Genomic DNA, 144,179 nt, shown 5'->3' on the forward strand with positions numbered 1-144,179 from the left:
TTCAGGTCTCCAGTTTGTCAACACTTCCTCTAGGAAGCTGTCCTTAACTGAGTTCAGCATCTTTCCCAAGTGATCCCAAGGCACTTTTCTTTACCCCTTTGTATCTTTCTGTGTCATGGTTATCTATTCACTTGTTTGTGATGCTCATTAGGCTGTAAGACTTTTGAGGTTAGCGAATTTTTCCAGGTGGGATTACCCAACACCTAGCATAGGGCCTGACACAGTACTGAATAAATATGAGGTCACTGAGGAAGGACAGCTACAGTGCTATGGGAATCAAAGAAGAAATAGGTTAATTTTCCTGGGAGAATTATCGAAGACTTGGTGATTCACAATGAGCTTAGTAGGATAGATAGAATTTGGACAGAAGGTATTTCAAAGGAAATAAAACTTGAACCATTAATGATGTCAGCTTTGTGAAAAGTAGTGGAACATAGCATAGATTGGAATCAGGATGGTGAATGAAAGCATTCTGGCTTGATTTTTCTACAGTCAACTATATTCTTACAATAGATTGGGGCAAAAATCAGAAATAAAAGTAGAATTCATCATTAAGCCTCAGCTTTCATTTGAGATGATCTTTGTCCACATATACTCTCCAAATTTTTCCTCAACTGCTTTTACCCACCTAATCCCTTCATCCAAAATGACCTTACATCCAAGTGCTGAATGTCCAGATCCTATGCATACAACAAAGTCTGCTTATGAAGACTCTCCTCTATAAAACCACCAGTAATGTTAATCACAAGGATGATGATGATGGTAACAGCTGCTGCTTATTGAAAACCTATCATGTCCCCAAGGACTTTTTAAGACACATTAAGCACACTTTAGTAATCTTATCAACCCCCAAATTATGGGCATTTTAATATTCATTTTACAAAAAGGGAAATAGACTCTCAATATTATGAAGGAACCCAGTCAATATTCAAACCCTAGTCCATTAACTTCACTGTCTGCACCCCTTCTGCTACATAGCATGCTTCCTGGACTTTCCTACTCTGGATCCCCACGACATCTCTTTCACACCTCAGTCATAGCAACTGCCATATCTCTCCTGTAATTATTTCTGTATCACACTATGACAAAGCTAGACAGCATATTAAAAAGCAGAGACATCACTTTGCCAACAAAGGTCCATATAGTCAAAGCTATGGTTTTTTTCCAGTAGTCACATACAGATGTGAGAGCTGGACCATAAAGCAGCACCGAAGAATTGATGCTTTCGGATTATAGTGCTGGAGAAGACTCTTGAGGGTCCCTTGGACAGCAAGGATATCAAATCAGTCAATCCCAAAGGAAATCAATCCTGAATATTCATTGGAAGGGCTGATACTAAAGCTGAAGCTCCAATACCTTGGCCACCTGATGTGAGTAGCTGACTCACTGGAAAAGATTTTGATGTTAGGAAAGACTGAGGGCAAGAGAAGAATGGGGCGACAGGATGAGATGGTTGGATGGCATCCCTGACTCAATGGACATGAGTTTGAGCAAACTCAGGGAAATAGTTAAGACAGGGAAGCCTGGCATGCTGCAGTCCATGGGGTCGCAAAGTGTCGGATGCGAGTTAGCAACTGAACAACAACAGTCACATTAATCCTCCCTTCTTGAGTGAGCTATTTACCTTGAACATCCTGTGTGACCCCACTAATCACCAAGCAGTGCATAAATTATCCAGTATGGTCAATAAACAGTCGTTGAATGAAATAACTTTAAAGGTCATTTTCTTTAAAAGCCTAAATTTAGCTGCCTTAATGAAATGCAGGAAATCAACTTGCTAGAGGTGTTAATTATTTTTGGAGTTCAGCTCTTCCAAACTGTTTTCTGTTGTTGTTTCTACAATATCTAAACAAGAGAAAGAGAAAGAAAAGGAGAAACAAATCCTCACTGGAATGAGATGCATTATCTTTGGTCACACAGGCTTAGAGGGAAATCACTTTATTTTTATTCATAGAAAGAGGCATATCCAATGCCCCTTTTTCAAAGGATTTTGGCTTTCATCACAAGTCTTCTCAGCAGTTTTTGAAAGAAACCTTGGCTAGTAACCAGCACTCTGATTCCACAAATATAAACCAGGAGAAATTGATGATTCTTCCCCCAGTACAAGCAGGGAGAAATAAATTCCTACTCTGATATACACACAAACTCAAAGCCTCTTGGGTGACCCACATGCTTAACTTTTCCTCTTTGAAAATATAACTAAAGCCATAGAATTTAACTAAATTGACTACATAACCCAGTTTAAGATTCATTCATCATAGAAAAATTAAAGTCCATTTAGTCCCATCAATAGGGCCTCTATTGCCATTGTCATCAGAAATAACTTGGCATATGTTTGTACAGTCAGATTTTAGTCATTTCAGCATTTGTTCTTATATAGCCTATTTCCCTTTGGATTACATAAGCAAGATGAAATGTATAAAATAAGAACTCAAAGGAAAGAAAGCAGGTTTGATACAGAGAAAAACATTTTACTGTTATACTATCTTATGGTGGGTGTACACACACACACACACACACACACACACACGTACACCTACTCCTGCTCCTTGTATCCTGTGGAGCTGATCTGAACAAGACACTAACTCTGAAATGAAACATACATGAGAGAGCTGCAGAAATAGAAGGAAGCTGTAATACTGGCCAGGCAAGCATACTGGAGTGGGCAGGCATTCCTTTCTCCAGGGGATCTTCCCGACCCTTTGGGTTTCCCACATTGCAGGCAAATTCTTTACAGTCTGAGCCACCAGGGAAGCCCCTCAGTTATGCAAGATCCAGTCAAAAGTCTTCATATTTTTCTCAGGCTTTGACTTCCTAACATTTTTGGTGAATGTATATTCATAATATTAATCTCATCCTGTGAAATGAATTACACAATTTGCAACTCCAGTTATGCTTATTTCCTTTGAGATCAAATATATCTAGCCAAAAAGAAGTGAGGGGTTGAAAAAAAGTCACACAAGGTTTTTCCTCAGTCTTGACATTTTATATCATCACTAGTGTATCAATTTCCCCTCATCAGCTAAAGAAGAACTACCCTAAAAATGTGCCCTAAGTGTGCAATCAGGATGCATAAGGACATGTGAGAAAAATCTGACCACTCTATGACTGAGGGCTTGTGGACTTTCTATACATGATGGAGTGGAATAAAATCCCCATTCCAGATAACAGAGGAGAAACTTGGGCATCAGAGAGAGAGATGATATATGAACCACCCACCACCTTAGACGTTTTCTATAAAATCTATGGGGAGTCTTTCTAATAAAAACCAGGTCAGAAAGAGGCAAATATGCTTTAATTTAATAGAGTCAGATCTATTATATTGCAAAAAGGGTCAAAGACATAGAAGGAATATCCATTCCTTCACATACCAGACTAGGTCATTCTCAGAAGAAAATTAGTTCTCACTGCTGTATGTATTTAGCTTTAAGTAAATGAAGACCTGCCATATCATGGGTGAAGAGTTAACTGGGGTTAAAGCTCTCACTGTCATACTTATTATCCAACTAATTTAAGGAGACAGAGTTTACAGGGCACCGAAAGGAACCGGGGACAGAACTGTGTTATCCTGTGAGGAAGGGACGCATACTATGAGGAGGGGATGGAAGAGCCACACAGATACCGGAAAAGGACAGATAAAACATAAGCCTTCAGGAAATGCTGATAAGAATCAAAGAACAAGGGAGATAGTGAGTCTCTGTCCCATTGTTCAGACAAAGAAATGAGTCTAAAGAAAAAAAATTCCCAAATTTCTGATGCTATACTGCTCACTTGAAGCCTTCTTAATCCCTATACTGAGTTTAACATGAATTGAATCAGGGAGAATAATGGGCAATACCTGAGCAGGAGTGGGGCAGGATGGGGAGATGGTAGGTGTGCAGTGGGCAGCCTCGGCCCCTTGTTCATCTGACAGGGACTGTTTTGCCCTTTACAGATCTTAGGGCTCTCCAACCTACAGACTACTTCCCTGATTGTAATTTAATCTTCTGACATCAGTGGCCCATCAAGGAGAGTCTGGCTATAGAGATGATGTGAGGTTCTACACAGAGACACATCTTCAATCTCCTGTGCCTGAGAAACATGAGCCCAAAAGAATCCTCATTATTCAATAGTTGGAACTCCATCTCCCTAAGAACACAGCTAATTTTTCAGGAAAAACAAAATGATGTGACCTGTTGGAAGGGTAATCAGGAAGCAAGAGCTTTAAAAAAATTTTTTTTCTAGACTTTTCTATAGCTAAGAAGGGATCTCTTCCCCTCCTTTCCGGTAGGCTTGAAAACCTTTATTTCTCTCCTTCATCTCAGCTAAGACATGTTGTACCTTCCATTCTATCACACTCCCTCCTCCTCCGCACCCCCCCCCCCCGGCCCCCGCATCTATTCTAAGGAACAAGAGAGAAGAGCAGTACCATCGCCTTGAAGATCTTTTCCCTCTTCTCCTCCTGGGATACATGCCTTTATGAAACTCTGGTCAAGTCTCCAGCTTACAACTCCTTAACAAGAACTAGCACCAAGCTGCTGTTTTGGGGGGCACTAGGGTCAGCTAGAAGTCAATTACTAATTTAAGTACAGTTCTTTATATAATGATAGATGTATGTCAATAAAGAGCAACTATAATCTACTATTAACATCAAGAGAGTACACTATTTGAAGGAAGGTTTAAAGAAACAAAATAACGAAGATACAGCACATAGGCTTAGCATGTTAATGTAAATTAATTATAGTCACTGTGGAACTTAATCCAATCTTGGTTTCACCTTTTTCCAGGTACAAAGACTTCAGTTCCACATTCACTTCAGTGTGGGGCGACTTCTGTGTTCACTGAGGTTTACTCCTGTAGTACTATGAAGACTTCTTCCAACCTTAGCCACAAGCCACCCAGGATGGTGCTTTTATTAATTCTAACAATGTGTCTAGCGTGCAAAGCCCTGCCTTAAAACTCTGCTCTTTGATCATTTAGGGACATATTTTCTGGAGACTTCTCTGGCAGTTCAGTGGTTAAGAATCTGCCTTGCAATGCATGGGACACAGGTTCAATCACTGGTCAGGGAACTAAGATCCCACGTGCCACGAAGCAACCAGGTTCACATACCACAACTACAACAAAGATCCTATGTGCCACAACTAAGACCCCAATGCAGCCAAATAAATAAATAAAGTTTTAAAAAGATACATGTTCTGTTCTTCTGCCCTTTCACCTGCTCCAAACCAAATGCAGTCATCTCTTCTCAGTGGGAACTTCTGGTTTCCTCCTCTTAAATCCAGTCCCCTGAACCCCTTGTCAAACTGTGAAGACCTGAATCATTGAGTCACTAGAACACATTTTTTCATTTTTCCTAATGAATTCATGTCTGATTGGTAGTAGAAGAGCAACACAAATATCTAATGCTGAATTGAACAGAATCATGAAAAATATACTAAATAGATGCTACATTTCACATCTTTAATCCATTTCATTCATAAGTTTCAAAACTTCAAGTCTTCTGCATTAACCAGAAAAGTCCTGGCTACTTCCCCACAACTTATCTAGCAAGGATATAGAATTCCACTCACTCTTTTTTTTTTTTTCTAGAATACATTTTGAGCCTGTGTCCCCCTGTTTCTTACCCCATTATTTCTCAACTTTCCCAATATAAAATTCTTGAGTTATATATCATAGTATTTTTACATCCCATGTGTGAATTTAATGGCATTTTTCCTTATATCAATAAGTATTTATATCAGTATATTGTAGTTTGGATGCTTCACAAAGAACAAAAAGTCTAAGTATTTCCCTGTGTGTGGAGGTTAGCAGGGCAACACATGTAAAAAGGCATTTAATTAATGAATTTCTGTCATAATAAGAATCAACATCATCCATCTAGCCTTTTTTCATTAGCCCATACTGCCCTCTTCATAACCAACGTGCATTTTAGAAAATGAACAATTTCTCCATTTCCATGAATGACTACTCAGGGAAATTTGCTTGTCAATATAATAACTTCAATGTGATGATAATATTTCCCCAGTTAGATTTAGTGCCATGTGGATACAATACGGATCAAAAATATGGATCCTGTCAGAACCAATTAATTCATTAAAGAAATGTGTTAGTAATACACAAGACCAGAAAGCCAGTGATCCAAAAAAAATATGAAGTGTGTAGACCCAGTCTACACTGGATTCAGTAAGGCATCCTGACTGCAGGATAACTCTTTACTCATGTTTTCTTGGAAGCTAAATACTCAGGAACCATAATAACGATGGGAGTGAGACAAAGTATGTAAAACATCAGTGAACTAGAATTTAACTGGATGATCCCGCACCTTTCAATTTTTTACCACTTCCTGATTCCACAGTACCCTCGGCAACCACTTTAAGCACAAAAGCAGTAAGTACCCTCATAGTAAGAATTTAGACGTTAGGGACTTTCCTGACAGTCCAATGGTTAAAACTCCATACATTCACTGCAAAGGACACGGATTCCATCCCTTGTTGGGAAACTAAGATCCCACATGCCATGTGGCCCCCAAATGTTTTTTAATTTTTTAAAAATAATTTAGCTTTTAAACAAATACATCAGGGAATACATTCTAGGGCTGGTGCACCTTTAGCCCAAAGCCCCCCCACTCTTCATTTTTACACTGAACATTTTTGTTCACATTACTGACACCAAAGTGGTGCCAGATCTTCAATCTTCAAAAAAAGGATTCAACATTAAGACATGAAATTCTACTTGCTAAATCAAGAAGAATCTTGTTTACACTGTCAAAGTAAAAAACAGGTTTTTTAAATTTTTTATTAAGCAAAAATTTTACTTAACCAAGAGTTCATGTCTTATCATTTTTATCCATCATTGTATTACTTTATAAATGGCTTGAGAATTATCCATTCTTTGGTATATTCTATGTGTCTCCTTCATTTGAGTAATCAAGATGTGTCTGCATCTGAAAATAAGCTTGTATGATTTTAAATAAACAGTTAACATATGAATGGGTTTTGTTTTCAGGAATTTTGTGCTCTGTCCCAGAGAGAAAAGATTCTCAAAAGGTATTTTCTAGTAATGAATTCTGAGTCTGAGATCATTCATTTCCTTTCGGGATCTATTTTGTGGAAAAAAAAAAAAAAGTGACTGTCCCACTCAGTTCATCCTTGAAGACTCTCCACAAACCCTCAGATAACATTGTTCAGTAGAAATTCCAGCAGCATACTAAATGTCAGCTGTAAATGGAAGGCAGTGTGTGCACTGATTGATGTCTTAAATGATAAAATAATATGAAATGATAAGCTGTGGTTACCAAAATAGCTACCACTCAGTGGTCCTATCCACTGTGTATTTAATATGCACCACTGCTGTGCTTTATAATATATACTATCAACCAATGAGCCTCATTTCATAAACCACATATAATCATCAGACCTGTCAATTTATAAGCACAGCTTGGGTATACCATTAGGGAAAGCAGAATATATTGAAACCCTCAATTAACTAAACTTTCACTGCATTCTACTTTCATGAGAGAAGCCTATCATAAGAAAACTCAAGGAGCGAACATTTTAAAATCCATTAAATCCTAGGGTTCCATGCACATTAAGGCCAAACTCCTATATCAGTGGGGTTTAATCATGTTTTAAGCAGTGGAGTTTTTTTTCCAAATAGAACAAAATAAGGGGTAATTATTATAGAGGAAGCATGGGGGTGGGAGATGGGGAGGAGTTCGGTCCACAGCTCTGTCTACTCCTACCTTACAGATTAGCCAAATAAGAGTGGGATATGTTGTGTTACTAAGAAAGCTCTAAATCTCGGTGGCTTGAAATAGCAAAGGTTATGTCTGACACGCCTAGACTGCAGAGGCTCCATCTTGAGACCTGCTTCTATTATCACCATGAAAGGAGAAGAGTAAAGTAGATATTAAAGCCTTGCAATTAAATGCTTCCACCCAAAATGACACATATCATTTCTGTTCTTATTTCCTTGACCAGAGAAGGTACATGGCCCTGCCTAATCACAAAGTGGTAGAAAGGACAAATGCTTTCAGGAGAATAAGACAGCAGTAAACATGAATCTTGTTGACATATACCAATACTAGCTGTGTCAACTACAACACAACTCAAAGCCACCATCCTCCCTGTCTTCACCCAGTATTATTCACAATGAAGCACTGCAGGATACAAAGTGATCAGGAAGAAAAATTTCCTCCACACTGTAGATTTATGAGAAAAAATAAATGAACTAACATATTGAGGAAAGATCTTAACAACAAGAAGGATTTCCAAAATATCCCTTCAGTAAGCCAGAAAATTCAATTAGCCACAGCACAATTTCCCAAATATATCATCTAACTTGGATTCACCTGTTTTACTTTTTTAATGAGGTTCAGTGATACTTAACATAAAACAACTCTCAAAAGTTACAAGAGAACTAAGACTTCCTCATCTCCTCTTTTCTACATGATCAATCTATTTAGATGACCCCAAACCAGAAGCAAGCAGAAAAAGAAAAAAAAAACTGCAGAGCATCAGGGAAAACAACTTCAATGGCCATCCATGTCATACAATAGTTACTGTCACCTTTGGGTGACTATTGATTTCATATTGTGTGTAAAATTGAGGGTATCAACTTGAACAGCATGAGTAGCCTTAGTGACCTTCTTTCCTTTCCTATCATACAGTGAACATAAGATTAGAGGCAACAAGAATCATCAAAGAACTCCCAAAAGCAGCAGTTTAAAAAAAAAAAAAAAAGGCAATAAACTGAAAAAGACAAATGGAGACCTATGTAGAAAAACACCGCCATTCATGGGGCGGTGGGGTGGGGGGCAGGGTGAATAATCTGCACGTAGCAACTCTCTCTGTGTGCTACAGGACAACCTCAGAATCAACGTTGATAATGATCCTAAGTCATGAATAAAATATTAAAACTGTAATGATCTTGGGTGCATAATTTAGCCTCATTAGTGTTCAGCTTTGTTATCCAGAAATAAGCAAGTAGGAATAACTGATCTCTGGTCATTTTGTGATTCTACAAGAGTATAGCCAATTGATCATCACTAACAAATATGAACTGAAAACATAAAGAAAAAAACGTGAAACTGAAATAGGGCAAGGAAATAAGCAAAGGGAATAATCAATAAAGCAGGCTGTCAAAATGCTTCTATGATTAAATATACTGAAAATATGTGCATCAGTCATAAGCATTTGGGTTGCAAATAAGAGAAAAATCAGCACAAATCAGTTAAAACAGTAAAGAAATGTATTAGTTTTTATCCCTGGAAAGTTCAAGAGTAATATGGCTTTGAGATTTCAGTTCAGTTCAGTTCAGGCACTTAGTCATGTCCAACTCTTTGCAACCCCATGACCCGCAGCATGCCAGGCCTCCCTGTCTATCACCAACTCCCGGAGTCCACCCAAACCCATGTCCATTGAGTCGGTGATGCCATCCAACCATCTCATCCTCTGTTGTCCCCTTCTCCTCCTGCCCTCAATCTTTCCCAGCATCAGGGTCTTTTCAAATGAGTCAGTTCTTCACATCAGGTGGCCAAAGTACTGGAGTTTCACCTTCAACATCAGTCTTTCCAATGGACACCCAGGACTGATCTCCTTTAGGATGGACTGGTTAGATCTCCTTGCAGTCCAAGGGACTCTCAAGAGTCTTCTACAACACCACAGTTCAAAAGCATCAATCCTTCGGTGCTCAGCTTTTTTCAAGTCCAAATCTCACATCCATACATGACCACTGGAAAAACCATAGCCTTGACTAGATGGACCTTTGTTGACAAAGTAATGTCTCTGCTTTTTAATATGCCGTCTAGGTTGGTCATAACTTTCCTTCCAAGAAGTAAGCATATATTAATTTCATGGCTGCAGTCACCATCTGCAGTGATTTTGGAGCCCAGAAAAATAAAGTGAACCACTGTTTCCACTGTTTCCCCATCTATTTGCCATGAAGTGATGGGACCGGATGCCATGATTTTAGTCTTCTAAATGTTGAGGTTTAAGCCAACTTTTTCACTCTCCTCTCTCACTTTCCTCAAGAGGCTCTTTAGTTCTTCTCCACTTTCTTCCATAACGGTGGTGTCATTTGCATATCTGAGGTGATTGATGTTTCTCCCGGCAATATTGATTCCAGCTTGTGCTTCCTCCAGCCCAGCGTTTCTCACGATGTACTCTGCATAGAAGTTAAATAAACAGGGTGACAATATACAGCCTTGATGTATTCCTTTCCCTATTTGGAACCAGTCTGTTGTTCCATGTCCAGTTCTAACTGTTGCTTCCTGACTTGCATACAGGTTTCTCAATAGGCAGGTCAGGTGGTCTGGTATTCCCATCTCTTTCAGGATTTTCCACTGTTAATTGTGATTCACACAGTCAAAGGCTTTGGCATAGTCAATAAAGCAGAAATAGATGTTTTTTCTGGAACTCTCTTGCTTTTTTGATGATCCAGCGGATGTTGGCAATTTGAGGTTTCAGTCAGTTCAGTTCAATTCAGTCACTCAGTTGTGTCCGACTTTTTGCGACCCCATGAATTGCAGCACACCAGGCCTCCCTGTCCATCACCAACTCCCAGAGTTCACTCAGACTCACGTCCATCGAGTCAATGATGCCATCCAGCCATCTCATCCTTGTTGTCCCCTTCTCCTGCCCCCAATCCCTCCCAGCATCAGAGTCTTTTCCAGTGAGTCAACTCTTCTCATGAGGTGGCCAAAGTATTGGAGTTTCAGCTTCAGCATCATTCCCTCCAAAGAAATCTCAGGGCTGATCTCCTTCAGAATGGATTGGTTGGATCTCCTTGCAGCCCAAGATACTCTCAAGAGTCTTCTACAACACCACAGTTCAAAAGCATCAATCCTTCGGTGCTCAGCTTTCTTCACAGTGCAACTCTCACATCCATACATGACTACTGGAAAAACCATAGCCTTGACTAGATGGACCCTTTTTGGCAAAGCAATGTCTCTGCTTTTGAATATGCTATCTAGGTTGGTCATAACTTTTCTTCCAAGAAGTAAGCGTCTTTTAATTTCATGGCAGCAATCACCATCTGCAGTGATTTTGGAGCCCAAAAAAATAAAGTCTGACACTGTTTCCACTGTTTCCCCATCTATTTCCCATGAACTGATGGGACCCAATGCCATGATCTTCGTTTTCTGAATGTTGAGCTTTAAGCCAACTTTTTCACTCTCCTCTTTCACTTTCATCAAGAGGCTTTTTAGTTCCTCTTCACTTTCTGCCATAAAGGTGGTGTCATCTGCATATCTGAGGTTATTGAGATTTCTCCTGGCAATCTTGATTCCAGCTTGTGCTTCCTCCAGCCCAGCATTTCTCATGATGTACTCTGCATAGAAGTTAAATAAGCAGGGTGACAATATACAGCCTTGATGTACTCCTTTTCCTATTTGGAACCAGTCTGTTGTTCCATGTCCAGTTCTAACTGTTGCTTCCTGACCTGCATATAGGTTTCTCAAGGGGCAGGTCAGATGGTCTGGTATTCCCATCTCTTGAAGAATTTTCCACAGTTTCTTGTGATCCACACAGTCAAAGGCTTTGGCATAGTCAATAAAGTAGAAATAGATGTTTTTCTAGAACTCTCTTGCTTTTCCATGATCCAGCGGATGTTGGCAATTTGATCTCTGGTTCCTCTGCCTTTTCTAAAACCAGCTTGAACATCAGGGATTTCACGATTCACATATTGCTGAAGTCTGGTTTGCAGAATTTTGAGCATTACTTTACTAGAATGTGAGATCAGTGCAATTGTGTGGTAGTTTAAGCATTCTTTGGCATTGCCTTTCTTAGGGATTGGAATGAAAACTGACCTTTTCCAGTCCTGTGGCCATTGCTGTTTTCCAAATTTGCTGGCATATTGAGTGTAGCACTTTCACAGCATCATCTTTCAGGATTTAAAATAGCTCAACTGGAATGCCATCACCTCCACTAGCTTCGTTCATAGTGATGCTTTCTAAGGCCCACTTGACTTCACATTCCAGGATGTCTGGCTCTAGGTGAGTGATCACTCCCTTGTGATTATCTGGGTCGTGAAGATCTCTTTTGTACAGTTCTTCTGTGTATTCTTGCCACCTCTTAATATCTTCTGCTTCTGTTAGGTCCATACCATTTCTGTCCATATTGAGCCCTTATTTGCATGAAATGTTCTCTTGGTGTCTCTAATGTTCTTGAAGAGATCTCTAGTCTTTCCCATTCTGTTGTTTTCCTCTATTTCTTTGCATTGATCGCTGAGGAATGCTTTCTTATATCTTCTTGCTATTCTTTAGAACTCTGCATTCAGATGCTTGTATCTTTCCTTCTCTCCTTTGCTTTTCACTTCTCTTCTTTTCACAGCTATTTGTAAGGCCTCCTCAGACAGCCATTTTGCTTTTTTGCATTTCTTTTCCATGGGGATGGTCTTTAGTTTAAGCCAATAGCACACAAATGTCCAAAAGGAAACCCAACACCTGTCTCTGTTCTGCCTTCCATAATGTCTAACTCATCTTAAAGCTACTTTCAAAAAATGAAATAAAATACTTAAAGCTACTTTCCTCGTGGTTGCAACATGGCTGTCGACAAATCCCAGGACTACACACGGGTCCATGCTGGGTCTCATGTTTGTTCTTCATCCAAACACTATAGCCAGGTTATGGAGAGTGTGGCTTGGCCTATGTCAGAGAGGTCCAGTGAATCTCGGAATGGGATGACCTTCCCCTAATACATACGGTCCACAAGAGGAAAGGCAGATATCCAATGTAAAAGTAGAAGTGCTGGCAAGAAAAAGGATGACTGGCAGATAATAAGCAAATGTCCACAATACCCAGAAGAAAGTAAGATAGTAAAGGAGAAATTTAACAAGTTATTTTAATTTATTGGGAAAATGTTCAAAGACTTGAAGAGCAAAGCATTGTGCTAGACATTAGTAGAGTGATCCAGAAATCAGTAATACAGCCCCTCCCCTCCAAGGAACTTACATCTAATGGACAAGAGCAGGCATATGAATGGCTGCTTAATATAAGGCAGAATAATATTGTTGCAGAGATGCAAGATGAGATATATGGGAATACATTTATAAAACCTTGATGATTTTAAGAAAGCACTTCCCAAAGTACTTAGACTATCAGGCAGACAACAATTTACATTTCCCGGAACATAAATGAAATTTCCCCCAGAATTAAAAGAGGCATAGGTAAATGTCCAGCCATTGAAATTAGACAGGACTAACTCAGAAATCTGCCAGCTCGTTTTGATTCTGAGAAAGACACAAAAGCAAGTATTGAAACAATTTTCAAAATCCCAAGCAAATAACTTAAGCAAAAATCTTAAGCAAAATACTCAAAAAAATCAAAATAGTAATGAAGAGTCAGCCCTCTGCCTCAGGGAGGTGTCCTGCCCTTGATGAATATCAGTCATTGGTGAGGCTGAGGCTTTGGGAACATGCAGGATTGAGTGTAGAACCACCAAACATTTCTGAATACCTACTATGCTACAGCTGCTAAGAATAGCATAGCAGTGGAGACAGATGTATAAGCAGATTATGAAGCAACTGGCAAAACCCTGGCTCCCTCACCCCCAATTCCCCTTTGTGCAAGCCTCCAAATGCAATTGTCTCCTTAACTAAAGAAACATTCCATTTATACCGTACTTTTAATTCTTCACCTTCCCCAAATTCCATCTAAAAGACCAACAGAATACCCAACTAGGGGAAATTCTGCAAAAGTGCTAGAAACTAGAGAACAGCAATATCCACATGACAGAAACAGTGGGGGATTTCTGCTAGCTATAGTGCAGATTGGAGCAAGGACCTACCTAACCCACCATTCCTTGTATGAGATGGAATTTTTGACCACGAAGTAACAGGACAGGCATCCCTAAAACTGCTAACTCTGACAAGCATAGACCAACCCTCCAAAGGACAAAGGAAAATCACAGGGTGCATGAAACCACGTGGCAGTTCAAATGAAGGGCACCATGCTAAGAAATCAAAGCAACTTCCTCCAATGAACTGGGAGAGCTAAAGGAAAACTTTACAAAGCTTTAATTTGTATTCTTAACAACAATCACAAGACATTACATCCAAGAAACTAGGACAGGTGTGAGTAGGTCTCTGAAATAATAAAAGACCTCATGAAATGACAACCATTAAGTCCAAGTTAGATACTACAATGAAGGTATGTGAACCACAGATCCACTATTACAAAAAAGTAAAAGTAAAAAGAAAGATTAACAGGTCCAAAAGTTAAGAGGCAAGAAGGATAGATCCAATTCATTATAGTAAGAACTCCAGAAGGAGCAAACAGAAAAAAAAATAAAGCAAAAATAATAGAGCTTTCCTAAGTTGAAGAGAAACTTAAGTGTTCATACTAAAGGAGGTTTATAAGTAGCAGACATTATTTGTTAAAAGATGCTGTATTAGTTTGCTAGGGTTTTCATGGCAAAAAAGAAAAGAAAACAAAAACACCATGGGTTGGATTAAACAAAAGAAATTTATTTCTCACGCTTCTGGAGGTGGGAGGTTCAAGATCAAGGTGTAGGTAGGCTTGGCTTCTTCTCACCATGTCTACACAGAGTCTTTCCTCTATGTGCACGTACCTGGTGATTCACTGTGTGTCCAAATTTCCTCTTTTTATAAGGTCACTAGTTAGACTGGATTAGAGTCCACCCTAACAGCCTCATTTTAACTTAATCACATGTTTAAAGACTCTATCTCTAAATGTAGTTACATTCTGAGGTATACCAGGGGTTATGGTTTCAATATGAATTTGGAGAGGGGGGGGTACATAATTGGGTTATAACAGATTACAAAACCAAGATGTTTTCTGGTCATTTCATTTTAAGGATAAAAAATTATATTATCATAGTAGAAAATAACAAATAACAAAATAGCAATAACAACAAAATTAAGCTAGTTTAGATTTCTCACCTACATTGCTAAGCACTAGAGTTATCACTGGAAAAAGTTTGCAGATTTCTGGGGGAAAGAGATATGATCCAAAGAATCTGTTCACAACCAGATAACAGAGACATCCCCAGACATAAAAAAGTAAAGAATGTATAACACCCATATACTCTTTCCAAAATTACTTACTTCAAAAAATTCAAAAATTGGTAAGTTTTAGTATTAAAAAATTCTAATCAGTAATGAAGATATTTAAATATAGAATTCTAGCAATTATAGATAACAGAGTAATAAAACATAGTTTTAATAATTCTCTAAATATAATAGTTATGATATAAAAATAATTAAAATGTAAAATAAAAATATGAATCTAACACAACAGATTGTATTAAAGATACCTGGAAGAAGGGAGGAAAGAGGAAAATAAAACAACACTGCTGCTGCTAAGTCACTTCAGTCGTGTCTGACTCTGTGCGACCCCATGAATGGCAGCCCACCAGGCTCCCCCGTCCCTGGGATTCTCCAGGCAAGAACACTGGAGTGGGTTGCCATTTCCTTCTCCAATGCATGAAAGTGAAAAGTGAAAGTGAAGTCACTCAGTCGTGTCCGACTCTTAGTGACCCCAGGGACTGCAGCCTACCAGGCTCCTCCATCCACACTAAATCAGAGGAAAACTGATTTAAATATATATCAGTTAACAACATATACATTTATTACACTCAGTAAAATAGGTTAAGAACTTCTAAACTATTGAAAGCAGCAAAGAAAAATACATCATATAGCGTAAAAAATATATAAGGAAGCAAAACATTTTATTTTTAAAAATAAAAGTATAGAATAAAGTTATACTGAACCAAACCTATCATTTGTAACAATAAATATGAGTAGGTTAAACTTGTTTAAGACCCAACTTAAAAAGCCAATGAAGTTTTTTTCTTTGTGCTTTTCTTTAGTTTAAAAACTGATTTCAATAAAGATATATCAATTTTACAACTATAAAAGTGATAACTGTTGCTATAATTTAAAGGAAAAAACTAAAAGTAAGTAATGGAGTCTGTTTTGGCATGCACATTGTAAATTTGCTCATTCTTGTAATGTCAACTAGATGCTGCTGGTACCACATGGAGCAAACCTGAGACTGCCCCTTCAGAGGCATTGCTGCCCCATCCACAATCGCTAGTAAAGCACCCCGCTCTGCTGCTGACACACTGCCTCCTCTGCCTCCTCAGCACCCTGGCCAGAGCTGACCAGACAGATTACCCAAGGTCAACCTATCCACGGGCTTACTTATGACTTGGTGGGGAAGGCTGAGCTAGAGTAATTAGATTCCCACTCTGGGGCATATTGGAGCTGAACACATGGGAGAAAAATTCAGTCCTCAGTGAGAGCCAAAGTTGTTCTGCTCCTAACAGCTTCCTAGGGAGCCCTGTGACAAGTTCTCCTTCCAGGGGCAACTGGAGCAGCTCTGTTTCAGCACTCAAAAGAGCCTAAATCAAAATATGATGGGAAAGTGGAAGATTCCATTAATTAAATAATCTACTCCACATCAAATGTAAAAATTGACTAAATTGACTGAATTGATTCACTTTACCACATTGCAAGGATATGATTTTTCATATCCTTAACTCCCCACCAGAGTTACTCTTTAGAGTTCTGCCTAGTAAGATATGCCACGAAACTGTGTTAAAATGTTTAGATAGAGTGACTAAAACAATTAACAAGTTGCCAAGTGTCTTCACGTTTATCTGAGTGAACACCCACGTTTCTCTCTCTCTACAGACAGAATCTACACTGTCCTCTATATTCAGGCAAACCTTTTACAGGGCTAGTTCAGTTCAGTTCAGTTCTGCCGCTCAGTCATGTCCAACTCTGCAACCCCATGGACTGCAACACAATAGGCTTCCCTGTCCATCACCAACTCCCAGAGTTTACTCAAACTCATGTCCATCACATCGGTGATGTCATTCAACCATCTCATTCTCTGTCATCCTCTTCTCCTCCCACCTTCAATCTTTCACAACATCAGGGTCTTTTCCAATGAGTCAGTTCTTCCCATCAGGTGGCAAAAGTATTGGAGTTTCTGTTTCAGCATCAGTCCTCCCAATTAATATTAAGGACTGATTTCCTTTAGGATGGACTGGTTGGATCTCCATGCAGTCCAAGGGACTCTCAAGAATCTTCTCAACACCACAGTTCAAAAGCATTAATTTTTCAGTGCTCAGCTTTCTTTATAGTCCAACTCTTACATCCATACTGACTACTGGAAAATCCATAGCTTTGCCTAGACAGACATTTGTTGACAAAGTAATGTCTCCGCTTTTTAATATGCTGTCTAGGTTGGTCATAGCTTATCTTCCAAGGAGCAAGCGTCTTTTAATTTCATGGCTGCAGTCACCATCTGCAGTGATTTTGGAGCCCCCGGGAATAGTCTCTCACTGTTTCCATTGTTTTCCCATCTATTTGCCATGAAGTGATGGGACCAGCTGCCATGATCTTTCTTCTCTGAATGTTGAGTTTTAAGCCAACTTCTTCACTCTCCTCTTTCACTTTCATCAAGAGGCTTTTAGTTCCTCTTCTCTTTCTGCCGTAAGGGTGATGTCATCTGCATATCTGAAGTTATTGATATCCAGCTTGTGCTTCATCCAGCCCAGCATTTCACATGATGTACTCTGCATATAAGTTAAAAAAGGACGGTGACAATATACAGCCTTGATGTACTCCTTTCCCAATTCAGAACCAGTTTGTTCTTTCATGTTCAGCTCTAACTGTTGCTTCTTGACCTGCATACAGATTTCTCAGGAGGCAGGTCAGGTGGTCTGGTATTATCTCTTGAAGAATTTTCCAGTTTGTTGTGATCCACATAGTCAAAGCCTTTGGCATAGTCAATAAAGCAAAAGTAGATATGTTTCTGGAACTCTGTTTTCTGATGATCCAGCAAATGTTGGTAATTTGTTCTCTGGTTCCTCTGCATGTGGGCAATTTGATGCCTGGTTCCCCTGCCTTTTCTAAATCCAGCTTTAACATCTGGAAGTTCATGGTTCATGTACTGTTGAAGCCTGGCTTGGAGAATTTTGAGCATCAATTTGCTAGCATGGGCTAAACCTGTTGCAAATTTCTCATTATCTCTTCTGAGTTGAAAGAATGATAATTTGCTGAATTTAATTCCTTTTAATAAAATCTTTGCCTGAGGGTTCATGGTGGCTGATAGTTTTTTAAATGGTAGCATCTGTCTGGTTACCGTTTTTCAGAATCAGCCATCACTGTCATGTTTCATACTGACTGTATATATGATCATTAAAAAGAAATAAATAAACGTACTTGAAGTCTGTGTTTGCTGGCTGCCCTGCTAGTGTATTTTGTAGGATCCATTTGTTAAGCCAGAATTCTGTACAGGGTGCTGCCTTCCTTATTTGCTGACTTTTGAGTAGCAGAGTCTTCACTAGAATAATCAAGTGAGGTCAGCCAAGCATAGCTCCATAAAGAAAAAAAAAGGACAAAAAACAAAAACTTTTGTGTTCCTATGAAAACAGTGATAGGATAGGTGAATACCAGGACTCAAACTATGGTTTTCATTTATGCAATGAGTGATCAGATTTATAAACAAATAAATGAATGACAAAATGAATAAATGAATAAAGAAAATGAAAATTTTAGAAACAGTTTACCTTTCAGTTAAACAATTATACATTAGAAACAATGAGTCATTTACTGTAATGTTAATGAATTAACTAAGTAATTAATGTCTAATTCCTCACATTGGCAAGAGGAGAAGGGGGCAACAGAGGATGAGACGGCTGGATGGCATCACCAACTCAATGGACATGAGTTTGAGCACACTCAGGAAGATAGTGAAGGACAGGGAAGCCTGACATGCTGCAGTTCACAGGGTTGCAAAGAGTCGGACATGACTTAGCAACTGAAGAGCACCACACTGAAAATAGTAGCTTCTTTAACAGAAGAAACTAAAAAGGTAGTCTTTCTTTTAGTCTTTTCTTTACTGTCTCTTCTTCTCAGTTTTTTCTTATCCTTTCCTGTATGTCCCACGTTTTTCTTATCAGAAATATTTGCTTCTCAGCATTTCAGAGCTGATGTTACCAATTACAGAGAAATTAGTTCAGTTCAGTTCAGTCGCTCAGTCACATCCGACTCTTTGCAATCCCATGAACTGCTTCACGTCAGGCCTCCCTGTCCATCACCAACTCCCAGAGTTCACCCAGACTCATGTCCATTGTGTCGGTGATGCCATCTAACCATCTCATCCTCAGTCATCCCCTTCTCCTCCTACCCTCAATCTTTCCCAGCATCAGGGTCTTTTCAAATGAGTCGGTTCTTCGCACCAGGTGGCCAAAGTATTGGAGTTTCAGCTTCAACATCAGACCTTCCAATGAACACCCGGGACGGATCTCCTTTAGGATGGACTGGTTAGATCTCCTTGCAGTCCAGGAGATTCTCAAGAGTCTTCTCCAACACCACAGTTCAAAAGCATCAGTTCTTCAGTGTTCAGCTTTCTTCAAGTCCAACTCTCACATCCATACATGACCACTGGAAAAACCATAGCCTTGACTAGACGGACCTTTGTCGGCAAAGTAATGTCTCTGCTTTTGAATATTCTGTCTAGGTTGGTCATAACTTTCCTTCCAAGGAGTAAGCGTCTTTTAATTTCATGGCTGCAATCACCATCTGCAGTGATTTTAGAGCCCAGAAAAATAAAGTCAGCCACTGTTTCCACTATTTCCCCATCTATTTGCCATGAAGTGATGGGACCGGATGCCATGATCTTAGTTTTCTGAATGCTGAGCTTTAAGGCAACTTTTTCACTTTCCTCTTTCACTTTCATCAAGAGGCTCTTTAGTTCTTCTTCACTTTTTTCCATTAGTGTGGTGTCATCTGCATATCTGAGGTTATTGATATTTCTCCTGGCAACCTTGATTCCAGCTCGTGCTTCCTCCAGCCCATTATATATATACTGGCTCGATGTGCACTGTAAACATAGCCTTTCTTAATGGCACTAGTAAGGGAGGATTCTTTTATTAAGTAATTTCCAAAATGTCAACCATGTCCCATATTTATTCCCTAGGGATGTTTTTTTCTTTCCGTTGGCTTGTTGTCATAGCTCTGTGCTACTTGCACTCTCTTTCTGTGTGTGTGTGTGTGTGTGTGTGTGTGTGTGTGTCTGATGTGCATTCTCATGGCATAGCAAAAGAATAGAGTGCTATATTCAAATGCTTAAGAGAGAAAACAATTTTCTGAGCAGAAAACAGACTCCCCTACTGGATGGAAATGTAGCCACCATATCATTTCTTTCATCATCTCATTAAATATTCCCTCCCCCAACTTAGCTGCTCAGTTTGGTTGTATAGGACCATTTTAATATTGATATCTAAGTGTTCTCTTTCTTTTGTGAATTTTTGTTTATTCATTTATGGCTGTGCTGGGTCTTCATTGCTGCATCCTGCTCCAGTTGCACAGAGCGGGGTGCTACTCTAGCTGCCGTGCATGGGCTTCTCATTGTGATGGCTTCTCTTGCTGCGAGTCACAGGCTCTAAAGTAGGGGCTCAGTAGCTGTGGTGCACAGGCTTAGTTGCTCTGCAGCATGTGGGATTTTATTTCCTGGAAGAGGGATTGAACTCATGTCCCCTGTATTAGCACACAGATTCTTAACCACTGGACCACCAGGAAAGCCCTGAGTATTTTCTTTCTACCATTCAGCCTTTCAGTAAAAATGGAACCTCTGATCTATTGTGTCTTTCTAATGCTCTATTAAATTAATCTAGAATATTTTTCTATTGTCACCTTTCAAAAGCTAGAACTCCATGGTACCTAATAGCACCTTTTATATACGTAAATTAAATTAATTTGAAATGACTTAATATTATTGGGGGCTTTAAAAATGTGGAAAATAGTACAGTATGTAAAATAATCAAAACATTCAATATGTGGGGAAACATTGGGCATATGAAAAAGGAAAATATTAATAAATGCAGTCAAAATATAATTTAACTTCTTATTACATGGATTTGGAGATATATTAAGTGTTAAACCACATCTCTTGAAAAGTAACTTCAGAGTAGAATTCTAATGTAACACAGCTATTCTTCGGGTTTTGTTCTCCCAGCTCCATCTCCTTGATGGGGTCTGATGTCATGGACTGGCCTGGCTAGCTAAGAAAAAATCAGAACTGATGCAGAAAAATATCTTGACAATGAGGTCTGCCATGTTAGAAAAAACATTCTGAAATGGAATTGTGACAAGTATCAGCTCCTGGGGACATAGAAAATTAGTTTGCTCAAAATTCCAAAAAGTGTGCTCGAGTAAGACAGTTTCAATCAATGTAAAGGAAAGGAGATGGGCTCACTAACCTGCCAGGTCTGTTCCCTTCTTTCTGCCTCTGAACATGTCTGAGGCACATTAAGAAAACATTTATGTGCTGCTCACCTTGAATGCAAAGGCGCACACGGCTTCTCCCACACAGCCCAGGCAGGACCTTTCATTTTCAAGTTTACCGAGAATAAAATAAAATTAGAGCTTGTCACCTTTAAGGGGAAAGAAAACAGACTCAAATCATGCAGACACCTCAATGGCTCCGTCTTCAATAGAGAGTTTTTTAGGAACAGCAGTGAGGAAGTTTTCACACCCAATGCCAGTCACTTATAATTGCTGTCGGGACCTGAAACTTTCTTTCACCTGACACTGGAGGCATGAAGTCCCCAGACTGTTCACAGACATCACAGCTCATGGTCGTTAAGCTGTGATGAGCTGCATCTTCATTCTCCCCTCCCAATATGCAGTGCACAATCACATCTACTCAGATTCCATAATCTAAGAATTGTGGACACTTCAGAAAGTAGTTGGGGCTGAAGCTTACCTTACCTATGAAGGGAAGATTTTCAAGATATTATTATTGTAAACCAAACGGCAGCAAAAAGGAATAAATTCCACCACCCAGGCAACACTGAGAAAGCCTTGAGCTTCCCTCAGCTTGCCTCGACTTTAGATAGGTAGAAACGGCCTAACAACTGCCCCCTGACACCACCATCCCTTTCCCTAAGCATATATTTTAGAAAAACTGGAATTGCAAATTCTTTCCCTGCCCCTTTGAGAAATAAACCTTCTACAACCCAGGAATGTCTTTCTCAAGGACTCGGAAGTTACCCCTTTGAAATGCAACAGTCTAGAAAAACAACACACTTATCTCCCAGCCTCTTGCAAGGGTAGGAACCTAACTTCCATAAGTAACAATTAAACCAGTAGTCTAATTGCATTGACCGATGTGCCCCCAACATCCTCCAGCACTGGAAAATCTTCCTGCCTTTTGTTTGAACAGAGTTAAACTCATCTCAATGAACCAGTGCAAGTTTTCTTTTACAAACAATATCTCATGATCCCATCATCCACCATCCCCTTCTTACTCTTAGAACCCAGTTGTATTAAGGTTGTAATATTCTCAGCTAAAGGATTACATGCTGGAGCCTTCCCAGTACTTGAGTGTGTCCATACCTGTCCCAGCAGCCGTCTGAACTAGACGCTCTATACTAAGGATGGCCCAGGAGTGAGAATGACTGACAGCCTCATGCAACGGCCATTCATTGAAGCTTCAATTACTTAACCCCTACTTCCTTCACATGAGAGAGAAATATGCTTTGCTTCAGACACTGTGATTTGGGGCAAGTGGAGGAGGAGCTTAAATTGCATGAAGGAAACCCTTCAAGCTGCCTCCAAAATCTCAAAAGCGTCTATTTCCCCTATATCTCAGGACTTGAAGGGATATTTTTAAAAATCTAATCCTCTCCCTCTATTTTACAGATGGGAAAACTGAGGAGACCCAAAAATTTCAATCGGCTTGACCAAAATCCTTCACATAGGCCTAGAGAGGAAATGGGAGAAGGCAATGGCACCCCACTCCAGTACTCTTGCCTGGAAAATCCCATGGACGGAGGAGCCTGGAAAGCTGTGGTCCATGGGGTCGCTGAGGGTCAGACACGGCTGAGCAACTTCACTTTCACTTTTCACTTTCATGCACTGGAGAAGGAAATGGCAACCCACTCCAGTGTTCTAATCTGGAGAATCCCCGGAACAGGGGAGCCTGCTGGGCTGCTGTCTATGGGGTCGCACAGAGTGGGACACGACCGAAGTGACTTAGCAGCAGTAGTAGCAGCAGAGAGAAAATGTAAAGCCTTATTTCTTCCCAGTGTCCACCCTGCTGCCTTACATCAAGCAGAGGTTTTATATATGTTTAGTGAGTAAAAGAGCATGTAAACAAATAACTACATTCAGTGTGATAACTATTATAACAGACAAGTAAATGAACTGATGCAGGAATACCAAAGTGCATACCACTACCGACTCTACTTACTGGCCACTGTTATTGCCACCTTTAAAGTTTACTCTTGTTTGGAGATATACTTGCTTTTAATCCCTTAAATCAAACTTTCCACTAATAAGAACTGGCCTTTGCATTTGTGATTTCTATATTGATCTCAGCAGGTACCAGGTTCAACATGCAGAGTCTGGCTAAAATATTCCACAGACCCAGTGCTCTTTCTATATGAACATCATTCTCTGAGTGCCAGACACCCCCTCCTCCTGGGGATCTGTCGCTCAAGGTCTGTGCAAATTTAGGGCAGAGAAATCAAAATATGAAATCTCTCAGTTGGAGTCATTCTGCTATTGCATGTAAATTCACACCAAACATGCCAAACCAAAGTGCAAGTTCTTTCCTGAATTTATAATCTTATTGCTAACTGCATCTTAAAATCTAAAAACACTTAAAGTCAAAAACACAAATGCAAACTTTCCACAAAGTTTGCACCTAACTAAAGCACACATCATATTAAACTAGAAGTCTGGACGTCTGTTTATTTGCTTCCAGAAGTGTTAATACACAGATGATGCTACTTATCTGGAGCATCCTCCAGTCACTGTTACTTTGCTTTTATGGAGTTGTTTCCTCATCTCTAATCCTGGTATCTGACCAGACAGAACTTCAGGTCCTGTTGGCTGTGACAGTCTATAATATTATGATTGGTTTAACTTCTACACTGTGTAATATGAGCCATGCTTCCTTCTCCTCTCCCACATGCCACACAAAGAAGTAACATCTGTTCCACTTCCAAAGGGAACAGGACAAACACATGAGTTCTCTCTCTCCATCCCCTTACTCACTCACTTGTTTACTCCTACCAGTGGGAGGAAGAGTGATTTCCCTGATGGTGAGTCAAGGAGCATCTGAAATCCACAAGATCTTGTTTACCAAGGGGAAAATTACGGCACCAAAAATTGCACAAGTCACGTCTCTTGCTATCTTGCTCTCTTGGCTCTAATGCCCCCATGCTGGGCACTCTGCCCTTCTGTCTCTTGCCCCAAACAATACTTTTCCTCCACCAGGATCTCCAATTTTCTCTAGCCTCTCTGCTAGGGACTGATGGGCAAGTTTCAACTGGGGTATGAGATGAAGCCAGGCTACGATTAATCCAACTCAGCTTTCCTTGTATAGAGTTGACACTGTATTTTAATCCATATCTGACAACTGTTGTTCACTATCAGTTATTGAGAACACAACATGTAATAATTGTTCCAGAACAAAAACCCAAGCTGATTATCCTCTGCACATTCCAGAAAGTCAGAACATGGCCCGTTGTAGAGACAAGGGATGTGACTATAACCCTGGAGAACTACAGCTGGGCCTCCACATCTGGGCAATATGTGGAATAGGGAAGAAATTCATACGTGAAAAGTCAGGGGAAGGCAAAGAGGAACTACTCCAAATGTAGTCCACAGTACACCCAATATTTAACAAAACAGCAAACTTTCAGAGGAAGATTCATAAGCAATTTGGATCATCAAGGAATCTGTAAGTAGAGTCAAACCACTTGATTCCCAAGAAGACACAGAGACAGAGTTTGCAACAGTCAGAGAGGAGGTTCTTCCTCTTCTCCCACTCAGCAGTGAGGGGAGCAGCTTGTGTCTGGAAGCAAGGACAAGAAGAGCAGCCACAGCTAAGAGGACAGAGCAAGCATGGAATGAAGAAGGCAGGAGAATGGATTCTGCCTGTAGCCATGGCTCAGACGAAACTGGATGCCCAGAAGAGACACCAGGAACAAGGGCCCTGAATGCCAGGACCTGGTAACCAAAGTTTCAGTAACTTTTCACAGCTCACTGTGGAATGCCAGAGGATCATTTGCCATGCCATACGCTCTAAGAAAGCTTTCCCGGTGGCTCAGTGGTAAAGAACCTGCCTGCCAATGCAGGAGACCCTGGTTCAATCCTTGGGTCAGGAAAATCCCCGGAGAAGGAAATGACAAACCTCTCCAGTATTCTTACCTGGAAAAATCCAATGGATAGAGGAGCCGAATCATATAAGTGAATTGTCTAGTAGCTGTGTCAAAAAAGTAATAAATAAGCAGGTGAAATTAATTTAATAATATGTTATAGTAACCCAATATATCCAAAATATTAGTTTCAAAATTTAATCAGTATAGAAAATTACTGATTTTTTCATTTTTTTGATATCATCTTTGAAACCTACTATTTAATTTACCCTTAATACATAGCTCAATTCAGAATAGCTACATGTGGCAGCTGCTGCTGCTGTTGCTAAGTTGCTTCAGTCACGTCTGACTCTGTGTGACCCCATAGACGGCATGTGGCTAGGCTTCCCTAATAGCTCAGTTGGTAAAGAATTTGTCTGCAATGCAGGAGATTCCAGTTCGATTCCTGGGTTGGGAAGATTCGCTGGAGAAGCGATAGGCTACCCACTCCAACCAGTATTCTTGGGCTTCCCTTGTAGTTCAACTGGTAAAAAATCTGCCTGCGATGCGGGAGACCTGGGTTCAATCCCTGGGTTGGAAAGATCCCTTGGAGAAGGGAAAGGCTACCCATTCCAGTATTCTGACCTGGAGAATTCCATGGACTGTGCAGTCCATGGGGTCACAAAGAGTAGGACACTACTGAGCAAATTTCACTCCACTTCACTTTCACATGTGGCTAGTGGCCTTGACATTAGACAATAGTCTTAAATTGTAGCCAACAATCTGGGTACAATGGGAAACATGAATGCAATGTGTGTGAATAAAACATTTCCCAACAGCAGCAGAAATCTAAAATGTTTACTTTGAAATCTAAAAACATCACCACTGAACCAAACTGTGGGTGATGTTATCTTGCAAAGGAGATGATGTTCTTTTCTGCAATCACAGTTTACCCTCATATTGTAGGTTTTATTCTAGGGTCAAAAAAAAAAAAATGGTCTTTTGTTTCAGACTATCACAAACCTGACCACTCAAAGCTGCATTTTAAAATCTGCAGTTCTGATATTAATTCATTCAACATTGGCATCTCCTGAGCAAATCCTTGCCTTCCTTTACTGCAGTTCTGGGTTCATGTGAATGCATTGCCCACAGAGTGGCCTCTGCTCTAGAGGGCAAAACATTGGAACTCAATTGTCATCCTCCATCTCAGCAGGAATCCAACAAAGGCTGATCCCATAAATTGTCAAGGAATATTCATCTTCTCAAACCATGAAATCATTTTCAGATTTACTCTAGTGAAAGATTAGCCAACAATGGAAAGTCATTGTCATCAAAATTTGCATCAATGGATCTGTTTCCTCCCCTACCTTTCACAGACTTCCTCGGCATTTGTGAAACCAGAGACCTAGATGATGATTTGAAGAAAAATATAGCCGTTTACTCCTATAAAAATGTGCTCTTGAGAGAAAAAATGAGCTGGCTAATATCAGAAAAGGTAATCTTGTTTGAGCTATGTCTTCTATAAGATACATAAGTTAATGCACCCTGAAGGCAATCTCAGCTTTCATGCCAACAAATCACTACATTTTTTTACAAATTTTTCCTACTAATTTTACATTTAAAAAGTGAATAGATCATATAGCAAAAGCAAGTATCTTCCTGCAAAAACATATATAGCAAAATAGAACAAATGGTCCTCTTTTTTTTTTTTTTTTCTCACTACTGAATCAAATTCTAAGCTACTGCAATTAGCAGACACTGAGTGATCAATATCCAAGATTGATTTGCTTGGGCACTTGTGAAACTAGATTTTGACAGCAAGAGTTAGTGCAGTGTGCTAGCGAGAAATCACACAGAGAACTTTGGGGAAAGAGTGAAGGGATGGTTTCATTGCGTGTCAACTGTGCTCATCTTGCAATTTAGTCCTCAAAGCTCAAGATGACTGAGCATGCCTGCACACAAGTGACCTGACTTTTTGAAATCCTTCAGGAAACATGTCATCCCTCAACTCACAAAAATCTTAATCATACTCTCATGTGCTCGTGACTGTAATCATTCAGACACATCCAGTCTTTAAAGATACACGATAATTGCTTACATGCCTCTTCATCATTAGCCCACTTTACCTTTAAGCCATCAGGCTAACCTCTCCCAGTGGCGGGTGTCAGCAGACTCTCTTGTATGAATATTGCCATTGTTTTGGAAAGGATTTTACCAACTAATTTTTAAGCCTGATGGCCCGAAGTTACTCTCTTAGTCAAGCCTCCCTAGTAGCAACACAGAAACTCCCCTTTTATGGAGTTATGATGGATAAAACTCTATTATTTTATTTCTACCTAAAAAATGGGAAATATTTGAATACTGACCCTCATTAAGTAAACATAAAGAGTGGTATAAGATTTCAGAAAGAATTGCAGTGCCGTTTAAGTGTTGTTATACATACTTGAACATATAAATGTGTTAGTCACTCAGTCGTGTCCAACTGTTTGCGACACCCATGGACTGTAGCCTGCCAGCTCATCTGTCCATGGAATTCTTCAGGCAAGAATACTGGAGTGGGTTAGTCATGCCCTCCTCCAGGGGATCTTCCCAACCTAGGGATAGAACCCAGGTCTCCCACATTGCAGCCAGATTCTTTATTATCTGAGCCGTCAGGGAAGCCCAAATATACAAATGTTGAAAACCAATTTTTTAGTGGCACATCTTTAGGAAGTCTTCAACATACGACTATTCAGTAACTCGATTTTCTTCTATGGAAAGTTTTTACAGTGTCTCTTCTCTGAATCACTGGTAAGAAATTGATAAAATTTGCCTGCCCCATCTCCCTCCCAGTCGTCCTCCCCTGACTGGTTGCTCCACGGGCACCATTCCCTCCACACCACCACTACTCAGCCGCATCTCATACTGAAGCGAAAGGGTGAGAGCAAAATGCTGACCGCACGACCACTCCAGACCAACTAGAAAAATCCACTCAGAGCACTTGGGACTTTAGGGAGTAGCATCTGGATATGCCCGATAGTGCCTGCCACTTGAAAAGAGATTATTTTGTCCATCTCTTTGGTCTTAATTGTGTCTGGAGAGCACAGATGTCACACAAAAGAGAACACATAAAAGTCATCTGGGCCACATTCTGTGTCAGGCACACACCTGGACGACCCTCCCATCTGCACCCCAGGGTTCTCCAATTCTCCTGGCTTCATACTCAGGTTCTCAATATCAGCATCAAGAGCCCCCTCTGGTAGCCAGTTTGAACTCTTTAATATGTTTCTTGTTCAGTCCCTAGGTCATGTCCCTCTTTTGCAACCCCACAGACTGCATCACAACAGGCTTCCCTGCCCTTCTCTATCTCCTGGAGTTTGCTGAAATACTGCACTTCTAACCTGATACCCTGCTGCACCCTATTCATTCTCACCCACATCCATGCAGGCTAGCCCTCTCTCTCTACCATTGCCCTCCCCACCACTCGCCCCCCTCTCCCGGAAGAGAATGACTGCACATTCTCATCCTGAACTCCTGAATATCAATCACATCACATCTCTTTGGATTCCCCATCACTGTGCTCCATCTGCCTGCTTATGAGGTACCCATCAGTTACTTCAGCTTGAGGTGGACTTCCTACCTAGGCTATGACCTTCAGATCTTATGTTTGGAGAACTAAAGTAAATGCCCGCCAGCATTAGCAGCTGAATCTATCTCCTCCCCACTCCTCCACCCTCAGCATCCACCCTACTCCTATAAATAGGATATTCCCTTGTCTTATACCTTCTTCCTTCCCCACCCCAAGTCACCTCCCTTTCACTCAGTCTGCCACATTCTTTCCTAGTTATCAGGCCATCCCTGGCTCTCTCTGTGAAAATAGCTGCTCTTAAAATGAAGTGGATTTCAGAGAATTGAGCAGTAGTCGAGAAGTTGGACATCTTTTCTTCTCATCCTAAGTTTAACCATCAATGAAATCTCACCATTTCCTTTAAAGCAGTTTTCTAGGACATCAAACATATACATATTCATCAGCTCCTGTCTATATTAGATTATCCATGCTTCTGCCTTCTTCCATTAGTGCAGTTAATCAAGAGCATTAGAAAGTAGAGCTAACCTTATGAAGTCTGAATTTTGTGGCAAGGTGTGTGCCGAGCTAGCAGATGCTCTAGCTGTATTTGCTGACCTCTCATGAAGGTGCAAAGGAAACCGAAAGCTTCAAGTATTTCAAAGGATTTGAAATGGTTTGAGAGGATTTTTATTTGCTCAGAAGCCTTCTCTAAAGGGAATTGCATTTTGAGCTGTTATATCACATATACATTTTTATTGCCATTTCTGTTCACTCAGTCATCCAAATACCAAGCTAGAGCATTGAACCGTTGGACACAAGGATGAATTCCAAGGAGATTAGAGAACCAGGAAAGTGCGGAATGGGTTTAATGACTCATGGGTAAAACATTAGTCATTGGTCATAAACCAATATGGAACCAGAGACACTGGGAATGAATTCAGGCTGCAGAGCAGCAGGCTCGGTGGGTTCCAATTAACAGTTCAAGCAGCTGACTCACCACTTCCACTGAGTTTACAAAGCAAAAAGCCCAGCTGGTTTACTCTATCTCATCTTCCACTTACCCTTTGACAATCAAAGTCTCTTGGCATATAGAACAATACGAAAAACAAAAGTGGCTACTGGAAGAATATGATTCCTAAGAGAGAGAACAATGAGCTAAGATACTCAGATACACACACAAGTAAAAGGCTGTAATGGTTGAGTTAGGAATATTTGTTTAAAATGAATGCATTGAAATATAGCTTCTGCCATAAGGAGTGTCCAGTGGTTTCATGGATGACTGGAAATGAGGAATTCTGGCTCTGTTTAATTCTGCCCACAATTCAGACTGTAACTTTAGTCTAGGCAGATCCTTTGTGTGCTCATGGGCAGGAATGTGCACCATCCTAGAATCCTTTTCAGGCCTTCCCACATTTCTGAAGGCTTCTCTGACTCCTCCCCTTTCTGTAAATTACTCTCCTCTCTGCTGCTGCTGCTGCTGCTAAGTCGCTTCAGTCCTGTCCGACTCTGTGTGACCCCATAGATGGCAACCCACCAGGCTTCCCCGTCCCTGGGATTCTCCAGGCAAGAACACTGGAGTGGGTTGCCATTTCTCTCCAATGCATGAAAGTGAAAAGTGAAAGTGAAGTCGCTCAGTCGTGTACGACTCTTAACAACCCCATGGACTGCAGCCTACCAGGCTCCTCCATCCATGGGATTTTCTAGGCAAGAGTACTGGAGTGGAGCGCCATTGCCCTCTCCAACTCTCCTCTCTGGATCACCTCTATCCTACAGGTGTTTCCCCATTTGCACTTACCTATCTTTATTAGTGGTTTACCAGCTGATTTTAGCCCCCCATACACTACCTATTTCCTCATATGCTAGCAAGAGGGGTTCATCATTGTTTAGGGCTAATGAATTTTCGGAGGGATCCAATTGAACAAGACATCTCAAGATTAGAAAAAGTATAATGGCTTTAGATTAACTGACCAGCAGTGTGGGTCTAAGTGTCTTGGGAATTCTGATCCCCAATGTCTATATTCAATGAAACAACCAGCAGGATATAACATACAAAGACCATGGATTTTGAAGGCAGAAAGACTTGGATTCAAACTCAAGTTTAGCCTTAAATCCACTTCAATTCCTCATTCAACGAGGATACATAAAGTATCTACTATGTTTGCCCAGATGGCTCAGTGGTAAAGAATCTGCCTGCCAAGCAGGAGGTGTGGGTTTGATCCCTGGGCCAGGAAGATCCCCTGGAGGAGGAAATGGCAACCCACTCCGGTATTCTTGCCTGGGAAAGTTCATGGCCAGAGGAGCCTAGTGAGCTATAGTCCATGGGGTCACAAAGAGTGGGACAGATTTAGCAACTAATCAATACCAGTTCTAGATGCTGGGAGTGTAGCAATTTTAAAGATATTAATAAAATAATTAATGAGTTGTGAACCTGGGAGAACCTTTAGGGGTTTTCTATGTGTGACTGGGACACCCCCATGACCATTCACTGACATGCCATCTCTGGCTGCTTGCATCACAACAGCAGACTTCAATGGCTATGCCAGAAACTGAATGGACCAAAATATTCTAAAATATTTACTTTACAGAATTTTTTTTTCTTTGCAGAAAGGGCTTTTTCTCTAAGGGTTTCTCACATTTATTGACTGCTGGCTGTATACCAAAACTTTCTTCTAGGCTTTGGAAATATGGTAGTAATTAATGCCCATCCACTCCCTGTTTTCAGGGAGCTTTCAGTTTTGCAAAGATGTGTGCTAAATCACTTCAGTCCTGTCTGACTCTTAGAGATCCTATGGACTGCAATTCCTCTGTCCAGGGGATTCTGTAGGCAAAAATACTGGAGTGGGTTGTCATGCCCTCCTCCAGGGGATCTTCCCAATTCAGGGATTGAACCTGCATCTCTTATGTCTCCTGCATTGGCAGGCAGGTTCTTTACTGCTAGTGCCACCTGGGAATCCCCACTTGGAAATTTCCACTTGGAAATGCTTACTTAGGAACTTCCACTTGGAAAGACAGGACAAGTAAGTAGGCCATGAGTATCAAATAAGATAAATAGATCTTTGTTTTGTTCACTGATGTAGCCCAAGCACCTAGTGCCTGGCATATTGAAAATATTTAAGAAATATTTTTTTAATGAATTAATTTTCCAGTGAAAGGGATGTCTCAACAAAAGTTTAAGGACTTTTTAGGCAACTAGGAAAAGTTTCTGGCAGCTAGGAAAAGGGGTGGGGGAGAATGTATATGCAAAGGCCAAGAGGCTAATGAATATATGTACTATATTTTTTTGGTCTTGCTGAGAGGCATGCAGGATCTTAGTTCCCCAGCTAGGGATGGAACTCATGCCCCCTGCACTGAGAACTCAAGTCTTAACAACTGGACCACCAGGGAAGTTCCAGCAGACCTCCTTAGGAGAGGTGGGAAGGAAGGAATGAAGAGCCAGAACAGTTAGCAAAGGACAGACCTCACAGTGTCTATTAAAACATGGTGATGAATTGGGACTTGAACTGAAAGTCACTAAAGGATTTCAAGATTGAGTGTGATGTGTTTGCTGCTGCTGCTAAATTGCTTCAGTCGTGTCCAACTCTGTGCAACCCCATAGATGGCAGCCCACCAGGCTCCCCCATCCCTGGGATTCTCAAGGGAAAAACACTGGAGTGGGTTGCCATTTCCTTCCCCAATGCATGAAAGTGAAAAGGGAAAGTGAAGTCACTCAGTTGAGTCCAACTCTTAGCGACCCCATGGACTGCAGCCTACCAGACTCCTCTGCCCATGGGATTTTCCAGGCAAGAGTACTGGAGTGGGGTGCCATTGCCTTCTCCGGTGATGTGTTTAGATACGCACTTTAAAAACACAGTGTGGCCACAGTGTGGGAACCTGGTATGAGAAAACCTTCCCCTCGAGAAACAAGTCTAAGTTCAGATCTGCTCAGGCGGGTGGTTTCAGGTGTTTGGACATCTATGCCCCTTGAGTTGATGCCAGTGAGACATACGAAAGCTCAGGAAAAGATAGGTCAACAAAGCAATGGACAGACAACTGGGAACTATGAAACAACAAGGAAATGTGGTGTTAGAGGAACTAGAGCTTTTAAATAGATATCTCAGAAAATCCAGAAACTCCTGGTCAGCAAGGGGAAAGGAATGCTTATCTTCTCTGCAAACCATTTTCACCTAAAGCCAATTCACAATTCAGTCAGGGCACAACTCCCATTCATTTGAAACTCAAACCCAGTGTGTGGTTCCTGTTCCTAGATTTTCCTCTTTCTCCATGGTGAATGGGAGGTGTGCAGCAAGGTCCCAGGTCACTAGGGTGACCACTGGTGACACACATTGCCTTGCTGGACTCATTGCTGCCCAAGGTGGTCCTGGTGTGAACCTGTGACATTCCAAGCTCAAGTCCCAGAGATCATCAGACTCAGGGAGGCTGACTCTGGCTTACTAAGTTCACAAAAGACTGAAGCATCAACCAGAAAGCCAACTTCTGATTTTACCATGGTAAATGTAAGCCTCAGAAAGGTTAGTAGCATCTTCAGTCCCATGTGTTACTTTTTCTCTAGGCAAAAATACTTGAGTGGGTAGTCATCCCCTTCTCCAGGGGATCATCCCAACCCAGGGATCGAACCCAGGTCTCCTGCATTCCAGGTGGATTCTTTACCATCTGAGCCACCAGGAAAGCCCCAAGAAAACTCTACAGGGAGCTAAATTATAATCACATTTCACAAGAAGTATGAGATGTTCACAAAGTAAGGCAGTTCTACTCTTTGACTGTGTAGTGACATTGGGTAGACAGCCTGAGATAACATCCCAACATGCAGATGGTCTTGCCAATGGGGAAGAAATATTCAAAGTCCCTTAGTTCAGATTCCTCCTCCCCTGGGAAGTTCCAGGAGGGCAATGTCACCAGTCTGCCTCTCTGACTTTCCATTTTGTTCTTCCCCTGCTGGCAGACTGCAGTTCTGAATGATAAGTTCTCTCTTTAGATATGTTAATACAGTTAATCAGGTTACAGTCCAGTCTTGCTGACCTCATTTAAAGTCATTCTCAAAAGTGACTTTCATGTCTTTATCCTAGCCCAATAGGTGCAGTGGGTGCTTTTATTCCCTGGTTTCCAAATTCTTGGGTGCACTTTTCTCTTGCTCCCCTGTGCAGATGCAGTTTCTGATGTTCGCTGATCTTCGCCTTCACTGCCACCCCTCTACTCCCCCTGCCCCAGCCCCTCATGTATTATGCACTTTTCTTGCTTTTCACTAGAGTGAATTTTTCTGTATTTAAATCTGGTTTGCTTAAGATACCATTAAAGCATTTCTATCTTTTACTGATTAAATTTTAAGATCTCATGGATAGAAGAGACAGAAATAACACTACAATTTACATGGTGCTGGCTGTTTACAGGCACTGGGCTGATCATTTTCTATACATTACTTCATTGGAGGCTCTAAATTTACCCTCCCTTTATGTACAGGGGAAACTGAGGCTGGAAAAAAAGTTGTTCCCCAAGGGCACTAAGGTACACTGCTGGAATCCAAAAACTAGGTCCCCCATCATCAAAGTATGTAAACCACCTCCAGTTCACAAACATTAAAGAATGAACCTGACTACTCTCAGAGAGGAGCCTCGCTTTTCCATATGCATTGCACTTCTCAGCTCTGTGGGGAAACCGAGAAAGGGTAAGCATATTGTATTTCGATGGCTTTCGATCTGATATTGGTTTTGACCAAGTATTCCCAACCTGAGGGTCTACACCTCTGATACTGGCAGCCCGCTGATGTGTCCCAGCACTTTGACAGGTGTATCATTGCCTAGGAAAAAGTTGAGAAACATCATTTGATGTTATTATGGTCTAATTTCCCCGCATCATGTTTCCAAGCACTAGTAATCAGACTGAACTAGCTCATCTCAAATTGTTACAAGCTGCATGGTCGGGTGGATTCTAATGTTTCCCAGGTGTGGCTCTGCTGACCTTCAAAATATCTATTTGTTCCACCTACATCCCCAGGGGAAAGAAGAATTTTTCACTGATTGGTGAGAGAATGAAGTTCCATTTATCTTAACACAGTGAGTTCCAGACCAGGTTGATCATCAGAAACACTTCAGAGATTCTTAAGTATATAGATTCCTGAACCCACTCTAGGGATCAGTAAAATATAAAAGCCCCAGGGGCAGTCTGGAAAGACATCCAGGTTTAGGAACCCCAGTGTAGTGGATACACCCATGGCTGCTAAGATCAGAAGACCTTTGTTTAAGGCTTTGTCTGCTACCACGGAATCTTGGGAAAATTAATCCCCTGAAGCATCAATTTCCTCTTAAGCAAAGAGAGGTTATAAAATGCTTATTTCTTAGTTAGTATGTAGTGGTGAGGACTGAAAAAGATAACTTAGGTGGAAAACATTCATAAACAATTATTTTCATTTAATATTAACATATCTCATAAAAAAGACAAGAAAAAATAGGCATGCAACGAATTTATGATTCATATTTTGGCACTTCATGCATCTCACCACATCACCTTTGAATTTAATAATGCCAAACTGATGACCAATATAGCCATAGCTATCCCTTATAAAGGTAGACATAAGCTTTTAACAATTATATTTAAAGAGAAGCCAAGAATTCTGAGAAGCCCTTTTTTGTCCTTAAACTATGGATGTATCTGTCTTTGGGGAAAGGGTGTTTTGGATTTCTTGCTATCAATCCTTCACTTAATGTGAAACTTCATGAATTCCAGCTGCTAGCCACATAATTTCTCTCCACATTTGGTTTTTGGACTTTTCCCTTGTATGTAAATCTTTCCCATATGTTAGTCAGGGGGCCCTGGGCCTGGAGGGGCAGAGGATGGCAAGCTCAGAGCTGCCCTCTGTCCAAGGGCTAACATGATGCATGGGACCACGTGACAAGCCACAAGCACCCTTATTAGGAGATGCTCTCTGTCTTCTGACCAGGCCTTCTGCCCTCCAGGCTGCAGCAGCCACCTGTTCCTTATTTTCCTGAACTATTCTTCAATTCACCGTGTTATGAAAAAAATACACACATAAAAAGTATACTTTTTTCAGCTGAAACCGCCCCTAGACTGTCTACATTCTAGCTTTGTTTACAAAGGCTCTGCAGTGTTCTTGACAAGGGAAGAAGAGGAGGAAAAAAAATACCCACTTCATCTTTAATTTCACCTTTTACAATCAAGGTCTCTTTAGGAACAACTAGAAAAATATGAAACAGTGGTACCCATGGGAAAAATAGGATTCCTAAGAGATAGAACAGTGGCTCAAAATACTAAAATGCAAACACAGGTGAAAGGCAGCAATATTTAAGCTAGGAATATTTGGTTAAAATGAAATGCATTGAGGGGCTGTCCTAAGATGGTGGAGGAAGAGGACAGGGAGACCACTTTCTCCCCAACAAATTCATCAAAAGGACATTTAAATGCTGAGTAAATTCCACAAAACAATTTCTGAATGCCAGCAGAGGACATCAGGCACCCAGAAAAGCAGCCCAGTGTCTTCGAAAGGAGGTAGGCAAAAATACAAAAGACAAAAAGAGAGACAAAAGAGGTAGGGACGGAGCTCCATCCCAGGAAGGGAGTCTTAAAAAGAGAGAAGTTTCCAAACTCCAGGAAAGACTCTCACTGCCGAGTCTGTGGCGAGCCTTGGAAGCACAGAGGGCAACATAACAGGGAGGAAAAATAAATAAATACTTAAAACCCACAGATTACGTGCCCAACGGTAACTCCCCCAGTGGAGAAGCAGAGCAGAGGCCTGCACCCGCCACTAGCAAGTGGGGGCTGGGCAGGGAGGGGTGGGCTGCATTGCTTAGAGTAAGGACTGGGCCTATGCCCTGAGGGCAATCTGAGCAAACTAACTTGGGCTAGCAAACCAGACTGTGGGATATCTACCACAAGAAAAGTCCTAACCTAAGACAGCGCCAGGCCCAAACACAGAACAAAATACTGAACAGAACTAGCCGGCTGCAGACCATCCCCCTCCGGTGACAGGCAGCCAGAGCAGGAAAGGGGCAATTGCAGCCCCAGAAAGACATTATCTACCAAACTGCAAGCAGGCTTCTTTGCTAACTAAGATTTCTTGGGGTTCTGGACATCCGCCTGCAAAGTTGCACCAGTTGTACACCCAAAAAACCAAGCGGCAGGGACAGGGGAGGTGATAAGTTGCAGCGACTGCACTCGCCAAACACCTCATCACCTGAGCTGCTTGGACCTGGGAAGGGCACAAAATGCAAGCCCAAATGAGTCTGTGCATCTGAGGACTACCCGAGTACCGGAACCTGAGCGGCTTAGACCTGGGAGGCGCATGCATCCCAGGGCTGGCCTTGGACGCTTCCCAGTGGAGCAACCTTGAGCCTGAGCAGTGTAAGCAGGGAGGGCACACGCGCCGTGAGCAGGAGCAGGCCCACTGTGGCTGAGACACTGCGAGCACACGCCAGTGTTATTTGTTTGCAGCGTCCCTCCCTCCACACAGCATGACTGAACAAGTGAGCCTAAAAAGTGTCAGGGCGGAAATCAGACACTGAAGAGACCAGCAAACAGAAGAAGCTAAAACAGAGGGAACAGCCTTGGAAGTGACAGATGCAACAGATTAAAACCCTGTCGTTAGTACTGACTACACAGGAAGGGGCCTACAGATCTTGAGAAATATAAGCCGGACCAAGGAACTATCTGAAAATGAACTGACCCCACACTGCCCACAACACCACCAGAGAAAGTCCTAGACAAAATTTTACTACTTTTACAATCATTGTTTTTTTTTAAATTTTTAAGTCCTCTATTACTCCTTTAATTTTCATTTTTATAATCTACTATTACTTTGCAAAGAAAAAAAGACCCTATTTTTTAAAGCAAACTACATATATATTTTTTCAATAATTTTTGTGACTTTGTTTTTTTTTCTTCTTTTCTTTAATATTGTATTTTTGAAAATCCAACCTCTACTCTAGATTTTTGATCTTTGCTTTTTGATATTTGTTATCAATTTTCTACCTTTAAGGACCCAATCTTCAGTGCCCATTTTTACCTGGGAGTGAGATTACTGGCTTGACTGCTCTCTCCCCCTATGGACTCTCCTTTTTCTTCACCAGGTCACCTCGGTTTCCTCCCTCCCCCTCCTATTCTCTACCCAACTCTGTGAATCTCTGTGTGTTCCAGATGATGGAGAACACTTAGGGAACTGACTACTGGCTGGATCTGTCTCTCTCCTTTTGATTGCCCCCTTTTATCCTCCTGGCCACCTCTGTCTCCTTCCTCCCTCTTCTCTTCTCTGTATAACTCCATGAACATCTCTAAGCAGTCCAGACTGTGGAGGCACATAAGGAAGTGATTACTGGCTAGATTGCTCTCTTCTCTTTTGATTCAACATCATCTCATTTGGGTCACCTCTAACTCTCTCCTCCCTCTTCTCTTCTCTATGTAACTCTGTGAACATCTCTGGGTGTCCCTCACTGTGGAGAAACTTTTTATCTTTAACCTAGATGTTTTATCAATGATGCTGTATAGAAGGAGAAGTCTTGAGACTACTGTAAAAATAAGACTGAAAACAAGAAGCAGGAGGCTTAAGTCCAAATCCTGAGAACACCAGAGAACTGACTCCAGGGAACATTAATTGACAGGAGCTCATCAAAGGCCTCCATACCTACACTGAAACCAAGCACCACCCAAGGGCCAACAAGTTCCAGAGCAAGACATACCACACAAATTCTCCAGCAACACAGGAACACAGCCCTCAGCTTCAATATACAGGCTTCCCAAAGTTACTCCAAACCCAATGACATCTCATAACTCATTACTGGACATTTCATTGCACTCCAGAGGGAAGAAATCCAGCCCCACACACCAGAACACTGACAGAAGCTTCCCTAACCCAGAAACCTTGACAAGCCACCCGTACAACCCCACCACAGTGAGAAAACTCCACAATAAAGAGGACTCCACAAACTGCCAGAATACAGAAAGGCCACCCCAAACTCAGCAATATAAACAAGATGAAGAGACAGGAATACCCAGCAGGTCAAGGAACAGGAGAAATGCCCACCAAACCAAACAAAACAGGAAGAGATAGGGAATCTACCTGATAAAGAATTCCAAATAATGATAGTGAAAATGATCCAAAACCTTGAAATCAAAATAGAATCACAGATAAATAACCTGGAGACAAGGATTGAGAAGATGCAAGAAAGATTTAACAAGGACCTAGAAGAAATAAAAAAGAGTCAATATATAATGAATAATGCAATAAATGAGATCAAAGACACTCTGGAGGCAACAAATAGTAGAATAATGGAGGCAGAAGATAGGATTAGTGAGGTAGAAGATAAAATGGTAGAAATAAATGAATCAGAGAGGAAAAAGAAAAATGAATTAAAAGAAATGAGGACAATCTGAGAGACCTCCAGGACAATATTAAACGCCCCAACATTCGAATCATAGGAGTCCTAGAAGAAGAAGACAAAAAGAAAGACCATGAGAAAATACATGAGGAGGTAATAGTTGAAAACGTCCCTAAAATGGGGAAGGAAATAATCACCCAAGTCCAAGAAACCCAGAGAGTCCCTAACAGGATAAACCCAAGATGAAACCTTCCAAGACACATATTAATCAAATTAACAAAGATCAAACACAAAGAACAAATATTAAAAGCAGCAAGGGAAAAACAACAAATACCACACAAGGGGATTCCCATAGGATAACAGCTGATCTTCCATAGAAACTCTTCAGGCCAGGAGGGAATGGCAAGACATATTTAAAGTGGTGAAAGAAAATAATCTACATCCCAAATTACTGTACCCAGCAAGGATCTCATTCAAATATGAAGGAGAAATCAAAAGCTTTACAGACAAGCAAAAGCTGAGAGAATTCAGCACCACCAAACCAGCTCTCCAACAAATGCTAAAGGATATTCTCTAGACAGGAAACACAAAAACGGTGTATAAACTCGAACCCAAAACAATAAAGTAAATGGCAACGGGATCATACTTATCAATAATTACCTTAAACGTAAATGGGTTGAATGCCCCAACCAAAAGACAAAGACAGGCTGAATGGATACAAAAACAAGACCTCTATATATGTTGTCTACAAGAGAACCACCTCAAAACAAGGGATACATACAGACTGAAAGTGAAGGGCTGGGAAAATATATTCCATGCAAATAGAGATCAAAAGAAAGCAGGACTAGCAATACTCATATCAGATAAAATAGACTTTAAAACAAAGGCTGTGAAAAGAGACAAAGAAGGACACTACATATTGATCAAAGGATCAATCCAAGAAGAAGATATAACAGTTATAAATATATATGCACCCAACACAGGAGCACCACAATATGTAAGACAAATGTTAACAAGTATGAAAGGGGAAATTAACAATAACACAATAATAGTGGGAGACTTTACTACCCCACTCACAGCTATGGATTGATCAACTAAACAGAAAATTAACAAGGAAACACAAACTTTAAATGATACAATAGACCAGTTAGACCTAATTGATATCTATAAGACATTTCACCCCAAAACAATGAATTTCACCTTTTTCTCAAGTGCACACAGAAACTTCTCCAGGGTAGATCACATCCTGGGCCGTAAGTCTAGCCTTGGTAAATTCAAAAAAATTGAAATCATTCCAAGCATCTTTTCTGACCACAATGCAGTAAGATTAGATCTCAATTACAGGAGAAAACTATTAAAAATTCCAACATATGGAAGCTGAACAACACGCTGCTGAATAACCAACAAATCACAGAAAAAATCAAAAAGAAATCAAAATATGCATAGAAACGAGTGAAAATGAAAACACTACAACCCAAAACCTGTGGGACACTGTAAAAGCAGTGCTAAGGGGAAAGTTCATAGCAATACAGGCTTACCTCGAGAAACAAGAAAAAAGTCATATAAATAACCAAACTCTACACATAAAGCAACTAGAAAAGGAAGAAATGAAGAACCCCAGGGTTAGCAGAAGGAAAGAAATCTTAAAAATTAGGGCAGAAATAAATCAAAAGAAACAAAAGAGACCATAGCAAAAATCAACAAAACAAAAAGCTGGTTCTTTGAAAGGATAAATAAAATTGACAAATCATTAGCCAGACTCATCAAGAAACAAAGGGAGAAAAATCAAATCAATAAAATTAGAAATGAAAATGGAGAGATCACAACAGACAACACAGAAATACAAAGGATCATAAGAGACTACTATCAGCAATTATATACCAATAAAATGGACAACTTGGAAGAAATGGACAAATTCTTAGAAAAGCACAACTTTCCAAAACCGAACCAGGAAGAAATAGAAAATCTTAACAGACCCATAACAAGCACGGAAATTGAAACTGTAATCAGAAATCTTCCAGCAAACACAAGCCCAGGTCCAGATGGCTTCACAGATGAATTCTACCAAAAATTTCGAGAAGAGCTAACACCTATCCTACTCAAACTCTTCCAGAAAATTGCAGAGGAAGGGAAACTTCCAAACTCATTCTATGAGGCCACCATCACCCTAATACCAAAACCTGACAAAGATGCCACAAAAAAAGAAAACTACAGGCCAATATCATTGATGAACATAGATGCAAAAATCCTTAACAAAATTCTAGCAATCAGAATCCAACAACACATTAAAAAGATTATACACCATGACCAAGTGGGCTTTATCACAGGGATGCAAGGATTCTTCAATATCTGCAAACCAATCAATGTAATACACAACATTAACAAACTGAAAAATAAAAGCCATATGATTATCTCAATAGATGCAGAGAAGGCCTTTTCAAAATTCAACATCCATTTATGATAACAACTCTCCAGAAAGCAGGAATAGAAGGAACATACCTCAACATAATAAAAGCTATATATGACAAACCCACAGCAAACATTATCCTCAATGGTGAAAAATTGAAAGCATTTCCCCTAAAGTCAGGAACAAGACAAGGGTGCCCACTTTCACCACTATTATTCAACATAATTCTGGAAGTTTTGGCCACAGCAATCAGAGCAGAAAAAGAAATAAAAGGAATCCAAATTGGAAAAGAAGAAGTAAAACTCTCACTGTTTGCAGATGACATGATCCTCTACATAGAAAACCCTAAAGACTCCACCAGAAAATTACTAGAGCTCATCAATGAATATAGTAAAGTTGCAGGATATAATATCAACACACAGAAATCCCTTGCATTCCTATACACTAATAATGAGAAAGTAGAAAAGAAATTAAGGAAAGAATTCCAGTCACCATTGCAACAAAAAGAATAAAATACTTAGGAATATATCTACCTAAAGAAACTAAAGACCTATATATAGAAAACTATAAAACACTGGTGAAAGAAATCAAAGAGGACACTAATAGATGGAGAAATATACCATGTTCATGGATTGGAAGAATCAATATAGCGAAAATGAGTATACCACCCAAAGCAATCTACAGATTCAATGCAATCCCTATCAAGCTACCAGCAGTATTTTTCACAGAGCTAGAACAAATAATTTCACAATTTGTATAGAAATACAAAAAAAAACCTTGAATAGCCAAAGCAATCTTGAGAAAGAGGAATGGAGCTGGAGGAATCAACCTGCCTGACTTCAGGCTCTACTACAAAGCCACAGTCATCAAGACAGTATGGTACTGGCACAAAGACAGAAATACAGATCAATGGAACAAAATAGAAAGCCCAGAGATAAATCCATGCACCTATGCACACCTTATCTTTGACAAAGGAGGCAAGAATATCCAATGGAGAAAAGACAATCTCTTTAACTAGTGGTGCTGGGAAAACTGGTCAACCACTTGTAAAAGAATGAAACTAGAACACTTTCTAACACCATACACAAAAATAAACTCAAAATGGATTAAAGATCTAAACGTAAGACCAGAAACTATAAAACTCCTAGAGGAGAACATAGGCAAAACACTCTCCGACATAAATCACAGCAGGATCCTCTATGACCCACCTCCCAGAATATTGGAAATAAAAGCAAAAATAAATGGCAACCCACTCCAGTACCCTTGCCTGGAAAATCCCATGGATGGAGAAGCGTGGTGGGCTACAGTCCATGGGCTCACAAAGAGTTAGACACGACTGAGCATCTTCACTTCAATTAAAATTAAAAGCTTCTGTACAACAAAGGAAACTATAAGCCAAGCGAAAAGACAGACTTCAGAATGGGAGAAAATAATAGCAAATGAAGCAACTGACAAACAACTAATCTCAACAATATACAAGCAGCTCCTGCAGCTCAATTCCAGAAAAATAAACGACCCAATCAAAAAATGGGCCAAAGAACTAAATAGAAATTTCTCCAAAGACATACAGATGGCTAACAAACACATGAAAAGATGCTCAACATCACTCATTATCAGAGAAATGCAAATCAAAACCACAATGAGGTACCATTTCATGCTAGTCAGAACGGCAGCGATCCAAAAGTCTACAAGCAATAAATGCTGGAGAGGGTGTGGAGAAAAGAGAACCCTCTTACACTGTTGGTGGGAATGCACACTAGTACAGCCACTTGGAGAACAGTGTGGAGATTCCTTAAAAAAACTGGAAATAGAACTGCCTTATGACCCAGCAATCCCACTGCTGGGCATACACACCGAGGAAACCAGAAATGAAAGAGACACATGTACCCCAATGTTCATTGCAGCACTGTTTATAATAGCCAGGACATGGAAGCAACCTAGATGTCCACCAGCAGATGAATGGATAAGAAAGCTGTATACATATACACAATGGAGTATTACTCAGCCATTAAAAATAATACATTTGAATCAGTTCTAATGAGGTGGATGACACTGGAGCCTATTATACAGAGTGAAATAAGCCAGAAAGAAAAACACCAATACAATATACTAATGCATATATATGGAATTTAGAAGGATGGTAATGATAACCCTGTATGTGAGACAGCAAAAGAGACACAGATGTATAGAACAATCTTTTGGATCTGTGGGAGAGGGAGAGGGTGGGATGAACTGGGAGAATGGCATTGAAACACATATAATATCATATAAGAAATGAATCACCAGTCCAGGTTCGATGCAGGATACAGGATGCTTTGGGCTGTTGCACTGGGATGACCCAGAGGGATGGTATAGGGAGGGAGGGAGGAGGGGGGTTCAGGATGGGGACATGTGTATACTCGTAGTGGATTCATGTTGATGTGAGGCAGAACCAATACAATATTGTAAAGTAATTAGCCTCCAATTAAAATAAATAAATTTAATTTTTTAATGAAATGCATTGAATGTAGCTTCTAACATAAGGAGCATCTCATGGTTTCACAGTTGACTTGAAAGCAGATATCCTGGGGATGTTATATTTTGCCAGTATAGGCTGTGCCTCAGCCGGGCGTGGTGGATCCCTCGTGCACTCTGTCTCTCCATCATGGCATATGTGAGGAGAAACCAGACCACCTCAAACTCCTCAGAAAGATGTTTAATTTATCTTATCACTACGAGTTAATTATGCTCTTCTCTGGACTATGTCTCCATCCACTGCAGCTCACACCACCTCAGAATGACTCAACCACTTCTCCAGCCTCCCCAACTAGGCTGAGCCCTCTGTAAAGTCAAGATTGCACCTTATTCATCCCCATGCTGCACAATCACTAGCCCCTAACAGAGTATGCTACATTTTGGGTGTTTGTTGGTGAGCTTCACCAGTGGCAATATGTCAAGTGTTTTTGAGGTGTTCATCTGAGATTATTTTCCCACAACCTTCACTCTTCCCTTACTCTCTGCCCTAAACTCTTCTCTGAATAGACTCTATTGGAGGGCTTATGTAATTCTGAGCACCAGCTCTTGAAAGGGATGTGGAGTGACTGGAGCACTTCCAGAGCTCAGAAGAAGCTGGGTGGGCAGCAGCAGCATCAGATACCTCTGGCATCCCATTTCTGATTTTCTGGGTCCTATCTGTGCATCATTCCAGCCACTGCCATAGGACCAGATGAACCTGTCGACTTCCCCCAAGTGAACCTGCAGGCACTTGCCTCAGAAACAGCCTCCTATCCTTCATCTCCTCCTCGGGGCTTCTCTGCCAAGAGGTGAGGCTCAAGAGATTCTCAGGCAGGAGAGTTAATACCCAACTAGGCAAACCTCCCATCAAAGGGTGGCAGGAGGCAACAGGTGAATGCTTCCCTTGGACAGACAGCCCTGAGATGCTGCCCAATGGTTCCCTGAGCCCTGCCTCGGAATGAAATACTTGTGTCCCCAAGAGATCACCAACATAGAAATGAATCTTTTATTGACTCTCTATCTTTCCTGCATGACTCCCCCATCCCTCACTTCTGCTCCCTAGATCAGACACCCTAGGAAAGCAGTTACACATAAGCTTTGACCAATACTCGAGTGAATAGATCAGGATGTTGAAAGTCTACAAATAAGGTATAAAGAACAAGGGAAAGTTGGTTTTCTAAAAAGAAAGAACTTGAAAGAATATAGAACCTGTCATGTGGAAGAGATTTATTCTGTATTGCTCCAATCAAGTTAAACTAAAACCATAAATAAAAGTTACAACAAGGTAAATTTGACTCAATTGAGAGTTAGGAAAATGTTGAAGAATTAGAGATGGCCTCCCTGCTTGCCTGTGTCCTAGCTGCCAGCTCTCCTCCTGGGTCCATCCTGCCAGGATTCACAGGACTTTCCTTTAATCAACATCCCATTAATCAAGTTATCCCTGGTTTGAACACTTTCAGTAGCTTGCAATTCCCTTAAGAACCAAGCTCACACTCTGGTGTTAGAACTGTTTGCCAAGGAGCCATACTGTGAGGTGAGGAGCATTCCATCACAAGGAGTGTTCAAGTTATGGCCAGTTTGGCAGATGTGTTATAAATAAGGTTCTCTCCGAATCCTTATTTCCAGGTGCCTGCTAGCCATGACCGCTCTGGTGTGCCACTATCACTTTGTACTTTAGTCCATCTCCAGCAGCAGTCCCCAACATTTTTGGCACCAGAAATCAGTTTCATGAAAGAAAACTTTTCCACAGACAGGGTGGGGGGTGGTTTTGAGATTACTCAAGTGCGTTAAATTTATTGTGCACTTATTATTACATCAGCTCCATCTCAGATTATCAGGCGTTAGATCCTGGAGGCTAGGGACCCCTGATCTAAAGTAGAATTCATTCAGGTCCTTCCCAACCTCCACCAACTTACTTTACTTCTGATGGAGCACTTTCCCTTCCCCTGATGAATTGTCAGCCACAAGTAAGGCCCTGCTCATATACTACTTCCTCCATTACTTCGTAGTTCACCCTCTTCTGTTTTCATGCCTTCATGATAACACTCAACACATGCAATTATAGGTGTGGAAAACAGAAACAAGGGTTTGAACATTCTGAGAACAGTCTCACTTTTTTTTTTTTTTAAACAATCTCAACACCTAAACAGAGTACTAAACATAGTAACCACTCAGAAAGTACTTGGTGAATGAGTTACTAAAAGAATAAAGCAATGCTAAGGGACGTGATTCCTTAGACTACGACTCAGTAAAATCAGTGTCATTGTCCCTCCCATCAAATTCCAAAATCAATCACCAGTCAGTCTTGCTTCTTCCCTCCAATCCCTGATATCTCACCTCGTTTATACCTCTGTCCCACTGATCCAGACTGGGCCCTGAATCTCATTCAACAACTTCCCAGCCAGGGTCCCTACCTCCAGTCACTTTCAACACCTTTTAACATCCATTCACTGATGATAAAAACATCAGATTATTCTTTCTAAAAATCCCACTAATGACTTCCTTCTATCCATCAGATAAAATTCAAGGGCCTCCTGAGCCTCTCTTTCCCACATTATTTGCCATACTTCTTACATAAAACTGGGGTGCTTTGCTCCCTGTATCCCCAACCATGGCTCCTGCATTTCTTCTGCTTGGCTACATCCTATACTTTTTAAGCATCAGTTCAAATCCCCTCACTCCCATGAAGACTTTCCTTAATGACCAAGTCCCAAGCATTCACTCTGTTCTCTGAAATTCTGATGTACTTATTGCCCACAACCACCCTCTAACATTACCCCTTACAAAGAAAGAGAGACAGAAAGAAAGAAAAGACCACCTAGTGAAGTCAAATAAGTTTGGGAGATGGATATCTATATGTATTAATATATTGCAATAATGATTAACAACTTATGAAGGTATTCACAAAGATCCATCTAGTCAAAACTATGGTTTTTCCAGTAGTCATGTATGGATTTGAGAGTTGAACCATAAAGAAAGCTGAGTGCCAAAGAACTGATGCTTTTGAACTGTGGTGTTGGAGAAGACTCTTGAGAGTCCCTTGACCTGCAGAGATCCAACCAGTCAATCCTAAAAGAAATCAGTCCTGAATATTCATTGGAAGGACTGATGTTGAAGCTGAAACTCCAATATTTTGGCCACCTGATGCAAACAGCTGACTCACTGGAAAAAGACCCTGATGCTGGGAAAGATTGATGCCAGGAGGAAAAGGGGATGATAGAGAATGAGATGGTTGGATGGCATCACCAACTCGATGGACATGAGTTTGAGCAAGCTCCAGGAGTTGGTGATGGACAGGGAAGCCTGGCATGCTGCAGTCCATGGGGTCACAAAAAGTCACATATGACTGAACGACTGGACTGAACTGAACTGAACTGACCAGCCTATATGTACGTTGTTGTTCCAGTTAATCCTTATGTCTGGGAAGGGGAAAATTTCCCGCTACCCTTCCTGAATTCTTTTGGCTGGTCTAATAATTAAACTGACACAAGACAGAGTAACAGGAGAAAATCAAATTTAATTTCATACATACAAAAGTCTTATAGAAGACCTAAAGAGATGATCAAAGCAGACAGCTTTTATACTTTTTAGACAAAAAACAACAAACCTATGAAGAACTGACAAAACAAAGAAGTTTGGGCTTAGGGTTCAGTTCAGTTCAGTTGCTCAGTTGTGTCCGACTCTTTGCGACCCCATGAATCACAGCACGCCAGGCCTCCCTGTCCATCACCAACTCCCAGAGTTCACCCAAACTCACGTCCATTGAGTCAGTGATGCCATCCAGCCATCTCATCCTCTGTTGTCCCCTTCTTCTCCTGCCCCCAATCCCTCCCAGTATCAGAGTCTTTTCCAATGAGTCAGCTGTTCGCATGAGGTGGCCAAAGTACTGGAGTTTCAGCTTTAGCATCATTGCTTCCAAAGAAATCCCAGGGCTGATCTCCTTCAGAATGGACTGGTTGGATCTCCTTGCAGTCCAAGGGACTCTCAAGAGTCTTCTCCAACACCACAGTTCAAAAGCATCAATTCTTCAGCACTCAGCCTTCTTCACAGTCCAACTCTCACATCCATACTTGACTACTGGAAAAACCATAGCCTTGGCTAGACAGACCTTAGTCGGCAAAGTAATGTCTCTGCTTTTGAATATGCTATCTAGGTTGGTCATAACTTTTCTTCCAAGGAGTAAGAGTCTTTCAATTTCATGGCTGCAGTCACCATCTGCAGGTCAGTAGGTGCCCAATATGCTACTGGAGATCAGTGGAGAAATAACTCTAGAAAGAATGAAGGGATGGAGCCAAAGCAAAAACAATACCCAGCTGTGGATGTGACTAGTGATAGAAGCAAGATCTAATGCTGTAAAGAGCAATATTGCATAGGAACCTGGAATGTCAGGTCCATGAATCAAGGCAAATTGGAAGTGGTCAAACAAGAGATGGCAAGAGTGAACGTCGACATTCTAGGAATCAGCGAACTAGGACTGGAATGGGTGAATTTAACGCAGGTGACCATTATATCTACTACTGCCGGCTTAGGGTAGTACATCAGTAAAGCAGTAATAAGGCTTGTTTGACATCCTTATCAGCCCTGAATACCCCGCAAAGGGCGACAAGGGTGTGTCTCTACCACCTGAGATAGGGCGAGTACCATTCATAGTGGAGATTTACTTCCTGTTTTCCAGGAGATAAAGAGGAGGATCAGAGTGCCCTTCTTACACTCAACAACTCAAGTTGTTTCTTGAGTAACTTTAATTCAAACTAATCAGCATGCCTCTTTGGCATAGTTGGAGTCGCCTGCCCTGAGCCCCAGCATTCACAACAACCCCATGAGACACTATTCATATCTCCATCTACAGAAAAGAAAACTAAGTTGAGACACTTGACCTTCTTAAGCCTCAATTTTCTTCCTATTTTTTGGCCACGTCTCACACCTTGCAGGATCTTAGCTCCTCTGACAAGGGATAGAACCTGAGCCACTGCAATGGAAGGGCAGAGCGCTAACCACTGAACAACCAGGGAAATCCTGAGCCTCAATTTTCGTATCTGTAAACTAGGACTCAAACCCAGACAGAGCCATGATATTCTCATCTTGAGTACATAGAGTCAGTCAAATTTTCAGGTATCAGTTCAGTTCAGTCATTCAGTTGTGTCCGACTCTTTGAACCCCATGGACTGCAGCACGCCAGGCTTCCCTGTCCATCACCAGCTCTCAGAGATTGCTCAAACTCATGTCCATCGAGTCAGTGATGCCATCTAACCATCTCATCCTCTGTCATTCCCTTCTCCTCCTGCCTTCAATCTTTCTCAGCGCTAGGGTCATTTCCAATGAGTCAGTTCTTCACATCAGGTGGCCAAAATATTGGAGTTTCAGCTTCAGCATCAGTTCTTCCAATGAATATTCGGGACTAATTTCCTTTAAGATTGACTGGTTTGATCTCCTTGAGGTCCAAGGGAGAGAACAACACCACTGTTCAAAAGCATCAATTCTTCGGTGCTCAGCTTTCTTTATGGTCCAACTCTCGCATCCATACATGACTATGGAAAAACCATAGCTATGACTAGATGGACCTTTGTTGGCAAAGTAGTGTCTCCACTTTTTAATATGCTGTCTAGGTCGGTCATAACTTTTCTTCCAAGGAGTAAGCATATTTTAATTTCATGGCTGCAGTCACCATCTGTAGTGATTTTGGAGCCCAGAAAAATAGTCTGTCACTGTTTCCACTGTTTCCCCATCTGTTTGCCATGGGACTGGATGCCATGATCTTAGTTTTATGCATATTGAGTTTTAAGCCAGCCTTTTCACTCTCCTCTTTCACTTTCATCAAGAGGCTCTTCAGTTCTTCACTTTCTGCCATAAGGGTGGTGTCATCTGCGTTTCTGAGGTTATTGCTATTTCTCCTGGCAATCTTGATTCCAGCTCGTGCTTCATCCAGCCCGGCATTTTGCCTGATGTATTCTGCATATAAGTTAAAACAGGAGGGTGACAATATACAGCCTTGACGTACTCCTCTCCCGATTTGGAACCAGTCTGTTGCTTTGTTTTGGAACCAGTCTATTATTTTCAGGTATAGAAAATGCAATGGAAATGTCAGAACTTGCCACTACCAATACTGTTTTTATTCCTCAGTAAACGGAAGTTCTGAGAGCAACACCAGGCCAGTTTGCATCTGTGTCTCCATGGCAGAGAGCACAGGGAGCACCCATCCCCCCAGTAAAATTTTTCTTTCAATTTTCATACTATTAAAAGACTATTTTCAATGTATAAAAACAACGTTTTAATTTTTCATAGCCCTTTGCCATCTATTAATTTATTTTCACAACAGTGCTCAGGTAGATCAGTATTTCAGCACTTTTTATATACAAGAAGATGGAGATACAGAGAAAGTAAACCATCTACCCAGGAATGGACACAGAGGATGTGGAAGGAACGGCTTCCCCATACCTCACTACTGAGCAGGCCGCCTTCACTCCTCCCAACACAGGGACCCTCGTCAGCATCTCTGAGAGGGGCTCAGTGGTTCACACTGGGTAAGATTCCTTTATTCAGTCTCCTCGTCAACCTCAGAGATATATAAATTGTAAATATCTATTAGGGAAAAAAATTAATAAAGGTTTTCTGATATGTCTAAAAAGTGAAAGTGTTAGTTGCTCAGTTGTATCTGACTCTTTGCAACCCCACAGACTGTAACCTGCCAGGCTTGTCTGTCCATGGAATTCTCCAGGCAAGAATACTGGAGTGGGTAGACATTCCCTTCTCCAGGGGATCATCTCAACCCAAGCCTGGGTCTCCTGCATTGCAGACAGACTCTTTACCTTCTGAGCCATCAGGGACCTCAAATATATTCAATGCCCCATTTTGTGGAAATTAAAACAGTCTCTCTAAGGTGAATTACTAGAGAAACACTTGATATTACAGAAATCAAGCCCCTATTCCTTTTGTTACTACTTTGTTGTTCTAACCTTTCTGCATATACAATTGTGTCCCCTGTTTGTGTTCAGTATTTGAACATTATATTTGAAATATAAAATATAATAGGTATTTTTACATCTCTCTATGGATACATGTATGGAAATTGTTCACATGCAGGCACAGATGTACCCTGGACTGGGAGAACTTAGTCCCCTGGTCTGTGAAGGCTCTCATTTCTTATTCTCCAAGCTTCACCAAAATAATGGACTTTGGTATTTCTATTAAGAGCAATCTACTTTCTCTCAAAAACTCCCTCTGGTCTATGGGAGAGGTTGTCTTCAATGAATTTCTCTGTTCTTTCCTTCCTGATCTCCTTTTCCTGATCAATGTTTTAGTCTAACTACTTGATTTTCAAATTACTTTGTAATTATAAAATGTTTGGCTAATTTTAGCCTCACTCCAAAAAGTGATCTTCATTCGTGCCATCTCTGGCTTTCTCTGTCGCTTTCCTTGGCAATATTGTAGCTAGAAGTAAAATTAATTGCGACCTGATTATAACAATGCCACCTGAACTGGCTAGCTATTCTTCTTTGAGGAAGCATCAATTAAAAAAAAAAAAAAAAAAAAGAGCATTCATGCTGATAGATAAAAGAATTAGGATCTCTTAGCCTGGAAAAGTGTAGAGGGGTGACTATAATGGCTTTTAAGTACATAGGAGATAATGGCTAGTTGTTGGCAGGGAGAATAGAACAAAAGGAAACAGATTCTAAGAGGAAAAGTGGAGATTCAGAATGTAGATAAGGAATAAATTACTGTCTAAAGACAGAGCCAGTGTTACTTGCAGACAAGACAAATCCAAGAGGTATGTGATGTTCTGAAGTTTCCCAGGAGGCCTCCTGGTACATCATGAACTTCTCTCTCTTGCAGGGTTTTTGGGCTCTCTCACTCTCCTCTGTTGCTCATCCTTTCCACTCTCTTCTAAAATCAAATCATTTTATGATTTATTAAGACACAAGCACATCAGTATGGCTTCCAGGACCAGTAACATAATTTGCAGGGCCCAGTATGAAATGAAAATGTTCAAAAAGTAAGGACTTCAAGACAGCGACAGCAGGGCATTAAAACCACATGTGAAGCCCTTCTGAATGCAGGGCTCTGTGCCATCAGACAGTCACACTCCATGGAGCTGGCCTTCATGGCTCAGCTGGGTAAGATGTAGAAAACAAGGAGGTTGGACCGTGTGGCTTCTAAAAGCCTGTAAGAACCTGTCAAACACTGGACCTAGATCCAGGACCCAATCACGACTCAACAAGCCTTCTGAGACCATGATGGTGAGAAGAGGATGTCAGGAGGAAAGGAGAGAAGAGCCTGCGATATGTGCCAAGCTATTCCCACTCTCTGTGCTGTAAGCTCAGGTGTTAATGGGCTTCCCTTGTGGTTCAGACAGTAAATAATCCACCTGCAATGCAGGAGACTGGGGTTTGATCCCTGGGTTGGAAAGATCTGAAGAAGGGAATGGCAACCCACTCCAGTATTCTTGCCTGGAGAATCCCATGGACAGAGGAGCCTGGCAGGGGCTCACAAAGAGTTGGACACAACTGAGCAACTAAGCACTCATGTAAGTGTTGATAACTAATAATGTCCTAACACCTAAATCTCTTATCCCTAAAATGGTTCACTTGAAATGAAAGATCAAATCCAACTTTCCAAGGCCTTGAAGAACAGTCTAAAACAGAGTGAGTCCAAAGTTGAAAATAAGGTGGTTTTTTTTTAATGGTAAACATACATGCGAATCTTACTTTCTAGACCTTAATAGGGTTGTATCTATTTTCATATTCTTAACAAAAGTAATTTTTCAAATTACATCTACAACAAAATGTTATCTACATTTTCATTTTTTTTCTAGGCATGAACAAAAATTTTGACTCAGTATAATTGTGACAAGAAGCCACACTGATATGTGAGAGTGTTTGTGTTTATTTTATTTTTATTTGGAATAATTAGAAATTCAAAACCACCAGTTTATAAGGTGACAAACTCATTTTTCAAAAACTAGCTGTGGGGTTTGGCCAAGGACAGTCTACCACTTCTTCCCTAAAAAGTTGATACTAACCCTTGGGACCAATAAAATTAGCATGCTGCTGCTGCTGCTAAGTCGCTTCAGTCGTGTCTGACTCTGTGCGACCCCATAGGTGGCAGCCCACCAGGCTTCCCCGTCCCTGGGATTCTCCAGGCAAGAACAATGGAGTGGGTTGCCATTTCCTTCTCCAATGCATGAAAGTGGAAAATGAAAATGAAGTCGCTCAGTCGTGTCCAACTGTAGCGACCCCATGGACTGCAGCCTACCAGGCTCCTCTGTCCATGGGATTTTCCAGGCAAAAGTACTGGAGTGGAGTGCCATTGCCTTCTATGTTCTCCCAAAATGGAATGTCTGGTTCATTTTGATGTAACTAATTCTCTAAAAGCCAAAGTTTCCTGATAACACAAAAATAATAAGTAACAATTTTCCAATCATGTACTCTTTGAGTCGTAAAGAAAGGATAAAATTGGTCAACACAGAAAAGGTAGATTTAGTGGATTTTCTTGTGCATTCTATCAGCAAGACACTTACAAGAACAGAAAGTCAAACTTAACCCCTGTCCCTTTGTTTTCTACATAGACATCTGGATGTTCCACATTTATCCTGTGGCTTCACAGGATTAAAAAAAAAAAAAAAAAAAGTGCTGGCCAATGTCCCTGAAAGTGTTAGTTGCTCAGTTGACCCCATGGACTGTAGCCCACCAGGCTCCTCTGTCCATGGGATTTCCCAGGTAACCCAGGGATTGAACCCAGGTCTCCCGCATTGGGGGTGGCTTCTTTACCAGCTGAGCCACTAGGAAAGCCCAAGAATGCTGGACTGGGTACTTATTCCCTTCTCCAGGATAGCTTCCCAACCCAGGGATCAAACCTGGGTCTCCTGCATTAGCAGGAGGTAGTGAAGGACAGGGAAACCTGACATGCTGCAGTCCTTGGAGTCGCAAAGAGTCACATACGACTTAGCAACTGAACGCACACTGTCTCCCGGAGACTATATATTCATTACTGATTGCCTTTAATAAGTATCAACAAGAAAATAACGGCTGTCATTTTTTGACCACGTCTCACAGACCAAGCACAATGCCAAAGTCCATGCATGGGTTATCTCAGTCTCACTGATGCTGAAGAGGAAGGGTGATTATCTCTCTGAGTCATTACAAGGATTAGAAGAGCTAAGTGCTCAAAGTCAGCTAATGTTAGCTAATCTACATGTGCTATTTTCTTTAATCCTCTTAATAATCTCATGATTAATAAATTAATAAGATCAAAGTATTAAGCAACAGATGAAATTTTACCCCAGTTCAATAAAGTGGAAAACCTATAAACTGAACAGGAGGACTCTTTGGGGCCTTTCTGGGACAGATGCCCCCATGTCCTCCACCTGCTTCTTTTTTGGTAGAAAAACTTAAACCTCCTATGTAGGATAAGGGAGTTAGAGAAGGCGAGGTTTGGGAAAAGAAGAGACTGGCACTTTACAGGAACAGATCACCTTTAATGAGGCAAGAAGGGGCAGCAGTCAGATTAGTGATCTGCTGCACTAACCCAAGAAAAGAGTAAGTATATGTAGGCATATATGTGGAAATCTACTGTCTTAAGGGGGCCTGTTCTCCAGGATTGTTCGGAGTAGTTATCTTAAATGACTGGGGCAAGGAATTCTGCAGATTGGCCAGAGAGAGGGTGGACCAGCTGAGAGCTGGGCATAATCAACCTTAAGGTCCATTTTTTTCCCCCTTTGGTGAGAGAGTTCTTTGTTTTGCATCGAATGGCAGGGAGAACCCAGAGGGGAGTTTTAACTCCAGGCTATTTTGAGCCCTGTAACTCTCCTTCATCCTAGGCCTTCCTTGAATTACAAAGAAAAAGAACAAATTTAATCAGAGAAATGAGATTATGCAGAAACAAAGAACAGTCAAGCAAGACAAATAATGGCTGAATCCTCAAAACAAAGTCAAGGATATTTGATTCCTCTTCAAGGGCTATAGAGGGCTTCCCTGGTGGTTCAGTTTTAAAGAATCCACCTGCCAGTGCAGGAGACTCAGGTTCCATCCCTGAGTCAGGAAGATCCCCTGGAAAAGGAAATGGCAACCCTCTCCAGTATTCTTGCCTGGAAAATTCCATGGACAGAGGAGCCTGGTGAGCTACAGTCCATAGGGTCGCAAGGAGTCAGATACAACTGAGCAACCAAACAACAACAGGGCTGTAGATAACATCCTGAGCCATATCCTTGAGTTCTTTTGCCACTTTCTCAAAAAGGCCTTGCCTGCCACCCAACCTAGAGCAGCCCCAACCCCACACTCCAGGCACAGAACCCCATCACTCTGTTTCTCTTCCACAGAGCACTTCCTGCTACCCATGAGTTTCACGATCATCACCTGTCTCCCCTCACCAGCATGTCAGCTTCCTGAGAAGAGGGGTCTCACCTTGGTCGCCACAGCAAACCTAAGACCTGGATTGGCATCTGGTAAGCCTCGAGTGGTCATGAATGAATCAATCTGCTGTACCGCATAGCTCCTCAAGAATCAGCTTTCTTCAGGTAACAGCTTCCACCTCAGCCCACTTTCCTGATCGAAATGCACCTTCACCCTGGTAACATATTAATCACCCAGACAGATACTTCCATGACTTCTACTACTGCGATTACTACTGCTGCTAAGAGTATCTATCACATGTTGAGTGCTCGTCATATGCCAGAGTACTAATCATTTTTTATACATTATCCCATTTGCCAATGTTACTATCCTCGTAACAAAGAACAAGTTTAATCAGAGAAGTGAGATGATGCAGAAACGAAGGAGAACAGTCAAGCAAGACAAATACTAGTTGAGTCCTCAAAACAAAGTCAAGGATATTTGGTTCCTCTTCAAGGACTACAGAAGGCTTCCTTGGTGGCTCAGCGTAAAAGAACATTTTAAAGAAAAGCATTCTGAGATTACCTTCATGAGGTCATGGGGTTTGAAAGTAATACAGCTAGTAAGTGGTGGAACCAGAGCTCAAATCCACATTTTTCTGACTATAAACCCACCATGACATCCCCTCTTCTCTTTCAAAAGTATTCATTTCTGAGTGTGTAATTTAAAAGTTTGAGAAACACTGAACTAAATGATGGAAATTCAACTGGGAAGAGTCCAGAGAAAATATTTCTAGACAGCTTCAGAGCATTCTGGGTTACAGGAGACAGGGAGGCGAATACATCCTTTGAAAGAAAAGTGCAAAGTTCTTTCCCCCACCCCCCAAAAAATCTAACTTAGTCGGTTATCCTTTATTAATGGTGTCAAGATAATCATTAATCACACCACTTTTGAGAGCCCCAATGGTGAAAGTGGCCTCCTGAAGCAAGGACAGATATTAGGTTTGCAAGAAATGCAGCTGAGAAGATAAAAAGACTGCAAAGCATAAAGTCCCCACTACACTCAGCTATGCCTGATGCTCAGCCTCCACAGTGTATTCAGCTAAGTTAGGAAAATGGAGCTGCACATTTTAGGCAAAGGAGGGGGCAAAAATCCTGCTGAGTTTTTAAGCATATTATAGATTGTTGGAGTGGTCAGTAGGTTTCCAAAATGCGGTGTATACCCTATTTCTCTAATTCTGATAAATGTAGGATCCATGATAAATAATGGGTAATCAACCTTGAGATTCACTAAGAGACAGTCTGAGTTGGGGGAAATTTCTATGAATCCAGCAATAATGCTATAAGTATAAGAATACACAGGCAACAAAATGACCCAGGTTTTGAAAAATAAATAAGATCTTGTGAGGTGATTCGTGACACCACTTTTCAAGGCTGAAATGGTGAAAAGAGGATGAGAGGAAAAGAGGAGGTTTTGGAGGCAATATAAAATTTAGAGCTTCTTGGTTTATAGTCAAACGCAATTAAGACTCCACTAGGAAAGCTAAGGACCTTGATTATCATGTGGCTTAGGCATTTCAGATGATGTTATTCTCGGTATGTATCCTATTAGTATTGGGGCCTATATTTCCTTTTCCTAATACTTAATATTTGATCATTTTTCAAACAGAAAAATGCAGCCTATATCCCCACTGAATTTACCAGGGAGAAATTCTTTTAAAGACATAGTGGTGTATCAATCCAATGTGTCAGGTCTTCAGCATTCACCTATTAAATGGCCCTTATATGTGAACATCTCATGTGTCGTTAATTGATTTTAATACTCCATTACTAACGAGTCCTTCTTGAAGCCATAGTTCTATACTGCTGGGAAACAATCTTTAAAAAAAAAAAAAAAAAAGCTGAACCAGAAATAGAAAGAGTTAGTCCTCTATTATTCTCTCACCATAGAAAGCATGGGTGCAGTTCTGTTTTAATAGCGGAATAAATGGTAGAGTGATGATGTTTCACACTAATAAATTAAATTTGGGTCACCAATGTAAAATAGAAATGTTTCTGATAGTTATGGCCTGGAATACAGAATCTGAAAAATAAGTACAATCTCTAGAAAATGTTTCTTTTATTTAAAAAAGGAGGCTATCGTTTTAACATTTCTCTTAACTTTGCTAAAAATAATAACCATGACAGAATGCTTTTTCCCCACTAACAGGGATGCCAAATGGGAAAAAAATAACTAAAGAACCACAGTGTCCCCTAGTGAGAAGAAGCAGAATCATTCTTCATGTACAGTAAGTAGTTAACTACACAGAACATTTGTGAGCAAAAACAGTCACAAATGAAACAGGAAGAAAATGATAGTATAATTGATTCCAAAAAATAGCTTAGTATTCATGCTTGGTCCTGATTTTCTTTGTTTCTAGCAGTTTTACATTGCTAGGCGATAGTTTATGGAGTTGTGATCATGCCACATGCATGGTCTGCATGTTGATCTACTCTTAACATGACAACCCACTCATTGCCTTATGTTATTCAAAACCCTTATAAACTCCTTTGTAATGTACCATGATTTATTTATCCTTTTCATTTTTATAAGAAACTTTAAGTGAATTAAAAATATTTTTAAACAAAAATTTTGTAAAGGAATCCAAATAGGATTACCAAAGAATTTCAAAGTAAAGAAGGTCTTTGGGTAACTGCTTTAAGAAACTCATGATTTAAGACAGTTCAGTTCAGTTCAGTTCAGTCGCTCAGTTGTGTCCGACTCTTTGTGACCCCATGAACCGCAGCACAGCAGGCCTCCATGTCCATCACCAACCCCCGGAGTTCACCCAAACCCACGTCCATCGAGTCGGTGATACCATCCAGCCATCTCATCCTCTGTCGTCCCCTTCTCCTCCTGCCCTCAATCTTTCCCAGCATCAGGGTCTTTTCCAATGAGTCAATTCTTCCCATCAGGTGGCCAAAGTATTGGAGCTTCAGCTTCAACATCAGACCTTCCAATGAACATCCAGGACTGATCTCCTTTAGGATGGACTGGTTGGATCTCCTTGCAGTCCAAGGGACTCTCAAGAGTCTTCTCCAACACCACAGTTCAAAAGCATCAATTCTTCAGTGCTCAGCTTTCCTTATAGTCCAACTCTCACATCCATACATCACCACTGGAAAAACCATAGCCTTGACTAGATGGACCTTTGTTGGCAAAGTAATGTCTCTGCTTTTGAATATGCTGTCTAGGTTGGTCACAACTTTCCTTCCAAAGAGTAAGTGTCTTTTAATTTCATGGCTGCACTCACCATCTGCAGTGATTTTGGAGCCCAAAAAAATAAAGTCTGACACTGTTTCCACTGTTTCCCCATCTATTTGCCATGAAGTGATGGGACCAGATGCCATGATCTTCATTTTCTGAATGTTGAGCTTTAAGCCAACTTTTTCACTCTCCTCTTTCGCTTTCATCAAGAAGCTTTTTAGCTCCTCTTCACTTTCTGCCATAAGGGTGGTGTCATCTGCATATCTGAGGTGATTGATATTTCTCCTGGCAATCTTGATTCCAGCTTGAGCTTCCTCCAGCCCAGCATTTCTCATGATGCACTCTGCATAGAAGTTAAATAAGCAGGGTGACAATATACAGCCCTGACATACTCCTTTTCCTATTTGGAACCAGTCTGTTGTTCCATGTCCAGTTCTAAGTGTTGCTTCCTGACCTGCATACAGGTTTCTCAAGAGGCAGGTCAGGTGGTCTGGTATTTCTATCTCTTTAAGAATTTTCCACTGCTTATTGTGATCCACACAGTCAAAGGCTTTGACATAGTCCATAATGCAGAAATAGATGTTTTTCTGGAACTCTCTTGCCTTTTTGATGATCCATCGGATGTTGGCAATTTGATCTCTGGTTCCTCTGCCTTTTCTAAAACCAGCTTGACAATTTGTAATCAAAACATCAATTATTCAATGATCCTTACGACTGTTAATGTTAGATGCACATAGGAAGGACCTAACAAAAGAAGGGGTACTGGAGGGACAGGACCAAGGTGATTAAAATGCACATGCATACAAACAATGCAAGGCAGTGCCCTGAAGTAGGAAGTAAAAGACACAACCATCTACGGAGATCAGAAGGGTGGAGGCAGCAGCCGTCTAGAAAAGCCATCAGGAGAGCCATCAAGGAGATGGCCAGCTGGAGATGAGAGGAAAGATATATTCAAGATACAGTGAATAACAGAAGCAAAGTTACAGAGGCTGGAGCTCAGTTTTCCCAAAAGACGGAGAGGAGATGGTTTCAAAAGAGGGCTTAGAATGAACATTTCTTATGATACAAAGGGAAGGGGGTGGGAAAAATATGTGCTGAGCCTCATTCCATGTCGCAGTCGGCATGTTGGGAGTTTTACATTCGCATATCACTTACTCATCACAACCTTGGAGTTGTGGGTGTCCTTGACCTCATTTTAAAATGAGGAAGCTGGACATCTCAAAGGGGATAACTCTTGGCCAATAAGTAGAAAAGATTTGAACCCAATCAGTTGTCCTATATGGGTTATATTTTCTAAAGTAAAAAAATCTTATCCCTCGGATCATGTTTCATCTATTCACTTAGAAAAAGAAAAGCCTTTTATCCTGGAAAGAATGGTAGTATACTTCAGTCAGGTTTCTGTCTCAGTGATCATAGATATAAAATCTGTAGTTTCTGAATAAATTATGACTGCAATTAAATGGCCTAAACTCCTCAAACCACAATTTTCTTTTGTGTGTGGAATTTGTGAAGACAGGAAACTGGCACTCAGAGTAAGGATCTAAATCCTTTGTGAAACCGCTGGGGGTTAGACCCTCTATTTCCCTCCCAAAGCAGAGGGATGGCAGAGTGACGTGAGACCAAGAACAACAAGGTTGTCTCTTGGGATGGCATCTGGTTATGTTTGTCCTGCGTTCAGGCAGCTGCACATGCCCATGATATTTCTTTACAGAAGAGAACTAACATTTACAGCACCCCACCAATGACCACATGCTCTTCACATATGTTACCCATTTAATGCTCATACCAGCTACCCGGGGCCACAGGGTTCTGAGAAGCTGTGACCATGCAGCACAGGTGCTCAGAGTTCTCACATTCAAGATGTAAAGACCAGCAACACAAAGTTGATGCAAATTAACTTGAGCTCTCTACATGCATTTCTCAAATATTCTGAAGGCAGTATGTAGGTCACAGCCACACTCTTTTAAAATTCCCTTTTTCTCTCTCCTTTACTTCCCTCACCAACCACAACTATTCCAGCACCTCCTATCTTGCAAAACTCCTCAAAACAATAATTTTTCCAAACTAAAAACTTCTGTCCCAAAGACACTGTTAACAGGATAAAAAGACAAGCCATAGACTGGGGAAAATGTTTCCACAGGGAGCAAATATTTGCCAAACACACATCTGACAAAGGACTTGTATCCAAAATGTACAGAGAATTCTTAAAACCCAACAATTTTTAAAAAAGCCCAACTAAAAAGTGAGGAAAAAAAACTCTGAACAGACACCTCAAAAAAGATATACAGCTGGTAAATAAGCATATGAAAAGATGCTCAACACTAAATTGCAAATTTAGTTGCAAATTAAAACAAAAATACACCACTATACACCTATTTGAATGGCTAAAATCCAAAACACTGACCATGCCAAATGCTAACAAGGGTGTGGAGCAACAGGAACTTTCATTCTTGGCAGGTAAGAATACAAAATGGTATAGCCACTTTGGAAGACAGTTTGTCAGTTATTTTTTTACAAAACTAAACATATTATTACCATACAATCCGGCAATCACACTCCTTGATGTTTACCCAAATGAGCTGAAAACTTGCATCCACAAAAAAACTTTGCACACTGAGATTTAAAGCAACTTTAATAATAATTGCCAACAGAAGCAGCTTGACCATCAATGCATGCTTAGTCACCTAGTCATGTCAGACTCTGAGAACCCATGAAGACTCCTGTCTGTCCATGGAATTTTCCAGGCAAGAATACTAGAGTGAGTTGCCATTTCCTTTCCACTTGGTCATCAATAGGCGATGAATAAACAAACTGTGATATCTCCGTACAATCAAATATTATTCAGCAGTGAAAAGAAATGAGCTGTCAAACCACAAAAGGACATGAAAGAAGCCAGTGTGAAAAGGCTATATGCTGTATGATTCTGACCAAATGGCATTCTGAAAAAGGTAGAACTATGGAGACATAAAAAGATCAATAGTTTCCAAGGAGTGGTAAACAGAGGGGAAGGAAGTATAAAGAGCTGAAGCACAGTGGGTTTTTAGGGCAGTGAGGTTATTCTATATGGCACTATGATGGTGGGTACAGTACATTATGCATTTGGCAAAAATCATAAACCTTTGCAAAACAGAAAATGAACTCTAAACTATGGATCTTAGTTAATAATAGAATATCAGTATTGGTTTGTCAGTTGTTACAAACATGCCACACCAATGCAAAAATTAGTGACAGGGAAACTCAGGGGAAGAGGATGGAGTATGTGGAAATGCTCTGTGCTTTCTGCTTATTTTTTCCAGAAACCTAAAGCTAATCTACAAAATGCCATCTACAAATTTTTTTAATTTTATTTTTAATTGAAGGTAATTACAATATCGTGATGGTTTCCACCATACAGCAACATGTATAAATTTTTTTATTATTATTATTTTTCTCTCCACATGTAAGTGGCCACTGGAACCAAACCCCCCCATCCCCCAACTCCCTATAGCTATCGTGAGTGCCAAAGGACTAGAAGACCAAGAAAGATGTGTCCTTCTCCTCACTCACATGCTCTTTGACCCTCTCCCTTTCTTCTTGGCCATCATTTTGCTTACTTGGGATTAATTTCCATCTTGTCCTTCTGGTACTTCCTACACCCATGTCACAGAGCCCTGTGCCGCAGGTGAGGCTGGGTGGCCTCTGATAGGCCCAGAACTCAGATGGCCCACGCCTCCCAGGTGGGGCTCTTCATGGAGGATGTCAACACAACAGTCTAAGAGGTGACAAGGGTTGCTCCACAGGAAAGCAGTGACGACACAGTGTGCTGTGTCTTCCCAAAAAGATACCTTGCAAAAGAGTTCAGAACTCATAGTAGTATCTCCAGGTACCCAGACCAGAGTCTGACCTGAAGAGGAACCAGGGGCAAAGTGGGCCTTTTGGGGGAAATGACACTCCCTGCTTTGCATGGTTGCTCAGAGAAATCGTCATTCAGAAATTGCCCTTGCATCTGCTCCTTTGTGAAGATTTTGTTACAGAAATGACAACCAAGGTCCAGGTCTCTCCAGATCTTATGAGTTGTCTTTAGAACCTAGTTTGGAAAGTCCCCAAAGCAGTCCATATTAAAGCACAGTTGGCCCTCCATATCCTTGGGTTCCACATTCAAGGGTTCAACCAACCATAGATCAAAAATATTCCTTTAAAATATTCCAGAAAGTTCTGAAAAGCAAAACTTGAATACGCTGCTCACCAGCAACTAGTTATGTAGCATTCACATTGTATTTATAACAACTTACAAGGCATTTACATTGTGTTTGGTATCATAAGTAATCTAGAAATGACATAAAGGGCGGGATGTGGCAGGATATAGGCAAACACACTATGCCATTTTATATAAGGGATTTGAGCACCCTTGGGTTTTGATATCCCTGAGGGAGGCAGTTTCCTAGTGTGAATCCCCCCATGGGTAGAGGGACAGTTGTGCTCAGGGCTTTCCTGGTGGCTCAGACTGTAAAGAATCTACCTGCAATGTGGGAGACCCAAGTTCGAGCCCTGGGTTGGGAAGATCCCCTGGGGAAGGAAATGGCAACCCACTCCAGTGTTCTTGCCTGGAAAATCCCATGGACAAAGGAGACTGGAAGGCTATAGTCCATGGGGTCACAAAGCGTTGGACATGACTGAGCAACTAACTTTCACTTTCACTTTCACTTTTCTGAAACAGGACAGAATGTAAAATAGGCTAAGTAATAAAATCTTCCCAAAAAACTTGTGTAAGAGACTCACAAGTCATTATAACTAACAGAGGGTACCAAGCCTCAAATTAATATAGATCATCAGTCATCTGCAACTGAGTTCAAAAATAATGTCTCTTAGTTGGAAGAACTCACTTTCTGGGTTTAAGACTTAACATGCAAATAACCTTCTGTCTTGTCCCTTATTTTCAAGGGTTAAATTTTTCCTAAGGCTCTAAACACCCTTCCCCTTCTTGACTGATCATTGTCAGTCTGCCAAATCACTCAGAAGGAAATGTTTACAATGCACTACATACGTTTTTAGTTTATCATTTTGCCATCTGTTCATGGAAAGCCATCAACAGCAGCATGTATGTACACATTGTCCTCTCATCTTCTACTACCTCAGCAGTAAATATCAGCAGACATTTGGCAACTATTAGCAGCAGATGACCTTTTTCCAGATATGCACAGAATATTGTCCAAAAAAATGTAATGGATTCAATAGGATATCAAATCAATGGATTCATTTCACAGGAAAAACCATTTTTCTCAGACAATCTTAATTAAAATTGAAAAAATGTAGAACTGGGGTTTTTTAAAAAGACATCTTTCATGTAAGAAAGATGGGTTTTTTAAAAAGACATCTTTCATGTAAGAAAGATAACCATGATTTCTACTGATTTACAATATTTAGCACAGACATGTGCCCTTCATAATTTTCAAATTGTTATGCATGTTACTTCTACCAGTAAAGAAGAGTGTTAAATTTACTTAATGTTTCCTGAGTGTCTGTTTTGAGATGACTGCTCATTATATCCTCCTTGTGAACATATGGAGAATTTTATAATCCCCTTAAAATGTGGTGACTCTACCAGAGAGTGTTCTGTGATAACCAAAATTTAAATTTACATTTCTCTGCATTTTGATCTTTTGTATTATTAAAGATTCATCCCTTTCATTATAGATTTGATTTTTGAAATTTCAGCTGAACTTTTCTGAAAAGTTGGTCTAAACAGGGTTGAGCAGCATATATTTGTGGGACTGCTGACCTCACTGCCTCAAGAAATGAATACATTGAAAAGAGACGGTTAGTCCTAGGTTTACTGGATCTTGACTAAATTTAAGCAAGTTATTACTTCTCTTACAAAATCTCAAATAAAAATAGGAATATGATACCTTTATAGAGTAATTGTTCATTTCCTGGGTTGGTTCTTTCAGCCCAATAATGTCTAGTCCTAATGAGACCTGTAGTGGGGATTTGAACCTCAAATGGACCATCTTCCTTCGTACCAAGAAAACTTCTCTTGATTGCCCATTAAGCCTCTCAAAGATGTATCATTTTTGTTGCCATGGATACCACCAAAGAAGTATGGATGGATCTGCACAAATCCATAATCACTAATCATTTCTGGAAAAATCAACCAGAACTTCAGGATGTACTGAAGATGACCCATACATCATTTTAAATAGAAACAAATGCACCTTTCTTCTCCACTGAAGTAAAAATTCTGAATGCTAAAGCTCACTGTCACAAGCTCTGCCTTACCCACCATGTATGCATATATATGGAAAAGAATAATGTCAATCAATACCATAGCTATCTGCACTTTCAGTTCTAAATCCAATAAAAGAAAATCAAGGCAAAACACACTTTTTTTTCTAATATGCTAGGATCCTGTCTTGATTTCAGCCATGGAGACAAAAGATAAAATTAAAACATTAAAATCATGCAGGAAATATTTCTGCCAAAAGGCCTACAGTGTAAAGACAAAAGCAGATGATTAATACGAAAGCACCATTTACCAAAAATCTGCACATCATCAAATCAGTATATATTTTTAGGCCCCAGCCATGAGCCAAGCACTCAAGCTATTAAAGGAAATTCAAAACCTGCCAGTTTCAAAAAGCTTATGCTCTGCTTAGGAAAATGAGGCATGCATTCCAAAACACTTTGTGAACAGTGAAGACAGTGTCTAACCATATTCTGGGAAAGATAACCTAAATAAGTACTATGGGGATAAAGAAACACAAAGATCTTTGTGGAATGGAGTAATTGAGGAAAAGCCTGCTAGAGAGAGGGCAGACTTGAACTGGCTTGGAGGTAAGTAAAAGAACAGGTATTCCAGGTCAAAAGAGGCTGCTTACTTTTGTGAGGAGGCTGAGGAAACCTCTCTGAGGAGATAATGTTTGAGCTCAGACCTAAATTATGAGGAGCAAAGCTGCAGCCATCAGGATTTATATCTCCAGCCATCAGGAGTTATATCCTCAGCAGGAAGATATAACCTTAGGAGAAAAAGAGTTCATGTTCATTTTTAAAGATCAAAAGGAGGCCAGTGTGGAAGGTACACAGTGACTGGGGACAGTGGCATGGGTGAGGTCAGTGACAGGGGAGAGTGATGTGGGTAAAGTCAGAAAAACAGGCAGAGACTGATCCAGCCAACTTTCTTCCACCATATAAGAAATTTACCTTTTAGATACAATAGAAAGTCAGTGACCTATTTTAGATTTGGGTAAGTGATGCATACAGGCAAGTTAAATGAGATCATTTATATTTTTTAAAGATCACTGTGGTAGCCCTGAAAAGAATGGATTGTGGAGAGAGGAACAAGAATAGAAGTAAGGAGATGCTTAGGAGGATGCTGCAGCAGCGATGCTGGCTGGGACCAGGGGGGAGTGGTGACAAGCAAGAGTGAGAGAAGCAAACTGCCCACAAACACAAAGAACCTCCAGGACTTGCTAGCAATTGTAAATCAAGAGGAGGGAAGAGAGGAAAAGAAGGCCTAAGGATGACATCTAGCCTTTGTACTTGTGCAGTCTTGAGGGTAGTGATACTGGGGAAGACTTGAAAAGAAAAATCTGAGGGGAAAGGGTAGGGGCAAAGTCAAGAATTCTTTATTAGTCATGCTATTTTTTTTAATGCCTGTTCTATATCTGTATTACTCATGGATAGGAATTATTTACAGAAACTTTATAGCAAGGACTTGTATTTTTCTCATATAGTAAAGAGTCCAGGGAGGGACTGGCAATTTGGAGCTGGGAAAACTACTCAAAGTCCCCCTTCCTTTCCTACTCAAGTACCAAAAATGAAAAATCTTTCATTCTTGTGGTCACCTCATGATTACAATATATGTTCTGTCTGCAACTTCTGGTCTATGTTTCAGACGGAAATAAGAAGGAAGCCAAATGAGGAAGGATATGTGTCTATATCAAGACTGAAAATTTCCCAGAAATCTCCAGAAGACTTTGATCGACATTTCCCATGACTATCCAAAGCTACAAGGGAATCTAAAAAAAATGTAATGCTTAGGTTAGGCATATCATTACCTCCAAAATATCTACACTGGATGAAGCACAAGCTGGACTCAAGATTGCTGGGAGAAATAATAATAACCTCAGATATGCAGATGACACCCACTCCAGCGTTCTTGCCTGGAGAATCCCAGGGATGGGGGAGCCTGGTGGGCTGCCATCTATGGAGTCACACAGAGTTGGACACGACTGAAGTGACTTAGCAGCAGCAGCAGCAGCATGCAAATGACACCACCCTTATGGCAGAAAGCAAAGAGGAACTAAAGAGCCTCTTGATGAGAGCAAAAGAGGAGAGTGAAAAAGTTGTCTTAAAACTCAACATTCATAAAACTAAGATCATGGCATCTGGTTCTGTCACTTCATGGCAAATAGATGGGGAAACAATGGAAACAGTGACAGACTTTATTTTGGGGGGCTCCAAAATCACTGCAGATGGTGACTGCAGCCATAAAATTAAAAGATGCTCACTCCTTGGAAGAAAAGCTGTGATCAGTCTAGACAGCATATTAAAAAGCAGAGACATTACCTTGCTGATGTACGTCTGTCTTGTCAAAGCTATGATTTTTCCAGTAGTCATGTATGGATGTGAGAGTTGGACTGTGAAGACAATTGAGCACTGAAGAATTGATGCTTTTGAGCTGTGGTGTTAGAGAAGACTCTTGAGAGTCCCTTGGACTACAAGGAGATCAAGCCAATCAATTCAGTCCTGAATATTCATTGGAAAGACTGATGCTGAAGCTGAGGCTCCAATATTTTGGCCACCTGTTGCTAAGAACTGACATACTGGAAAAGACCCTGATTCTGGGAAAGATTGAGGGCAGGAAGAGAAGGGGATGACAGAGGATGAGATGGTTGGATGGTATCACTGACTCGATGGACATGAGTTTGAGCAAGCTCTGGGAGTTGGTGATGAACAGGGAAGGCTGGTGCGCTGCAGTCCATGGGGCCGCAAAGAGTCAGACATGACTGAGAGACTGAACAACAGCAGGAGAAAGTGGATACTGGGAAGGTAACCAGCTGTATGAGCCACCATACACAAGTACAAACTGAAAGAAGTCTGAGGGAGTAGTTATAGATATGAAAAAGTCATCAGCCAATAAAGGATATTTAATGCCATGAGACTGAATAGAATTAGTTAGGTAAAAAGTAAAGACAGAGAAGAGAACTCCACGCTGAGCCTGGAAGCCTATCAACATTCTGGAGTCCAATAAAGGAGGTAGCAAAGAAAATTGAAAGGAGCAGTCAGAGAGACAGAGGGTAAGTCAGAAGAATGTGTTGAACACTGCTAAGAGGTCACGTTAGACAGGTCAGAGGAAGGGCCCCTGGGTTTTGCACCATGGAGATTGTAGGTAATCATGAACAGAGTCATTCAGTAGAGGAATGAATTCAAGGGCAGGATTGGAACAGGTTAAAGAATGACTAGAAGATAAGAAATGGGGGCTGAGTAGAGACAATTATCTCAAGCAGTTTTGCTACTAGAAAAAAAAAAAAAGATAAAGCAACAATAGAGGATATGTGACTACCAGAGAAGTTGTGGGATTTTTGTTTGCTTGCTTGCTTTAGAAATGAAAGATACCAGAACACATTTCTCTGCTGTAGGAAGACCTTGAATTCCATGTTGAGAGGTTGAGATTTTATTTTGGAAACATTGCAAGTTTTTAAGCTGGAAAATGACATGATGAAATCAGTGTTTTAGGAAGATTCATCTGAAAAGAGCTGCCCATAAATTGTATAAAATTGGAAAAGTATACATAGCCATGAAAAGTGCTGGATGTCACCCAAAGGGAGCTGACTAATGCAACAGAAAACGGCCTTAAAGAGGCTCCCGAATGAGGTAAGTCAGCTGTGAGTCTTTCAATGGCTAAAGAATGGGCCCCAGAAGGGGCATTTGGAATTGATGCCTCTCCAAACAGCAAAATTTTAGCTTAAAGTCTGTCTCTGAGAGACTGCCATAAAAACTCCAAACACTGTAAAATATCTGAGGATAAAATATTGAAGTCATCACTAAAATCTGCTAAATATTAAATGGATGAATGTGTTGGCTCAGCACTTATTTTTATTCTTATAATTTATAGTGCTGTGTAAATGTATGTGGTACTTTATAGAACATAAAGCACAAAAGACAGAATTCCTGTCCGGTGAAGTTTACAGTCTCTTTCAGACATAAACTAAAACAGCGGATGATGACCCTAAAATATTTTTTTCAGCCAAAGCGATTGGAAAAGACATGAGTATAGCCAACACAACGGATCAATGTTTTACATGTCCTAGTGCACAATCCCAGTAGAAAACCTTGTTAGAAACCATGGTTTCTTACCCATTTCTTCTTCAGTTGTGTTGCATATATATTCTGAAATATCTGGAAAAGAAAATATACTTATTTGCATGTGGTGGTTTAGTTGCTAATTGTGTCCAACTCTTGCAACCCCATGGACGGTCGCCCGCCAGGCTCTTCTGTCCATGGGATTTTCCAGGAGAGAATACTGGAGTGGGCTGCCATTCCTTTCTCTCTAATAACAATTAGATAACAATTAGAATTTGTTAGAGTTCTCTTGATAACAATTAAACTTAGAATTTTAGATTCTAATTAGAATTCATTAACAGACTCAGATCAGAGAATAAGTGTATTAGAACCATATCATTCAAGTGGCCCAATCAACTCACTTTTGAGATGGAGCTGATAGCCAACAAGGTGGAGATGGAATAATTCACAAAAGGTCATTCCACCAATTAGCAGATCTGGAATTTGAACATGAAAACAGTGTGCCGTCTAGGACTTTTCCTCTTTTCTCCTTCAGAGGAAAATCAGCTCATAGATGTTCTATTTATTTATTTCCCCCATTGATTTTCATGAAAAACATGTGGCTATTTTATGCTGTTTCCTCTGAAAATCATCTGCATTATGTTGCTCATTAACAAAAACATGCAGGGAAGAAGATCAGGGGCTGCTTTCTAAGGTCCGAATCCTACATTCTGGTGACCCAGAATCAACAACTGGCCACATTTAACAAAGAGCCAGGCTTCCCAGATGGCAGGGTGGTAGAGAATCCTCCTGCCAATGCAGGAGACCGAGCGATGTGGGTTCAATCCCTGGGTCGGGAAGATACCCTGGAATAGGAAATGGCAACCCACTTCAGTATTCTTGCCTGGAAAATTCTGTGGATAGAGGAGCCTGGCAGGCTACAGTCCATGGGATTGCAAACAATGGGATATGACTGAGCGTCTGAGCACACACAATGTAGAGCCATCTCTGACAGAAGACTTTTCTGTTTCTTGAATCTATTTTAAAAGCTTTTTTTTGCCTATAAACCAGGTGGTGCCCACTCTCAGCAGTCACATTCTAATCAACCTAAAGATGTAGAAATAAACTTGCTCTTTGCTTGTTTCAGGTGCCTACAACACAGCCTACAGAAAACAGCATATAATATGTGGTAGATTAATTGACTGTGAAATTACAGTTTAAGCAACAAAGATTTTTAAAGTGTTAGGAACGTAAAGAAGCATGCAAACAAACTGATTTTCATTATTTGTTGAAAACCGTTTGCCTTTTCTCTGAGCCTTCCTTCTTTTCTCTTTATAAATGTCTTACAAGCATTTTCTCTGGGATCATTTCATTTATAAAGCTTTCCTAAACAGCCCTCCTTGAAAAGGGAGATTTATTTGGAGAGGTGCTGAATGATTTTAGCTAAAGTGATCTGCAGTGGTTTCTGCGGATATTAAAAGCTAATAAAGCATTGAACAAATCAAAGGTATTATATTAATGTTATTATGATGAATACAGAAGGTGAATGATCATTATCAATGAGCAGCTTAGTGATTGCTCAGCACTTTACAACGACAAAGGACAATAGAGAAAATTAATCCAGCCCAATTCATTCGGAAAATGGGGACCAAAATAAGGAAAAGGAATTTGTCCAGTATCCAATAACTAGTTAAAGGCTGAGTTGGAGATGGAAAACTTATAAAGTGTAAGGATTATAAAACTGCATCCCCAAGGAATTTCTCTTGTGTGGTACCCTCAGGTCTTGGCACTATACCTCCATCTTGGCACTATACCTCCCAGCAAACCACACCTGCAAATCCTTTAGTCTTGCCCAAGAGCAGCCTATGGGGCAATGACTGCAGATATCCAGGGCTAAAGCCAACCACCAAGAAAGGTCAGTCATTATTAGACCCATGTTTCCCAAAGGTAAAGCCAGGAAAACTGAGGCAATATTCTGCTATTAGAATATTTATTCCATGATATTTAGCCTTCAATCACAGAAATATACGGAACATAAATACATTCAGTTAGATTTAAAAAAAAATCCTCAGTTTTCAAAATGTTCCTTTCCCCCCCCCATACCATCAGAGTTCTATGCCCAAGTTGACTTTTCTAGTTCCAAACACCCATACTGGTGTCCTACATGGTAATCATTTGATAGGGTACCAGTATAATGATTGTGCAGAGTCCATTTGATGAACATTCTATTTGTTACTGGACTTTACTATGATCTGTTGCCTCTTTCTCATATCATCCAGGAAAAGTTAGAATATTAATATGCCAAAGTTTTCAGCAAAATGGGTGGAAGTTTTTGCATTCAGAATAGGAGAATGCATTACAAATTTAACATCATGCTAAGAAATAATGACTCCTAAATTTTACGTTTTTCAAAGTATTGTCAACTCTATGGAAGCTTGTTACAGATATGATGACAGGGTCAGTCTCCTAATTCACAGGAACACAGTGGGATTAGGAAGCCAGCAATGAGTGACTTCCAGATCTAGTGGGTGTGAGAGAGAGAGCAGGCAATTGTAAAGCTCAAGAGGAAATATAGTGAGTGACTAGGGAAGGAAGAGGTAGAAGTTAGCGTCTGTATCCTTTCTCATACAATGAGCAAGGCAAATGCCCAACACGCATGGATCCATTCTCTTTGCATAAAGCTTTCTGGGCTATGGTTCCTTCATTCCAAAGGCAGTCTGGCTCCCATTCCAGCTGTTAACTAACTTTTATGGCTATCATCATACCAACAAGACCCTAAGTAAAGTCCACTCAAGTCAGAGGAGGTCTTACCATGCGTGAAGGGGAGGCAGAAAGAAGAAACTGCTCCCTGTGGGTTGTTCTCCTCCCTTGGGCATTTGGTCAACAAATTCCAAAGAAAGATTTGCTTTCATCATAGCAGCACAGTACTTCTCAGCAATTCATATAAATCAGGGTGAGAACCCTCACAAGGGCAGAAATAAAGTTTCTGGGTCTCAAAGTGAAATCTCCAAATCTGGAGAAGGGAGATGACAAAGCTCAACCTCAGAATTTTCCAACCAGATCAAGTAATGATAGTGGTCATTTATTCATTTGCTCAGCAAATATCTTTGAGTGTCTAATCCAAGGCAGACTCTATTCCAGATGCTGAGGATACCGTAGTGAACAAACAGACCAGGAAAGTGAGCAAATGTAGTATGTCAGAGGATGATAAATCTAGGGAAAAACAGGAAATTAGGCAAGGGAGAGAGACAGGGACTTGGAAAGGGGGCACGGGTTGTAATTTTTGAATAAGGTGTCCAAGGAAAGTCTTATTGAAAGGGTGACATTTGAGTCAAGGCCTGTGGGAGGCGGGTGACTGAACCAGACAGCTATCTGGGACAACGGCTGGGATAAGAACAAGTTCAAAGGCCCTGAGGCAGGAGCCTACCTGGAACATTGGAGGAATTGAAAGGAAGCCAGTGTGGTTGGAAGGGGGGAAAGGAAGGGAGATTAGTAGGTGGTGAGGACAGAGAGAACCTATAGGGTTTTGGAAATCCAGTCACCAAAACAAAGTTTCTCCACTGGCTGACTCCAGCTCCATGATGTCTCTTCATGTTCAGAACTTGATTATTCCTTCATACCCTTTGACTTACAGGGGCTCTGCCCCTACAGAATTCAGTCATTCAGTGTTTGTCCTCCTGCAGAAATATCCTATTTGGGGACTCAAATGAGTAACTAGAAAAGGAAATTATTACCGTTCTAAAGTTTATAGAACTAGAGTTTTTAAAGTTTTGTCCATTAATCACTAAAGAACCTTGAAGGAGACTCTTTGAAAAGAAAAAAAAAAAAAAGTAGAAGTACTCCAGTAGAAGTATTATAGAATTCAATTTGTGACTTTCTTCATGGTAGTTCTGTGAGATATTCTGCACGTGTCATTGTTATGGCAAAGCAGGTCATTTTTTGCATTATTAGAAATTGCTTATAGACTCGGTTTCCTCAATAGAAAATCTTAGGTTTCTTTTGACTAGTTCCTAAAATGTGAACACACATTATTGCCATGCTGGTAGTTCAAGATCTAAGAAAATTATCCCTGGTCACCCGGGCCACACACTTGCCTCCCTTTGTGCTTCGTCACTCAGTCAAGTCTGATGCTTTGTGACCTCATCGACTGTAGCCTGCCAGACTCCTCTGTCCATGGGGATTTTCCAGACAAGAATACTGGAGTGGGTTGCCACACCCTCCTCCAGGGCATCTTCCCAATCCAGGGACCAAACCCAGGGTTCAAGCATTGCAGGTGGATTCTTTACCATCTGAGCAACCAGGGACGCTTCCCTTTAGGAATTTGATAATCCAGAAATCGTTCCATCTCTATCTTTAATCTCTCTTCCAAAGAGCTCCTAAATCTACCTGTGAATTATAAGAAGGAGACTCTCTCTACAGCAGACTAAGATATTATTAAAAACTCAATAAGCTAATTGAACCACTATTTTCTGTTCAGTTCAATTCAGTTCAGTCACTCAGTCATGTCCGACTCTTTGTGACACCATGAACCGCAGCACACCAGGCCTCCCTGTTCATCATCAACTCCCAGAGTTCACTCAAACTCACGTCCATTGAGTTGGTGATGCCATCCAGCCATCTCATCCTGTCGTCCCCTTCTCCTCCTGCCTCCAATCCGTCCCAGCATCAGAGTCTTTTCCAATGAGTCAACTCTTTGCATGAGGTGGCCAAAGTACTGGAGTTTCAGCTTTAGCATCAGTCCTTCCAAAGAACACCCAGGACTGATCTCCTTTAGAATGGACCTTGCATCTCCAAGGGACTCCCAAGAGTCTTCTCCAACACCACAGTTCAAAAGCATCAATTCTTTGGCACTCAGCTTTCTTCACAATCCAACTCTCACATCCATACATGACTACTGGAAAACCATAGCCTTGACTAGATGGACTTTTGTTGGCAAAGTAATATCTCTGCTTTTGAATATACTATCTAGGTCGGTCATAACTTTTCTTCCAAGGAGTAAGCATATTTTAGTTTCATGACTGCAGTCACCATCTGCAGTGATTTTGGAGCCCAGAAAAATAAAGTCAGACACTTTTTCACTGTTTCCCATCTATTTCCCATGAAGTGATGGGACCGGATGCCATTTTTGCTCTCCTCTTTCACTTTTCTCAAGAGGCTCTTTTGTTCCTCTTCACTTTCTGCCATGAGGGTGGTGTCATCTGCATAGCTGACGTTATTGATATTTCTCCCGCCAATCTTGATTCCAGCTTGTGCTTCTTCCAGTCCAGTGTTTCTCATGATGTACTCTGCATAGAAGTTAAATAAGCAGGGTGACAATATACAGCCTTGATGTACTCCTTTTCCTATTTGAAATCAATCTGTTGTTCCATGTCCAGTTCTAACTGTTGCTTCCCGACCTGCATATAGGTTTCTCAAGAGGCAGGTTAGGTGGTCTGGTATTCCCATCTCTTCCAGAATTTTCCACAGTTTCTTGTGATCCACACAGTCAAAGGCTTTGGCATAGTCAATAAAGCAGAAATAGATATTTTTCTGGAAATCTCTTGCTTTTTCAAAAATCCATCGGATGTTGGCAATTTGATCTCTGGTTCCTCTGCCTTTTCTAAAACTGGCTTGAACATCTGGAAGTTCACAGTTCACGTATTGCTGAAGTCTGGCTTGCCTAGCATGTGAGATGAGTGCAATTGTGCAGTAGTTTGAGCATTCTTTGGCATTGCCTTTCTTTGGAACTGGAATGAAAACTGACATTTTCCGGTCCTGTGGCCACTGCTGAGTTTTCCAAATTTGCTGGCATATTGAGTGCAGCACTTTCACAGCATCATTTTTCAGGATTTGAAATAGCTCAACTGGAATTCCATCACCTCCACTAGCTTTGTCTGTAGTGATGCCTTCTAAGGCCCACTGACTTCACATTCCAGGATGTCTGGCTCTAGGTCAGTGATCACACCATCATGATTATCTGGGTCATGAAGATCTTTTTTGTACAGTTCTTCTGTGTATTCTTGCCACCTCTTCTTAATATCTTCTGCTTCTGTTAGGTCCAGACCATTTCTGTCCTTTATCGAGCCCATCTTTGCATGAGATGTTCCCTTAGTATCTCTAATTTTCTTGAAGAGATCTCTAGTCTTTCCCATTCTGTTGTTTTCCTCTATTTCTTTGCACTGATCACTGAGGAAGGCTTTCTTATATCTTCTTGCTATTCTTGAACTCTGCATTCAGATGCTTATATCTTTCCTTTTCTCCTTTGCTTTTTGCTTCTTCTTTTCACAGCTATTTGTAAGGCTTCCCCAGACAGCCATTTTGCTTTTTGCATTTCTTTTCCATGGGGATGGTCTTGATCCCTGTCTCCTGTGCAATGTCACGAACCTCTGTCCATAGTTCATCAGGCACTCTATCTATCAGATCTAGTCCCTTAAATCTATTTCTCACTTCCACTGTATATCATAAGGGATTTGATTTAGGTCATACCTGAATGGTCTAGTGGTTTTCCTACTTTCTTCAAGTCTGAATTTGGCAATAAGGAGTTCATGATCTGAGCCACAATCAGCTCCCGGTCTTGTTTTGGCTGACTGTATAGAGCTTCTCCATCTTTGGCTGCTAAGAATATAATCAATCTGATTTCTGTGTTGACCATCTGGTGATGTCCATGTGTAGAGTCTTTTCTTGTGCTGTTGGAAAAGGGTGTTTGCTATGACCAGTGTGTTCTCTTGGCAAAACTCTGTTAGCCTTTGCCCTGCTTCATTCCGCATTCCAAGGCCAAACTTGCCTGTTACTCCAGGTGTTTCTTGACTTCCTACTTTTGCATTCCAGTCCCCTGTAATGAAAAGGACATCTTTTGGGGTTGTTAGTTCTAAAAGGTCTTATAGGTTTTCATAGAACCTGTCAATTTCAGCTTCTCCAGTGTTACTGGTTGGGGCATAGACTTGGATTACTGTGATATTGAATGGTTTGCCTTGGAAATGAACAGGCTTTCGCAAAATCTGAGGTCTCTGTGTGTCTTAGATCACAACACAGCACACCATAGAGCTCAGGAAACAGCCCTGTTGTGCAAAGGCAGGAATCTTCTCCTGGACTTGGAATCAGAAGCTGTCTATTGTGGCCAAAATAATATAGACACATTTAATCAGGTCCTTTTCTTATCAAGGCATCCAAAAATACTAATTATAATTAAAATATATCTTTCTAACTTACTCTGACTTTTATTTAAGACTTCAAAATGACTCCTAGTGCAGAACTCACCAAACTTTCTCTGTAAAAGGCCAGGTAGTAAACATGTTAGGCTTTATGAGCCATAAACTCTGTCACAACTACTCAGCTCTGCCATTGTAGCACAGAACCCAGCCATAGACACTATGAAAATAAATGGGTATGGCTGTGTTCCAACAAAACATCATTTACAATAACAGGTGGCCCACTGGATTTGACCTGTAGGCCATAGTTTATTGACCCCTCCTCTAGAGATTAGACCTGAGGTTATCTTACTCCTTACTTCCACAAATACAAAACTTTGAGTCTTCAGAAAACATATGCCAAACTTATTCCTTTAATTTATCCAGAATTCACAAATTCTGGAAAAATTTACAGATCGGAGACTATTAAACAAGAAACACCAGTATAATCATTTATTTCTCATTGTTGCTTAATCACTGTCATGTCTGACTCTTTTGTAACCCCATGGTCTTTTGTGACCCCATGGCCTAATAGCCCATCAGGCTCCTCTGTCCATGAGATTTCCCAGGCAAGAACACTGGAATGGGTTACCATTTCCTTTTCCAGAAGATCTTCCTGACCCAGGGATGGAACCCACATCTCCTGCCACATTTCCTGCATTGCAGGCAGGTTCTGTACCACTGAGCCACCTGGGAAATAGTAAATATGATAGTTCTACTAGTAGCCTACAATGGCTCAAAAAAAATCATTCATCCAAACAATGCAGAGTATCCAACAAGAAACCTCATTCAAAAAAAAGCCTATGTTTATGATATCATCTGCCATAATAACAAAATACAACTGCTACATTTGAAAAAGATTTCCATATTTTAGGAACTTACCGACAGGTTAAGGTTTCTACTTTTGCTCAATTCCAATATTCTTAGCCTATAAAAGAGATGCCAGAAATCATGTTTGGATATCTTAAAATATATATTCACATTTTAGTGACCATAGATAAGAACTTGAAACACTAGTGAGTGCTTTTGATTATAATCCTAAAATTCCTAGAACAGCAGAATCACAAGAATGGGATAGGGTCTCAGATTCTCTAAGAGAATTTGGTATTCTAACTCTCCCTACTGGAACACTACCTAAGTATCAAGGCTAATTTATTTGGGGGATATAGAGACTCTGGCAGCCAATCCCCAAGACGGCGTCAATGAACCCCACACCTAGTATAGTCCCTCCCCACACTGTACCAGGGTTAGTCTGTGTGACCAACAAAATAAAGCACAAGTGACGGAATGTAACATCTGGAATCAGATTCTAAAAGACCCCGATGCTTCTGTCTTGGTTGCTGTGTCTTGCTCTGCTCTCTTAGATCATTTGCTCAGTATGGTTGCTGCCAAGTCACAACCTTCCTGCAAAGGGACCCACAGGTTGAGGAACTGAGCCTTCAGTCAGCATCCATATGAACAAGTTTGGAGGTCACTCTTCCAGCCCATCAGAAGACTGCAGACTGGTCAACAGCTTAACTAGAACCTCATGAGATACCCAGAGCCAGAACCAGCCAGCTAAGAAAGTGTGTGAGATAATAAATATTTGTTGTTTTAATATGCTGAGCAATGAGATAATTAGTTACACAGCAATTGATAATTAAAGATTAACAGATATCTAATATGTAGATTGGTTTACATGAAAACAGCTTGTGGTTCATTTGTGGTCAGTATAGAAAAGACTGATAATATTCAAAAGCAGACAAGAAATAAAATTTCTTCAGGTGTTGCAACCAGCCCCTGAAAGATAGCTCACACTGATAGATCCAGCCATCACCTGTGAATGTGAGTTCAAGTGACCAAAATATGAGGAAATACCTGCTGCTCAGACCTGGCCCTGAAATCCCATCTTCTTTCCATCCTTCTACTTAGGTCAATGTGCAGACTTCATTCATTCTTTGTGACCCAGCTCAATTTCTTCCCCAACACTTTTCAGACTACACCAGCATCACATGGCTCTGTCTTTCCTCAATTTCTATTGCATTGGATTCTATGCCACAGAGTTTATGACTGTTAACTAGTAGTTAATCTCCCTAAGTACTTTTAAAATAGAATGTTTTTTATAAGAATTTTCTACTTCTCACCTCATCCTATCCCTATCTTCTGATATTATTCATTTATTAGCAACAGGACCCCCTCTCATGACCACGCTAGCAATTGTGAGGCATGATCTATGCTAGATACTATATACGGCACTCATCATCAATTTTCAATCTCTTCCAAGAAGGCCGCCCACCCCAACCCCCTCCCCCCCTGGATTCTAGGACTCAGAGGCTGAACACTACAATTCCTAGACTCTCCTGCAGCTCTCACTCTAGATACAATATAGGTTCTGCTAGTAAGATGCACTTGTATGAGATCTGAAAGGTAGAAAACAGGTAGAATACTTACTTTTTCAGGTGTGATTGGGGAGACAAAGCCAACATGAGTACTGGCAGTAGGAAGTTACAAAAAGTGAAGTCGCTTAGTCGTGTCTGACTCTTCGCAACCCCGTGGACTGTAGACCACCAGCTCCTCTGTCCATGGGATTACCCGGGCAAGAGTACTGGAGTGGGTTGCCTTTTCCTTCTCCAGGGGATCTTTCCAACCCAGGTCTCCCGCAATGCAGGCAGACGCTTTACCATCTGAGCCACCAGGGAAGCCCCAGGAAGTTACGAAAGCAGTAACAATGGCAATAGGAGCAGCTCCCTGACCTCACGTCGCAGCTGGTCAAAGAGTCCAGAGGACTCCCTCCAGGCCTTCCAATGGTTTTTAAGCACCCAGTTCCTTGTAGCAAATCCCTTTCAGGGTAAGATGCCCTGTTGACTGCATTGAACTCTTACTGATATGCATACGATGCAGCTTTCTTTTTTTAAGCCTTTGCTGATTACCTGCTACTTTTCTTTTTTTTTTTTTTTTTCATTCATTCATCCACTCAACTAGCCACGGACATTTTCTGAGTGAATGGATAAGTGGAGAAGAAAAGAATGTCTCAAAGGAAAGAAAAGGATTTTTGTTTTTGATAATATGCTTACAGGTTCTCCAAGTGGGGATAACCAACAGATGGAGAAGTCCAGGGCCCATGATGCAGGAGAGAAGTCGAAAGCTTCCTTCACTACCCTGACTGCTGCCAGGGAACTGTCAGGTGAAGGGTGGTTGCTCTCACTGTTGATTACCCTGAGCCTGCAACTGCTCTCATTACTTTGAATAAGTCAAAGTCATGAGAGAAGGTGAAGAGGAGGATGTGAGGGTTAACTCTTAACTCTTTCATAAATGCTTTTCATTGGGAAAGAAAACGCAATTTTATGATCATAATCTTCAACATTTCAGTAACTACCATAGTACTTTAAGGTCAGTTTAAAAAAACAGAATTATTTTCAACACCTCTGCTTGCTTCAGCAAAATTCAAGAAGGAAAAAAGAAAAAGAAAAAGATATTAGCAGGACTTCCTCAGATGCGACTTTTAAAAATTTGACCCTTCCAAATCACTTCAGCAGAGCCCTCTGGACTCCAAGGAGGCATAGAAAATTGTGGCTGCTTAAATATTTAGTGTTAACTAAAACTGGCATATTAGTTTTCAATCAAATTTATGATAGAATTGCTATGTGTATACTTGATACTACAGTACAGCCTCAACTACAATCAAAGTATATGGGACACTTATGCCCATTTTTACAACATTTGGATCAGAATTTTATTTTTTTAAGTGATTATGTTTATGGTAGCTGGAGCTTTATCATATTGTTATTAATAATAATGTTAATAGAGCTGGGGTGCCCAGGGCTGAGTGAAGCATGTCCCCCAATATAACATGTTTTCTCTGCATAAAAATCGGATTTTCTGCACACACTGTAAGCAGACTGAGCACCATCTCCACTTTTCTGCACATCTCCCACAGGACTGAGAACAGTTCAGGGTACAAAGTTGGCATTAGTATGACCTTCTTGCTCAAGGAAATGCTCCGGTGTGTGTATATCAGTAAAAACACTCTGCATTTGAAAACCTAGTTATTCTTCACTTGATAATGCTCTCCCCTCTTCCAGCTGTTTGTCGTACATGTCCTGCTACAAATTAGGGGGTGCCCTGACTCCCCAGGATAGTCCCTGGTGAACTATAGGACGTTAGAATCATGAATCTGGTAGAGATAAAAATGGCTTCCCCAGCTAATCTCCTTTCTCTCCCAACATCTCTGTTCTACCTGAATCATGTATGACTGCTCTCTGAGCTGTTTATGAGCCCATGATCAGGTCTCACTGTCTCAGTGTCACATGCCTCTATTACCCAGCCATTCATTCCACCATCATGCATTAAAGACCCACTATACGTCAGGCACTGGTGAGACAGTAGAGCATGTAGCTAAGAGGACAGGCTGTGAAGCCAGTCTGCCTGGATGTTCATAACCTAGCTCCACCTATTACTAGCTGTGTGACATCGAGTAAGTTACTTAACCTCCCTAGGCCTCAGTTCCTTATGGATACAATATAGACTAAATTAGCACTTAGCTCACAAGGGTATTTGAAGGATTAAAGGAGCTAATATACATTTTTTTTTTTTAGATAGCATTTGGTGCACAATAAATAGTACAAGCCTTGGGGATACAAAATTAATTAAGTAATCCTGTGTGTGTGTGCTAAGTCACTTCAGTCATGTCCAAATCTGCAACACTATGGACTATAGCCCACCAGGCTCCTCTGTCCATGGGGATTCTCCAGGCAAGAATACTGGACTGGATTGCCATGCCCTCCTCCAGTGGATGTTCCTGACCCAGGAACTGAACCCGTGTCTCTATGTCTTCTGCATTGGCAGGCAGGTTCTTTACCACTAGCACCACCTGTGAAGCTTTCCTACCCTCAGGGAAATCACAGTCTAGTAAGGAAAGAAGATGGTCAACATTACTTGCAGTATCACTGTTGTGACAAAGGGAAGCACAGACAGGGTAAAATGTTTAAATTATGAAAGACAAATATGTGATATCACTTACATGTGGGATCTAAAACGATACAAATGAACTTATTTACAAGACAGACTCACAGACTTAGAGACCAAACTTATGGCTACCAGGGGGAACAGTGGGAGGGAGAGACAGATTGGGAATTTGGGATTGATACATACACACTGTTATATTTTAAATGGATAACCAAGGACCTACTGTGCAGCACAGGGCACTCTGCTCAATATTATGTAACAACCTAAATGGAAAAAGGATTTGAAAAAGAACAGATAACAAGCATATTCATAACTGAATCACTTTGTTGTACACCTGAAATTAATACAACTTTGTTAATCAACTATACGCCAATATAAAGTTTAAAGCTTTTTAAAAAGAGAATAATAAAGGGCTTCCCTGGTGGCTCAGTCAGTAAAGAATCCACCTGCAATGCAGGAGACATGGGTTCGATCCCTGGGGCAGGAAGATCCCCTGGAGAAAGAAACCCACTCCACTATTCTTGCCTGAGAAATCCCATGGACAGAGGAGCCTAATGGGTTACAGTCCATGAGGTCACAAGAGTCGGACTCAGCAACTAAATCACCACCAAATAAATAGAATAAAAACCAACAAGGACCTACTGTATAGCACAGGGAACTCAGCTCCATATTCTGTAATAACTTCAATAGGAAAAGAACTTGGAAAAGAACTTGAAAAAGAACAGACACTCGCATATGTATAACTGCATCACCTTGCTGTATACCTGAAACTAACACAACATTGTTAATCAACTATATTCCAATATAAAATAAAAAATTTTAAACAGGAAAAAAAAAAAATAGACTGCATGGCTGGTAGACTTCCTACAGGAATCAGTATTTGAGCCAAGCTCTGACCAAAAAAGTATGTGGAAGACATTCTAGCCAGAGGCAGCAACATCATGAATGCCAGGAGGCAGAAGGCTGAATGAGCCAGAGGGATGACCGAAGCTTCAGTGCAGCTGGAGAAGCTGAAGTCAGAGGGGCTGATGATGACAGAACTTACACGCCACCCTAAGGGATGCAAACTCTAACAATAAAGTCAGAGGTACCAATGAGTGACTTGCATTTTGAAAAGATCGTTATGGCCTTAGGGTAGAAATTAAAGATGTGTCAGGCAGCTCCACGTCTCAAGATCTGCAGAAAAGGATAGGAAACAGCCATCCTGTCCACTTTCTCATTATCTGTTGTCACTGTACCCAATAAGGCTTTCTCAAGGACCTGCTCTTTGCCCTCTCACTAAGTAAACTTACTGAAGTTTACTAAAATAGTAACTTTAACACAGGGACTCAAGATTCCATTATACATGCTAGAGTTAAAGAGAATTTCAGACCATCTATATTTGATCAGCTCTACTAGAAAACTAGTAATGTGACAACCTCCATTGTTCTATTAAATTTCCCTTCATTCATGAGGTGAGTCTGCCCAAAGATACAGGTGAGAATCGTAACTCTATTTTTAACTTTCTATTCTTCCCAAGTGAAACAGGTTAATTATATTTCAGAAGTAACCTTTTCCTTCCTTTAGATTGGTAATGGTGTCAAATAATTTCATAATGGATAATAAAATTCCCATTAGTATTATGAATTATATTAATATGAATCTTTTCCAAAGTCTTAAAATGTTTTAGCTGATATTTTAACTGCCTTAAAATTATAGTATAAAGTACTTTCTTTTAATTCTCTCATAGTTCAATCCCAGCTCATCCAAAAGTGATGATCTATACTGTGTTAGTTCAAGTCCATTCTCTTATATACTTGGTAGTTCTATAGCTATGCCCTTACCACTTCTGTTCCTGTATATTCAGGTCTTTACATTGCAAAAACAAGGCTTACTTGTCCAAGAAAGCTGCTTACAACTCAGAACACTCAATGAATGCCTCCTAGGGCAGTGAATATTAGGTGGAGAAAAGAATTGCCCCCAAATCAAGCAAATTTAAATGTCCTTTGCTATGTGATTGTTTCTGTTCTCTCATTATAAAAAGTAACAGAACATAATCATAGCAGTGACTTCTCATCACTTTGATCATAGTCTACTGGTTACAAGAAAGGCATAGATTCCACCCATAATCAAAGGGAAGGTATTCAAGGGCATGACTCATCAGGGTTTACTTTAAGGGTGGGTCTGACACATAGGTGCTTAAGCTACTACTTTCTAGCCTGGAGTGCATCCTACCTTTCTATTCAAAATAAATATAGAGTACAAATAATCTTATTGCAATTTAAAGTTATTAACACAGCATCTGAAATAATATTATTTAAAAAGAAAAAAAAAGTAAGTACAATTAACACACTTCCTCCTGTGTTTTGAGACACCCTGCTGAGGCTTAATAACAATTGTGGAGGGCTGGCTTTGGCATTTTTCAGAAAAGCAAACAGGATAGTCAGAATAGAGGAGTACCCATCTGCAGGGCCTCCCACTTACCTTGCTTAAGTTGGCTGAGGGCATTTAGCTCACAAATTCACTGGTTTCTACAGTTCTGAGACCCACTGTGTTTCTGAGTATCTGCAGTTATACCGCCTTAGCAGGCTTGTTCTGTATAAATCTATCTGAGGAGGTCCTTCAAGGCGTTAAGCCTCTCAGTGCTGAGGCAATCAATGCAGCCTTTATCAAGAAATCCCTGATGAGATTCTCTTGGTTGAATTCAACCTCAGCAGGTAAAAAAAAAAAAAAAAAAAAGGAATTTATTCTTCACAATGTAATTTTCCAGAACGATTCCTAAATTTCTTAGGAATTTTGGTAAGTTGACAATGAAAGATTGGATCCGTTCTGCTCTGGATATACCACGACTGAAATCCTTAAGAATATGGCAAATCAGAGCTGGAAACCATTCATAGTGCATAGTGTTGATCCTCATGACTTTTGGCTTTGCAAAAACCAATTTGAGGAACAAGGGATTACCAGAGGTCTGATTTTGCAGCTTTTAACATAGGTTCCCCTGGAGTAGGAAATGGCAACCCACTCCAGTATTCTTGCCTGGAAAATTCCTTGGACAGAGGTGCCTGGTGGGCTGCATGCAGTCCATGGGGTCACAAAGAGTCAGACACGACTGACCACACAAGCACTGGCACTCATAGCACAGGTTTAAAAAAAATGCATGCTTCGCTTTCACCAGAGTGCGAAAAAGCAAGGGCTGCGCTCTCTTTCTCTTGCCACCTGTCCTTTTCACTGCTAACATTGCCATTGGACACATGACCTTCTTAAAGGAATGCTCCGAATCACCTGAGAAATCTACCCAAAGGAAAGACTTGAGATAATTGTCACAATGAATAAAACCAAAGCAGAAGCCTCCAGACATCTTCTATAAAAACTAGAGTTGAAACAACTTTTTGCTTTAATAATAGTTTGAAAATATTGGAAGGAGAAACAATTAGAATTTATTTTTTAGATAATAATCTCAAATATCTCCATTACTTCATATATTAACTAAATGTAATACGAAAAACGAGCCAAGATTCTGGAAGGTGACCATCTCTTCTGCCTTCATCCACTCAGTCAATATCAACAAGCCTGCAAGTTTCCTTGCTGGGAACTTAGAAATTGCAATAATAAGTTGTACAGCCTCCTAGCCCTGCACGTTTATGTGATGTGCTTTATGAAATACATACTCAATTCTAATGTATACTGAATTAAATTAAAAGTGGACAAATAGTGTAATTCCATTGAAATATGTACATCCATATTCACAGGCATACTGTTGGTTTTACATAGAAAGACTGGACAGAGTTAAATGCATATTTAATTCTTTCATTTACTTCTTATCTCATTTATTCAGGATGTGTATATTATTAGAGATCAATTCCATGTACAATCCTTAGTGAAGAATAAATGATAAAGTCATTTTTATTTTACCAAAAAAAATTGTTCCCAAAGACCAACTTTAGCATGTAAAGTCTACCAAAGTATTTACTGATTATTTACTTTCATCCTCTATTTTGAGTCATTTTTAAATCTAATAATGAAATCTTGCTTTCATATAGTGCTTAATACTCAACATAGTCTTTAAAAGTAGAGAAGGCAATGTCAGACTCCTGTATATAACTGTCAGAAAAATCTGAGGCAGGCTTGTTCCTTAATCTCATGAACCTGTATACATTGGGTGGTATGACGGTGGAGGAGGAAGGAGTGGGTTTGTGAAGAGGCATCAGCTTGGAGCACAACTTTCCGTGGGGATGAATACCTCTGTGCATTTTGGGGAACCTTTCTTAACTTCTCTTGGATTCAGCTTCTTTCATCTGTAAAATGGGTATAAATACTATTGCAGAGGTCAATACAAAATGGGAGAATGTATTTGAAGCATTTTGTACATAGAGGGCATTGCTGCTATTACTTCACCAATGAACTAAGGGTAATAAAATACCTACTTCAGAGGTTGCTGTGGAATTGCATTGGTAAATGCTTGAGGACGCATAGGCACAGTGCCTGATGTTCAATAGGTGTGCATGCTTGGTCACTTCAGTCGTGTCTGACTCTTTGTGACCCCATGGACTATAGCCCACCAGGCTCCTCTGTCCACAGGATTCTCCAGGCAAAAATACTGGAGTGGGTTGCCATGCCCTCCTCCAAGGGATCTTCCCGACCCAGAGATCAAACCCTCCTCTCCTGCATTGCAAGCAGATTCTTTACTGCTGAGCCATTAGGAAAGCACATTCAATAGGTATCAAGAGACATTTACTATAGGTAAACAAGCGTGCCTGTGTGTGTGTTTGTGTGTATGTGTGTGTGCACGTGCTTACCAAAGTGTTTATCTTCCGAACTATCATACCGACTGAATTGAAAAGAACTAAATTGTTACACCTAGACAACATATTAAAAAGCAGAGACATCACTTTGTCAACAAAGGCCCATCTAGTCAAGGCTATGGTTTTTCCAATGGTCATGTATGGATTTGAGAGTTGGACTATAAGGAAACCTGAGCGCCGAAGAATTGATGCTTTTGAACTGTGGTGTTGAAGACTCTTCAGAGTCCCTTGGACCACAAGGAGATCCAACCAGTCCATTCTGAAGGAGATCATTCCTGGGTGTTCATTGGAAGGACTGATGTTGAAGCTGAAACTCCAATACTTTGGCCACCTGATGCAAAGAGCTGACTCATTTGAAAAGACCTTGATGTTGGGAAAGATTGAGGGAAGGAGGGGAAGGGGACAACAGATGAGATAGTGGGATGGCATCACCGACTCAATGGACATGGGTTTGGGTGGACTCTAGGAATTGGTGATGGACAGGGAGGCCTGGCGTGCTGCGGTTCATGGGGTCGCAAAGAGATGAACATGACTGAGCGACTGAACTGAACTGAAATTGTTATGCTGGGAAATGTACAAAATAAAAAGGCTAGGTTTGCCACATGTCCTACAATCTGTAGGGTTAATATAACCTAATAAGATCCATGGGCTTCCCCGGTGGCTCAGAGGGTAAAAAAAATCTGCCTGCAATGTGGGAGACCTGGGTTGGATCCCTGGGTCGGGAAGATCCCCTGGAGACGGGAAAGGATATTTTGGAGAAGGAAATGGCAACCCATTCCAGTATTCTTGCCTGGAGAATCCCATGAACAAAGGAGCCTGGCAGGCTACAGTCCACGAGGTCACAAGAGTTGGACATGACTTAGTGATCCTGTTTCATTAAGATCCTATTTAGTTATCATTGTAAACAATGCCCAGCGAAGCTCTGAAGTTGCCACTGTCTAACAGATAGTCTGCTTTCAGTTTGTTCCCTTTCCGAGCATTTTTCTCATGTCTTCGTCATAACACTTTGGCTCTCTCCCTCTCTGTGGGATCCAGGCTTGCGTACTCTGGCTCCTCATTTCCCCAGGTAGTTTTCATTCTCTAAACCTTTCGGAGAAGGCAATAGCAACCCACTCTAGTACTCTTGCCTGGGAAAGCCTATGGATGGAAGAGCCTGGTAGGCTATAGTCCATGGGGTCGCGAAGAGTCGGACCTGACTGAGCGACTCCACTTTCACTTTTCACTTTCATGCACTGGAGAAGGAAATGGCAACCCACTCCATTATTCTTGCCTGGAGAATCCCAGGGACGGGAGCCTGGTGGGCCACCGTCTATGGGGTCGCACAGAGTCGGACACGACTGATGTGACTTAGCAGCAGCAAACCTTTCAGTTCAGTTCAGTTCAGTCACTCAGTCGTGTCTGACTCTGTGCGACCCCATGAATCGCAGCACGCCAGGCCTCCCTGTCCATCACCAACTCCCGGAATTCACTCAGATTCATGTCCATTGAGTCAGTGATGCCATCCAGCCATCTCATCCTCTGTCGACCCCTTCTCCTCCTGCCCCCAATCCCTCCCAGCATCAGAGTCTTTTCCAATGAGTCAACTCTTCGCATGAGGTGGCCAAAGTACTGGAGTTTCAGCTTTAGCATCATTCCTTCCAAAGAAATCCCAGGGTTGATCTCCTTTAGAATGGACTGGTTGGATCTCCTTGCAGTCCAAGGGACTCTCAAGAGTCTTCTCTAACACCACAGTTCAAACCCATCAATTTTTCAGCACTCTGCCTTCTTCACAGTCCAACTCTCACATCCATACATGACCACAGGAAAAACCATAGCCTTGACTAGACGGATTAAAAATAATGCATGAACGTGGTAGGGCAGTCGAGCTTGGCATAGTCATCACAGCATCCAGAGCTTTTCCTTCCCATTGCTCCACTAACCCTGCCTAGGTGTCTGCCCTCATTCGCATGGCTCAGGGAAGCTCATCTCCAGTCCATCTTCTCGGCAGCAGGATGAAGAAAAGGAGTGGGAAGAAGGGGCACCCTCCTCTGTTTAAGAAAGATTTTCATAAGTCATGCCCATGGTTTTTCACATCTCACCAGCCAGCCCCTAGACACATGGTCACACCTTGCTGAAGGGGAGGTTTGGGATATATAGTCATTGTTTCAAAACCCAGAGGCACAGCTAAAAACCAAAGGTTCTATTATAGAAGGAAAGGGGAAGGTGAATATAGAATCACAATTATCCCTCCCTGTCACACATTTTTCAGAAATCTGGTGATCATGAAACAACTCTGCAAATAATTTTCTTTCAGTAAGGACTTCTGGAGTTGCGAGAGGGGAAACCAAATTAAGCCTAAAAGAGGAACATAAGGAATGACCTTTATGGATAGAGATCGGCTGGTAAAATGAAAAGACAAAAAAGTTAGTGCTAAAAATTTGAGCTTTACAAGGGTGTCCTCAATTACTTTTCTGCTAATTACACTGACTTTTCTAAAATGTTGTTTATTCTTGAATGTCAGCAGGACATGAGTTCCCCTGACTTTTATTTTTATGATTTGGGAAATGGCGATTTCCTTTTAGTGTAGCATTTACCCAGAATGAGTTTATATAGGAAACTTAAAGAAGCTAGATTTGTCTGCTTCAGCCTACAAAGCTTTTCAGAGGAAAGCTTTTAACATTAACACCACTCATGTGTATACATTAACCTCATGAGGTATAATCACCCCTTGTAGTAGGTAAAGCAGAAATCATGACCCCAATATTTCTAGCCCAGAGATAGCTGGTATAATGAAAACTACGCTAGGTTAGGGGCCCTGAGGCCAGGGCTGTGGCATTGAATCTTCTTCTTTTCAGCCATTCAAACTCTGGCAAGTCAAGTAATCACTTTGTAATTTCTAACAATTTAATTGGTTGGAACAGAGGTGCAAGTGGAAACTGGCATGCTCAAGACACTGATTATTTTTTGATGGATTAATATAATATGGTATCTAATGGGACTATCGATTAAAATACTACAGGGAACCTTCACTGAAAGGGATGTATGTATTTTCTTAAAAGCAAGTTCAATAAAAACGGTCAATCTGATCCTGCTATAATTGGCACAGCACCAAGCTGAGTATCAAAAATATATCCAACCCAGATTGTGGCCTTGTTTTAGCAATAGGTGTCTCACAAAACCACAGGGTCCCTTTCGTGCTTACAGTGAGCTATTCCTCTATTTTTCATGACAGGTGGGAACAGGAGTCCACAAGAGTCCTTTTCAGACGTGCGCTACTCTAACTTGTCTCCTCTTCCTGTGTGAAGCCTGAAAATTATTAAAAACGTGGATTTTATTTCTGAAGGTTTTGTCCTGCAAACATGTGCATTAAAACATTAAGGGACAAAATAGAGAGGAATCATTCACTAAACAAATACTCATGAAGAGACAAGCATTTGCCAAACTAATGGGGACTATAAATTAATGGCTTAAAATACAGGGACGTATAAGGCCCCGGCCCTGTCCTTAAAGAGGTGACAACCCAGCAGGTGAGACCAGCACACATACACAGAGTTACAAATGGGCACAAACAAGCCTCAGTGGAGAAATGTGGAGAAGGGGTCACCACTTGGGCTGGAGTGACGGTTACAGGTGGTGGAGGAGGACAGTCAGAGAAATGATGTGAAATGGTGAATAAACAGCTTGGGGTCTGGGCTCAGAAAGGCTGGAGCTGGAATCATGGCTTTGCTGCACGGTAGCAAAGTGACAGAAATTAACAATATTATAATAATTAATAATAACATGCTACGTGTGTGTGTGCCCAGTAGCTCAGTCATGTCTAATGCTACACGGTGCCAGGGACTGTACCCTGCCAGGCTCCTCTGTCGACGGGATTCTTCCAGGCAGGTATACTGCAGTAGGTAGCCATTTCCTCCTCCAGGGAATCTTCTTGACCCAGGGGTCAAACTTGCATCTCTTGTATTTCCTGCATTGGCAAACAGATTCTTTACCACTAGTGCCACCTGGGAAGCCCCTGTTTGTCTTTATTTTTGTGGTTCTGAAGTACCCTCAGCTTTTAAAGACACAAGTAGGATCCAACTGAGGAACAAGCCTATCTCATTTCTTTTTTTTACTTTTAAATCTCCAGTTTACTTTTATACCTCCAGTTAGTATGCCTCTGCCCCTGAAAGGTACAAATGGCACCACAGAGACGCAAATGACCAAGGTGGATGAAGGGATCACTGAAGATATTTCAAAATCCCACTGAAACATTTTTATGAGGAAAAAATATGCAAGGAAAAGCTACTTTGACTATGATATGAAATCCTTTTTTGGCAGATACTTTAAGGATTAAACAGAGATTAAACATTTACCCTCTTTAACCTCCAACCAAAAGGAAACTGACAAGAAATCTTAGGTACACCCAAATTAGGTTTGACCTAAGCGCTGCACAATTCCTGAGGTGTTTTTCTTTAGCACGACATAGCCTGACTTGTGAATTCACCCAGGCTGTGAATGCCAGAATGTGAATGAAGCCCAACTATCTGAAGTCTTTGAACTTAAGGCTTCAAGGAGAGTGGTCCTCAAAAATAAAGCTTGTCCTCATCAAATAGCTACTTCTTAGCAAACCAAGGGATGCCAGAGAAAGAACAGAAAGGCAGAATAGAATCAAGCCCATAGGAGTTAATTTCATTTAGTCAGTCCTTCATCCTCTGCCCACTTTTCAGAAAACTAGAGGGACAAAAAAATGATACTGTTGAAAAACAACAAAGAATCAACAACTTGTCATTTTCCCAAAGAAAGAGCCTTTGAAAGCTCATTCTGATTTTGGTATGTAATGATTTTCATGCTTCTTCTGTTGTTCTTGGTTTATGGAGGGCTTTTTTTTTTTTTTTTTTTTTTTTTGGTAATATAGGAAGAATTGTATTGTTTTCTTGATCTTCTGTCCCTCAAGTTCATTTCACCCACTTCAGTGTGCTATAAAACTGAATAAACAGTGAATAAATTGAACAGTGAGTTACCATAGTATCTTATTTTCAACAGTTAAGATGACTGGTACTAAAGACTTAGGCTCATTGTGGGAGAACTGATTCTTCCCCAACTCTTGCTAAAGAAAAGCTAGCTCAGCCACCATGGAGATATAGTTCTCCACACACCCTGAATGGAATGTCATTTCAGGAAAGCAGGATATCAGAACATTCTTTGTTTTTTATCAACACACAGGTAATTTGAGGCTAAAGAAATTACATTAGAATCTGACTCATCTTCAGAGCAAGAAAAATAATGCCAGTTAAGCAATTGATTTTGTTCTATATAAAAATATTTTGAAATATGGATGTATTGGGTAAAAATCCTTTAAAAGGTTGTGTTGGTAAATTTTGTATAAGCTGCAAAAAATGTTATTTCTACATTAAAGGTAGCTCTATATTTTAACATATTAAGTCATGTGTCTGTGGCTTACAAAGGGGTGTATAAGAGGTTGTAGTGGTAATGGTGGAGGTGATGCTTGCTTTTAATAAATGAATTACCTTTGATTTTTTTTTAAATTTTTTTGAAAGTTAGGAAACAGAAGATGAACCAGAAGGAAAGCAGCAGGCCTAGGTTACTTGGGAAATTCACAGGACTCGAATTTTGTGTTAGAAATATTGCACAGAGGTAGTAAGTCTAGCCAGAATATGGTCTTTTGAGGGCTAGTACATTATATTTCTATGAAAAATGCAGACGAAATAGCATCTAAATAATCAGATACTGGGAATATCATAAATGAATTTGTTAGAATTTTATTCGCTAAATGGGTGATCTTGGGCAAACTGTTTGACCTCTTTAATATTCAGTTTCTAGCCAGTAAGTGGGAATAATAGTATCTACCTCAAGGACTGTTGCATCATTCAAAATAACTAATAAATGTGAAATACTTAGCCACGGTGAGCACTGAACAAATGTCAATCTCTTCCTCCCTTGCCCCTATTTTTCTTCTAGCATTCTAATTTTTTTCCAATAATGTTGTCTTGGTATAAGGATTAAATGTCTTGGAAACACTAATAAAACATATTGAATAGTTCCATAAATTAATTCAATATAAGACCTATCTTCAGTTGTACAACACCTTATAAGCTACAGACACATAAGACTTAATATGTTAAAAGAACAGAACCTCCTCAGAGACAGGTCTAAGCCACACCTAAATATCTAAATATTTGATTGTCTTTGTTCTATTCTATTCAGTACATTGCTTCCATCATTTGCTCAATCAACATCTGCTCTCAAGGAAAAAAAAAAGAAATTGATTAGATACTACTTCTTATAACACATGAAACTTCAGACAAAGTTATTAATTTGGGATTAAAAAAGCAATTTTATAAGTATAAGTAACATTTCTATTCTATCCCTCTCCAAGAAAAGAGTACCTCACCTAATAATCTGTGCCTCTGAGATAAATGAATGCATTAAAGCTCTTAACACCCCATTGATGGACTACAAATGGTCACAATACAGGAAAATATTTGAACAATAATGATTTGTGCTTTCTTCTTAAGTGTAAGCTGATCGCAAAGGCTCCCAGACCACACGAAGTAAATAGCTAAAGGGTCATGAATCTTAATAGCTTCCAAATCAGAAAGATCTGCAACTTATACGCTCTGACTGGAGTGTGGATGGAATGTATAAATATTAATAGGTCTGGCAGAGCCTCTGCAGACAAGCTGTCTAAAATTTCACAGGAAGAAGATTGAAGTTGCAGTGCACAAAGCAGACATGAGCCTCCCACCTGGAAATGAACTGTCAGCATGTGTGTAAATACATTTTTCCTGAAGCAATATTTAACACCCGGTGCTGCCCTGACACCGAGCAATGCTATGCATTGATACTTAACTCCAGTCCATTATTTAAGATTATGACCATGCAGACTAGGTTCAACTCTGGAAACACTAAGACAGGAATCCTAGTTTTCAGAATCTCAAAATACAGCATGGTAAACAGCAGAAAATCCCTGGAAGACTCTAAAACAGTACTCAGCTCCCCCACTCAATGACTTGCTCTCTATTGGGGCATGCCTTGGTTCTGTAACATCCTGTTCTCAATGGAGAGGACACACAGGTGTTAATCGACCCAATCAAGGTAGAGAGATTTCATAATGCCATCTGCAACAAAATGCATAGACCTAGAGATTATCATACCAAGCGAAGTCAAGGAAGAGAAGACAAACACCATATGGTATCAGTTATATGTGGAATCCAAAATATAGCACAAATGAACCTATCTACAAAGTAGAAATGGACTCAAAGACATAGAGAACAGACCTATAGTTGGCAAGGGTAGGGGTGGGGGAGGGAAGGATTGGGAGTTTGGGACTAGCAGATGCAAACTTTTATATATAAAATGAATACCCAACAAAGTCCTACTCTATCACATAGGGCACTATATTCAATATCCCATGACAAACCATAGTGGAAAAGAATATGAAAAAGGATGTATATACATATATATATACATTCTTACATATATATATACACCTTCTTTTTAATTTTCATATATATATATCTGAATCACTTTCTTGTACTGAAGAAATTAACACAACATTGTAAATCAACTATACTTCAATAAAATAAAAAAATTTTAAGAGAGAGATTTTAGCTTTACATTATGAATAGTACAAATAAAGTAAAGTCGCTCAGTTTTGTCCGACTCTTTGTGACCCCATGGACTATAGCCCACCAGGCTTCTCCATCCTTTGAATTTTCTAGGCAAGAGTACTGGAGTGGGTTGCCATTTCCTTCTCCAGGGGATCTTCCCGACCCAGGAATCGAACCAGGGTCTCCCACATTGCAAGCAGATGCTTTACAGTCTGAGCCACCAGGGAATCAACCTGAATAGTACAGTGAACAGTAAATGATAAACACGAATAAAAATGATACCAGGAAGAAGAAAATTAACTTTAAAATAAAGTCTTTGTGGAGCAATAACGTTTTTCTGTTTTCTAACCCATAGCATCCTGGAAAGCGTAAGATCTGTATGTTAATTTTTCTATACTTTTTCCTGCAAACTGGAAATCTCTCAGAACCAAGTATGGGAACCCTACCTTGCTATTCACATGTGAAAGGAAAGAATGACCAGAAATATGTGATATTCTTAGGAGTAGTGAAGAAAATTTGGTCATATTATAAAATAATCCATACTTTCCCTTATTTTTCAATATTTGTGAGGGAAAATACACAGCAATATTAATTTTCTAGCGGTTTAAGGGTGTTTCTGTTTGTATTTTCACGAAAAGAATGAGATTTAAGATTTTAAATCTCAACTCAATTCTGACTTCCATTGAACTTGGACAAAGCAAAACCAAAAATTTCTCCCCTCCTTCCAAAAGGAATAGTGTTGATCATTATTTGCCCTCAAATGAGAGAGGCAATGAAGCCCTCAAGAAAAAGCAAATACTCCTTAGGATGAAGGATTTAGTAATTTGATTCCTGCTTAAGATTTATCAAAAATTTTTCTTCACCAACTTGGGACTCTCAAAAGAAATCACTTGAGATGTGTTAGATTCTTCAAACCAAAGGCTATCATGGACAGCCAAACCAACAAAGCCTCACCTACCACCTTTTCATAGAAAGGCAACTTTGAAAAACTAAGTATCACCCCAAAATAATTCAAGCTGAAAGCAAAATTGGAATCCAAACAACAGTCTTAGTGTAATAATCAAGATCACCCCCAGCTTTGTCAGCCAAAGAATGTACTATGAGGTGCCATCATTGGATCCATTATGTGCTGCCTTTACTGCAGGGAAAGCTCTAGTTCATAAACAAATGAGCTTCTGGGAAACTGGGCACATAACTTGATCCTTCCACTTGATTTCAGACATATTTTGTTTTTATCGCCAGGATCTTCCCACATGAATTATTCCTAACACTTTAGTTCCAAATTCCTCTGTCTTTTTCATTCCTCCTCTAGCATCTCTCATAACTATGGGAGAACCCATGCGTGTATGCTCATTTGCTCAGTTGTGCCCAGCTCTTTGCCACTGCGTGGACGGCAGCCCACCAAGCTCCTCTGTCCATGGAATTTCCCAGGCAAGGATACTGCAGTGGGTTGCCGTTTCCTTCTCTAATGGTAGAACCCAAGGAACTCCATTATCTGCTTGTTATGTTTGGAATTTTTTTAAGCTGCAACATACCTGTGTGGACCTTTAATAAAGACTTAGCAACTTTCAATTGCCCAAGAAGATTTCAACTCTGCTAAAAAGAGATAGATGTTCCTTGAAAGTGTAACATGAAGTATAATCCTGGCTAACCCACATTTGGCAATCAAAATCCTAGAGTGATTAGTACTTCAGTCATCCCTCAAATTACGATTTGTAAGATTAGATTTGCAGTCCAAAGATGCCAGCCTTCAGTCTGCCAACTGCAGATAAAAGAACAGTTCTTAGAAGTCATTGCTGGAAGTCTTGAAGTGTCGACTGTGACCATCCAGGGTCTTAATGTCCTTCTGGCTTTTTATATTTATAAAATGCCTGTCTTTATCCCCCTAACTTCTGAAACTTGTTCTATTTGAGGGATGTGCAGAGCATGGGTACGTTTTTATCCCCAGGTTTCAATTTCTTGTCTATAAAGACAACTTCAATCTCAACTTAAATGTGGCCTTTTTTGATATGTATTGATGCCCTTGTTCAGGATACAGCAGCTAAAGTAAAGATTTGTAGATATTCTTATGCTCCATTTCTTTTCTTTTTTTTTTTTTTGTATGTGCCTGCTTTTCTTTTTTTTTAATTTTTATTATTATTATTATTATTTTAAATTTTAAAATCTTTAATTCTTACATGCATTCCCAAACATGAACCCCGCTCCCACCTCCCTCCCCATAACATCTCTCTGGGTCATCCCCATGCACCAGCCCCCAAGCATGCTGTATCCTGCATCAGACATAGACTGGCGATTGAATTCTTACATGATAGTATACATGTTAGAATGCCATTCTCCCAAATCATCCCATCCTCTCCTTCTCCCTCTGAGTCCAAAAGTCCGTTATACACAGCTGTGTCTTTTTTCCTGTCTTGCATACAGGGTCGTCCATTTATGATAAAAACTCTCCAGAAAGCAGGAATAGAAGGAACATACCTCAACATAATAAAAGCTATATATGACAAACCCACAGCAAACATTATCCTCAATGGTGAAAAATTGAAAGCATTTCCCCTAAAGTCAGGAACAAGACAAGGGTGTCCACTTTCACCGCTACTATTCAACATAGTTCTGGAAGTTTTGGCCACAGCAATCAGAGCAGAAAAAGAAATAAAAGGAATCCAAATTGGAAAAGAAGTAAAACTCTCACTGTTTGCAGATGACATGATCCTCTACATGGAAAACCCTAAAGACTCCACCAGAAAATTACTAGAGCTAATCAATGAATATAGTAAAGTTGCAGGATATAAAATCAACACACAGAAATCCCTTGCATTCCTATGCTCCATTTCTTAAAAGTACAAGTATCAGTGGTCCATCAGCACAGAATTACATTTCTGAAATTTATGATCTCAGGACCGTGTATCCCAAAGGTTTTATCCCAAAGGTTTTCTTGTCCTGGGACAATTTCAAAGCCTGGATAGAATCACCCTCAGCTGAACTACAATTGCCAGTTATTCCCAAATATTCCTTTTGTCATCAGGCTTTTCACTACTGCACAAAGCAGATGCTTTGGCAGATGGGGGAATGAACTGATAACTGGCTGTTACACGTACTGAAAGCATTAGAGCACTAACAAGCTCACAAGTTTACTACACAGTGAAAATGGTTTAGAAACGCTGTACTAGAATGTCCACGCTACATGATTGAACTGAGTCTTTGTATTTAGAGGCATACAAGGGTCTACTCAAGTAATCACAGCTGACAAGCTCTCTTACTCTTCTGTTCATCTGTTTTAAATTGGTCAGAATTCAATTGAATGTCTTCTGTGCACCCCAGGACACTCTGGAATTAGGATATAAAATCGTGCACCCATATGTAGGCAAGTAGTAGTAGTGCTAGTCATTCAGTCATGTCTGACTCTGCAACTCCATGGACTGTAGCCTGCCTGACTCCTCTGTCCATGGGATTCTCCAGGCAAGAATACTGAAGTGGGTTGCCATTCCTTTCTGCAGGGGCTCTTTCCAACACAGGTCTCCTGTATTGCAGGCAGATTCTTTACCATCTGAGCTACAGGGAAGCCCAGTAGCTTATGTAGCCCTATGTAGGCAAACAGCTTCATAATTCCCCAGGTCAATAGAGCACTCTGATGTTCTCTTTGTAACTGACAATTCTCCTACAGACTCCAGAATTAGTGCAAAAGTGATTTTACTGAAAATTGATTAGAATTATGTACTTCAGCATATTCAGAACTTATTTCAACCAGAGAGTTTCCAAAATCATTGTGCCTCTTCTTTTCACTTTTCAAAATATACATATTAAACTACATTTTACACAATGCTTTCAAGCATAAAGTTCAAACAGAGGAATACACTGGTTTCCCAGAATAAGCCATTAAGACAGTCCTTAAATGTCTAGGTAATACTACTGGGCCTATGCTGCTGCTGCTGCTGCTAAGTCGCTTCAGTCATGTCCAACTCTGTGCAACCCCATAGACAGCAGCCCACCAGGCTCCACTGTCCCCAGGATTCTCCAGGCAAGAACACTGGAGTGGGTTGCCATTTCCTTCTCCAGTGCATGAAAGTGAAAAGTGAAAGTGAAGTCACTGAGTCGTGTCCAACTCTCAGCGACCCCATGGACTGCAGCCCACCAGGCTCCTCTGTCTGGGGTTTTCCAGGCAAGAGTACTGGAGTGGGGTGCCATTGCCTTCTCCGTACTGGGCCTATGTTTACATATATTTACATATAAATTAGGCCCAGCACATCAAACAAAAATGTCTTGACTTTTAGATACTATCATTAAATTCTGCACAAAAACTTTATGTTATTCACTTTAATAATTAATATGCCCGAATCTGCATTTAATTCAATGTCATTTTTCAAAGTTTTTCTTTATATTTTATGAAATATGGCCCCTCATACTAGCTTAAGGTATTTTCCCAATATTTAAGATATTCTTATATTGTTGCTATTAATATATTTAAGGGTTTTTTTTCAAACATGGTTGGAATGAATTTTGGTGACTTGCCTGCATTAAGTAGCACCAGATACTTATAAGCACAAGTTCATCTTTATTTCACAAAGGAGGAAACTAAGGATCAGAGAGAAAAAATGATTTCTCTACCATCATATGGTTAAGAAAGACAGAAAATATCTCCTAATTTACTCAATTTAGTCAAGCAAAACAGCCAAAAATATGGAAATACAAAAACATAATAACTATTTCTAAAAGAAACTTGGAATTCTGAACTTTGTCAAAATCAAAATAAATTATACTAGGTGTGAATAAATATAGTATCTAAAATAGTATCACAGTATTGTAAAGTGAAATGAAGTAAAAATAAAAATTAAAAACAAAATAAAAAATATAAAAATAAAAATAAATAAATAAAAATAAAATAGTATCAAGAGGGTCATCATTAAATTGTTATTGCAAGATGTTGTAGCATCTAATTAATTTCTTTCTCTTGAAGAAAAACCATTTAATTATAGCCACCCTCACAGTGTGGTTAAAAATTAAATAATCTGACAATATCATTCTTAATTATATTCGACTGTCTTAATGGCAATATTTATTTTGACATGAATGTTAAAAACAAGATTGGCCCAAAAATAATACAGCAAAGAAGTGGGAACATGAAGATGGAGTAAAACTTTCTTAAATCTATATCTTAGTGATAGCTCACAGTGAACAGTGTCAGATTCCTGATCTCTGAAGAAAATTTAACTTCAGGACCAGGGATCAGGCTTGATCACTCAAGAGCTTTTGTATAACAGAGTTTTATTAAAGTGAAAGGGGACAGAGAAAGCTTCTGACACAGACATCAGAAGGAGGCCAGAGAATGCCCCCTTCACTAGTATTAGCAGGGAGTTATATACCTTTTAATTAATTAGTACAATAAATCAAAAGAATGTCTCAAGTTTGTGAAAATTTTACCAGATCCACTGCCACATTTTACATTTTAGAATAACAGGCTTAGAACTTAACAATAGAAAGATCCTACCAGACCCACTCCCATAATATACATTCTAAGATATGAGGATTAGCCAAAAGGTTTTCAGGAAGGAGAAACTGTCCTCAAGCAGGATACATTGTTGTTATATAATCCCTAGTAGGTGGCTCAGAGGTTAAAGCGTCTGCCTCCAATGCAGGAGACCCCAGTTCGATCCCTGGATTGGGAAGATCCCCTGTAGAAGGAAATGGCAACCCACTCCAGTATTCTTGCCTGGAGAATCTCATGGACAGAGGAGCATGGTAGGCTACAGTCCACGGGGTCGCAAAGAGTCTGACACGACTAAGCGACTTCACTCACTTCACAGAGTTTAATCAGATAATCATGATGATGTGATCACTAATCTAGAGCCAGACATCTTGGAATGTGAAGTCAAGTGGGCCTTAGAAAGCATCACTACGAACAAAGCTAGTGGAGGTGATGGAATTCCAGTTGAGCTGTTTCAAATCCTGAAAGATGATGCTGTGAAAGTGCTGCACTCAATATGCCAGCAAATTTGGAAAACTTAGCAGTGGCCACAGGACTGGAAAAGGTCAGTTTTCATTCCAGTTCCAAGGAAAGGCAACGTCAAAGAATGCTCAAACTACCGCACAATTGCACTCATCTTACATGCTAGTAAAGTAATGCTCACAATTCTCCAAGCCAGGCTTCAGCAATACGTGAACCGTGACCTCCCTGATGTTCCAGCTGGTTTTAGAAAAGGCAGAGGAACCAGAGATCAAATTGACAACATCTGCTGGATCACGGAAAAAGCAAGAGAGTTCCAGAAAAACATCTATTTCTGCTTTATTGACTATGCCAAAGCCTTTGACTGTGTGGATCACAAGAAACTGTGGAAAATTCTTCAAGAGATGGGAATACCAGACTACTTAACCTGCCTCTTGAGAAATCTGTAAGTAGGTCAGGAAGCACCAGTTAGAACTGGACATGGAACAACAGACTGGTTCAAAATAGAAAAAGGAGTATGTCAAGGCTGTATATTGTCACCCTGCTTATTCAACTCATATGCAGAGTACATCACGAGAAACGCTGGGCTGCAAGACACACAAGCTGGAATCAAGATTGCCGGGAGAAATATCAATAACCTCAGATATGCAGATGACACCACCCTTATGGCAGAAAGTGAAGAGGAACTAAAAGCCTCTTGATAAAAGTGAAAGCGGAGAGTGAAAAAGTTGGCTTAAAGCTCAACTTTCAGAAAACGAAGATCATGGCATCCGGTCCCATCACTTCATGGGAAATAGATGGGGAAACAGTGGAAACAGTGTCAGACTTTATTTTTGGGGGCTCCAAAATCACTGCAGATGGTGATTGCAGTCATGAAATTAAAAGATGCCTACTCCTTGGAAGAAAAGTTATGACCAACCTAGATAGTATATTCAAAAGCAGAGACATTACTTTGCCAACAAAGGTCCATCTAGTCAAGGCTATGGTTTTTCCTGTGGTCATGTATGGATGTGAGAGTTGGACTGTGAAGAAGGCTGAGCACCGAAGAATTGATGCTTTTGAACTGTGGTGTTGGAGAAGACTCTTGAGAGCCCCTTGGCCTGCAAGGAGATCCAACCAGTCCATTCTGAAGGAGATCAACCCTGGGATTTCTTTGGAAGGAATGATGCTAAAGCTGAAGCTCCAGTACTTTGGCCACCTCATGCGAAGAGTTGACTCATTGGAAAAGACTCTGATGCTGGGAGGGATTGGGGGCAGGAGGAGAAGGGGACGACCGAGGATGAGATGGCTGGATGGCATCACAGACTCGATGGATGTGAGTCTGAGTGAACTCTGGGAGTTGTTGATGGACAGGGAGGCCTGGCGTGCTGCGATTCATGGGGTCGCAAAGAGTTGGACACGACTGAGCGACTGAACTGAACTGAACAGAGTTTAAACTGAGTTATTTGTTGTGTAATCATCAGTTCCACCCTTAAAGAAAAAAAGCCATTTTATGTGACTAAGACTAAGGAATGTAGAGAAAAGAAAAGGTTGTCCTTTCTTCCTCCTCGAGAAGCCCAGACCCCTCTCTCCTCTGGACTTCTGGACTTCTTATCAACCTGCCTAGGAATTAACTCATAGTTAAAGTAATTTAGAAGTCTTAAATATATGCAGACCCTTGACCCAGCAATTCAACTTCTAAGAATGCATTCTAAATTAATCATACTAATCCTGAGACAAAAGAATTTGAGCGCAAATATATTTACTAATGTTTTATTTATGAGTAAAAATTGAATACAACCTAAATAGCAAAACATAGACAATGGTTCTATAAAGTAATATAGTGTATTTAATGTGCAGATCATGCAGTTGGCAAGATGGTAATTAAGTATACCTCATAATAGCAAACAAGTCCATATGGTATATATTAAGTTTTTAAAAGATATAAAAACAGACATACAAAATGCAATATAATATAAGCAATGGAATGTAAAAAAATCATGGAAAACAGATTGGGAGGAAATTGACAAATATAAGGAAGGAGTAAGTTTATGAGAGATTTTCTATTCTTTGGATTTTTAGGCATTTAAAATTTTTTAATAATGATGATTATTTGAAAATTATAAACCTTTTTTAAAAAAGAAAAGGTCAACTTTTAGTTCTAATAATGGAGAATTCAATAATTAGAACCAATCCCTTTGCTGTGGACAGTTAAAACGCTAAGTGAAATATAAAAATACCTGCTTGAAGGCATCTGAGACATAACAAAATAACAAAGAATAACTGAGCTCAGTTCAGTCGCTCAGTCATGTCTGACACTTTGTGACCTCACAGACTGCAGCATGCCAGGCCTCCCTGTCCATCACCAACTCCCAGAGTTTACTTAAACTCATGTCCATTGAGTGAGTGCTGCCATCCAACCATTTCATCCTCTGTCGTCCCCTTCTCCTCCCACCTTCAATCTTTCCCAGCATCAGGGTCTTTTCAAATGAGTCAGAGTTCTTCACATCAGGTGGCCAAAGTAGTGGAGTTTCAGCTTCAACATCAGTCTTTCCAATGAATATTCAGGCTGATTTCCTTTAGGATTGACTGGATGGATCTCCTTGTAGTCCAAGAGACTCTCAAGAGTCTTCTCTAACACCACAGTTCAAAAGCATCAATTCTTCAGTGCTCAGCTTTCTTTATAGTCCAACCCTCACATCCATACATGACTACTGGAAAAACCTAAGCCTTGCCTAGATGGACCTTTGTTGGCAAAGTAATATCTCTGCTTTTTAATATGCTGTCTAGGTTGGTCATAACTTTTCTCTCAAGGAGTAAGCGTCTTTTAATTTCATGGCTGCATAACTGAGCTCAGATCTTGGAAAAAACAAAAATCCAAAGAAGAAAGCTTTTCCTTGGGATCTACTTTTGCCTTAGGACAAATTCCAGAAGAGGCTGCTGAAAGCAAACCAACTGCTGACAATCTCATCACCTACTGTTTCAAAATTTGGCGGCCAGAACTGCTAAAAGTAGGAGCTCAAATAAATCTGTAGTGTCTTGGGTTGGAATCCCAAAGACCTGCATCATATTCATAAGTGAAATCTTATGGATGACCCTGAATTTTTTTTTATTCCTAAAACTGAAAAAAGGTGATCCTAGATTACTAGTGCCCTCAGGTTCCTGAAAAAAGCAAATTCTCTCCAGTCAAGAAAAACCTTAGATATCATCCTAAATTTCAAACTACTTTCACAAACAATTTTAATACAAAACCTGGATAACCAGACAGGCAAAGATAGGCTATTACATGACCAAAAAAACAGCAAACAAGTGAAACAGATCTATAGGAGCTCTAGATATCTGAACTTTCAAAATAAATCTGCTTAGCCGGTTCAAGGAGCTAAGAGACAATGTTTCATTTTCAGCAGAAAAAAATTCAAAAGATGCAGAGAAAATTTTAAACAAATACCAAAATTATAAACTAACAGATTTAACAGCACATTAAATGCAATCAAACAAAAATTAGTGAACTAAAAATCAGAAGAAACTAACCAGAATAAAGTGTAGAACACAAAGGAATAGAAAATACAGAGGAGAATGTAACATAGAGAATACATATACCTAACATGCTTTTAGTGGGAGTCCCAGAAAGAGGGGAAATGGCAAAGCAATTTTAAAATATAATGGCAAAAATTTTCCCAAACTGATGAAAAATATCCATTCATAGAGTTAAGTGAAGTGAGTGAAGTTGCTCAGTCGTGTCCGACTCTTCGCGACCCCGTGGACTGTAGCCCACCAGGCTCCTCCATCCATGGGATTCTCCAGGCAAGAATACTGGAGTGGGTTGCCATTACCTTCTCCAGGGGAATCTTCCTGACCCAGGGATCGAACCCAGGTCTCCCACATCGCAGGCAGACACTTTAACCTCTGAGCTACCACGAACCCTGTCAAAAAAAAAAAAAAAAAGTGAAGAAAGACTCAGGATATTGAGGATTCAACTCATACCAGTGAGCTCTATGACCATCGGCAAGGCATTTTAATCTCTCTGGATATCTGTTTCATTATATCAATAAGGAGTGGGGGGCAGAATCATTGGATTATATGATTTCTAAAACTTTATCAAATATGTTCCTAATAACAGCTATTATATTCAAATGTAGACTTTATTATATTATAATCTTACAGACTTTTTAAAACCCTTGCACAAAAACATATCCCACATCAATCAGCAATGTCATAAGCCTACGTTGCTCAGTTCAGTTCAGTCTCTCAGTCGTGTTCGACTCTGTGACCCATGAATCACAGCACGCCAGGCCTCCCTGTCCATCAACAATTCCCAGAGTTCACTCAGACTCACATCCATCGAGTCTGTGATGCCATCCAGCCATCTCATCCTCGGTCGTCCCCTTCTCCTCCTGCCCCCAATCCCTCCCAGCATCAGAGTCTTTTCCAATGAGTCAACTCTTCGCATGAGGTGGCCAAAGTACTGGAGTTTCACTCTTAGCATCATTCCTTCCAAAAGAAATCCCAGGGTTGATCTCCTTCAGAATGGACTGGTTGGATCTCCTTGCAGGCCAAGGGGCTCTCAAGAGTCTTCTCCAACACCACAGTTCAAAAGCATCAATTCTTCGGTGCTCAGCCTTCTTCACAGTCCAACTCTCACATCCATACATGACTACTGGAAAAACCATAGCCTTGACTAGATGGACCTTAGTGGGCAAAGCAATGTCTCTGCTTTTGAATATGCTATCTAGGTTGGTCATAACTTTTCTTCCAAGGAGTAAGCGTCTTTTAATTTCATGGCTGCAATCACCATCTGCAGTGATTTTGGAGCCCCCAAAAATAAAGTCTGACACTGTTTCCACTGTTTCCCCATCTATTTCCCATGAAGTGATGAGACCGGATGCCATGATCCTTGTTTTCTGAATGTTGAGCTTTAAGGCAACTTTTTCAATCTCCTCTTTCACTTTCATCAAGAGGCTTTTTAGATCCTCTTCACTTTCTGCCATAAGGGTGGTGTCATCTGCATATCTGAGGTTATTGATATTTCTCCCGGCAATCTTGATTCCAGCTTGTGTTACTTCCAGTCCAGCGATTCTCGTGATGTACTCTGCATAGAAGTTAAATAATCAAGGTGACAATATACAGCCTTGACATACTCCTTTTCCTATTTGGAACCAGTCTGTTGTTCCATGTCCAAGTCTCACTGGTGCTTCCTGACCTGCATATAGGTTTCTCAAGAGGCAGGTGAGGTGGTCTGGTATTCCCATCTCTTTCAGAATTTTCCACAGTTTCTTATGATCCACACAGTCAAAGGCTTTGGCATAGTCAATAAAGCAGAAATAGATGTTTTTCTGGAACTCTCTTGCTTTTTCCATGATCCAGCAGATGTTGGCAATTTGATCTCTGGTTCCTCTGCCTTTTCTAAAACCAGCTGGGACATCAGGAAGTTCATGGTTCATGTATTGCTGAAGCCTGGCTTGGAGAATTTTGAGCATTACTTTACTAGCATGTGAGATGAGTGCAATTGTGCAGTAGTTTGAGCATTCTTTGGCATTGCCTTTCTTTGGAACTGGAATGAAAACTGACCTTTTCCAGTTCTGTGGCCACTGCTGAGTTGTCCAAATTTGCTGGCATATTGAGTGCAGCACTTTCACAGCATCATCTCTACTACAGTTATCTTTTGAATTATCAAACAAAGCCAGTTTATTTTATCTTAAAGGATATTATTTAAATGTCCATATGCTATCTGATATCTGAGATGAGTGAAAAACAACTCCTGGACTTTAACAGGGTAACATACATTGGATTTATTTATTATACTGTATTACTATCAATGGACAAAGAATTAAGATAAGGTATGCAAAACAAGTAAGTTTCAAGGAAAGAAATCACTAGGTAAAGTAAACAATAACGCTAGCAAAATAAATAGAAAAGTAGAAACATTGTTATTAAATGCTCCAAATATATCTAAACTCTAATAGTCAATTTAATTAAATATAAAATTATAATATTTATCAGTGTCAGTTTAACAGTACCAAGTTATAAATACAAAAACAAAAATTGAAATTATAAGAATAGCAATGTTTTACCACCAAATTATTTAGAACAACTTCTATAATCCCTAAATTACCTCTTATTTCTTGAGATAGAGGGAACAGAAAAGAAAAAATAACAGGAAGAAACCAAATAAATGATATTAATAAATATTCTACTACCATGCTACAGGCTACATGGCTTTTTCAATGTGCCTATTTAAATAAGAAATGTGAACAATGAATCCACCATGTTCTTGAGCTAAAGATAGGATATATAATATTTCTATTGCCATTTATAAAAGCTGAATAACTTTCCACTAAGCTAGTTCTAACACTTACTGATCTTTTTAAATCAATCTTTGAGTGTTATAAATAAGAAACTTATTATATTTGGTGTTGTTGAGTCCCCAAGTCATGTCCAACTCTTTACAACCCCATGGACTACAATATACCAGGCTCCTCTGTCTTCCACTATCTCCCTGAGTTTCCTCAGATTTATGTCCATTGAGTCAGTGATGTCATCCAATAATCTCACCCTTGTCATCCCCTTCTCCTTTTGCCCTCATTCTTTCTCAGCATCAGGGTGTTTTCCAATGAGTCAGCTCTTTACATCAGGTGGCCAAAGTACTGGAGCTTCAGCTTTAGCGTCAGTTCAGTTCAGTGGCTCAGTCGTGTCCGACTCTTTGCGAACCCATGAATCGCAGCACGCCAGGCCTCTCTGTCCAGCACCAACTCCCAGAGTTCACTCAAACTCATGTCCATCGAGTCAGTGATGCCATCCAGCCATCTCATCCTCTGTCGTCCCCTTCTCCTCCTGCCCTCAATCTTTCTCAGCATCAGGGTCTTTTCCAGTGAGTCAGCTCTCCGCATCAGGTGGCCAAAGTATTAGATTTTCAGCTTCAGCATTAGTCCTTCCGATGAACACCCAGGACTGATCTTTAGAATGGACTGTTTGGATCGCCTTGCAGCCCAAGGGACTCTCAAGAGTCTTCTCTAACACCACAGTTCAAACGCATCCATTCTTCGGCACTCAGTCTTTTACACAGTCCAACTCTCACATCCATACATGACCACTGGGAAAACCATAACCTTGACTAGAGGGACCTTTGTTGGCAAAGTAATGTCTCTGCTTTTCAATATGCTATCTAGGTTGGTCATAACTTTCCTTCCAAGGATAAACGTCTTTTAATTTCATGGCACCATCTGTAGTAATTTTGGAGCCCAAAAAAATGAAGTCTGATGCTGTTTCCCCATCTATTTCCCATGAAGTGATGGGACCAGAATTTCCTGTAGGATTGACTGGTTTGGTCTCCTTGCAGTCCAAAGGACTCTAAAGAGTCTTCTACAGCACCACAATTTGAAAGCATCAATTCTTTGGCCTTCTTTAGGGTCCAACTCTCACATCCATACATGACTATTGGAAAAACCATAGCTTTGACTAGATGGACCTTTGGTGGCAAAGTGCTGTCTCTTCTTTGACTAGACTAATACACTGTCCAGTTTTGTCAGAGCTTTCCTTCCAAGGACCAAGTGTCTTCTGATTTCAAGGCTACAGTCACTGTCCACAGTGATTTTGGAGCCCAAAAAAATAAAATTTGTCACTGCTTCCACTTTTCCTCTTTCTATTCACCATGAGGTGATGGGACTGGATGTCATGATTTTAGTTTTCTTAATGTTGAGTTGGGGCATAGACTTGGATTACCGTGATATTGAATGGTTTGCCTTGAAAACGAACAGAGATCATTCTGCCATTTTTGAAATTACATCCAAGTACTGCATTTCAGAGTCTTTTGTTGACCATGATGGCTACTCCATTTCTTCTGAGGGATTCCTGCCTGCAGTAGTAGATATAATGGTCATCTGAGTTAAATTCACCCATTCCAGTCCATTTTAGTTTGCTGATTCCTAGAATGTCGATGTTCACTCTTGCTATCTCTTGTTTGACCACTTCCAATTTGCCTTGATTCATGGACCTGACATTCCACGTTCCTATGCAATATTGCTCTTTACAGCATCACACCTTGCTTCTATCACCAGTCACATCCATAATTGGGTATTGTTTTTGCTTTGGCTCCATCCCTTCATTCTCTCTAGAGTTATTTCTCCACTGACCTCCAGTAGCATATTGGGCACCTAATGACCTGGGGAGTTCCTCTTTCAGTATCCTATCATTTTGCCTTTTCATACTGTTCATGAGGTTCTCAAGGCAAGAATACTGAAGTGGTTTGCCATTCCCTTCTCCAGTGGACCACATTCTGTCGACCTCTCCACCATGACCCGCCTGTCTTGGGTTGCCCCACGGGCATGGCTTAGTTTCATTGAGTTAGACAAGGTTGTGGTCCTAGTATGATTAGATTGACTAGTTTTCTGTGAGTATGGTTTCAGTGTGTCTGCCCTCTGATGCCCTCTTGCCACACCTACCATCTTACTTGGGTTTCTCTTACCTGGGACTGGGATATCTCTTTACGGCTGCTCCAGCAAAGCGCAGCTGCTGCTCCTTACCTTGGAAGAGGGGTATCTCCTCACCATCGCCCTTCCTGACCTTCAACGTGGGATGGCTCTTCTAAGCCCTCCTGCGCCCATGCAGCCACTGCTTCTTGGACGTGGGGTTGCTCCTCCCGGCCGCAGCCCCTGGCCTCGGGCGTGGGGTTGCTCTTCCCGGTTGCCACCCTGGCCTCAGGCAACGTCCGCTGGATCATGGAAAAGCAAAAGAGTTCCAGAAAAACGTCTATTTCTGCTTTATTGACTATGCCAAAGCCTTTGACTGTGTGGATCACAATAAACTGGAAAATTCTGAGAGAGATGGGAATACTAGACCACCTGACCTGCCTCTTGAGAAATCTGTATGCAGGTCAGGAAGCAACAGTTAGAACTGGACATGGGACAACAGACTGGTTCCAAATAGGAAAAGGAGTATGTCAAGGCTATATATTGTCACCCTGCTTATTTAACTTCTATGCAGAGTACATCATGAGAAACGCTGGACTGGAAGCAACACAAGCTGGAATCAAGATTGCCGGGAGAAATATCAATCACCTCAGATATGCAGATGACACCACCCTTATGGCAGAAAGTGAAGAGGAACTAAAAAGCCTCTTGATAAAAGTGAAAGAGGAGAGTGAAAAAGTTGGCTTAAAGCTCAAGATTCAGAAAACGAAGATCATGGCATCCGGTCTCATCACTTCATGGGAAATAGATGGGGAAACAGTGGAAACAGTGTCAGACTTTATTTTTGGGGGCTCCAAAATCACTGCAGATGGTGATTGCTGCCATGAAATTAAAAGAGGCTTCCTCCTTAGAAGAAAAGTTATGACCAACCTAGATAGCATATTCAAAAGCAGAGACATTACTTTGCCCACTAAGGTCCGTCTAGTCAAGGCTATGGTTTTTCCTGTGGTCATGTATGGATGTGAGAGTTGGACTGTGAAGAAGGCTGAGCACTGAAGAATTGATGCTTTTGAACTGTGGTGTTGAAGAAGACTCTTGAGAGTCCCTTGGACTGCAAGGAGATCCAACCAGTCCATTCTGAAGGAAATCAGCCCTATGATTTCTTTGGAAGGAATGATGCTAAGAGTGAAACTCCAGTACTTTGGCTACCTCATGCAAAGAGTTGACTCATTGGAAAAGACTCTGATTGCTGGGAGGGATTGGGGGCAGGAGGAGAACAGGACAACAGAGGATGAGATGGCTGGATGGCATCACTGACTCAATGGACGTGAGTCTGAGTGAACTCCGGGAGTTGTTGATGGGCAGGGAGGTCTGGTGTGCTGTGATTCATGGGGTCACAAAGAGTTGGACACAACTGAGCGACTGAACTGAACTGAATGTTGAGTTTCCAGCTAGCTTTTTCACTCTCCTCTTTTACTCTCATCAAGAGGCTTTTTAGTTTCTCTTTGCTTTCTGCTATTAGAGTGATATCATCTGCATATCTGAGGTTGTTGATATTTCTCTTGGCAGTGTTGATTCCAGCTTGTGATTCACCCAGCATGGCATTTCACATGATGTACTCTGCATATAAGTTAAATAAGCAGGGTGACAATATACAGCCTTGATGTACTCCTTTCCCAATTTGAAAACAGTCTGTTGTTTCAAGTCCAGTTCTGATTGTTACTTCTTGACCAACATACAGGTTTCTCAAGAAATGGGTAAAGTGGTCCGGCACTCTCATCTCTAAGAATTTTACAGAGTTTGTTGTTATCCACACAGACAAAGGCTTTAGGGTAGTCAATGAAGCCGAAATAGAGTTTTTTCTGAAACTCCCTTGCTTTCTCTATGATCCAGAGAACGTTGGCAATTGGATCTCTGGTTCTTCTGTCTTTTCTAAACCTGGATTGTACATCTGGAAGTGCTCAGTTATGTACTGCTGAAGCCTAACTTGAAGGATTTTGAGCATAACCTTACTAGCATGTGAAATGAGCACAACTGTTCGGTAGTTTGAACATTCTTTGGCATTGCCCTTCTTTGGGAATACAATGCAATGCAAGAAACTTTTCCAGTCCTGTGGCCACTGCTGAGTTTTCCAAATTTGCTGACATATTGCATGCAGCATTTTAACAGCATCATCTTTTAGGATTTGAAATAGCTCAGCTTGAATTCCATTACCTCCACTAACTTTGTTTGTAGTAATGATTCCTAAGACCCACTTGACTTCACACTCCAGGATGTCTGATTTAAGGTGAGTGACCACACCTTCATGGTTATCCAGGTCATTAAGACTTTTTTGTATAGTTCTTCTGTGTATTCTTGTCACCTCTCCTCAATATCTTCCGCTTCTGTAGGTCCATACAATTTCTGTCTTTTATCGTGCCCTTCCTTGCATGAAATGTTCCCTTGATAGCTCCAATTTTCTTAAAGAGATCTCTACTATTTCCCATTCTATTGCTTTCCTCTATTTCTTTGCATTGTTCATTAAAGATGGCCTTCTTATCTCTCCCTGCTATTCTCTGGAATTTTACATTCAGTTGATTGTATCTTTCCCTTTCACCCATGCCTTTTACTTCTTTTCTTTTCTCAGCTATCTGTAAAGCCTCCTCAGACAACCACTTGCCTTCTTGCATTTCTTTTTCTTTGGGTTAGTTTTGGTCACAGCCTTCTGTACAATGTAATGAATCTCCATCCATAGTTCTTCACCCTGTCTACCAGATCTAATCCCTTGAACCTATTCATAACCTCCACTGTTTAATCATAAGGAATTTTATTTAGGTCATAGCTGAATGGCCTACTGGTTTTCCCTACTTTCTTCCATTAAAGCCTGAATTTTGCAATGAAGAGCTCATGATAATTTTTTAAATTATTGACTCAAACGCAATTTGATAAGGGTTTTTTTTATTAGAAACAACAGAAATCTTATCTGATTTCTAATATTTAATGAAATGCAAATTGAATGCTTTACTCTGTTAAACATCAGAAGGGTCAATATATGTTATTCTCTAATATTCAGATTCATGCTGTGAATTTTAAATTCTAATTCCATAGTTCATTTCTCTCTTGCCTCACCACTGACAATATCTGTTCAGTCCATCCCCGGGATTAGGTTCATTCTCCCTGGTGATAAAGACATTGAAATTTGGCTTTTCCTGGCTTTCCTGAAGGACTACATTTGTCATTTCCATTGAAAGTCCAGTAGGTCTTACTAAACATGCAAATTTTCAGAAATTAAAAAGCTCTACAAAATTTTTGGAGTATTTTCAAGAAAACTGAGTAAGCTCAAGCTAACATTGACGGGGAGAGGAAAGCACTGAACAGGGTTAGGGTCTTTTAAAGTTATGCATGTAGAAGATGGTTTACAATGAAATATCATCCATGAAAATGTACCCAAATGTAACCCTGCAAGATTAGCAATGCAAGCAGTTGATATACAGCAGATACAAACCCGACACAGTTATGCTGTTCTAATTACACGCTTCATACTAGAATGCTAGAGACGAAACACTGCCAAGTAATACACTTCAGGGGAAAAAGTCAGGTCCTCTCACTTGAGAACATTTTACATATAAAATGAATGGCAACAAGTTCAAAGCACTACAGGTAAACCCTATAACAATAGTCTGGACATACAAGCCGGGGCACCATATGTGTGATCCAAACTCTTCACTCCTCAGGGGGAAGCTGGGATTTGTTGGTTCCTTCCTGACCGTAAGGCCTGGAGGTGAGGTTTATGCTGAGAGAGTCTCAGCCTTTCTTACCTGTTTCAGTATGGGTGTGTTTTCAGCTGCCCATTGTATAGTAGTCACTCAAACTGTTTCTGAATTTCTCTCAGAGGAAACTGATCATTGTGTGGCTGTATATTCAGTGAACCTTGGGAGGAAGGAAATTTGGGTTCCTTTTTTGGTGCCACCTTGGTGACTTCTCTCACTCATCTTTTTATCCCTCTAACCACCCAATGCAGTTCATGAAAACAGTAGGTGTTCATAAACATTTATTTAATTAGAAGAGAAGGATATTATAAAATGTACTCAAAACAGAGCTTCAATAGTGAAAAATCAAACTGGTCACCTTACCAAACAATCTTCTAATTTTACAGATATAAATCTAAACAATATGCAAACATAGGTCAGCTTCCTAGAAAACTCATTTGCATGGATGAATTCATTCCCCAATATCGGTGAATAAATAAAGTATTTCTCTATTTTAGAAAACTGAATGCAAAAACCCCCCCAAAATTTTAGTGAACAGAATCCAACAACACATTAAAAGGATCATACATTATGATCAAGTGAGCTTTATCTCAGAGATGCAAGGATTCTTCAATATATGCAAATCAATCAATGTGATATACCATATTAACAAACTGAAAGATAAAAATCATATGATCATCTCACTAGATGCATAGAAAGATTTTGACAAAATTCAATACTCATTTATGATAGAAAACTGAAATTTGACAAACTTTTTTTTTTAATTTATACAGTTTTAGGGAAAATAGTACATACAGCAATTATGTAGAATGGTATACTCAAATAGTTGCAACTATCAAAATAGTGAGAAGTTAATAATTGAGTATTTGGATTATACCTATTTTTAACGTGTTTTAAGGGCTAAGCGGGGGTAAGTAAATTAGTTAAGGGCAATAGAATGGGCAAATCCACTATCTAAAAGAAAGACCCTGATCTTTCATCTCAACTGTTAAAACTTGTCTTATAAAGAGACATTATTTCTTACAAAATAGACTTTTACTTTCTTTATTGGACTTTGCACCATGAGATGTAAGTAAAAAGTATCTGTGAAGAAGTTATAAGGAGTAGAAGTATTAATAACATTAAAATGGTACTGTTTTCACTGAACTATTTATGACAATATTAAAAATGGCTTTTGTCAGTAATTCTGAAGTAGAAACTAAAATTCAAAGAGGGAAGAGTTATCCTATTTAGTTTTTTACTTTGTTTTATTTTATTATTATTTTAATATCTTCCATATAAGTTCTCAAGCTTCAGAGGTCATCAAATCACCGAAAGAGATTTTTGAAATGTGGATTATTGGACTTTATTCCCAGAGTTTCTAATTTCCCTGGTGGCTCAGATGGTAAAGAATCTGCCTGCAATGCAGGAGACCCAAGTTCCATCCCTGGGTTGGGAAGATCTCCCAGAGAAGGAAATAGCAACCCACTCCGGCATTCTTGTCTGGAGAATTCCATGGACAGAGGAGCTCCAGTGTGCTATACAGTCCACTGGGTCACAAAGAATCAGACATGACTGAGCAACTAGCACTTTCCCATTCAGATCTCAGGTGGGACCCTAGAATCTGCATTTCTAACAAGTTTCCAGGTGGTATGTATACTGCTTACTGGGACCACATGGTTGAGAACCACTGTTCTGTAGAGTTGCTAACAATTTTTTATAATAAAGTATTTTTCTGAAATATTTCCCAAACTAAGAACACTGAGAAAGAACCTACATTTACTTTACACAAGATATTTGTTTAAATTGGTCTACAACATCCATTTGTATATTTCAAATTCTATGGTACAGTGACGAGAGAGGACAATGTTTATTATTTTATAAAACCTGTGATGTATTCTGGCACGAAGTGAAAAATATTTTGGTAAATCAAAAAATTGGGTGGTAGAGCCTTTAGTGGAAAGAAGTATACTTTAATTGGTTTAATCACCCACAGGATCTCACACATTTGTGGACATGTAGTTATGCCTCAACAAACACATATTGACTGATAAATAATCCCCTGTTGTATGGAGTATACAAGTCTAGGTTTTTTTATATATAGTTCATTTTAAACATACTTTCCTAAAGCATTTTCTCATGTCCGTTACATGGAATCTCTTGAACTCCAAAGCCATCTCTAAATCACCGTCTCCTGCATCCAGCCCTCCCCCCACCCCCAACCTAGTTTTACCTTCACTTCAATCATATCTCGCCTGGAGAGTCCCAGGGACGGGGGAGCCTGGTGGGCTGCCGTCTATGGGGTCGCGCAGAGTCGGACACGACTGAAGCGACTTAGCAGCAGCAGCAGCAGCAATCATATCAAACCGTGAAGTTCCTTGGTCTCTCCATTTTGTCACGTCTTTCAGCTACCTATGGCTTCATGTCCTTCCTCTCAGCCCCATGATGGATTATCTCAGTCACTCTCATAACACTTTCCACAATTATCTTGTCTTCTTTTGCCTCAACACCGTTCTTTAAACAAAAGCCCGATGCTGGATCGCACCAATCATCCAGCGTCACCATTTCTGTGTCTCTGCATCCGAAGGAGAAAAATCACACAATCAGGCACCTGCACATTTTTTATTTTCTGTTTCACCAGAACGAGCTCTCAACCCAACCTGACTTGACCGTTCTACACTTGGAAGGGGCTGCCTTTCCCATTCTCCTGAGGAGTGATTCCAAACCTCAACCCCCGCCCCCAAACTCCCTCTTCCACCCTCTCACTCTCAGAAAATGACGTTGCCTCCTGCTTCACTGAGAAAACTGGAGCCGCAGGTCAGTCTCTTTCTCAGTTTCCTCTCCTTTCTCTTAACACTGCTCTTTTACAGAGCAGAAGTACACTTGAGTTCTGTGATAGCCATCCTCTAAGATGGACCCCAGTGATCCCTACCTGCTGGTGTTCACACCGTTTGTAGTTCCTCCCACATTATACCAGGGTTAATATGTACAAACAGAAGTGATGGTAAATGATGGTATTACATCAACGTTAGGTTATAAAAGACACAGCAGTGTCTATTTGGGCTTTTACTTTCTTACACTCTCTTGGATCACTTGCCCTAGAAATCTTGTCATAAGCAGCCCTATGGGGAGGCCTGTGTGGTGAGAAACATACGCTTCTTGTTAACAGTTCAGATGCAGCTGCTCCAGCTCTAGTCAAATCTTCAGAGACTGTAACTCTGGCTGCCAGGTAAACTGCACCCTTCCAAGATATCTGGAGCCAGAACTACCCAGCTTAGCAGCTCTCAGATTCCTGACCTTCAGAAATTATGTAAGGTATTAAATGTTTATCATATAAGCTGCTAAATTTTCAGGTAATCTGTTACTTAGCAACCAATAACTAGTGTAGAGTCTAAGACTAAATCACCCACTTCTCCTTGCCCCTTCAAAAGCATTATTCTGTCATCTTTTCACCCTATATTTCGAGCTTTTCTATTCTGCCTCCTACCCTGTATGAGATTGCTCCAAGTCTCCGTTTTCTCAAAAAAAAAAAAAAACCACTCCTTGGGAATTCCCTGGTAGTCCAGTGGTTGGGACTCCAAGCTCTCATTGTTGTGGTCCAGATTCACTTCCTGGTCAGGGAACTCAGATCCCACGAGCTGTGCAGTGTGGCCAAGGGAAAAAAGAAGAAGAAAAAAACAATCACTCTTCTATCCCTTATGCTGTCTTTTGTTGCCCCCTTACCTCTCCCCTCACCTTCATATCAAAATTCCCAAAATGATGACTGGCTAGCCACAATTTCTAAACTGCCACTGGCTCCTCCACCCTCAGTAGACTGCTATTCACAGGCACAGTTTCCCTTAAGTTTCTCACTGAAGCTGTTAATGCGCTCAGTGTTGCCAAGGGCAATCGCTATGGTAAGGAGTTTGGATTTTATTCTAAGGGCAGAAAGAAGCAGACAAGAGGCTGCCAACTGCCGTGGTTAGAAGCACACACCTCATTGCCAAAACGCCTGGGAAGCAGAAACAGCAGTTAGAGCAAGGGCTATAGTAGCAGCCAGGAGGGAAGAGATGATGACTTACTCCAAGGTTGTGGCAGAGGGACTGGAAAGAAAGACTGTGTTTTTGGAGACTGAAACAATAGAACTTGCTGATGGATTGCTCATGGGAGGAAAGAGAAAAGAAGAAATTGAAAATGACTTCCAAGTTTGGGGCTGGAGTGACTGGTGACAACTGATGATTTTATTAAGATATAAGGCTGGGGGAAAATACGTTGGGGAAGAAGAGGTAAGTGAGAAGACTTTTGGCATTATGTTTGAGATGCCTAGCAGACATCCAGAAATAAAAACATGTGGAATAGTATCCTGACCACTAATAACTCCTGACCATTTTTAAAATATGACAAGTGAATTCAAAAACATCTATCAGAACCAGCTCATTATTTGTATATTTTAGCAAGTGTAAAGAAACTACTTTCCATAGGTTCAACAGTACTTGAAATTTTTGTTTGGTTCACATTTCTTGAAATTAAGGCTCAACTAGGGTTTAATATTACATGAGCAATCAAACACAGAGACAGAGTTCAAAATTGGTGACTTTCAGAATCAAACTCTGCAGGGATTTTAGGCTTCTGATTAAAATATATTGACAGCACATAATTTAGGGTTAAATTTATCTCAGTTCTAGTACTGTAACTTTAGTCCCAGAGGAGAAATAAGACCTAGCATATTAAGCATCCATCAGGGAGTCTGAAAACCAAGATCTAATTTGAGTAAGTCTTTTATTGGATCACCATGTCCTGCTGCTGCTGCTAAGTCACTTCAGTCATGTCCAATTCTGTGCTACCCCATAGACCGCAGCCCACCAGGTTCCCCCATCCCTGGGATTCCCCAGGCAAGAACACTGGAGTGGGTTGCCATTTCCTTCTCCAATGCATGAAAGTGAAAGTGAAGTTGCTCAGTTGTGTCCAACTCTTCGTGACCCCATGGACTGCAGCCTACCAGGCTCCTCTGTCCACGGGATTTTCCAGGCAAGAGTACTGGAGTAGGGTGCCATCGCCTTCTCCATCACCGTGTCCTAACACTCATGAAAATAATTTAAACTCTCTCTTTCAGAATGAGAAAAGCAAACACAGAAAAAATAGAAGAAATAAAGTTAAAATAATAAATAATAAGTAATGCCAGAAGGAATAACAGTAATAAGAAATAAAGAAAAAGCAAAAATAAATTACTGTGATCAGAAATTTATTTGAAAATAAAAATTATCTTGATACTAGATGGGCACCTAGCTAATACTACCAAACATCTAAAGAACTAACACTTGTTTTTCTCAAATTATTTCAAAAATTTAAGAGGAGGGAATATTTCTGAACTTATTCTACAAAGCCAGTATCATCCTAATACAAAAACCAGGAAAAGACACCACAAAAAGAAGAAAACTAGAGGCCAGTGATTAACATAGACGCAAAAATCCTCCACAAAATGTTAGCAAATCAAGCTTAACAATACATTAAAAGAATCATAAACTATTATCAAATGGAATTAGTCCCAGAGATCCAAAGATAGTACATCTGCAAATCAATCAATTTGATATACATGATTAACAAATTAAAGAACAAAAATCATTTGATCATCTCTAGATACAGAAAAAGTATTTGACAAAATTCAACATTCATTTGTGATAAGAACTCTCAGAAAGATGTATATAGAGGGAACACACTGCAATACAATAAAGGCCATTTATGATCAACTCATAGCTAACATCATACCCAATGGTAAAAAGCTGAAACTTTTCGTCTAAGATCAGGGACAAGACAAAGATGCCCACTCTCATCACTTTTATTCAACATAGTATTAGAAGTCCTAGCCACAGCAGTTAGGCCAGAAAAAAAAAAAAAATAGAGGCATCTAAATCGGAAAAAGAGCAGTAAAATTGTCACTCTTTGCAAACGCATATTATATACAGAAAATTCTGAAGATGTCACCAAAATCTATTAGAACTAATAAATTAATTCTGTAATGTAGGACACAAAGTTAGTATATAGAAATCTGTTCCACTAACAATGAACTATCAGAAAGAGAACTGAAGAAAACAATCCCATGTATGACTACATCAAAAAAGAATAAAATAACTGGAACTAAATCTAACAAAGGAGGAAAAGATATACACTCAGAAAATTCTAAGACATTGAAATAAAGAATTGAAGATGACACAAATACATGGAAAGATATATATATCATGTTGGGTCTTCCTTGGTGGTCCAGTGGCTAAGACTCCATGTTCCCAGTGTAGGAGGTCAGGGTTCGATCCCTGGTCAGGGAACTAGATTCCCACATGCCACAACTAAAGATCCAGCATGCCTTAACTAAGACCTGGTACAGCCAAATAAATAATTTTTTAAAAAAACAAAACAGATATACCATATTTATGGGCTGGAAGAACTAATGTTGTTAAAGTGACCATACAACCCAAAGCAATCTACAAATTTATACAAATTCTGTCAAAATACCAGTGGAATTTTTCACAGAATAAATCTAAACTTTGTGTGAAAATCCAAAAACGTCTCAACTAGCCAAAACAATCTTAAGAAAGAAAAACAAATTTGGAAGTACCACACACTCTCTGATTTCAAACTATACTACAAAGCTACAGTAGTATAATCAAAGCAGTATGGTATGGGCACAAACTAATCAAAGCAGTATGGTATCAGAACAAAAACAGACACATGGATCAACAGAAAAGAATACAGAGCTCAGAAATGAACCATACTTGTTGTTTTTGTTCAGTGGCTAAGTCGTGTCTGATTCTTTGCAATCCCGTGGACTGCAGCACGCCAGGCTCCTCTGTCTTCCACTATCTCCCAGAGTTTGCTCAAATTCATGTCCATTGAGTCAGCGATGTTATCTAACTTTCTCATCCTCTGCCACCTCCCTCTCCTTTTGCCTTCAGTCTTTCCTAGCATCAGGGTCTTTTCCAATGAGTTGGCTCTTCGCATCAGGTAGCCCAAGTATCGGACCTTCAGCTTCAGCATCAGTCATTCCAATGAATATTCAGGTTTAATTTCTTCTCGGATTGACTGGTTTGATCTCCTTGCAGTCCAAGACTCTGAAGAGTCTTATCCAGCACCACAATTCAAAAGCATCAGTTCTTTGGTGCTCAGCCTTCTTTATGGTACAACTCTAACATGGCCAATTAAACTATAACAAACGAGGCAAGAACATACAACAGGAAAAAAAGAGCCTCTTCACTAAATAATGCTGGGAAAACTAGACAACTACATACAGAAGAATCATACTGGACTGCTTTCTCACATCATACATAACACACACACACACACACACACACACACACACACACACACACAATCCTTTTTATGGACAAAGACTTGAATGTTAAACCAGAAAGCATAAAACTTCTAGAAGAAAACATAGGCAGCACACTTCTTTGACTTCAATCTTAGCAATATTTTTTTGGATGTGTCTCCTTGGGGAAGGAAAACAAAAGCAAAAATAAACAAATGGGAGCAAATGAAACCAAAAATTTTACACAGTGAAGAAAACTATCAACAAAATGCAAAGGCAGTCAACTGAATGGGAGAAAATATTTGCAACTAATATATCTGATAAGAGATTAATATCTAAAATACACAAAGAGTTCATAAACTCAACATCAAAAAACCAAACAACTTTATTTAAAATGGGTTGAAGATCTGAATGGACATTTTTCCAAAGAAAACATGGTTAACTGACACACAAAAAGCTGCTCAATATAACTAATAACAGGGCTTTCCCAGTGGCTCAGCAGGTAAAGAATCTGCCTACAATACAGGAGATTTGCAGGAGACATGGGTTCAATCCCTAGGTCAAGAAGATGCCCTGGAGGAGGAAATGTCAACCTACTCCAATATTCTTGCCTGTAAAATCCCATGGACAAAGGAGCCTGGTACACTACAGTTCAAAGGGTAGCAAAGAGTCAGACATGACTAAGCGTGCACAGAGGCACAAATCACTAATAATCAGGGACATGTAAATCAAAGCCACAGTTAAATTTCACTTCACACCTGTCAGAATGGCTATTATCAAAAAGACAAGAAATAACAAGTGTTGGCAAGGTTGGAGAGAAAGGGGAACCCTGGTAGTGTTGGTAGTATTATAAATTGGTACAGCCACTGTGGAAAACAGTATGGAAATTCTTCAGAAAATTAAAAATAGAACTACCATCAGATTCAGCAATTCCATTTCTAGGTATTTACATGAAGAAAAAAATTCTAATTCTAAATTCTAAAAAAAAAAAAAACCCACTAATTCAAAAAGATACATGTACCCCTTTGTTCATCAGGTCGTTATATACAATAGCCAAGACATGGAAACAACTTGTGTCCACTGATAAATCAACAGTTAAAGAAGGTATGGTGAATATAATATACATACCGTACCTATACTACATATATATATACATGAGTATGTGTGTATGATAGAGTATTACTTAGCCATAAAAAATAAAATCTTGCCATTTTCAAAAGCATAGATGAACCTAGAAGATATTATGCTAAGTGAAATAAGTCAGATAACAAACAGATACTGTTTAATCTCACTTACATGCGGTATCTAAAAGCGAAACAAGCAAGCATCTTATAGAAATAAAATAGAAATAGAGTCATAGATTCAAAGTACAAACTGGTAGATGTCAAAGGGGAAATAGTAGGGAAATGGTTAAGGAAGATTAAGAAGTCTGAACTTACAATTATAAAATATATAAATCACAGAAATGTAATGTAGAGCCTGTGGAACGTAGTCAAATAATATTGTAATAACTGTATGATGACAGATGGCAACTAGACTTCTCATGGTGATTATTTTGTAATGTATAAAAATATCAAATCACTATGTTGTATATATGGAGAAGGAAATGGCAACCCACTCCAGTGTTCTTGCCTGGAGAATCCCAGGGATGGGGGAACCTCATGGGCTGCCGTCTATGGGGTTGCACAGAGTCGGACACGACTGAAGCGACTTAGCAGCAGCAGCAGCATGTTGTATACATGAAACTACTATAATATTCTAAGTCAATTATACTTTAATAAAAAAGAAAACAAGAATGTCTACAATCAGAATTTTCTTTTTGGCACTGCAGTAGTTGAAAGATATAAACAATCTGTTAAGCGTAATCTAAGGAAAAGACTTATAAAATGATAAATTAGACTGAGAATCTGTAACAATAGATGCTGGAGATAATATTGCAAAAGCACTCATGGAAAATAGTTCAACTTAATGTGCTATTTCCATCTGAATTAAGATAGAGGAATTCATGCAAAATAAAAACATCTTTAGAACATCAGAGACTGAGAGATTTACACTCATAGAGCCTCTCTGAGAGAACTACTAAAGAACATACTTTAGCAAAAATGAAATTAAGCCCAGGAGGAAGGAAAAAAGAATATGAAGTAACAGTGAGGAAAAAATATATATATATATATATATATGTGGGTAAATACAAGTAAGCAATGACTTATTTATAATAATAATTGACTAATTTGGCCAGGGTATGAAAAACAAGTTTTAACTAACTTAACAGACAAAATTTAAATTGAACAAGGTTGCCACTTTATGGCAAATAGATGTGGGGAAAATGGAAACAGTGACAGGCTTTATTTTCTTGGGTTCCAAAATCACAGCAGACAGTGACTGCATCCATGAAATTAAAAGAAGCTTGCTCCTTGGAAGAAAAGATATAACAAATCTAGACAGCATATTAAAAAGTAGAGACATTACTTTGCTGACAAAGGTCCATCTAGTCAAAGTTATGGTTTTTCCAGTAGTCATGTACGGATGTGAGAGTTAAACCATAAAAAACACTGAGCATTGAAGAATTGATGTTTCCTAACTGCGGTCCTGGAGAAGATTCTTGAGAGTTCTTTGTACAGCAAGGAGATCAAACTGGTCAATTCTAAAGGAAATCAACCCTGAATATTCTTTGGAAGGACTGATGCTGAAGCTGAAGCTGCAATAGTTTGGCCACCTAGTTCAAAGAGCCAACTTATTGGAAAAGAGCTTGCTGCTGGGAAAGACTGAGGGCAGAAGGAGAAGGGGGCAACAGAGGATGAAATAGTTGGATGGTATCATTGGCTCAATGGACACGAGTTTGAGCGAGCTCCGGGAGATAGTGAAGGACAGGGAAGACTGGTGTGCTGCAGTGCATGGGTCGCAAAGAGTCAGACACAACTAATCAGCTGAACAACAAGCTTGTTGGAAGAGGCTGAGGAACGGAGTTAAAACTTTCTAAACCCCTCCCCCAAAACTGTTCCAGAGGAAAATAAAGAGACTGATAAACTTTAAATATTTTAAAGTTTAGGATAAATGTTAATTTTAGGGGAAATAGGTAAGAAAATAAAATATATAGCTTCCAAAACAGCAAATGGATAAAAAGGCATAAAGAAATCTGCATCAAGCTACAGAAGGGGAAAGGGAAAGTGAAAGTTGCTCAGTCATGTCCACTCTGCAACCGCATGGAGAAGTCCATGGAATTCTCCAGGCCAGAACATTGGAGTGGGTAGCCTTTCCTTTCTCCAGGAGATCTTCCCAATCCAGGTCTCCCACGTTGCAGGCAGATTCTTTACCAGCTGAGCCACAAGGGACACCCAAGAATACTGGAGTGGGTAGCCTATCCCTTCTCCAGGGGATCTTCCCCACCCAGGAATCGAACCCGGGTCTCCTGCATTGCATGCAGATTCTTTACCAACTGAGCTATCAGGGGAGCCTTACTGAAGGGAAAGGGAGTAAGCAAGGAAAAAGCAAAGTAAAATCTATGTAATAAATAAGTATAAATATAGCATTAATAAAAGCTAACACAATTGGGTTAAATTATCTATTAAAAGGTAATAAATTTGAAACAGAAACCAAGCCAGTCATAAACTTCTCAAAGATATTTTTAAAGTAAAATTAACAGAAAAGGGATAGTTACATACCAGGCAAATACTAACAGCCAAAGAAATATAGACTAGAATGTTAATATTAACAAGGGGGAAAAAAAGCACTAATAAGAAAAAGAAGGGACACTATAATGATAAAAGGTAACAACTGTGAACCAATAAGTACCTAACAGCATATCTTTTTCATATACTCCTTATAGAAAGCAACAGAGTAAGCAGAAAAAGTTAAGGAAATATAGAAACAACACAGTAAACTACTTGAACTAACATCTATAAAGAATCTTTTCTCCACAGATACCAAATATGTATTCTTTTCAGGGATGCATTTACATAAATTGACAAGGTAATAAAAATTGAAAGAAGTATTAATAAAGTTTAAAGAACTGATGATAGGAAAAAAAATTGATCAGAACACAGGGCTATTAAAGTTGAAACAAATATTTAACAGGATGCATTGTAAATGCATCTTTACAATGTCCTAAAATTTGCAAACAAAAGTCCAAAATAGAAGAATAAATAAATAGAATGTGGTGTGTGTATATATATATAATAAAATATATGGAAATATGACAGATCTCCAAAATACAATAATGAGTAACAAAAGCAAGAGGATGAATGGTAAGGTAAGTATGGTAAATTTATGTTTATTTATGTAAATATTGAAAACACATGAGAAAACGTCACAGTTGGATATATACGCCTTAAAATATCAAAACATAAATTGAAAGGATACTTGCCAAAATAATGATAATGGTGGCCTCAGAATGAAGGGAGGTGTTGGGGACTGCAAAGAGGCTTTATAAGTATGTTCTATTTCTAGAAAGGCAGTAATGGATCATGATTAAGAGTGCAGGTTCAGGGGCTGGACTGCCTGGGCTCAAATCCTAATTATGACACTTTCTGTGTCCCAGTGTCCTCACCTGCTAATTTTAGTTAATAATATTCCCTACCTAGTAGGGCTGTTTGGGTTTAGATAAGCTAATGTATGTAAAACACTAGAACAGTGTTCGGTACATTGTAGCCACTCAAGAAATAAATGTTAATTTTTCTTTTGGTTGAGAATTTGTAAAGATGAGAAATTGGAGAGAGAGCGCAGAAAAAACTCTTTGGAGAAGTCTGGCTACAAAAAGCAAAAAAGTATAGCTTTGCAGCTAAAGCAGTATATAGAGTCCAGAAGAGTTTATCTAAAATGGGAGATAATTGAGTGTGTTTGTAAACAAATGAAAATGAATCAAATGAAGGGGAAAGACTGATGGTACTGAGGAAAGACTGAGGAAAGAGCCTAAGTGACTGTCTTTAAGAAGGATACGGCTTTGATAAGGAATAAAGGTTCACAGCACATGTGGAAAAATAATTCCTTGTGGGAAGGAGAAACAAACTTCTATTATTTCAGGAAAGGAGAAAATGATACAGACATAGAAGTTTGAGAGGAAAGGCTGATGACAGTCCCTTTTGATGATTTTTGTTTTCTCAGTGAATTTGAGAAGCAGTCTTCAGTGGAAGTCTAAAAAATTGGAAGTTGTAAATCCATGCAGCATATTAAAGATTGAGCTTACTAGAGAGAAGCAACAAGAGAGTATACAAAATTGAACTGGCACTGTTGGGGTCCTTTAATGGACCGGGACCTGGCAGTCCCGAGGCAAAGATAAGAAAGTGAAAGAGAGAAAGAGGCTGATACTCCCTGGTTTACGCAGAAAACCAATAAAGTCCTTGAGGGACTTTGAGTCTCTCATGAAGGCACCAGGCGTCCTCTCAAGGTGGGTGAAGGCACAGGGCGCCTTCTCCAGAGACTCTTAGAAGTCCGGGCAAGAGAGTGAGCAAGACGGTCTCTGCGCTCCAAGGAATCAGTCAAGGAGAGTAGGAGAGAGAGAGAGAGAAAGAAAGAAAGAAAGACACGGGGACCCAAGCTCTCATGGAGCAAAGGTGTTTTAATGATTTTTCTGTGAGTATATATAGGCTGTAGTACAAGAAGTTTCTTTCATCAATGATAAACATCAGAAAACCAAACGTATAGTAATCGTTACCAAGGGAACTAGGGATGATGATGGTCAAAAAGTCAGGAGACAATCCATATCTCAAGAAAGGGGATCAAGACTAAGCAGTTGTGTCATAAAGAGAATGTTTACTAAAGGAGATTCAAGCCAGTCTCACACAATAACCCCAGTTCCTGGGAGCAGCGTGCTGTTCTGCTTAAAAAGAAACAAAGGACTTGTGAGAAACAGCAGGTAGGAATCCTCCTGTTAAACATTCCCTGACATGGCACTGAAGGTAGTGATCATGAAGTGACACTTTTTCCAACCTGCCTGTCCGGAAGCAACACTTGGCTGTGTGGGGCATATGCATGGAGATAGTAGAAGGCTGGATCTACATGGAGTGTAGATTTTGTCAGGAGCTGCTTTATTGACTATGCCAAAGCCTTTGACTGTGTGGATCACAATAAACTGTGGAAAACTCTGAGAGAGATGGGAATACAGACCACCTGACCTGCCTCTTGAGAAATCTGTATGCAGGTCAGGAAGCACCAGTTAGAACTGGACATAAAACAACAGACTGGTTCCAAATAGGAAAAGGAGTACATCAAGGCTGTATATTGTCACCCTGCTTATTTAACTTCTATGCAGAGTACATCACGAGAAACGCTGGGCTGGAAGACACACAAGCTGGAATTAAGATTGCCGGGAGAAATATCAATAACCTCAGATATGCAGATGACACCACCCTTATGGCAGAAAGTGAAGAGGAGCTTAAAAGCCTCTTGATGAAAGTGAAAGTGGAGAGTGAAAAAGTTGGCTTAAAGCTCAAGATTCAGAAAACGAAGATCATGGCATCCGGTCCCATCACTCCATGGGAAATAGGTGGGAAAACAGTGGAAACAGTGTCAGACTTTATTTTGGGGGGCTCCAATATCACAGCAGATGGTGATTGCAGCCATGAAATTAAAAGACACTTACTCCTTGGAAGAAAAGTTATGACCAACCTAGATAGTATGTTCAAAAGCAGAGACATTACTTTGCTGACTAAGGTCCATCTTGTCAAGGCTATGGTTTTTCCAGTAGTCATGTATGGATGTGAGAGTTGGACTGTGAAGAAAGTTGAGCACTGAAGAATTGATGCTTTTGAACTGTGGTGTTGGAGAAGACTCTTGAGAGTCCCTTAGACTGCAAGGAGATCCAACCAGTCCATTCTGAAGGAGATCAACCCTGGGATTTCTTTGGAAGCAATGATGCTAAAGCTGAAACTCCAGTACTTTGGCCACCTCATCCGAAGAGTTGACTCACTGGAAAAGATTCTGATGCTGGGAGGGATTGGGGGCAGGAGGAGAAGGGGATGACAGAGGATGAGATGGCTGGATGGCATCACTGACTCAATGGACGTGAGTTTGGGTGAACTCTGGGAGTTGGTGATGGACAGGGAGGCCTGGCGTGCTGCGATTCATGGGGTTGCAAAGAGTTGGACATGATTGAGTAACTGAACTGAACTGAACTGAACTGAGCTGAAAGTGACAATTCTATTATACTAAATATTATATGATTAAAATTATCATGGATTCAAAGAGGATGAGGAGGAGGGGAACAAAGACAAAAGAGGGCTGAGGGACAGATAGAACATGGGTTAAAGCTCTCAGAGTCTTCTTAGAATTGTTTCTATAGGTGACTAAGGAGGTAAACAGGAAAGACATTACTCAGAGAATGAGATGCATGAATTTACTGTGAAATTTTTACTTTAAAATTAAAGCAGTGAGAGAATACATAGCTGACCATTATACATAGCTGACCAATACATAGGGAGACCATTCCTGCAAACCTATAAGATCATGGCGGTTCAGATTAAGATGGTGGGAAAGCGGGAAAGAAATGGATGTTTTCAAGAGATGCTGAGATGGCAGAAGGGCTCTGTGTTTTGTGGCAGGAGGTGGGAGTGAGGAAGGAATCAAGACACCAAGATAAGGCAACTGAAGTGAAGTGAAGTGAAGTCGCTCAGTCGTGTCCTACTCTTTGCGACCCAATGGACTGTAGCCCAGCAGGCTCCTTGGTCCATGGGATTTTCCAGGCATGAATACTGGAGTAGGTTGCCATTTCTTTCTCCAGGGGATCTTCCCGACCCAGGGACTGAACCCAGGTCTCCCGCATTGTAGGCAGACGCTTTACTGTATGAGCTACCAGGGAGATGCTAACACCATTCTCTGGAAAGGGGGAAAGAGAACGGTGTTAGCCATCTGCCCCAGTTACCTTATCTTACTGCTCTGGGGACCACCTAAACTGGAGATAAGTCACCTAATCAGTATGGATATAAAAATAGCACAGCAATCACAACAAATAATATCTAAAGGTCAAAATTCCAGTTAAGGTTTAGAGTTCAAATGTTGATAATACATTTCAGTGGTTTGATACAGTTTCTATATAATAGCAGCATACAGTGAAGTCTTTCAAGTCTAGAAGAAATTTTAAATTATTAATGAATTAGTAATTGCTTTCCTGAAGATTAAAGAACTCCCAAACATCATAAAGATTAAATATTAAAATAAGTTACTTCCATTTCTTGATAGATGGGTCAATATCTGGTTTTTAAATTTGCATTTTAAAAATCAGTTAAGAAGTATAACATCAGTGCAACTTGATTGGACTAATATTTTGAAACTCTCACTAATCAAATTAACATGGTTCCCCACAATACATACCTTAAATAGTTTTAAAATGAATATATAACTTTGTTACATGCTGTATTTTCTCAGTGACAAGTTGGTGTTGTGAGCACAGGTTTTAGAAAGAGCTGTGTTTCTAAAAATTTACTTTCATACATCTTTCATTTGCTTAATCTTAACCTTCTGAATATAATGGAAAAGTCAACCTGCATAGTAAGAATTTCTGGTTCATTCAAATAATAACCCAATATCCATGTTAATTATGGTGATTTAATTATGGCATCTTCCCCCTTTCCAGAATATTTATGAATTATTCTTTGTGTAATCCCAAGGTATGTTATTAATGCAAATGAAAGGACAGTTTAGTTATAAATATTAATGACCTGGGTAAAGTAACTTTGGCCCTGGAATTTTATAACACAGTTAACTTCTGTCTTTAATTTCTCATATTGCTTGATTATAGATGTTTCAATCAGGCATAGATTTTTGTTTTATTCTATTTAATGGAAAGTTAGAAATAATAGTATTATAATAATCAAATTTTTTTAAATACAGCATAATGTAATCTGTGGTAGTTTTTGAAATTTCCATTTGGTTGTAAAATATGTTCTCCTGTAATAATTAAGTACATAATGAATTTAAGGGCTAAAGAACAGCTGCTTTATAACATTTACAAGAAGTAATTTACATTTCTGAGTGGAAGTAAGAAATTTTTAACATAAACGTAATTAGAATCTGCTGGACCCCTTTTCTATTAGTCTTTTAAAGACAGATTTCTCTGATACACATTTTTCAACAGCTATTAAAGAAATTCAGTACTTTCCTTCTCCACATGTAATATAAGTGTTTAAGGGCATATGAAATTCTTCAGGCACTTTACTTTGAGGTTTACATGACAAATTATCAGGGTGACTATAACTACTATAGCTTCAATAATTCATAGCTAATTCTCAATTATTGTTGTATGCAGGTTTAAACACAGAAGTGTATTCCAGGAAAGCCTGCAAATAAATATTCCATTTACCATTGGGAGTCCTAAAATGTAATAAAGATGTCAAAGACTTGAAGAGCTCTCTATTTGAGGCTAGAAATAAATAATATTTAGTAAGTATTTTGGGTAAACAAGATTGCCAGATTCTGAATCAATTTCTTCCCCAAATAATTAGAAAGTTGTTAATAACAGTAACAGTACTTGAAATTGTATTAAAATTGTAAACCATCTGTATCATTCTTACCATAACAGAGTATGAGAAATGGGTAAAAGCCAATTATAATAGCAGTGTTCATTCAGTTCAGTTCAGTCGTTCAGTCTTATCTGACTCTTTGCAACCCCTTGCGCTGCAGCACGCCAGGCCTCTCTGTCCATCACCAACTCCTGGAGCTTGCTCAAACTCATGTCCACTGAGTTGGTGATGCCATCCAACCAACTCATCCTCTGTCATCCCCTCCTCCTGCCTTCAGTCTTTCCCATCATCAGGGTCTTTTCCAATGAGTCAGTTCTTCACATCAGGTAGCCACAGTATTGGAGCTTCAGCTTCAGCATCAGTCCTTCCAATGAATATTCAGGACTGATTTCCTTTAGGATGAACTGGTTGGATCTCCTTGCAGTCCAAGAGATTCTCAAGAGTCTTCTCCAACACCATAGTTCAAAAGCATCAATTCTTCAGTGCTCAGGTTCTTTATAGTCCAACTCTCATATCCATGCAGGCTGCTGCTGCCTAGTTGCTTCAGTAGTGTCTGACTCTGTGCGACCCCATAGACTGCAGCCCACCAGGCTCCCCTGTCCCTGGAATTCTCTAGGCAAGAACACTGGAGTGGGTTGCCATTTCCTTCTCCAATGCATGAAAGTGAAGTCACTCCGTCGTGTCCGACTCTTCACGACCCCATGGACTGCAGCCTACCAGGCTCCTCCACCCATGGGATTTTCCAGGCAAGAGTACTGGAATGGGTTGCCATTGCCTTCTCCATCCATACATGACCACTGGAAAACCATAGCCTTGACTATTTGAGGCTAGAAATAACTAATATTTAGTAAATATTTTGGGTAAACAAGATTGCCAGATTCTGAATTAATTTGGACCTTTGTTGGCAAAGTAATGTCTCTGCTTTTTAATATGCTGTCTAGGCTGATCATAACTTTCCTTCCAAGGAGTAAGCATCTTTTAATTTCATGGCTACAATCACCATCTGCAGTGATTTTGGAGCCCAGAAAAATAAAGCCAGCCACTGTTTCCACTGTTTCCCCATCTATTTGCCATGAAGTGAGGGGACCAATGCCATGATCTTCGTTTTCTGAATGTTGAGCTTTAAGCCAACTTTTTCACTCTCCTCTTTCACTGTCATCAAGAGGCTCTTCAGTTCTTCTTCACTTTCTTCCATAAGGGTGGTGTCATCTGCATATCTGAGGTTATTGATATTTCTCCCGGCAATCTTGATTCCAGCTTATGCGTCATCCAGCCCAGCATTTCTCATGATGTACTCTGCATAGAAGTTAAATAAGCAAGGCGACAATATACAGCCTTGACGTACTCCTTTTCCTATTTGGGACCAGTCTGTTGTTTCACGTCCAGTTCTAACTGTTGCTTCCTGACTTGCATACAAGTTTCTCAAGAGGTCATTTTTAAAAACACGGTCTGCCTCATGGTGGTTAAGAAATCTAGGGAATTGCTTAAGTAAACTACACAGGGTCCCTTCCAAGTCTGATACTGAGAAACTTGATCCTAACATCGTGAATTCTCTTCACTTTAGAAGTCAATAGTAACAAAAGCAGATTGACAATCAAGAGGATGCAAAGAGAAAAGTGTAGCCACTTTTTCACATGCACCTTTATTCTACTTTGAGCCCCTGATGCTCAGAGCCTCTAACTGTCCAGTCATATCTTTCCACAACTGGATACAGGGACATTGACTCCTGAGATCCAAGGAAAGCAGGCCCTTTTTTTCCATTATGCTTAAGAAGCACTAGGGATTCCTCTGGCTTCATGGCAGCTATTTTTTATTTCCACCCTTGAAGAATATTAAATGTTAGAGTCAAAATGCTATAATAGAACTTTCCTGGTGGTCCAGTGGTTAAAAATCCACCTGCCAATGTAGGGTACATGGGTTTGATCCCTGGTCTGGGAAGATTTCACATGCTGTGAGGCACCAAAGCTCAAGGGCCACCTAAACCCATGTGACACAACTACTGAGCCCATGCTTCAGAGTTTGAGGGCTACAACTACTGAAGCCCAAGAGTCTAGACCCTGTGCTTGAAAAGACGAGAAGCCACCACAAGAAACCTCTGTACCACAACTACAGAAAGCCCATGTGCAGCAATAATGACCCAGTGCAGCCATAAATAAATAAAAATCTGGAACAGTCTTCCAAGGTTTTCTGATTAATAGCTTTAAGTTCAGGTAAAAATATCCTCCTCTGGTCAGCGTGTCCAGCCTATGTGTGAATCTTCCAGGAACCAAATCAGCTTAGGAAGAGGACCATCCAAACATAGAAAAGTTCTAATTATTAGCCTCTTTGTTCTGAGCCATCATCTGCTTCCATTTTATTTCCATCCTCTGCACTCAGGCAAATCTCTTTCACGATCAGCCTTTCAACTTTTGAAGACAGCAATCAAATCTCCTTTTAGCCTCAAATGCTCCAACTCATCCCCAAATCCTTTGAACATTTATCATTTGGCATGGATAGCCAGACCCTCTACCAATTCCATCAACCTATTCCATTGGTGGCCCTCTTAAAATGTGTTCCACCCCCAGAACTGCACAGAATGCCACAGACATTATCAAATGAGAATCAAATATAATGGTGACAATACCTCCAAATAGTCAGGATGTCATGATTTCATGGATGCAACCTGAGATTATATTGAGTTTGGAGCAGAAAAATCGCATAGGTCAGACATTGAGTTCACACAGTGCTGACCATGAATTCACGGTATCATGTTTACAATTACTTCATTATGTATGCCGTGTGTATTATCAATAACTAAGCACCTTCCAGTTCTACAGCCAAAGCTTTACTCAAAATTTACTTTCCCATTAATTTGCCCTATGAATAACTAGATACTCGCCCTTTTTTAAAATTTATATCTAACATATATTGAGTTTTTCCTACATGCAAGAGTTGTGCCTGTGACATAAATGCCTCATCTTCTGGTACTTCCCCACAGGATAGAGACTTTCTCATCACATCCATTTTTCAGACGAGGAAAGTAAGGTTCAGAGGGATTGAGTGAGTTTTCCAAGGTCACAGTGCTAAGCAAACAGCAAAGTCAGAATTTAAACCCAGTTGTGTTGAAGCCCCAGAGGCTCCACAAATCTTGTTCTTTTTATGTCACAACCATGATGTCCTCAAACATATTCTGTTTTGCGGTTGCAGCTGCTTGTTTTCTTCCTGCTCATTAAGTTACAGTGCAGAGTCCTCTGGGTCCATTTGGAGATCTGCCAAGCTCTTCTCTGATCCTCCAGGAGTTATCTGGAAATAGCAGGATGCCTGATCTACCACTGTAGAATGAAAACCTCAAACTGTTTACTACACAGTTAATTCATGCAAAATTAAATACAATAAATTATAAACAATATAAAGAGAGATGCTAGTATAATTAATGCCTATTTCTCAGTCCACAATAATTCTGATCTAGCTGCCTGAGATAAACTGTCTCCATGAGGAAATATTCTGGTTTTCTCCTCTTTCCTTTTTGCTTGGGTTTTGCTAAACCTCTTCTGCTCTTGCCATTTGCCAACCTGTTCTGGGACATTCCCATCATAATGCCTGGGCCTTGATCATCATCTGTACAAAATTACTAGTATTTACATCTGCAATTGTAAATACATGATATTTATCAACAATATTGCTAAGGAGGTTTTCCTTCTTTCCCATATGCTCTGCAAAACAGACCTGACATTAATTACTACTCCTTGCTGGAGATGTGTATCTCTTCAGTTTGTGAGGACTGTGGCTCTTCTGCCTGGGGGTCCCTTGTTCATTATGTTTGTGTTCTGTCCCTTCCCTTGACACAGAGGGAGATTATGTTAACTTCTCTATTTGGTAAAAAAAGAATATCTTAAAACCCAGATGCCAGCTAAGACAAAGTTCCCCATTAGGCAAAAAGTCAAGGCCGCGATACTTCCTATGGATTAAAACTCAACATCTTTACTGATGGCAGATTAGAGTTTTTAGTTTAACCACTTATACCTGGTGCTCATGTGAACTACTTATACCTCTTCAGGTTGTATAGTATGCAATGATAAGAGTACTTCCCATTCTCTTCCTACATGCTCCCTTTCTTCTGGCAAACTATATAGACAAAGAGCTAAAAGCCACAGAAAATATGCCATAAAATCAACAGCACATTACATTGTGCAGTGGACAATTATGTCTTTGGGCAGATAAACATGAATTCTTCCCTTCTTTTAATAACAGCATTGTGGTGTTCTTTTAAGGAATTATCCCTCCTCCATTGGATACAGTGGGATAAGATCATTCAGTAAGAAACCCTGTTGGCACTAATCATGGGAGGAAAGGAGTAGAGAGTTATGACCCTGCTGATCCAGTAAGATCCTCCCACGAATCTGACCCTAAGCCCCCATTCATTCTAGCAGCAGCATTCTGATGAGCCCATGGATTCCTGAAGCCCCCTCAGTCCTTTTCCTGCTCTGAATCTAGTTTTCCAGTCCTGCTGCTCCTCTATATCCTTCCAATAAATTCTCCTTTTACCAAGAGTCAGTTTCTGTAGCTTTTATCCAAATATCCTTGGCTGGTACACATCTCTTTTTAATGCCACCTCTTATGGACATAGCCTGTGTCTTAAATAGCATCATGGATACTAGATCATATCATCATCTGGGGAAAGAAAATGAAAACTAAACTGATTATTTCCATCAGCTTTAGCATTTTCCCCAAATGAAACTGTTATGCAAAATTTGCCAGCAGCTCTCACAGGGTTTTTCTTAAGTATGGCACTATTTTGTGTTTTGTGTCAATTTATGCAGACAGTCCACCACTTAGGGGTCCTCTTGGAAAGGGAAACCTCCTTTCATTGACTTACATTCCTATCAGAACCACTCATATTTGAGTTCTGAGCTTGTGGCTTATTCACCTTTCATTCTAGAGAGGGAAGGGGTGGCATGAGGAAAAGAAATGAGTTTATGGTCTATTCCCATTTTAAGTAAGAGCACAGATTAGAATATTCTTATTAAAAGACTAAGATATGACGAGTGAAAGGTAAAAACACCTTATTACCTCTTGTTGTTTTAATTCATTTCAAACAACCTAAAATTAGTACATATTTCCAGGCAGGCTGAATTTTTTTCTATCCAGACAACCAGTGACTAGTTATGGAGCCCAAACAAGCCTGTAAGGACAGCCTTCTAGAGGTCTTCCTACTGCCATCTACCTCCGAGTCTGGAGACTTCACCCCAAGTTCACCCTGAATTAGACAAGAATTTGTGTTAGGTATGAGGGTCAGAGGCCAGGAAGTCCCAGAGACTGGTGGAAGTGAGAATTTAGCCAGCACTGTACACCTTATTTTGTGTGTGTCAGAATGTTTATATTCATTCAGTACTGTTTCCTTCCTGTCTGGGAAGTGTCAAAGCCAAGAATTCAGTTTATTAACTCAGTGTGATCTGTTTTTCATCTTTTTCCTCACGCCTGAAACATCTGCTGTCAGTTTATATCTTTACTGCCATATATGGAGAACTCTTGCCATTTATAGAATCCGAGGAAGCCATATCCATAATCTTATAAAATAAACTTCATTTTTAGCCACTTGAATATTTTTTTCTGCCTCACTCATGTGACTTTGGCAGAAATACAACATAAGGGTATTGCACTATAATAAAGCAATTAATACTACTCGAGGCCAACAAAAGATGTAATGGAATGGTTCTTTCACCTCTGATACATTAGGTGTGGGCTGTAGAATATGAACTATGGTTGCCTTCATTTTTATACTACCAAAGAAAATCATAAAGAATGACCGCATCTGAGAAACTGTTAGCATTTCCAAACCTACCTGTCATTCAAAATGGCAGATGAAATGGAGAAACAGACTAGAATGGAAGCCAGCAGACAGAAGAAAGGAATTGGGAAGGAAAAAAAACACTCTTGATGTCCCTCATTTCTTAAAAAGAATGGTTTTAATATCGTATGGTCTCATGTTCATTACAAAGGAAATTAGAACAATATGCCTTCACGCACCAAAAGGGAAGAAGGAGGGAAAGGGGCAAAGCGGGGGTGGAAGAGACTGGAAAGGAAATCTGGAAAGATAGGTCCCAGACATTTCCTGAAACAGAGGATGAAAACTGGGCTTCTGAGCCATGATAATTTCTCAGCACCCTGTGCTGTTGTCACGTGAACTGCTGTGATTTGTGAAGCTATTTACTTAGGCCTTATTTTTGAGCAGTCTTGGCCTATGAAATTTTCCATTTTAAAGACCTGGAATAAAATCTGAGTTTGGAACCCATCAAGAGACACAGCACATTGTATTAATATATTCTTTCCCATTATATCATTAAAAATTAGAGAAACCAGCAGCTGCTTGTTCTATTCTCCAAAATGGCAACTAACAGAGCCTAAATCCGCAAGCAAATGAAATATATATATTGATAAATATATCTATGCCAGATTCTTATGGCAAAAGGGACAATATTTAGTGGGAATTTGATTTATGCAGATCAAATTCCTTCTCATTCTTGTTTTTTAAAGAAAACAAGAAACACTTCATATGGAATAGTTGGATATAGCTTCGCAAACATATGGTAGTTCTTAGAAAAATAAGCATCTTTCACCTCTGCTCATTCCTTTCTAATGAGATCTTCCCCGTCTATATTCAAACCATGGTCATCTAATATCTTCTTTCTGTTGTGCATAACATTTATTTTAGAAGTTATAGTCTAATTATTGCGGCAAGACTAACTCAATATTTTCTATCAAAATGTGTACTCTAGAAAATAGAATCAATATGTTCATATTTTACAGCTTCACTTCTTTTAACTCTTTAGTAGCTAAACTTATTATAACAGGCAATTTTAATAATTCTTTGCATTTTACACCCCCTTCTTGTATAAGATGTCACTTTATAAAAACTGATTATTACTCCAGAAATTAAAGTTATTTCTAGATGTATTTTTTTCACTGAAATAAAATATGTAAAATGTGTAATCCAACATCTTAGGTTTAGAGATACATAAAAACACATTGGGCTTCCCAAAGGTCTCAGTGGTAAGAATCCATCTGCCAAGTAGCAGACCTGGGTTCAATTCCTGGCTCTGGAAAATCCCCCAAAGAAGGAAAAGGCAACCCACACCAGTATTCCTGCCTGGGAAATCCCACAAACAGAGGAGCCTGGTGGGCTACAGTCCATGAGGTCACCAAGAGTCAGACACGACTTAGCAACTAAACAACGACAACAAAATCACATTAGCAAGACCATGTAGGCCAGTAGGAAAAGGCCCAGATTTGGAGTTGAACAGAATGAGCATCACAAGGTCTATGAACACTATGTGATGTTACTAAACTTCTCTAAGGCTTTGTTTGCTAATAATTAACGGCGGCCAGGAGGAGACACCCCACGTCCAAAGTCAGGGGTGGCAGCCGAGAGGAGCTATCTGGTGCCCGAGGTCAGGGGCAACCGGGAGGAGACACCCTGCATCCGAAGTCAGGGGAGGCGGCTGGGAGGAGCCACCCATGCCCAAGGCCAGGGCCGTCGGCCAGGAGGAGCAACCCGAGGAGCGGTTGCTCCTCAGTTCCCACCTTGAAGGTCAGGAACGGAGTTGGTAAGGAGATACCCCTTGTTCAAGGTAAGGAGCAGTGGCTGTGTATTGCTGGAGCAGCCGTAAAGAGATACCCCACGACCAAAGTAAGAGAAACCCAAGTAAGATGGTAGGTGTTGCAAGAGGGCATCAGAGGGCAGACACACTGAAACCATACTCACAGAAATCTAGTCAATCTAATCACACTAGGACCACAGCCTTGTCTAACTCAATGAAACCAAGCCATGCCTGCAGGGCAACCCAAGACGGGCAGGTCACGGTGGAGAGATCTGACAGAATGTGGTCCACTGGAGAAGGGAATGGCAAACCACTTCAGTATTCTTGCCTTGAGAACCCCATGAACAGAATGAAAAAGCAAAATGATAGGATACTGAAAGAGGTACTCCCCAGGTCATTAGGTGCCCAATATGCTACTGGAGATCAGTGGAGAAATAACTCCAGAAAGAATGAAGGGATGGAGCCAAAGCAAAAACAATACCCAGCTGTGGATGTGACTGATGATAGAAGCAAGGTGCGATGCTGTAAAGAGCACTATTGCATAGGAACGTGGAATGTCAGGTCCATGAATCAAGGCAAATTGGTAGTGGTCAAACAAGAGATGGCAAGAGTGAATGTCGACATTCTAGGAATCACTGAACTAAAATGGACTGGAATGGGTGAATTTAACTCAGATGACCATTATATCTACTACTGCAGGCAGGAATCCCTCAGAAGAAATGGAGTAGCCATCATGGTCAACAAAAGAGTCTGAAATGCAGTACCTGGATGCAATCTCAAAAACGACGGAACGATCTCTGTTCACCTCCAAGGCAAACCATTCAATATCACAGTTATCCAAGTCTATGCCCCAACCAGCAACGTGGAAGAAGCTGAAGTTGAATGGTTCTATGAAGACCTACAAGACCTTTTAGAACTAACACCCAAAAAAGATGTCCTTTTCATTATACGGGACTGGAATGCAAAAGTAGAAAGTCAAGAAACACCTGGAGTAACAGGCAAATTTGGCCTTGGAATGCAGAATGAAGCAGGGCAAAGACTAATAGAGTTTTGCCAAGAAAATGCACTGGTCATAGCAAACACCCTCTTCCAACAACACAAGAGAAGACTCTACACATGGACATCACCAGATGGTCAACACCGAAATCAGATTGATTATATTCTTTGCAGCCAAAGATGGAGAAGCTCTATACAGTCAACAAAAATAAGACCAGGCTGTGGCTCAGATCATGAACTCCTTATTACCAAATTCAGACTGAAATTGAAGAAAGTAGGGAAAACCGCTAGACATTCAGGTATGACCTAAATCAAATCCCATATGATTATACAGTGGAAGTGAGAAATAGATTTAAGGGACTAGATCTGATAGAGTGCCTGATGAACTATGGAATGAGGTTCGTGACATTGTACAGGAGACAGGGATCAAGACCATCCCCAAGGAAAAGAAATGCAAAAAAGCAAAATGGCTGTCTGGGGAGGCCTTACAAATAGCTGTGAAAAGAAGAGAGGCGAAAGCAAAGGAGAAAAGGAAAGATATAAGCACCTGAATGCAGAGTTCCAAAGAATAGCAAGAAGAGATAAGAAAGCCTTCTTCAGCGATCAGTGCAAAGAAGTAGAGGAAAACAACAGAATGGGAAAGACTAGAGATCTCTGCAAGAAAATTAGAGATACCAAGGGAACATTTCATGCAAAGATGGGCTCGATAAAGGACAGAAATGGTCTGGACCTAACAGAAGCAGAAGATATTAAGAAGAGGTGGCAAGAATACACAGAAGAACTGTACAAAAAAAGATCTTCATGACCTGGATAATCACGAGGGTGTGATCACTCACCTAGAGCCAGACATCTTGGAAAGTGAAGTCAAGTGGGCCTTAGAAAGCATCTCTATGAACAAAGCTAGTGGAGGTGATGGAATTCCAGTTGAGCTGTTTCAAATCCTGAAAGATGATGCTGTGAAAGTGCTACACTCAATATGCCAGCAAATTTGGAAAACTCGGCAGTGGCCACAGGACTGGAAAAGTTCAGTTTTCATTCCAATTCCAAAGAAGGGCAATGCCAAAGAATGCTCAAACTACAGCACAATTGCACTCATCTCACACACTAGGAAAGTAATGCTCAAAATTCTCCAAGCCAGGCTTCAGCAATATGTGAACTGTGAACTTCCAGATGTTCAAGCTGGTTTTAGAAAAGGCAGAGGAACCAGAGATCAAATTGACAACATCCACTGGATTATGGAAAAAGCAAGAGAGTTCCAGGAAAACATCTATTTCTGCTTTATTGACTATGCCAAAGCCTTTGACTGTGTGGATCACAAGAAACTGTGGAAAATTCTGAAAGAGATGGGAATACAGACCACCTGACCTGCCTCTTGAGAAATCTGTATGCAGGTCAGGAAGCAACAGTTAGAACTGGACAGGGAACAACAGACTGGTTCCAAATAGGAAAAGGAGTATGTCAAGGCTGTATATTGTCACCCTGCTTATTTAACTTAAATGCAGAGTACATCATGAGAAACACTGGACTGGAAGAAACACAAGCTGGAATCAGATTTCCGGGAGAAATATCAATAACCTCAGATATGCAGATGACACCATCCTTATGGCAGAAAGTGAAGAGGAACTAAAAGCCTCTTGATGAAAGTGAAAGAGGAAAGCGAAAAGTTGGTTTAAAGCTCAACATTCAGAAAATGAAGATCATGGCATCTGGTCCCATCACTTCACAGCAAATAGATGGGGAAACAGTGTCAGACTTTATTTTTGGGGGCTCCAAAATCACTGCAGATGGTGACTGCAGACATGAAATTAAAAAACACTTACTCCTTGGAAGAGAAGTTATGACCAACCTATATAGCATATTCAAAAGCAGAGACATTACTTTGCCGACTAAGTTCCGTCTAGTCAAAGCTATGGTTTTTCCTGTGGTCATGTATGGATGTGAGAGTTGGACTGTGAAGAAGGCTGAGCACCGAAGAATTGATGCGTTTGAACTGTGGTGTTGGAGAAGACTCTTGAGAGTCCCTTGGACTGCAAGGAGATCCAACCAGTCCATTCTGAAGGAGATCAACCCTGGGATTTCTTTGGAAGGAATGATGCTAAAGCTGAAGCTCCAGTACTTTGGCCACCTCATGCGAAGAGTTGACTCATTGGAAAAGACTCTGATGCTGGGAGGGATTGGGGGCAGGAGGAGAAGGGGACGACCGAGGATGAGATGGCTGGATGGCATCACTGACTTGATGGATGTGAATCTGAGTGAACTCTGGGAGTTGGTGCTGGACAGGCAGGCCTGGCGTGCTGCGATTCATGGGGTCGCAAATAGTCGGACACAACTGAGTGACTGAACTGAACTGAACTGAACTGAAAATAGGCAGGATAATGCTTATATCTGAAGATACTGTAAAGTGTAAATAAGAAAATATACAGTGCCTAGCAGAATACTTTTTCAATAGATATTATTGGATGAGCAAATCTCACACCCAGTTATAAACCCAAGAGAAAGAGTGCACAAAATATTTCCACAAGAATGTACTTAACACTTTATTCAGAATAACTAAAACCTGGAATCAACCTAAATGTCCATCAACAGGAGAACATATAAACTATTTGGATTTTTAAGCATTAGAGTAACATTCTGTGTATGATACGCAGGCAAATAACAGCATTTAAACTAAGTACGTAGCACACAGTACCGAATTCCTTCACTTCAGTCTGCATGCTTTCCTGTACAAACATTTACCCGTACAGCAAATCTCCTTTGTTAGATGAAACAAAGGAAACAAAGTGGGATACCCTCCCCATGTCCTCTGCCTGCCTTTTGTCTGTAGAAAAAACATTAGTCAAAGAATAGATTTAATCAGAGAAGTGAGAAAATGTAGAAGCAAAGGATAAGAGTCAAACACGACAAAATAATAATAATTTAGTCATTAAGCAAAGGTTCCTTGAGGAGGAACCTTTAAGGGCTATAGAAAACATTCTGAGCTGTCTCCTTTGAGCTGTCTTGTAGATACTGAAACCCTCACCAGGTGGAAGAAGTTAACTGGCTTCTTCTGACCAGTCTGTAGCCATAACATAAGTTGCCACACTTCTGAGAACTGGACTCAAAGGAATGGGAACAAATCAACCCTAGAATTAAAGATTATCTATACTCAACACAATCAGGATGATTCTGATCAGACCACTGCACAACCAATTTCAAGATGACTGTCAGAACTGACTGTGCTATTTCTGCATATAGCCCCCTCCTGCCTGTAGCCTACACATCCCTGAAACTCCCCTTTATAAGTTCTTGCTCACTGACTGTCAGTGGGGAGTTGGCCTCTGGACATGAGTCCACTTTCTCCCCCAAATTGCCAGTCTAAGAAATAGAGAAAACTTTCCTTTCTATCAACCTTGCCTCTCAAGTATGACTTTCAGTGGTGAGAAGCCAGACCCCACTTTCAGTAACAAGATCCTAGAATGGGCTTGATGAAGCTTCAGCAACATTTTCTCCAAACCCCTCATCAACATGAAGTAACATGCTCAGCAGACATGGGGATAAGCAGAGTCAAGGCAAGTACCCAGGTAACCTGACTCCTAATTCAGTGCCCCTTCTGCTGCTCCACGAGACAATACAACATGGTGTAAAGCACTCTGGAATCACTGACCAGCTATTTCATCTCCATGTGGCTTCGATCTCTCTTAGCCTGTGTACTCCCTATGTTGTAGAGATGCTAACAGAACTGTGTCGAAGATTTGCTGTACGGGTAAATGAAACAATACAAGTCACTGGTACAGTAATCAATCAATGAAAATAAAGTGTACTTTACCCTTTAAAGCAAAATTCCACCTGTTATCAAGTAAGATGAGAGCTGAGTCACAGCCACTTCATGAAAGCTTGTCATCATATCCCCAACCAGAAAATTCCATCACATTCTACTTGAAAGTTGAATGTATTTAAATATGAATTCTCACTGGCCCTTTCCAAGAAAATAGCCCAGGTTCTTCTAAAAGCAAATGTCTTTGAATAAGTTTGTAAATATTATATTTTATATTCTAACTGAAGAGGTTGATTTATTTCTTTCATCAAGGAATATATTTGCATCTCAAAAAGCATACTAGATTACCTAGTATCAAACCATGGTTTGATTCCTAATGTGGAATTTATACTTTTATCGAGTTATTGAGCTTAAATGTTTTGAAAACTGAAGGGATACATGCAATTAGTAGGAGGGTGGAAAACACTTTGAAAATACCACCCAAATAAAGAATATATATATATATATATATATATATATATATAGTTGTCATCTAAAACCATAAATAGAAGCTGGAAGCAATGCCTCACCTTACAAAATGCAGTTTTTCATAAAATCAGAGATCCTACAAATGGTCCCATTTCTTTGCAGACTCTGGAGTTGTCCTTTGTTTTTACTAAACAAGACCTAAAGCTGATTGGTGCACAGGCCACTCCCTGATGCTGAAACATCAGAAATGGTATTGCTTTATTATATAACACTTTCGGAGTCTATAATGGGTGGTGGAAGGCGGCAGTCAAAGTCCCTAAAGGGCATCACCAGACATGTGTGGTCCTCTGAATGGACCACGTCAGTCCATTAAGAACCAAGTGCCTGTCCTTGTCAGAGTACAATTTGATGGTGGTAAAGGCTTTATACATCCTTTGTTGTTTCTGAAAAGAAGTAGGAAATATACTATTTAGATTCTAAGGCAACTAAAATAGAAGCATTTTGTGGCAGATGGGATTTTTATGAGCTGTTTGTCACCATATACCAGTCTTGTTAAGAAGCAATCGTTTTCTGCTTCATTACACTAAGATAGCTCTGTTTAGGGTTCCACTCAGCTGTGAAATGATTTTAAAACTTCTGTGAGAAGTAGAGATGGGTTTTTTTTATATAATAAAAGATTGTTGACAAAAATGTACTAAAATACAAAAAAGTGGTCAAATGCACTATTTTTGTGTCAGGGAAATAGAGATATGCTGAATCTCCTACTTATGTTTAATCTACTCATTTATGCCAACAGAGAAAACTACATAATACCTTTATTTTCTTCGCCTAAGAAAGGTAAGCGTTCCTTTTATGATTTTACATAGTCTTCATGGCATATATCATAGAAACAGAAAGGAAAGAGTACTTGAGGAGCAGTTTCAGCTTACAATATGTAAAAAGAAAAAAATTAGTAAATACATTAAAACATATTTTAATGGCTTTATTTTCCTGAAAACTAATCTACTTTTAGGTTTCTTTCCTATTTGGCCATATGTTTAAAGAATAACCATCGGGGCGGGAGGAGGGGGGTAGTGCAGAGGATAACCATTGGGACCAGGAGGAGACAGAGCTTGTTATTCAAAGATTATAAATTTATCATATCACCTTTTCTGGCTCTAATCCCCATTCAGTGTAATTTGCGGGAGTCAGGAAGGCTTAGATTACATTCTGACCCAGTCACTTACTTATGTAACCTTAGGTACATCAATTAACCCTTCTGAGCTTCAGCTCCCTTATGAATAAAAAGGTGATTGGCAATACAAACCTGGCAGTATCAGTGATTTATTGCCCCAATAATGCTGCTTCCCAAGTGGCGCAATGTAATAAATCCGCCTGCCAATGCAGGAGACGCAGGTTTGATTCCTGGATCGGGAAGATTCCATGGAGAAGGAAATGGCAACCTACTTCAGTATTCTTGCCTGGAAAATTCCATGGACAGAGAAGCCTGGCGGGCTACAGTCCATGGTGTCGCAAAAAGTCAAAGACAACTGAGCAACTGAGCACACACACAGCACAAAGCTATACAAGAAATAACCACAAAATCTCAGTGGTAGACAATGGTCAACAGTTATTTAGCTGGTAAGTCTGCTGGGCTTGGTTGGTTTAGGCTGAGTGCAACCAGGCTCAGCTCTGCACACTCACGTGTCTGCAGCAGGGCTGGCCTGTGCATGTCTGTAGGTTGGCTCTGCTAGGGCTTGGCTTGCAGTTGGCTGATCTAGGATGGCCTCAGCTTATCCAGTTAGGGCAGTCTCGCCCTGCTTCATGTGTTTCCCATCCTCCAGCCAGCTAAGCTAGCCTCATTCTCATGACATGGTAAAGGTGCTAAGAGAGAACAAACCCAATCACACAAGTTCCTTTTAATCCTTGCTTGCATCACATTGGCTTACCTCAAATGGCCAAGGCAAGTCACACACCATAGTATAGAATCAGGTTGGAACAGTTTTACAAAGTGGCAAGGCAAAAAGTGAAGAATTGGACCATTAACACCATCAATCTGCACAGTTGTTGATGTCTGTAAAAACTGAGGCATCTTGTGAATGTTTACAAAGCCGTAAGAAGAGCACTCGGTACACAGCAAACTGAAAGTGTTAGTCACTCAGTCGCATCCAACTCTTTGCTACTCCATGGACTGTAGCCTGCCAGACTCCTCTGTCCATGGAACTCTCCAAACAAGAATATTGGAGTGGGTAGCCATTCCCTTCTCCAGGGGATCTTCCCAACCCAAGGATCATCCCAGGTCTCCTGCATTGCAGGCCAGATTCTTTACCATCTGAGCCACCAGGGTACCCAACAGGGCCTCAGTAAATGCTTGTTTCCCTCCCTCCTAAATGCTCCCAGGCTCTTGAAGCCCCATCTCAATTAATCTCCTGAGATTTTTGTCTCTTCAAAAGACCAAATTAAAACAAAAGTTACTATATACAATTCTTGTAGTTTTCTTTCCTTCTCAAACCAGGGCACTTAGCCTCAGGGAGATAACAAACTATGCGATACATCTTTATTGGATATTTATGCAAATCTGGGGAAATGAAATATTTTTATGCTGAAGTAGCTGCAGATATTGTATGGACTCTTTGGGCTCCACTGGAAGTGGGCAGCATGTAACATGGTCTCTCTGCTCTGCCCTCTGGAGAAAATAATGTGACAATCTAGAAAGCTGAACTGCTAAATTTGAGCCTGTTCTGCAGTAGCCAATGCTCCCTATAAACCTTCTGTTTCTGAAACTTTTCCTAAAATCCAAGGCTTAAACCCAGTAAAAGAAGCTCTGAAACAAAGTCAAATAGTAAGAGAGGAAAAGCACACCGTCTTCACCTTGCAAGCAAATAAAGTTTGGATAAGCAAAGGGTAGGATTCTGGGGAGAGCCTATTTAGAGGAAAGCTGCTGTTGCTGTTGCTGCTAAGTCGCTTCAGTCATCTCCGACTCTGTGCAACCCCATAGATGGCAGCCCACCAGGCTCCCCCATCCCTGGGATTCTCCAGGCAAGAACACTAGAGTGGGTTGCCATTTCCTTCTCCAATGAATGACAGTGAAAAGTCAAAGTGAAGTCTCTCGGTCATGTCCGACTCTTAGCGACCCCATGGATTGCAGCCTACCAGGCTCCTCCGTCCACGGGATTTTCCAGGCAAGAGTCCTGGAGTGGGGTGCCATTGCCTTCTCCATTAGAGGAAAGCAGGAGTGCTTTTTTCTCAGAAAGAAGGAGCAAGCACACTGAAGGAGAGACGATGGATTCTCTAGTCCTTGGTGGTTCTGTGGGAGCTTCCACAGTCCCCAGAAAGCTCCATAAATCAGTCTCTACCCATCCTACCTCACACACACCACTCAGGCTAGTCCTTAGCAGGACTAGACCATCTACTCTGGCAGAGAAATGCTATGGCTTCAAGTGCT

Source organism: Ovis aries, chromosome 3 (genome assembly GCF_016772045.2).
Source record: "Ovis aries strain OAR_USU_Benz2616 breed Rambouillet chromosome 3, ARS-UI_Ramb_v3.0, whole genome shotgun sequence".
Taxonomy (NCBI): Eukaryota; Metazoa; Chordata; class Mammalia; order Artiodactyla; family Bovidae; genus Ovis; species Ovis aries.